This window comes from Triticum aestivum, chromosome 7D, assembly GCF_018294505.1.
Source record: "Triticum aestivum cultivar Chinese Spring chromosome 7D, IWGSC CS RefSeq v2.1, whole genome shotgun sequence".
In the NCBI taxonomy this organism is placed as follows: Eukaryota; Viridiplantae; Streptophyta; class Magnoliopsida; order Poales; family Poaceae; genus Triticum; species Triticum aestivum.
Window position 1 is genome coordinate 577,377,594 of NC_057814.1, and position 128,994 is coordinate 577,506,587.

General features: G+C 44.9%; 2 protein-coding genes across 2 annotated transcripts; one reads left to right on the forward strand and one right to left on the reverse strand.

Annotated features, from left to right (window-relative positions):
- Nucleotides 1–39,356: 39,356 nt before the first annotated feature.
- On the forward strand, nucleotides 39,357–83,081 carry LOC123171321 (chitinase 8-like). Its single transcript, XM_044588872.1, has 2 exons — nucleotides 39,357–39,402; nucleotides 82,615–83,081. The coding sequence occupies exons 1-2, from the start codon at nucleotides 39,357–39,359 to the stop codon at nucleotides 83,079–83,081; spliced, it is 513 nt and encodes a 170-aa protein (XP_044444807.1).
- A 17,279-nt stretch (nucleotides 83,082–100,360) lies between these two features.
- On the reverse strand, nucleotides 100,361–101,661 carry LOC123168714 (40S ribosomal protein S18). Its single transcript, XM_044586580.1, has 4 exons — nucleotides 101,544–101,661; nucleotides 101,297–101,457; nucleotides 101,024–101,212; nucleotides 100,361–100,684 (listed from the first exon to the last, which is right to left on the reverse strand). Exons 1-4 carry the CDS (start codon nucleotides 101,544–101,546, stop codon nucleotides 100,579–100,581), a joined length of 459 nt encoding a protein of 152 aa, XP_044442515.1. The 5' UTR covers nucleotides 101,547–101,661; the 3' UTR covers nucleotides 100,361–100,578.
- Between the last annotated feature and the right edge of the window lie 27,333 nt (nucleotides 101,662–128,994).

Below are 128,994 nucleotides of genomic sequence, written 5' to 3' on the forward strand. Positions count from 1 at the left end.
AGGTTGACCCAACAGGCCAGTCCAATAAACCGACAAGCCCGGTACGAGACACTGATAAACCGGCAAGTCCATCTAAGGCTGTTGATAAACCGTCAACTCAAGGGAAGGCTGCTGATGACAAAGAAGATGCCATTATGATTACTGGCTGTGGCCACACAGCTCCTGGCAATCCTGTTGCTTTATCGAAACATAGTGCCAAGGACGAGCTTTCTGCTATGGGTAAAGGCAAATGGAACACAGATTTGTCAAGCTATGCCCACCTCAACGCCCAAGACATTCATTCTGGTTTTTTAAATAGTCTGTACACAAGCCGTGACTTCGAAGCCGGTTTAGTGAATCTGATGAAGGAGCGATATGAGGTAACTGCATAACTGTTTCGCTCTTATGTCCAAATTCCAAATATCAACTCCAGTAGCCCCCAAGTGCCGGTTTATGATATCAATCTAAACTGGGACTTTGTAATATCGCAACTTTGCATGCTTAGCCTCCAAGGGCCGGGTTATATTTTTAAGATGAACCGGTACTTTAGAATTGTAATATTGTAACTTTCACCGGTGTAGTCCCCAAGGGCCGGTTTAACTTGCGAAGATGAACCGGGACTTTAGAATAATAACATTGTCACTTTCGCATGTGTACAAGGGCCGGTTTATCTTTTCAAGATGAACCGGGACTTTAGAAGAAACACCCATAATGTTACTTGGAGCAAATATACATTAGCCCCCAAGTGCCAAGAATAATACCTGTATTGTGCTTGGGACTTGTAAAAAATTTCTGATAAGAAGCAAATAAGCATTAGCCCCCAAGTATCAAGTGTATAACGTGTTATGTGCTTGGTACTTCAAATATGTATTGTCAACTCATGATATGTCTGTCTCTTATAGGCTGAGCTGAGCAAAAAGAAGCCCAAACCGCTGATCTTCAAGAAAATATCAAGTCCCAGCAAGCAGAAACCTCCCAAGCCAAAGATGAGCTGACCAGTGCCTTATCAGCCATGGAAAAGCTGAAGGAAAATTTCAAGAAGGAGCGGGCGGATTTGGATATAGAAAAATCAAATTTGCAGAAAAGGGCTGAGGATGCAGAAGCAGCCCTTAAACCGGTGACCGAAGAACTGAACGGCTTGAAGTGGCAGATAAATGCTATGACAATTGCTGTGTTTGGTAAGTATCCTCACTTTAGGTTTTTAACATATATTAACTTATCAGCTGCTGGTTTACTGATGCTCGTAATGATGCAGGAACTCGCATTACCCATCTGGGTGCTGACATGCGGAAGAAATTGAAGGCTGCATATACTCTGATAGAACAATTATATACCGGCGCGCAACGGATCATCTGCACTGCTTCTCACAAAAAGCCGCCCCCAACCTTAATCAAGGAAACCTTAGAACGGTTGTCAATGCTGCCTGCCCGGGTTGAAGAGTTAAAAAGATCGGCGGCAAGGGCAGGTGCTCTGACCGCCCTAACCTGGGCTAAAGCATGGGTGCCTAATCTTGATCCGGTGGCTGTGGGTAAAGGGTATCCAAGCTTAAAGGAAGACGGATCAGAGTTTGACAATGATGCCCTTTGAGCCATAACCAAAGAAGTGCGTCCACTGGCTTGCCAATTGGCTGAAGAAACTGATCTGTCATACTATCATGCGATTTATGACGTCAACAACAAACGGGTTGCTGCACCAACTCCGGACGCTCAAAATCTTATCCCACCAATCCGTAAGCATACCTATGCCCCTGATGTTGAACCGTCCACACTTATAAGCGATGAAGCTGTATTCCAAGCCCTAACTGGGATCGATTGGGCAACCATTGACTTCCAGCCACTGGGTAGAGAGGAGGAGGATGAACCAGCGTAAGGTGATCTGCAGCCGTCAAGTCAGCCTGATGACGAGTCATGATCCAGAGGCCGGTTTAGCCGTCTGCGTACTGCAACACTTGCTGAAAACAATTATCCTTTTGGGCATTAAACCGCCTTGTAATAGGCTAGTTCAAACACTTGGTCTGCTATGCCATCGTGCATATTTATTTTGCCTGACATTGTTAATCCGCCATGCTTAGGATATATTATGTCCATAATCCATAGCGGTGTATTCAAGCTGTTCCTGCATACAAGAAGTTGAAAGTGTCCTGGCGGTTTACCGCCGGACGGGTCATGATGCCCAAATATACAGCCAGGGTTTATAACCAAGGCTGTATGTAAAAATAATCAAACCTGAAATAGATGATACTTGTGACATTGAATCACATCGTTGGTTGGCCAACTTTATTATAGTAAGGGTGATAACCCCAATCTTGAGTACTGATAACTCCTTCCATATTATGCCGGTTTATGATAAAACCATACCGGGTTGTGATAAACACCGGATTAACCATATATAATACTGGCGACTTATAGTCGAAACCATACCAGGTTAATAAATGCCGGATTATAATTGATCATGTACTGACAACTTGTAGTTGAAAGCCAAGCCGGGTCAATAAACGCCGGTCTATCATAAAATATTATAAACCTCATGAAAGGAGAAAAAACTTGGCAAATAAAGCAAAAAAGAGCATGCGAGGCTTTTCATGGGATGCCAGGCCCAAATTCGAGGCTTTTCATGGGCTGCTAGGCCACTGAGTTAAACCATTTTACAAAGCCTTTTAAGATGGACCTCACATTAACCAATCGTCGTTTTAACTTTGACAAGTTCAGGGTCTATGAGATTGACTTGTCAAACGTTCGGCGGGTCATACCAGGATTACCTGGATGGAGTGGCTTACTTAAAGAGGCAGGATAACCCGGGGTTTTAGGTGAATACACCTGGCTTCCAAGCCTGGCTTGATAGCCTATTACAAGTGTAGGTTCTTTGTTCTTTGAGAAGCAAAGAGCCCCCAAGCAATATTTTGAGCTGTGCACAGTGGGTGCCTATGTTTGAGTTGTGCTTTTGCAACACTCTCTTTGGCCCCTAAGTAATTTCCCTGGTGGCCTTACGCCGATCAAGAGGTGTAGCTATGGTTCGATCACGACCAAGCTCCAAGTGATTTCTCTGGTGGCCTTACGCCTATCATTAGGTGTAGCTATGGTTCGAATACGACCAAGCCCCAAAGTGATTTTTATATATGACTTTATAAGCCGGATCAATGGGTAAGCAGGACTCCGCTTTATAAACAGAAGCCCCCAAGTAACCACGGATGATGTAAGAAAAACAACAGATACCCCGCTTTAGCTGAGGCTCCGGTTTATTATATTGATCATAATATATACATTGTCATAACTATGTACATAAGCAGAGCCTGCGGCTCAAGTATAGTAAGGCCGAAGATGGGCGATATTCCACGGCCGGTGGGTCTCCTCCTCCGATTTATGTGAGTCTTTGTGCTCTCGAACATCTATAAGGTAGTATGACCCGTTATGCAGATTCTTGCTGACCACAAAGGGTCCTTCCCAAGGCGGGGATAACTTGTGCATATCCGTCTGATCCTGGATGAGTCGGAGTTCCAGATCGCCTTCTCGAAAAGTTCTGGTTCTAACCCGGCGGCTGTGATCACGACGCAGATCTTGCTGATAAATCACCGAACGGGCTGCTGCAATGTCACGCTCCTCATCTAACAGGTCAAGTGCTTCCTGTCGTGCCTTCTCATTGCCAGCTTCGACATAAGCCGCCACACGAGGCGAGTCATGACGGATGTCACTAGGGAGAACCGCCTCTGCTCCGTAAACCATGAAAAAAGGCGTGTAACCCGTGGATCTGTTGGGCGTGGTGTTGATGCTCCATAACACAGAAGGTAACTCTTCCACCCAACAACCCGGCGTTCGTTGTAAAGGAACCATGAGCCGGGGCTTGATACCTCTCAGGATCCCTTGATTGGCTCTCTCCGCTTGACCATTAGATTGGGGGTGAGCCACTGATGATACGTCAAGCCGGATGTGCTCACGTTGATAGAATTCTTTCATAGCACCTTTGGACAGATTAGTGCCATTATCAGTTATGATGTTGTGTGGAAACCCAAACCGGAAAATCACCTTTTTGATGAATTGAACCACCGTGGCTGCATCACACTTACTGACTGGCTCTGCTTCCACCCACTTAGTGAACTTGTCAACTGCCACCAATAGGTGGGTCTTCTTATCCTTGGATCTCTTAAAGGGGCCGACCATATCCAGCCCCCAAGTTGCGAACGGCCTATTAATTGGAATCATCCTCGGTTCTTGAGCCGGAACATGAGCTCGGCGTGAAAACTTCTGACAGCCATTACATTTTTTGACCAAGTCTTCAGCATCAGCATGAGCCGTTAACCAATAAAAACCATGACGAAAAGCCTTGGCTACCAGGGACTTTGAACCGGCATGGTGACCACAATCTCCTTCGTGTATCTCACGCAATATCTCACGGCCTTCTTCAGGAGACACGCAGCGCTGAAACGCTCCTGTCACACTGCAATGATGTAATTCTCCATTGACTATAGTCATTGACTTGGACCGCCGGATTATCTGCCTGGCCAAAGTTTCATCCTCCGGTAACTCGCCCGGTTCATATACGCCAAATATGGGACCATCCAATCTGGGATCACATGAAGAGCCGCCACTAACTCAGCCTCCGGATCAGGAATAGCCAGATCCTCCTCTGTGGGGAGCTTGACCGACGGATTATGTAGCACATCCAGAAAAACATTGGGTGGGACCGGTTTACGTTGGGAACCCAAACGACTTAAAGCGGCCGCCGCTTCGTTCTTTCGCCGGTCCACATGGTCAACCTAATAACCTTTGAAGTGACCAGCAATAATATCCACCTCTCGACGATATGCCGCCATGAGCGGGTCCTTGGAATCCCAAGTACCAGACGCTTGTTGTGCCACCAGGTCCGAGTCACGGAAGCACTTAACACGGCTTAAATTCATCTCCTTAGCCATCCGAAGACCGTGGAGTAAAGCCTCATATTCAGCTGCATTGTTAGTGCAAGGGAACATTAAACGGAGAACATAACAAAACTTATCACCTCGTGGGGAAGTTAACACGACTCCAGCCCCCGAGCCCTCCAATTGCCTGGACCCATCAAAATGAATAGTCCAATAAGTATGATCCGGATTCTCTTCTGGCGCCTGCAACTCTGTCCAGTCATTGATGAAATCCACCAACGCTTGGGACTTGATTGCCGTCCGAGGCATATATTTTAACCCATGAGGTCCAAGCTCAATGGCCCACTTGGCAACCCAGCCAGTTGCTTCGCTGTTCTGGATTATATCCCCCAAAGGAGCAGAACTGACCACAGTGATGGGATGACCCTGGAAATATTGCTTAAGCTTCCGGCTCACAATAAAAACTCCATACACCAACTTCTGCCAATGTGGGTACCTCTGCTTGGACTCAATAAGTACCTCACTGATATAATAAACCGGCCGTTGAACCGGATACTCCTTTTCGGCCTCCTTGTGCTCTACCACAATAGCCACGCTAACAGCCCGGGCATTAGCAGCCACATATAACAATAAGGGCTCTTTATCAACAGGAGCAGCAAGGACAGGCGGCTCGGCTAGCTGCCGCTTTAAGTCCTCAAACGCTTCATTGGCGGCGTCACTCCAGACGAAGTCATCCGTCTTCTAAAGCATCTGATATAAAGGGATAGCCTTCTCCCCAAGGCGACTGATAAACCGGCTCAAGGCTGCAATCTGGTCTGCCAGGCGTTGAACATCATTGATACACTTCGGTTTAGCCAAAGAAGTTATAGCCTTGATTTTCTCCGGATTAGCTTCAAGGCCCCTGTTAGACACCAGAAAGCCCAAGAGCTTGCCTGCCGGTACACCAAAGATACACTTGGCCGGATTAAGCATCATTTTATAAACCCGGAGGTTATCAAAGGTCTCCTTCAAGTCATCTATCAATGTCTCCTCCTTTCTGGCTTTCACCACAATATCATCCACATAAGCATGAATATTGCGACAGATCTGATTATGAAGACAATTCTGCACACAGCGCTGATAAGTCGCCTGGGCACTCTTGAGCCCAAAAGGCATAGACACATAGAAGAAGGCTCCAAAGGGAGTTATGAAAGTTGTCTTCTCCTGGTCCTTAACTGCGATTTTGAGGATAACCAGAATATGCATCCAGAAAACTCAAACGCTCACAACCCGCCGTAGCATCAATGATCTGATCAATACGAGGGAGAGCAAAAGGATCTGCTGGACAAGCCTTGTTCAAATCCGTGTAATCCACACACATACGCCAAGTGCCGTTCTTCTTAAGAACTAGCACCGGATTAGCCAACCACTCAGGATGAAATACTTCAATGATAAACCCAGCCGCTAAGAGCCTGGCTACCTCCTCACCAATAGCCTTGCGCCTTTCTTCATTGAAGCGGCGGAGAAACTGCTTGACCGGTTTAAACTTGGGATCAACATTAAGAGTGTGCTCAGCGAGTTCCCTCGGTACACCTGGCATGTCAGAAGGTTTCCATCCAAAGATGTCCCAGTTCTAACGGATGAACTCGATGAGCGCGCTTTCCTATTTCGGATCCAAGTTAGCGCTGATGCTAAACTGCTTGGATGAATCGCCAGGAACGAAATCAACTAGCTTAGTCTCATCGGCCGATTTAAACTTCAAGGCCGGATCATGCTATGTAGTTGGCTTTTTCAAAGAAGTCATATTTGCCGGATCAACATTGTCTTTGTAGAACTTCAACTCCTCTGTTGCACAAACCGACTCAGCATAAGCCGCGTCACCTTCTTCACATTCCAAAGCGATCTTACGGCTTCCATGTACTATGATGGTCCCCTTATGACCCGGCATCTTAAGCTGCAGATAAACATAACAGGGCCTTGCCATGAACTTGGCATAAGCCGTCCGTCCAAACAGGGCATGATATGGGCTCTTAATCTTCACCACTTCAAAAGTCAATGTTTCTGATCTCGAATCATGTTCATCTCCAAAAGCAACCTCCAGAGCTATCTTACCAACTGGATACGCCGATTTACCAGGCACCACACCATGAAAAATGGTGTTTGACGGTTTAAGATTTTTATCTGTTAACCCCATGCGACGGAAGGTTTCATAATAAAGGATATTGATACTGCTCCCTCCATCCATGAGTACCTTGGTGAACTTATACCCTCCAACTGTAACATCCCAAATTTTCAATTTGGAATGTTATACATAGATCATTCATGCATATCATATTTTTGTTGCATTTCGTTTCGCGATCCTCGAAATTCTAAGCAACTCAAGGACCCTCGGAGAGAGTTGGGGATTTCACTGTTTTCATATTTGAATCTTATCAAATATTGAAACGAGGATTATTTGTTTTAATTATTTTTCTCTCCGAAAATATTTCATATTTAAATATATGAGAGGATATAATATGACTTCTCCAAAATAAATGAAATATTGGAGGAAAAATATTAAAATCAAATATTTGATTTTATTCGGATTTTATTGTTATTTTATTTGCATTAGAAAAATTGCATGTTTTCAAAATTGCATTTTAGGGCCAAGAAAATGTTCATTTTGTTCTAAATATTTTATTTAGACGGCGAATTTTTTTTTGGCATTTTTAGATTTTTAGTTATTTTTCTAGGATTTATTTTCGGGGGAATCAGTTTTTTTTAAAAGAGAGAGAGAGAGCCCGCCGGACCGAATTGGGCCGAGGCCCAGCTGGCCAGCCGCCCCGCGCCGCCGTCTCCCTCACGGAGACCGCGACCGCCACGCCGCCGCTCGCCGTGGCCGAGTCGGCCACGCCCCCTGCCCCCTCCCGCAAGCCACCACCCCCCCTTTAAAAGCCGACCCGGGGCCCCCCTAGAGCCCCAAGCCGGAGCCGCCGCCGCCGCAAGCCGCCCGCCCCGCCGCCTTGCGCCGCTGCTGCCGCGCCGCCCTTCGCCACCCCGCGCTGCCCCCGCCTCGCCGCACCGCCGCGGAAGCCGCCGGAGCCGCCGGCGATCCGATCCGATCTCGCCGTTCGGTTTTTTCGGTTTAGGTAAAAACCGTCGGTTTTTTTATAAAACCCTAGTTTTGTTTTTTATTTTTAAGATCGGTTCGCCGGTTTTCTCGGTTTAGTTTATTTAGCGGACGTTCGTCCGTACGTTCGTTTTAACGAACGGTTTTCGCTCGTTAGTTACAGACAACGAACGTTCGTTCGTTAGCCTGTTCGTCAGTTTTTCTTTTTCTTGGGTTTTTCGCGATTATTTTCGATCGCGATTTCTGATCCGATTTTCGTTTTAGTTTATCTTTTCGCTCGTTTATCGGAATCAGGCGATTGAAGCGCCTTGATCTTCATCTCGAAACCCTCTTTCTGTTTAACCAACTTGAACAAGATTTTGGTACTGTAAAATTTGACTTTAGTTCAGATTAGTAAATGGATCTTGTTTCTCTCGCAGTTTGAGTTTCATTGCTCCGTTTGATTTAATTCTTTTTGCAAACCGGAGTTCTTAAGTTGAACTTTCTGGTCAATTTCCTCTTAGATGAGTTTTCTCATGCATCTGTGATTGAATGCTTATGTATGCTATTGTTTGCTTGCGATAGAATTCCCGGAGTGTGAAGCATGCTACTACGAGTCCCTAGGTTTTGCGGATCGTCAGCAAGGCAAGTAACACATTGATCATACTCTTTTCATACCCAGTTTTTATGCATTAGCTCCAATCCTCAAACATTGCATGATTAGGATGTGATTAACTTGTGGGTATTGGGAAGTAGTTGTTGAGGTAGAACCTATTGCCCTGTTATAACCAAACCCTTGGGAGTTACTTCTACGTATTGCTTATATTGCTATGCTATGCTCGTAGACGTGGTTTGGGTGAGTGAATCCATGACAGATGTGAGATTGTTAATTAATGGTTCAACTTAAGGTGGCAACTTAAATACACATCTGGGTGGATTGCTTGTCGGGCACCTGGAAAATCCAGTGTTGTCCTAGGATATCCCGGAGTACCCGTGTGATCATCCTAAGGTCCGCCACCCAGGCTCAAAGGGAACTGAGATATTTCATGCTAGAAACTTCCGTGTGCAGCCACAAGCTATTATGGGCTCTAGCATAGTTGAGTAAGTTGCGTGATATAGTCTACCCAGAGTAAAGAGTTAATGTTTCTGAAAGACTGTGTCTCGGTCATCCCACTACTAGGAAAAGGCTAATTAGTGGCGCACTACAGGTGCGCCACTATTATCACGCCATTAGTAACAAAATAGTAATGGCGCACCTCTGGTGCGCCATTACTATGCCTATCTGGTGCGCCATTACTATCTGACTTAGTAATGGCGCACCACATAGAAGTGCACCATTACTAACAATTTTTTTCAAATTTTTTTCAGAAAAAAATTTCAATTTCTTTCGTTTTTTTCTTAATCTCGGGTCACTATGGCTTAATCTCATGTCAATATGCTTAATCTCAAGTCAAATCACACTCCGTGGTCATACTTCCTAGAAGGTCACCCATCCTCACACTACTCCAGCCCGAGCATGCTTAACTTCGCAGTTCTATCCAACCCCAGCACCAGCTCACTTCACAGGCACTTGTTGATATATCTATCATATCAATCCTATTAAACCTTTGTTGATGTCTAGGACTTCTTTCATGTTCATGAGTGTGATGAAATTTTGAAAAAATATTTCAAACTTCCCGGTCATATTACGTATCATATTTTGAAAAAAAAATTCCAATTTTTTTTTGAAACCAATTTTTTCTATTACTAGTGGCGCACCTAGCAAATGGTGCGCCACTAGTAAGTTTGAATTTTTTTCATTTCCCCCCACTAGATCTTAAAAGCCCCGTATCTTTCGTTCTATTAGGTTTTTGGGGATTTTTAAGATGTTGAACAAAGTTCCCCTCGTTCAATTCGTATGTAACTTTTTGAGTAGACGATTTTTCATATAAAAAAGTTTTTAATCCGAGTTCATATGCAAAAGTTATGCCCATTTTACTAAATTCTAGACAGATTTTGCAAATAAAGTCAAAATTCATATTTGTAAGTTTTCCCAACAACTAGACAACATATCACATGGGAAACTTATTTTCTTTTATTTTGTTTGACATTTCCATCATTTTCTTTTATTTTTTTAACTGAAAAGGCGGTCCCGGGGGGGTGTGCATTTAGCACCAGGGTTACTAATGGCGCACCTGGTGTGTGGTGCGCCATTAGTAGTTTTGAAAAAAAATTGTTAGTAGTGGCACACCATGGGATAGTGCGCCATTACTAGTTTTAACTAGTAATGGCGCACTGTCCACTGGTGCGCCACCACTAACAATTGTTTTTACTTTTTTCCAAAAGTACAAATGGCGCACGGCGGGTGCGGTGCGCCATTACTATGTCAACTAGTAATGGCGCACTATCCCCTGGTGCGCCATTGCTAACAATTTTTTTTATTTTTTTCAAAACTACTAATGGCGCACCACACAGCAGGTGCGCCATTAGTAAATATGTCAATAATGGCGCACCTGTATCTGGTGCACCACTGCTATATAGCAATGGCGCACCACATACATGGTGCGCCATTAATGTCCATATCAGCTATAGCCCTTCTCCTAGTAGTGTCCGTTTCTCAAACACCATGTAGTGCGAGAAATCCAACGGAGGAGATCGAGTCTTGTGGGGAAAAGTGTGCAAACCTCTGCAAAGTGTACAAACTAATCATGATTAGCCGTGTCCCCGGTTATGGACATCTTGAGTATCTAGTACTTGGATTATCCTAAGTATCTCATGACTCTAATTTAATATTGTTGGGTTGATAATTACTTTAATTGGGATTGAGTTGGAGGAACCTTCTCAATGATGTTTCAACTACCATGATAGTTAAAATAAAACTTATTCCTTTGTTGTAGGGAAAAATTGGCTTTTCGTAAAACTATAACCATAGAGCTTTCCACCAGCCAAATATGCATGTAGTGATAGCATTATTCTGTTCTTGCTCTACTGTGTTATATTGCCAGCATATTCCATGTGCTGACCCGTTTTTGGGCTGCAACGTATTATGTTGCAGACTTTTAGACGAGGAGTAAGGTTCGTTAGGTCGTTGCCGTGCAGCTCAGCTATGCCGTTGGAGTTGATGGACTCACTTTATCTTCCAAGCCTTCCGCTGTTATCGTATTAGATGGCCTTAAGCCATATTTATTGTAATAAGTTCTCTTCTGAGACATTCGATGTAATAAGTGTGTGATTGCTACTCTGCTATAAATCCTTCGAGTACTGTGTGTCAGCATTACCGATCCAGTGATGACACTGAAGCACAGAGACTTGACTGTTTGAGTCGGGTCGCTACACCAACCTGAGGCGCCACCACCAATGCCAGATGACCCGGATTATCAACCCGGGGCGGATGATTCTCTCGACTCCACACGATGGGCTGTTCAGACCAGCGCAAGTAACGGGGCACCGCCGGTTCAACGGAGTTCACTGCCCTTTTGTGAAGCTTCTGATCGCGCTTGCACAGGCTCGTGGTGAAGACATGGTACTGCCCACTATTAAACTGCTTCGGGTTGCTCTGGTAACCCGACTGCTGCTGTTGCTGCTGATTCCCCTGATGATTATAACCACCCTGGTTACCCTGATTGCCTTGATTGCCATGTCTGCTTTGATTACCGTGAAATCCTGAACCGGAACTGCCTCCACCATAACCCGGCCCATGAGATCCGGGGCCTGAACCGCCAGCCAGTCCATGATCATACCCAAAAAATCTGAATTTTTGAACTCCCGCATAATATAACAATCCTTCCAGAGGTGTGTGGCCGGCTTTTCCCGCGACCCGTGCTTTGGGCGAGGCTGGTTTAACAGGTGAGACAGGCGCTCGGGATTGGGACTTGATCCTCCACCATGCGGGGGCGGTTTACCCTTACGACGTTGGCCATTATCCTGCGTGTTGGTATTAGCCACAAAATCTAAACTGTTGTCCGCTTTACGTTTACCGCCGTTTCCATGACCCGCCGGGTTATGCTGCTGCCCTTTGGTGCTGCCGCTCTTCTTTCCCTTTCCTGTCTTGTCATCGTCAGACTCAGGGTCCTTGGTACTATCACAGTCGGCAAACTTCACCAGAGCTGCCATAAGCATCCCCATGTCATTGCAGTGACGTTTGAGCCGTCCCAACTTTAACTTCAGAGGTGCAAACCGGCAATTGCCTTCCAACGTTAAAACCGCTATGTCAGCGTTGATGCGGTCAGATGAATGCAAAAAATTTGAAACCCGGCGCACCCAATGGGTTGTTGACTCCCCTTCCTCTTGGACACAGGCAGCTAAGTCCACAATTGACATGGGCTGTTTGCACGTGTCTTAGAAATTCTGAATGCACCGGGCCCTTAACTCGGCCCATGACCCGATGCAGTTAGCTGGTAAGTTTTTCAACCAAGTACGAGCTATCCCCTCCAACAGCATGGTGAAGTATTTAGCACATGTCGCATCATCTACATCCAGCATCTCCATCGTCATCTCATAGCTCTCAACCCATGACTTAGGGGATAAATCGGTGGTGTAATTGGGCACTTTACGCGGACCCTTGAAATCCTTTGGTAGCCGTACATTACGCAAAGCCGGGGTGAGACACGGCACCCCCAAAGAACTGGAGGTAACTCCTGGTTCCACCGAAGTTGTTGGACGAACCGGAGTAAGCTGACGGGCTGCGTACTGCGCCGCTAACTCGGCTTCTCGACGTGCCCTAGCACGATCCACCACATTCTGAGCATCATCACCGCCACCCACCGGGTTATGGCCACGTCACTGCTCGACACGACCGGTTCATCCATATGCCTGCTATAACTCCGGCTCGGGCGGGGAGTAGAATGAATCCTCTCGCGGCTGTATGAATAAGCCTGCTGCTGAGTCAAGGCTATTTGAAGGAGCTCTCTAGCCGTCGTGTCTCGGCCGCTACTGGGGACTTGCCTTCGATCGGGAGAGCTGCCAATCGTGAAGCGGCGGCAACAATGTCATCCAACGGGTTAGAGTAATGTGTTGGGGAACGTAGTAATTTCAAAAAAATTCCTACGCACACGCAAGATCATGGTGATGCATAGCAACGAGAGGGGAGAGTGTTGTCCATGTACCCTCGTAGACCGACAGCGGAAGTGTTATCACAACGCGGTTGATGTAGTCGTACGTCTTCACGATCCGACCGATCAAGTACCGAACGCACGGCACCTCCGAGTTCTACACACGTTCAGCTCGATGACGTCCCTCGAACTCCGATCCAGCCGAGTGTTGAGGGAGAGTTTCGTCAGCACGACAACGTGGTGACGATGATGATGTTCTACCGACGCAGGGCTTCGCCTAAGCTCCGCAACGATATTATCGAGGTGTAATTTGGTGGAGGGGGGCACCGCACACGGCTAAGAGATCAATAGATCAATTGTTGTGTCTCTGGGGTGCCCCCTTGCCCCCGTATATAAAGGAGCAAGGGAGGAGGAGGCCAGCCCTAGGAGGGGGCGCACCAAGTGTGGAGTCCTACTAGGACTCCCTAGTCCTAGTAGGATTCCACCTCCCATATGGAATAGGAAAAGAGGAAGGGAAAAAGAGAAGGAAGGAAGGGGGCGCCCCCCTTCCCTAGTCCAATTCGGACCAGACCAAGGGGAGGGGTGCGGCCACCCTTGAGGCCCTTTTTCTTCTTTCCCGTATGGCCCAATAAGGCCCAATACGTATTCCCGTAACTCTCCGGTACTCCGAAAAATACCCGAATCACTCGGAACCTTTCCGAAGTCCGAATATAGTCGTCCAATATATCGATCTTTACGTCTCGGACATTTTGAGACTCCTCGTCATGTCGCCGATCTCATCCGGGACTCTGAACTCCTTCGGTACATCAACATACATAAACTCATAATGAAACTGTCATCGTAACTTTAAGCGTGCGGACCCTACGGCTTCGAGAACTATGTAGACATGGCCGAGACACGTCTCTGGTCAAAGTCAACGTGGAACGTGAGGATCTCCTCAATGCCAAACTGCTCCACCAATTCTAGAGGCTCACCAAAGTATGTCCGATTCTTCCTCAGATGGTCCATGTCAGTCCACTGGATGGGTACGTAGATGTTTTGCTTCGCCTTGATCATATCTAGGAAGATGAGATTTTGTTGCTTGGTCCAAAACAAGTCATTTCCCCTGCTGAGTTCCCTAGGCTTGACGTAGGGGTTGAGCTTTCTACGAATCAGAAACTCTGCTTGAGGCATTTCATCCATGTTGACAGCTGGCTTCTTGATCTTGGTAGTTGTGGTCTTGACATTGCGTTGTGGGGCACTGTACCACTCAGGAGCTTCTTGGTTGCGAAGGCGCTTTGAGCTCGTGTCACGGCTGGGATTCGAGCGCCTCGTACATGAACCGTAGCCACCACCTATGACACACAACACAAACACACGAGAAGAGTGAGAAGGATTATTGCAAAGACCAAGGCCAAAACCGAAGGAAACAAAATAGACATGAGATTAGGTGAGACAAAACAACGCAATATAAAGTCAAGCGGTAGTACTGTGACAGGATGCGGAAGTAACAATTCACTTCTGCTCGGACCGCGGTAGGACAACGCCGGGTTGGCGCGGTAGTACCGCGCTCAGGGCAGAAGTAATTTTTTACTTCCGCACACCGGGCGGTAGTACCGCTCCAGGGGAGTGGTAGTCCCGTACGGGGCCCGCAACGGGCGTTAGTACCGCTCCAGAGCGGTAGTTCCGCATGGGGTGGATCTGGCAAGAACGCATCTAAGAACATCCGTGAAGATGAATCGGTACTACCGTTGATCAATACTACGTAGTTGTATCACACCAAATAGCATATCTACTGCACAAACACTCTCCAACAATCTCCTCTTGCAAAGATTTAGCCAAAAATCACAAGATCTACACATGCATCTCCCAAAACCTAGAAGCACAAAATCGAGGCAAAGAGGGAGGGAAAAGGGGAGATACAGGGGTCCATGGCAAGAGGGCGAGGTGGGGATCGATCCCACCGGTTGAAATGAAAGGAGAGTGGCCGGAGACAGAGATCCGGCGTGGTCCTCCGGCATCGTTCTTGGGCAGGAGAGAGAGAGACGCTGTGAGGGGAAGAGATGAATGGGTATGGGGGAGTTGGAACTCCCCCTGCCCGCTCTTAACCCCCACGCGACCTCGACAGCGCGGTAGTACCGCCGGTCATTGTGGTAGTACCGCCCGGGCGGATGTACCGCACACTGGGCGGTAGTACTGCTCTTCCAGCGGTAGTAAAAAATTACTGCCGCGATGGAAGCGGTAGTACCGTGCCGTGGGCGCAGCTGTGCAAGCATAGGAGCCACCCACCTCCAACAGTAGTATCGTGGCTTGCCACGGTAGTAACGCAAACCCAAGAAAGTGAAACTTTTGACAAAAAGAAACAAGAAGGCCTTTGCAATACAAACTTCAAGAAAAATGGAAGCACAAAAGAGAGCACAAAAGAAGCAACTTAACCATGCACAAGGACCAAAAGAAAGCAACGAGACAATGAGGACCAAACAACGAACCAAAACCTCTCATGAAGAGAGGGCGGTGGCTGAAGCCACCTATGTTTGAGTCAATTGGTATGGCACCGCGAAGAATTATCCTTGGGCCCATGACCAAAACTCGTCTTTGAAGCACAAGTACCATCAACAATGGCGAATGTGAACGAGTTGATCAATTTATGCATAATGGGGGGGAGGGAGAGTTCATTGAGAGAAAACACTCCCCCTATGTCCATGCCTACACCTAAACAAGACAACAAGATGAGTATGGTAGGGTGTGCATGGGTTCAAGCCACATTGCTCAAATCGATGATATTTAGCTCATGCCTTAACTCATGAAATCTTGCTTCATCCAAAGGCTCTGTGAAAATATCTACAAGGTTATCATGAGTGTTGATGTAGTTGAGCTCAATCTCCCCTCTCCTAATGTGATCCCGGATGAAGTGATATTGAATCTTAATATGCTTCGTCTTGAAGTGTTGCACCGGGTTGAGAGAAATCTTGATGGCACTTTCATTGTCACACAAAAGAGGCACTTTGTCACAAATGACACCGCAATCCTTTAAAGTTTGCCTCATCCATAGAAGTTGAGCACAACAACTATCGGCGGCCACATACTCGGCCTCGATGGAGGAGAGACACACAACTTTGCTTCTTAGAAGACCAACTCACCAAAGAGCAACCAAGAAATTGGCACCCTCCGAAAGTTGACTTCCTATCCACTTTGTCTCCCTCCCAATCCGAGTCTGAAAATCCCACGAGGTTGAAGTTTGCTCCTCTAGGGTACCATAAGCCAAAGTTTGGGGTATGATCCAAATATCGAAAGATGCGCTTGACTGCCACATAGTGGCTTTCCTTAGGTGAGGCTTGAAACCGTGCACAAATTCCCACACTCAACATGATATCTGGTCTAGATGCACAAAGCTAAAGCAAGGAGCCAATCATAGAATGATATACCTTTTAATACACTGCTTTACCATTGGGATCTATGTCAAGTTGGCATTTGACGGGCATTGGAGTAGAAGCCGGCTTGACATCACTTATCTTGAATCTCTTGAGCATGTCTTGAGTGGATTTGGCTTGGTTGATGAAGGTTCCTTCTCTTCTTTGTTTGATTTCGAACCCGAGAAAGAACTTCAACTCTCCCATCATGGACATCTTGAACTTCAAGGTCATGAGAGTGGCAAACTCCTCATTGAAAGCTTTGTTAGGAGAACCAAAGATAATATCATCAACATATAGTTGGCATACAAACAACTCCCCTTTGACCTTCTTAGTAAAAAGAGTGGGGTCAATTTTCCCAGATTCAAACCCACGATCTTGCAACAACTCGGTAAGGTGCTCATACCACGCATGTGGGGCTTGTTTAAGGCCATAGAGTGCCTTATCGAGTTGCCACACATGATTGGGGAACTCGGGATCCTCAAACCCCGGGGGTTGTTTGACATACACCAACTCCTTAATAGGACCATTAAGAAAAGTACTCTTCACATCCATTTGTTGCAACTTGAAGTTATGATGAGAAGCATAAGCAATCAACAAATGAATAGATTCAAGGCGAGCAACAGGAGCAAAGGTTTCACCATAGTCGATACCCTCGACTTGGGAGTAGCCTTGTGCCACCAAATGAGCCTTGTTGCGAACGATAATCCCGTGAGCATCTTGCTTGTTCTTGAATATCCATTTGGTTCCAATAACATTATGGTTCTCCTTTGGCCTTGGCACCAATCTCCACACCTTGTTGTGCTCGAAGTTTTTGAGTTCTTCATGCATGGCATTAAGCCAATCCGGATCCTCGAGCGCCTCATAGACCTTTTGGGGTTCAACACAAGAAACAAACGCGTGATGTTCACAATAGTTTGCTAATTGTCTATGAGTGCTTACCCCCTTTACTAAGCTTCCAAGCACATTCTTCATGAGATGATCTTTGGTAGTGAGCTTGAACGCAATCTTGGCGGCACGATGCTCCAATTCCTCCTCAAGACCGAGTTGAGGAGCGGTAGCTTGGTCATCTTGAGCGTCGTCTTGAGCTTGTTCTTGATCTTGAGCTTGCTCGATGGTAAGAACTTGACCTTGGGCATCACTTGGTGGATCACCACCATCTTGAGGTTGATCTTGCCCTTGATCTTGTTCATTTGGTTGAGGGCCTTCACTTTGTTCTTCGGAAGCCTGTGGGTCTTGGGTTGGTGATGGTTCCACTTGAGTGGAACATTGTCCTTCTCCTTCGGCCACAAGGGGTTCCTCAATGGGTAGGATATGACCAACAACCATTCTTCTTATGGCTTGGGGAGGAATTTATGACCTACATCACAAGTACCACTTTGCTCCATTTGGGAGCCGTTATTCTCATCAAACTCCATGTTACACTTCTCCTCAATGAGTCCCGTAGACTTGTTGAGGACACGATAAGCATGAGAGTTTGTAGCATAACCAACAAATATGCCCTCATGAGCTCTAGCCTCAAATTTAGACAAACGAACACCTTTCTTGAGAATGAAACACTTACAACCGAACACCCGGAAGTACCTGAGGTTGGGCTTGTTGTCGGTTAGTATCTCATATGGAGTTTTGTTCAAGCCTTTTCGGAGATAGAGCCGATTGGATGCATGACAAGCGGTGTTGATGGCTTCGGCCCAAAAGTTGTATGGAGACTTGAATTCTGCCATCATGGTTCTTGCCGCGTCCATCAAAGTCCGGTTCTTCCTGTCCGCTACACCATTTTGTTGAGAGGTGTAAGGTGCGAAATATTGATGCTTGATCCTCTCATCACTAAGAAACTCATCAAAGGTGTAGTTCTTGAACTCGGTGCCGTTGTCACTTCTTATCGTCAAAATCTTTGCATTGTGCTGACGTTGAGCTTCATTTGCAAAGTCGATGAAGGTTTGTTGGGTCTCACTCTTCCTCTTGAAGAAATATACCCAAGTGTATCTTGAATAATCATCCACAATCACCAAGCAATACTTTCTACCCCCAAGACTATAAAAATATGGAGGCCCAAAGAGATCCATGTGAAGGAGCTCCAAGGGCCTCTTCGAGTAGATGATAGTCATGGGTGGGTGAGCCTTCTCATGTAGCTTCCCTTCAATACAAGCACTGCAAGCATGATCTTTGGCAAAACTAACATTTGTTAGTCCACGGACATGGTCTCCTTTGAGTAGACTTTGCAATGATATCATATTGACGTGGGCTAAACGGCGATGCCAAAGCCATCCCACGTCAACTTTAGCCATTAGGCATGTCGCGGTCTTAGTGGGTCGCTCCGAAAAGTTGATCACAGAAAGACCGTTCTCGACATGCCCAACAAAGGCTACTTTAAGAGTCTTGCTCCACAAGAGGGCCATGGTATCAATATCAAAGAAAGTGGCAAAGCCCATAGGTGTAAGTTGACGAATGAAAAGTAAGTTGTATGCAAGGGACTCAACAACATGACTTTATCGATCATGAGATCATGAGAAATGACAACCTTTCCAAGACCCAATACCTTAGAAGATGAGGCATCACCCCACTCGACATTGGTGGGCATAGATGAAACCTTATGCACGTCCACCACCAAGTCATTGCTTCCGGTCATATGATTTGTGGCTGCACTAACGATCAACCATGATCCCCCACCGAAAGCAAACACCTACAAGAGATCAATGCTTGGTTTTAGGTACCCATTTTGTAATGGGTCCTTTGATGTTAGTAACAAGGGTCTTAGGAACCCAAATAGACCATTCAATGTACTCATAAGAGGAACCATCAAATTTGGCATAAACATGCCCATCACTAGCATGTTATAGCACATAAGAATGGTTAAAGTCGCCGGCTTTGTTGGAAGGGGTGGCATTGCCCTTCTTGACACCACCACCCTTCACATTGTTCTTCTTCTCCTTAGAAGTACCCTCTCCCTCCTTCACAAACGTTTGCTTGAGAGGAGGAGGTCGTTTGGTCTTGTAATTCGTCTTCTTATTCTTGGACTTGGGTGCAAATCCAATCCCCTCCATGCCCACAACTTCCTTTTGATTGCTAAAAAGGTCGTTGAGGTTCTTCTCACCTTGTATGTAAGACACAAGGCCTTTCTCAAGTTGGTCCTTCAACTTGGCAATCTCCTCCACAAGATGCACATGCTCACAACAAGGGTTAGTAGCATTTGCATTATTAATTAAAACCATATGAGGAAATGTGGCTTTTTCCTTGGTTAGCTTCACTTGGAGTTGATCCTGAGACTCTTTGAGGCTAGCATGAGCACTCTTCAAGGCCTTGTGAGCCTTGTCAAGTAGATCAAACTCCTCCTTGAGTCTAGCATGGTCAACCCCAAGTTTGACCTTCTCGGAATTGAGTACACGAGAGACAACAAGAGCATGATCAAGATCTTTCTTTAATTTAGCATGATCATCATTGTGTGACTCCTCAAGAGCCAAACGATGACCACACTCTTCCTCTAGCGCATTAGAGAGATCCTATATCTCATCGTCATAGTCACGACTATGCCCTTCCATCTTAGAGATGGTTTCTTCATGAGCCTCGATCATGTCATTGGCTTCACCAAGTTATTCCAAGAGAGCAACAAAGTGCTTCTTGGGTTTACCCTTGAGCTTACTCATAAAAGACTCAAATTCATTTTCCTCCTCCTTCGTCCACTCATTTTCAATGCAATCCATCAAGGAGGGATTAGTAGTGATGGCAGTTTTGATGTTGGGGGTTACCTTGTTGGTGGCTTTAGCCATGAGGCACTTGGCATTGATGTTCTCATTGGGTGAATCATAGAGGGACACCCGTGGAGTTGTTGCAATGGCAACGAAGCCCATGGGGATGGTCTCACCATCTTCATCATCCTCATCCTCATTGTACTCTTCTTGTGCAACCAACCCCTTGGGAGGAGTCTTCTTGGTGAAGTTGTTCTTGTTGGGGAAGGACTTGGCCTTGTCTTTTCGGATAAGTTTGCCACCATTGACTTCCCTCTTCTCGTACAGGAAATCCACAACAAAGTGACTCAAATTGCCACAATTATAGCATGTCCTCACACGTTGCTTGCCCTTGGTGCCACTTGAGTTGTTCTTGTTGAAGTTGGGCCTTGAGTTCTTATTGCCCCAAAATTGTCGTGAAGTAAGAGCCATGTGCTCATGATAGGCATATTTGGTATCTTCGAGGCAACTCTCCTCTTCCTCCTCTTCATCCTCTTCTTCCACACTAGCCTTGGCCTTCAAAGCAAGATTGGACTTCCAAGATCCTCATTGCAACAAACTCATCCAACACTTCACTTGAGGACAAGGCATGGAAGTCCGGTCTTTGAGGATGACGAAAGACATGGCCTTATGGTAAGGCATCATTGCCTTAAGAAACTTGCGCTTGATCCAATTGTCATCCTTATTCTTGCTCCCATGATCTCAGAGTGAGACCGCGAGAGTAGTTAGCCTTTGATAAAGCTCTCGAGGTTCTTCATCTTCAATCATGGCAAACTCATCGGCTTCATCTTGCACCACTTCAAAGTTTTGACCGTTGAATGCTTGCGCTTCCCTTGTGCAAGGAGACAACATGCCCCCGTGCTTCCTTGGCCACGATGAAGGGTCGGAGATGCGCAATATCTTCAGGAGGAATAGCTTCTTGGATAGTGAAGAGAGCGGACTCATTGAATTGATGATCCGCGGCTTCTCTAGGAGTGAGGTTGCTTGGATCATGTGGGTAGAAACCTTGCTCAATAATTCTCCAAAGATTAGTAGAACTATGATTCAAATGACGTTTAAAGAGATACACCCAAGAGGCAAAATCCTCATTTTTCACAAGCTTAGGAGGAGGACCAACATGATTCATATGTGTGGAGGGAACCGGTCCTCCATAGGTAAGTGGAGGTTCAACATGGGCAAAGATGCCACTCCCACTTCTACCACTAGGCTAGGGAACTTCATCACTAGTAGCTTCCCCCTTGTTGGAGTTAGCATCCGTCACCTTGTTAGTGGGATCAACCACTTCCAACGGTGCGGTGGATAATTTAAGACCATCAAGAAAATCCTTAAACATGCCTTTGACTCGGTCGTCATGGAGGTTTTCAATGTGTCCAAAGCCGCATTGAACTCCTCATGAGAGACCGAGGATCCCCCATCGGCCGCAGACAAGGTAAGACTCGCACCAGAGTGCTCCTCCACCTCGTCTGTAGTGCCAACCATACTCTTCGGACGACAAAGTCCTTAATAAAGAGACGAGGCTCTGATACCAATTGAAAGGATCGATATGGTTGAGTAGAGGGGGGTGAATAGGCAACTAACAATTTTTAGCTTTTCTTTACCAAATTAAACTTAGCATCAAAATAGGTTGTCTAGATATGCAACTAGGTGAGCAACTTATATGATGCAACAACAACAAGCACACAAGCAAGCAAGGGATACCACACAATATAAGCTTGCACAAGTAAAGGTAAGAGATAACCAAGAGTGGAGCCGGTGGAGACGAGTGTCGGTGTCAAAACCAGCCGATCTCGGGTAGGGGGTCCCGAACTGTGTGTCTGAGGATCGAAGGTAACAGGAGACGGGGGACATTAAGTTTTACCCAGGTTCGGGCCCTCTTAATGGAGGTAATACCCTACTTCCTGCTTGATTGACTTTGATGAGTATAGGGGTTACAAGAGTTGATCTACCTCAAGATCGTAATGGCTAAACCCTAGATGTCTAGCCTATGTGAACTCTGATGGCCTCTACGGATTAAAGCCTCCGGTTTATATAGACACCGGAGGGGGCTAGGGTTGTACAGAGTCGGTTTACAGAGGAAGGAAACTACTCATCCGGACGCCAATCTTGCCATCCACGCAAAGGAGAGTCCCATCCGGACACGGAAAAAGGTCTTCTACCTTGTATCTTCACAGCCCATTAGTCTGGCCCATGTTGCATAGCCGAGACACCCGAGGACCCCTTAATCTAGGACTCCATCAACGAGGATGTGTTGCCGAAGTTCCTTCCCATTGAGAGGAAGTACGTCTCCGTTGGAGCGGTGTGGAGGCGCAATGCTCCCCAAGAAGCCACTAGGGCCACTGTATTCTCCTCACGCCCTCACACAATGCGAGATGCTGTGATTCCACTATTGGTGCCCTTGTAGGCGGCGACTGAAGCTTTACAAACAAGGTTGGGACTATCTCCACAACTTAATTCGAGGCTCCCAACGACACCACGAAGCTTCACCACAATGGAATCTGGCTCCGCGGTGACCTCGACCGTCTAGGGTGCTCAAACACCCAAGAGTAATAAGATCCGCAAGGGTTTAGTGGGGGGAATCAAATTTCTCTTGGTGGAAGTGTAGATCGGGGCCTTGATACATCTCCATCGTATCTAGAATTTTTGATTGTTTCATGCCAATATTATACAACTTTCACATATTTTTGGCAACTTTTTATATGATTTATTGGACTAACCTATTGATCTAGTGCCCAGTACCAGTTCTTGTTTTCTGCATGTTTTTTGTATCATAGAATATCAAACGAAGTCCAAATGCAATAAAATTTCACGGAGAATTATTTTGAAATATATGTGATTTTTGGGAGTTGGAATCACCACAAACGGAGGCCCACATGGGCCACAAGACACCAGGGCGCGCCAGAGGAGCCTGGCTCGTGGTGGTGGGTTGTGCTCATCTCGTACGTCGGTTGGAGCTCTACTTCGGGCGCAAGGAAGCTTATATCCAAAAAAACGTGTTAAAATCTCAGCGCAATCGGAGTTATGGATCTCAGGGAATATAAGAAATGGTTTTCGGCCAGATCTGGGAATGTGAAACAGAAGAGTACACAGAGGGAGATCCAATCTCGGAGGGGCTCCTGCGCCTCTGCCGCCACAGAGACGAAGGACCAGAGGGGGAACTCTCCTACAATCTAGGGCGAGGCCAAGGAAGAAGAAGAAGGAGGGGGCTCTATCTCCCTCTCTCCCGGTGGCGCCGGACTGCCGCCTGGGCAAGGATCGTGACGGCGATCTACATCAACAATCTTCCTACCGTCAACGCCAACTTTCTCCCCCTCTATGCAGCAGTGTAACACCTCTTCCCCCCGCTGTAATCTCTACTTAAACATGGTGCTCAACTCCATATATTATTTCCCAATGATATTTGGCTATCCTATGATGTTTGAGTAGATCCGTTTTTTCTTGTGGGTTAATCGTGATCTTGGTTGGTATGATTGTATATTTTATTTATGCTACTGTCCTACGGTGCCCTCTATTCTCGCGCAAACGTGGGGGGCCTCTGCTGTAGGGTGTTGCAATATGTTCATGGTTCGCTTATGATGGGTTGCGAGAGTGACAGAAGCTTAAACCCGAGTAAGTGGGGTATGACGTATGGGAGTAAACAGGACTTGATACTTAATGCTATGGTTAGGTTTCACGATCTTAATGATCTTTAGTAGTTGCGGATGCTTGCTAGGGGTCCAATCATAAGTGCATATGATCCAAGTAGAGAAAGTATGTCAGCTCATGCCTCTCCCTCATATAAAATTGCAAGAATGATTACCGGTACTTGTTATCGATTGCCTAGGGACAAATAACTTTCTTGTTGACACAAACCCTATTACTAAACACCTAAATTTTATTATCTTGCAAAGTACTTCTAGTTATATTCTTGCAAAGTAGTTCTAGCATCACACCTACAAAATAGTTTCATCCTTGTTTCCGGTAAAGCAAACGTCAAGTGTGCGTAGAGTTGTATCAGTGGTCGATATAACTTGAGGGAATATTTGTTCTGCCTTTATCTCCTCGTTGGGTTCGACACTCTTATTTACCGAAGAAGGCTACAAATGATCCCCTGCACTTGTGGGTTATCAGGCCTTCTCAACCAATCCCAAGAAAATCAACATGTTTGATTGGCTAGGGAGAGAGATCGGGCAAAAAAGGAGGTTTGAGCAACAATGGAGCTTGGGGAGGGAAGAGATTGTCTTGTTGGGGAAGAAGACCCCCATTATATAGTGGGGGGAAAGATCCAACCGTTACCCCCTCACTCGGCCCGCGTTGTGCGGTACTACGGCACACAACCGCGGTACTACTGCAATGGGTCGCGGTACTACCGCTGGATGGTGCGATACTACCGCTTGCACGGTAGTGACCAGACGAGGCCCTGTTGCACATGGCAACGAGCGGTAGAACCGCCGGAGCGGTACTACCGTGCGCCCTTGCGGTACTACTGCAAGGCAGGGCTCTACTTGCGCTGGAAAAAGCACATAATTAATAAATTACTTCAGTAACTACTTCCGCTCAGCTTAATTAGGGCTGTGCAAAAATCCGGCACGGTACTACCGCTCACAAGGAGAGGTACTACCGCATAGGGCGCAAGTAAAAAATTACTTCCGCGCCTACTGCCGCATGCGCCAGCGTCAGGGCTGGAGGCAGCGGTACTACCGCTTGCCAGGAGTGGTACTACCGCTTGCCTGAGCGGTACTACCGCATGCCCCTGCGGTACTACTGCTCCCTTAAGCACTACCGCACGCCATAGAGACTTTGGCACTTGGCAGCCTTCATATTGCAGAGACAAGGATAAACTGATGGTGCTCCATCGAAGCGAAGGAAAGATGATGCAAAGGAACAGATGTGTACGTGTTAATTCCACCCTATCGTTTCCGAAGTGGACCCCCTCTTAATAGTACGGCTTTCCTACGACTCAAATCCACCGAAAAGAAACGTAGAGAACCGCCATCTTCGATAGGTTCCGAGGGGCACCGAATCGTCTTGTGCCTAAACATGAGATATCTGAAATGCTCAATGCATACGATTATTCCGCAAATGCACTATCATCAATCACCAAAACCACATAGGGAGAAATATGCCTTACATAGGGTTCATTTGGAAACTACATAAAATCTCTCCAACTAGTTACTAGAGTTCGTATTCAACCCCATAAATCATATAGAATCATGCTAAGCAAAACTAGAATCAACCAAAACTAAAATCTAGTGGGAAAATAGGGTTTATTTGCAACAAATAATGCATTGAATCGAAAGCATTTTGATTAAAACTAATTGGAGGAACTGAGAGAACTTAGGTTTCTCGTTTCGGAGCCATCTCGATACGCAAAAACGATGGAGAAACGAAGAAGATAGGAGGGGGATAGTGGAGGGGATGAGAGAGGTGCCTCCCTCTCTGTTCTTGTGGCCGCGCGGGGGAGAAGATAAGGTTGGGGTTCGTGGGTGGGCCCCGCTCCCCGGCCCCTCTGGTTTATAATTGTTGAGCATTTACCGCTAGGGCCTTCGGCGGTAGGGTCGCACAATCTACCGCCAGGGAACCTGACGATAGGGTGGACGGCAGGAGACGACTGCCGTTGACTCGGGTTGACGTCGATGAGTGGTCTACCGCCGAGGGTTCTGGCAGTAGCCTATTGTACCCTACGGCCGTAGGCTGTGGCGTATGCAAAAGGGTTAAATTTTAAAATTCTTTCGAACCGGGATTAGATCCGGCTAAACTTTTCGTTAAAGGTCAAAACGCGAAAATTTGCCACTCGTCGCTACGCGGACACCGCCCACAGACCGCACCATGCTAACAGCGGACCCACACGTCAGTGAAATGTGAAACTAAAACAAATGCAGAGCGTTAGAGGGAGGTATCCAGTGAGACAGCGACACAGTTACCGACCTACAGCAGCCTACTCCTATGTAGGTGCATAGGTTGCATTGTCGGGGCTTGCCCAGGCGTCAGTCTCGGGAGCACAGAAGGTGCCCGAAACGGTAAGTTGGAGTCGATCCATGATGCGATACACGTGGTGTGCTTGTTCATTCGGAGAACCTGACATGGCATGCAGGTAGTCTGAGATGCGTGGGTAGAGCCATGCCTTCAACGACAGTCGTCTCAGCGGTAGACCACTCATCCACGTCAGCCCGAGCCAATATTATTCAACTTTCACATATTTTTGGCAACTTTTTATATGATTTATTGGACTAACCTATTGATCCAGTGCCTAGTGCCAGTTCCTGTTTTCTGCATGTTTTTTGTATCGCAGAAAATCCATATCAAACGAAGTCCAAATGCAATAAAATTTCACGGAGAATTACTTTGGAATATATGTGATTTTTGGGAGTTGGAATCACCACAAACGGAGGCCCACATAGCCCACAAGACACCAGGGCGCGCCAGAGGAGCCTGACTCGTGGTGGTGGGTTGTGCTCACCTCGTACGTCGGCTGGAGCTCTACTTCGGGCACAAGGAAGCTTATATCCGAAAAAAAGTGTTAAAATCTCAGCGCAATCGGAGTTATGGATCTCCGGGAATATAAGAAACGGTTTTCGGCCACATCTGGGAACGCGAAACAGAAGAGAACAGAGAGGGATATCCAATCTCAGAGGGGCTCCCCCCCCCCCCCACCGCCGCCATGGAAAACAAGGACCAGAGGGGGAACTCTCCTCCCATCTAGGGGGCGGGGGCCAAGGAAGAATAAGAAGGAGGGGGCTCTTTCCCCCTCTCTCCCGGTGGCACCGGAGTGCCGCCGGGGCAAGGATCGTGACGCGATCTACATCAAGAATCTTGGTACCGTCAACGCCAACTTTCTCCCCCTCTATGCAGCGGTGTAACACCTCTTCCCCCCGCTGTAATCTCTACTTAAACATGGTGCTCAACTCCATATATTATTTCCCAATGATATTTGGCTATCCTATGATGTTTGAGTAGATCCGTTTTTTCTTGTGGGTTAATCGTGATCTTGGTTGGTATGATTGTATATTTTATTTATGCTATTGTCCTACGGTGCCCTCCGTTCTCGCGCAAACGTGGGGGCCCTCTGCTGTAGGGTGTTGCAATATGTTCATGGTTCGCTTATGATGGGTTGCGAGAGTGACAGAAGCTTAAACCCGAGTAAGTGGGGTATGACGTATGGGAGTAAACAGGACTTGATACTTAATGCTATGGTTAGGTTTCACGATCTTAATGATCTTTAGTAGTTGCGGATGCTTGCTAGGGGTCCAATCATAAGTGCATATGATCCAAGTAGAGAAAGTATGTCAGCTCATGCCTCTCCCTCATATAAAATTGCAAGAATGATTACCGGTACTTGTTATCGATTGCCTAGGGACAAATAACTTTCTTGTTGACACAAACCCTATTACTAAACACCTAAATTTTATTATCTTGCAAAGTACTTCTAGTTATATTCTTGCAAAGTAGTTTTAGCATCACACCTACAAAATAGTTTCATCCTTGTTTCCGGTAAAGCAAACGTCAAGTGTGCGTAGAGTTGTATCAGTGGTCGATATAACTTGAGGGAATATTTGTTCTGCCTTTATCTCCTCGTTGGGTTCGACACTCTTATTTACCGAAGAAGGCTACAAATGATCCCCTGCACTTGTGGGTTATCAGGCCTTCTCAACCAATCCCAAGAAAATCAACATGTTTGATTGGCTAGGGAGAGAGATCGGGCAAAAAAGGAGGTTTGAGCAACAATGGAGCTTGGGGAGGGAAGAGATTGTCTTGTTGGGGAAGAAGACCCCCATTATATAGTGGGGGGAAAGATCCAACCGTTACCCCCTCACTCGGCCCGCGTTGTGCGGTACTACGGCACACAACCGCGGTACTACCGCAATGGGTCGCGGTACTACCGCTGGATGGTGCGATACTACCGCTTGCACGGTAGTGACCAGACGAGGCCCTGTTGCACATGGCAACGAGCGGTAGAACCGCCGGAGCGGTACTACCGTGCGCCCTTGCGGTACTACTGCAAGGCAGGGCTCTACTTGCGCTGGAAAAAGCACATAATTAATAAATTACTTCAGTAACTACTTCCGCTCAGCTTAATTAGGGCTGTGCAAAAATCCGGCACGGTACTACCGCTCACAAGGAGAGGTACTACCGCATAGGGCGCAAGTAAAAAATTACTTCCGCGCCTACTGCCGCATGCGCCAGCGTCAGGGCTGGAGGCAGCGGTACTACCGCTTGCCAGGAGTGGTACTACCGCTTGGTGCGGTACTACCGCTTGCCTGAGCGGTACTACCGCATGCCCCTGCGGTACTACTGCTCCCTTAAGCACTACCGCACGCCATAGAGACTTTGGCACTTGGCAGCCTTCATATTGCAGAGACAAGGATAAACTGATGGTGCTCCATCGAAGCGAAGGAAAGATGATGCAAAGGAACAGATGTGTACGTGTTAATTCCACCCTATCATTTCCGAAGTGGACCCCCTCTTAATAGTACGGCTTTCCTACGACTCAAATCCACCGAAAAGAAACGTAGAGAACCGCCATCTTCGATAGGTTCCGAGGGGCACCGAATCGTCTTGTGCCTAAACATGAGATATCTGAAATGCTCAATGCATACGATTTTTCCGCAAATGCACTATCATCAATCACCAAAACCACATAGGGAGAAATATGCCTTACATAGGGTTCATTTGGAAACTACATAAAATCTCTCCAACTAGTTACTAGAGTTCGTATTCAACCCCATAAATCATATAGAATCATGCTAAGCAAAACTAGAATCAACCAAAACTAAAATCTAGTGGGAAAATAGGGTTTATTTGCAACAAATAATGCATTGAATCGAAAGCATTTTGATTAAAACTAATTGGAGGAACTGAGAGAACTTAGGTTTCTCGTTTCGGAGCCATCTCGATACGCAAAAACGATGGAGAAACGAAGAAGATAGGAGGGGGATAGTGGAGGGGATGAGAGAGGTGCCTCCCTCTCTGTTCTTGTGGCCGCGCGGGGGAGAAGATAAGGTTGGGGTTCGTGGGTGGGCCCCGCTCCCCGGCCCCTCTGGTTTATAATTGTTGAGCATTTACCGCTAGGGCCTTCGGCGGTAGGGTCGCACAATCTACCGCCAGGAAACCTGACGGTAGGGTGGACGGCAGGAGACGACTGCCGTTGACTCGGGTTGACGTCGATGAGTGGTCTACCGCCGAGGGTTCTGGCAGTAGCCTATTGTACCCTACGGCCGTAGGCTGTGGCGTATGCAAAAGGGTTAAATTTTAAAATTCTTTCGAACTGGGATTAGATCCGGCTAAACTTTTCGCTAAAGGTCAAAACGCGAAAATTTGCCACTCGTCGCTACGCGGACACCGCCCACAGACCGCACCATGCTAACAGCGGACCCACACGTCAGTGAAATGTGAAACTAAAACAAATGCAGAGCGTTAGAGGGAGGTATCCAGTGAGACAGCGACACAGTTACCGACCTACAGCAGCCTACTCCTATGTAGGTGCATAGGTTGCATTGTCGGGGCTTGCCCAGGCGTCAGTCTCGGGAGCACAGAAGGTGCCCGAAACGGTAAGTTGGAGTCGATCCATGATGCGATACACGTGGTGTGCTTGTTCATTCGGAGAACCTGACATGGCATGCAGGTAGTCTGAGATGCGTGGGTAGAGCCATGCCTTCAACGACAGTCGTCTCAGCGGTAGACCACTCATCCACGTCAGCCCGAGCCAATATTATTCAACTTTCACATATTTTTGGCAACTTTTTATATGATTTATTGGACTAACCTATTGATCCAGTGCCTAGTGCCAGTTCCTGTTTTCTGCATGTTTTTTGTATCGCAGAAAATCCATATCAAACGAAGTCCAAATGCAATAAATTTCACGGAGAATTACTTTGGAATATATGTGATTTTTGGGAGTTGGAATCATCGCAAACGGAGGCCCACATAGCCCACAAGACACCAGGGCGCGCCAGAGGAGCCTGACTCGTGGTGGTGGGTTGTGCTCACCTCGTACGTCGGCTGGAGCTCTACTTCGGGCACAAGGAAGCTTATATCCGAAAAAAAGTGTTAAAATCTCAGCGCAATCGGAGTTATGGATCTCCGGGAATATAAGAAACGGTTTTCGGCCACATCTGGGAACGCGAAACAGAAGAGAACAGAGAGGGATATCCAATCTCAGAGGGGCTCCCCCCCCACCGCCGCCATGGAAAACAAGGACCAGAGGGGGAACTCTCCTCCCATCTAGGGGGCGGGGGCCAAGGAAGAATAAGAAGGAGGGGGCTCTTTCCCCCTCTCTCCCGGTGGCACCGGAGTGCCGCCGGGGCAAGGATCGTGACGCGATCTACATCAAGAATCTTGGTACCGTCAACGCCAACTTTCTCCCCCTCTATGCAGCGGTGTAACACCTCTTCCCCCCGCTGTAATCTCTACTTAAACATGGTGCTCAACTCCATATATTATTTCCCAATGATATTTGGCTATCCTATGATGTTTGAGTAGATCCGTTTTTTCTTGTGGGTTAATCGTGATCTTGGTTGGTATGATTGTATATTTTATTTATGCTATTGTCCTACGGTGCCCTCCGTTCTCGCGCAAACGTGGGGGGCCTCTGCTGTAGGGTGTTGCAATATGTTCATGGTTCGCTTATGGTGGGTTGCGAGAGTGACAGAAGCTTAAACCCGAGTAAGTGGGGTATGACGTATGGGAGTAAACAGGACTTGATACTTAATGCTATGGTTAGGTTTCACGATCTTAATGATCTTTAGTAGTTGCGGATGCTTGCTAGGGGTCCAATCATAAGTGCATATGATCCAAGTAGAGAAAGTATGTCAGCTCATGCCTCTCCCTCATATAAAATTGCAAGAATGATTACCGGTACTTGTTATCGATTGCCTAGGGACAAATAACTTTTTGTTGACACAAACCCTATTACTAAAAACCTAACTTTTATTATCTTGCACAGTACTTCTAGTTATATTCTTGTAAAGTAGTTTTAGCATCACACCTACAAAATAGTTTCATACTAGTTTCCGGTAAAGCAAACGTCAAGTGTGCGTAGAGTTGTATCGGTGGTTGATATAACTTGAGGGAATATTTGTGCTGCCTTTATCTCCTCATTGGGTTCGACACTCTTATTTATCGAAGAAGGCTACAAATGATCCCCTATACTTGTGGGTTATCAGGCCTTCTCAACCAATCCCTAGAAAATCAACAAGTTTGATTGGCTAGGGAAAGAGATCGGGCGAAAAGGGAGGTTTGAGAAACAATGGAGCTTGGGGAGGGAAGAGATCGTCTTCTTGGGGAAGAAGACTCCCTTTATATAGTGGGGGAAAATATCCAACCGTTACCCCCTCCCTCGCCCCGCGCTGTGCGGTACTACTGCACACAACCGCGGTACTACCGCAATGGGTCGCGGTACTACCGCTAGATGGTGCGATACTACCGCTTGCAGGGTACACTAGTAGAAAACGGAGTTTTATCACCGGTTCGTAAGGGACTTTAGTGCCGGTTCTGCAACCGGCACTAAAGAGTGGGGACTAAAGGTCCCTCCCCCCTTTAGTACCGGTTCAGCACGAACCGGCGCTAATGTGCCACCACGTGGCACGAGCCAGGCCCGGGTGCGTGTAGGACATTAGTACCGGTTGGTAACAACAACCGGTACTAAATGTTTGGGTGTGTATTGGTTTTAATTTTTATTTTTCCTTTAGTTTTGTGTTTTCAATTTAATTTAGTGATTGTTTTACATTATAATGAGTTGTTAAATCATTAGGTGAAAGTACCGCAGATTAGTTTCGACTGGATGCATGTGGATTCTAGCTAAGTGACCAAGTATATGCCATATCCATATTACTTGATCACTTAGTGATCTAAGTAATATGGATATGGCATATACTTGGTCACTTAGCTAGGATCCATCCAGTTGAAACTAATATGCGGTTTCTTTCATAAATGATATAATAACTCATCATCATCATCATATTAATATAAAAACTCTTGCATCATATCATCACCAACAACAGTATATACTAGCTAGCAAAGATATCATCGAGTTCAACATGGTCATGATATTATAAGCGTTCATAACACCACAAAAGCAAATCACTCTTTGAGATTAAGTTCAGGACGAAGAACACGGACACACATGAGAGGACAACAAGTACTAAGAGCATGATAACTAGCTAAATCACTCCTGCTGCTCTCTCTCAGGTAAAATAGCGTAGAACATGTATAGCTCTCCTGATTCATCATATTGGAGCATGCAGATGAACCTGTCTCCTAATCGTGGGCTGCGCTTTTGATTGCTGCCCCCTAGTACTTCTCTGCGATCGTTAACAATTTTGCTCCAATCTTTCACTATTAAGCATTCATCGCTTTCAGAAATCCTGAATGCACTCATGTGCACTGTAGGATATCTTGGCCGTAAGCTAACAATTGACATGCGACCTTTAGTCTCGATCCACTGAGGCACAACTATCATCGGGAGTCCCTATTGAAGAACATCGTATAGTAATTAATATACTTAGCAATGAAAGTTTAGCTTGAAAAATAATGTATGCAAAAGATGCACTGAGGACTAATAGTAAAATTCTTACCATCTTTCCTAAATACATGTGATAGTAGTTCAATACGATCACTATTGGTCGCACGTTTTGAGTACTAAGATTTTCAAATTCAGGAAAATGATTTCTCTTGACAGCATCAAGATCCTCAAGCCATGAAACATAATGACTTATCTCCTCGCAGTTTAGTTCAGCCCCGGGACAGTGGATGGTCCTGTCTACCAAGCGCCGAACATGTTTGCTTGAACCAACATAAGCTGTCAATAGAAATTACTTGTCAACTATTTTTGAATAAACAATATCGAAGACATAAATATGGTTGAGAAACTCACATAATGGTAGAACTGGAGGCGTCTGCACATCGACCCAGATGTCTCTATTACCTTCAATATCATCTTCCAGACGAATATCAAAGGTGATAACCATATCAGGCTCAAATGCATAAGTCTTGCATAGTGCTTGCCAAGTTTTGCATTCAAAATAGGTGTATGTGTCTGCATTGTATAATTTGACGTTGAAAGTATAACCATGCTCGGTCTTCAGGTAAACTCTCTTTACCTCCATAGTTTCCATAGCACTGAAACCTATCTTATCCAAGACAAAAATTCTTGCATGGCAGGGGATGCGCTAGTACAATAGTGAAAATTAAAAATTATAAGTTGAAGCAAATGAAGCATAAGTCATGCTTAATTACGAAAAAAGATTTGTCATTGTGACTTACTATATCCACTTCGAAGGTCTCATCCAGCTTGATGCTGAAGCGCCTATCATCAACAAGGAAATTTCTGTCGCACAGGCCGCGCTGGTCTTTACAGTATTCGCACTTAATGAAATCTTTTTGTCATCAGACGACATTTCCTATGTTCATATAGGTGAAACATTAAACACTTACTAATTCTATTAATTCAACTAATTCAACAACTTCTATTAATTCAACTAGTTCTATCAATTCAACTAGTTCTATTAATTCAACTAATTCAACTAAGCATTTACTAAAAATAAACTAGGTCTATTAATTTTCTTACTAAAATAAAGTAGCTAGTTCTATATATATAGTAATATTTTAATTAGATCATCAAATCTCAAATACCTAAATTTTCTTACTAAAAATAAACTAGTTCTATTAAACCAACAAATTCAACTAATAATTTACTAAAAATGAACTAGTTATATTAATTTTCTTAATAAAATATATAAAGTAGCTATATATAGTAATATTTTAATTAGATCATCAAATCTCATATACCTAAATTTTCTTACTAAAAATAAACTAGTTCTATTAATTCAACTAGTTCAACTAAGCATTTACTAAAAATAAACTAGTTATATTAATTCAACAGAAAATTTGACATGCATTAATCTAAACAACAGAAAATAAGTAAAAAAATGTGTGTGTGTGTGTGTGTATGTGTGTGTGTGTGTACGAGCGGGGCGGCGGCGTACGGGCGGCGGGGACGGCGCGACGGGCGGCGGGCCGGGGGCGACGGCGCGAGACGGCGACACGTACGGGGCGGCGGGCCGGGGGCGACGGGGACGGCGAAGACGGGCGGCGGGACGGGGGCGACGGCGCGGCTGGTCGCGCGACGACGGGGGCCGGCTGGGGCGGCGACGGGGCGGCGACGACGACGGCGACAGGGACGGGCTGGGGCGCGACAGGGGCGGCGACAGGGGCGAAGAACAAACTGAAACGAACTGAAAATATTCGTAAGCGGTGCTTATATAGCGGTGGCCATTAGTACCAGTTTGATCCACCAACCGATACTAAAGGCCTATTTTGGCCAGGCCAAGAGGCGGGAAGAGCAGGCCTTTAGTACCGGTTGGTGGCTCCAACCGGTACTAAAGACCCACCTTTAGTACCGGATTGGGCTACCAACCGGTACTAAAGGGGGTGCGCTGCCACCCGCGGTGTAGAAAGTTTAGTCCCACCTCGCCGGGCGAAGGCAGCCGCACTGGTTTATAAACCCAGCCGCGGCTGCTACTTTTAACTCCCTTGTAAAGCAGGCTTCTGGGCCTAACTATGGCGCGCTGCCCTGTGAGCCTGCTGGCCCTTGTGGGCCTGAATTTCCACGCCCGTGGTCTAGCAGGCCCACTGGGCGCGCCCCAATAATTTTTTATATAGTTTTTTCTTTTCTTCTTTATTTATTTTCTTCTATTTATTTTTGAGTAGTTTTTTATATTTTTTTTTCTTTTCTGCTTTTTTTATTTTCTTCTATTTATTTCTGATTAGTTTTTTATATAGTTTTTTTCTTTTCCCCAAATCGGTAAATGACTGAAAAATAGCAAATGCTGTCAGAAAGTGTTGAAAAAATTTTATATAGTTTTTTTCTTTTCTTCTTTATTTATTTTCTTCTATTTATTTCTGAGTAGTTTTTTAAATTTTTTTTTCTTTTCTACTTTTTTTTATTTTCTTCTATTTATTTCTGATTAGTTTTTTATATAGTTTTTTTTCTTTTCCCCAAATCGGTAAATGACTGAAAAATAGCAAATGATGTTAGAAAGTAATGAAAATTGATGACGTCGCTTTGAATGGTGCGTACGGAACGCAAAAAAAAGTCTGGAGTTGTAATAAGTTTAAAAAAATGAAGTGCCCATGTAACAGATGAGTTCTCGTCAGAAACCCTGATACTTCGAAAGAGATTGTCCAGTTTGTACACGAAGTGCGTCCAGTTTTTGCCGTAACCCTCTCTACTCTTTTGCACATGATATGTGGGTTAAATGATGATACCATCCAAGTTTCGACATTTTAAGAGTTCATTTTGTCATGATTTTCAATTTCACGGTCATTTAGCTCTGTAAACAAATCGGTAATGACTGAAAAATAGCAAATGATGTCAGAAAGTGTTGAAAATTGATGATGTCGCTTTGAATGGTGCGTACGGAACGCAAAAAAGTCTGGAGTTGTAATAAGTTTAAAAAAATGAAGTGCCCATGTAACAGATGAGTTCTCGTCAGAAACCCTGATACTTCGAAAGAGATTGTCCAGTTTGTACACGAAGTGCGTCCAGTTTTTGCCGTAACCCTCTCTACTGTTTTGCACATGCTATGTGGGTGAAATGATGATACCATGCCAAGTTTCGACATTTTCAGAGTTCATTTTGTAGTGATTTTCAATTCCACGGTCATTTAGCTCTCTAAACAAATCGGTAAATGACTGAAAAATAGCAAATGATGTCAGAAAGTGTTGAGAATTGATGACGTCGCTTTGAATGGTGCGTACGGAACGCAAAAAAAGTCTGGAGTTGTAATAAGTTTAAAAAATGAAGTGCCAGTGTAACAGATGAGTTCTCGACCGAAACTCTGATACTCCGAAAGAGATTGTCCAGTTTGTACACGAAGTGCGTCCAGTTTTTGCCGTAACCCTCTCTACTCTTTTGCACATGCTATGTGGGTGAAACGATGATACCATGCCAAGTTTCGACATTTTCAGAGTTCATTTTGTAGTGATTTTCAATTTCACGGTCATTTAGCTCTCTAGACAAATCGGTAAATGACTAAAAAATAGCAAATGATGTCAGAAAGTTTTGAAAATTGACGACGTCGCTTTGAATGTTGCGTACGGAACGCAAAAAAGTCTGGAGTTATAATAAATTTAAAAAAATGAAGTGCCCATGTAACAGATGAGTTCTCGTCAGAAACCCTGATACTTCGAAAGAGATTGTCTAGTTTGTACACGAAGTGCGTCCAGTTTTTGCCGTAACCCTCTCTACTCTTTTGCACATGCTATGTGGGTGAAATGATGATACCATGCCAAGTTTCGACATTTTCAGAGTTCATTTTGTAGTGATTTTCAATTTCACGGTCATTTAGCTCTCTAAACAAATCGGTAAATGACTGAAAAATAGCAAATGATGTTAGAAAGTGTTGAAAATTGATGACGTCGCTTTGAATGGTGCGTACGGAACGCAAAAAAAGTCTGGAGGTTTAATAAGTTTAAAAAACGAAGTGCCAGTGTAACAGATGAGTTCTCGTCCGAAACCCTGATACTCCGAAAAAGATTGTCCAGTTTGTACACGAAGTGCGTCTGCCGTAACACAAGAAGTCTGGAGTTGTAATAAGTTATTAAAGATAAAAAAAGAGGCACAATGCTCGTTAATTAGCTTCAAGCCTTTCGGAATAGCGCAAACTGCACTGCACATAGCTCCGTGCAGTCTACACTATTCCTCAAGGCTTAAAGCTAAGCAACATGCAGATGAGCATTGCGCCTCTCCTTCATCGTCTCTGCACTCAATGCTTATAAACCGCTCCTAGTGCCTCTCTCTTCGCGAGGTGGGACTAAAAAACAGCTTACTAAGAAACTATAGTACCGGTTCATGGCACGAACAGGTACTAAAGGTGCCCGGGGGGCCCCAGCCTGACCACAGCCTGACGCATTCTCATTAGTACCGGTTCGTGACACGAACCGGTACTAAAGGTTGCTCACGAACCGGTACTAATGATCTCCGCCGGCCTAGGCGTTGGAACCGGCACTAATGGACACATTAGTGCCGGCTCAAAATCAAACCGGCACCAATGTGCTTCACATTTGACCCTTTTTTTACTAGTGGTAGGGACCAGACGAGGCCTTATTGCACATGGCAACGAGCGGTAGAACCGCCGGGGCGGTACTACCGTGCGCCCCTGCTGTACTACCGCACGGCAGGGCTCTACTTGCGCTGGAAAAAGCACGGAATTAATAAATTACTTCAGTAACTACTTCCGCTGAGCTTATGGGCTGTGCGAAAATCCAGCACGGTACTACCGCTCACAAGGAGCGGTACTACCGCGTGCCCCTGTGGTACTACTGCTCCCTTAAGCACTACCGCACGCCACAGAGACTTTAGCACTTGGCAGCCTTCATATCGCATAGACGAGTATCAACGGATGGTGCTCCATCGAAGCGAAGGAAAGGTGGTGCAAAGGAATAGATGTGTACGTGTTAATTCCACCCTAACCTTTCCGAAGCGGACCCCCTCTTAATAGTACGGCTTTCCTACGACTCAAATCCACCGAAAAGAAACGTAGAGAACCGCCGGCTTCGATAGGTTCCGAGGGGCACCGAATCGTCTTGTGCCTAAACATGAGATATCTGAAATGCCCAACGCGCACGATTAGTCCGCAAATGCACTGTCATCAATCACCAAAACCACATAGGGAGTAATATGCCCTTACATAGGGTTCATTTGGAAACTACATAAAATCTCTCCGACTAGTTACTAGAGTTCATATTCAACCCCACAAATCATATAGAATCATGCTAAGCAAAATTAGAATCAACCAAAACTTAAATCTAGTAGGAAAATAGGGTTTATTTGCAACAAATAATGCATTGAATCGAAAGCATTTTGATTAAAACTAATTGGAGGGACTGAGAGAACTTAGTTTTCTCCTTTTGGAGCCATCTCGATCCGTAAAAACGATGGAGAAACGAAGAAGATAGGAGGGGGATAGTGGAGGGGATGAGAGAGGTGCCTCCCTCTTTGTTCTTGCGGCCGCGCGGGGAGAAGATAGGGTTGGGGTTCGTGGGTGGGCCCCGCGCCCCGACCCCTCTGGTTTATAATTGTTGAGCATTTACCGCTAGGGCCTCCGGCGGTAGGGTTGCACAACCTATCGCCACGGACCCTGACGGTAGGGTGGACGGCAGGAGACGACTGCCGTTGACTCGGGCTGACGTGGATGAGTGGTCTACCGCCGAGGGTTCTGGCGGTAGTTCTGGCGGTCGCGGACGCTACAGACAATACCGGCCCACCGAGCACCGCCGAGCGCGACACATTTTACAAGTCCGTGCATCGTACGCGTGCGTGTATAGATCGATTCCATGCACCCCGCACGCCAGCACCAACGTACTTTGTCGATCAACTGACCACTTATTTGGTTGAACGACTTGGTCAGACCAACCGATCCATCGAGTTCCTCTCGGTCGCACGCATGCATGATCATCGCGCACCACTTCCCAACTGCTGTGGCTAAGACAACACGCTCGCGTCGCTCTCCAGGGGAGTGGCTCGGGCGAAACCCTACACCACCGCAGCAGCCCCCCTCTTTCCTCCCGCTCCCCTCGCTGCCGTCGGGTCGCGCCGCCGGTCAAAGCCCGTGCGGTGGCGGGCCTTCCTCGCTCGGTTGCGCGTGGTGGCCGGCCCTGGATGGCGCGGCGTGCTTCGCGAGGCTGCGCGCCGGGGCGGATCTGGCCGTCCGGCCACATCTGCAGGACGGTGGCACTGGGCGCTGGGGCGGCGGCCCCAGGCAGCGGCGGCGTTGTCCTCCCCTCATCCACGCAGTCAAGTGGTGTGGTGGCGTGACGTTTGGCGGTGGATCGGGGTTTCGGGCCAAGATCCGGTTGTCGCGGGCCGTCGGCGGGATGCGGCGGCGCTGGCAGCTCTGGCCCGCGCGGGTGGTAGGGCGGCTGCGCGTGGTAGGGGCCGGCGGCTCTGGCTAGCTGCGGGTAGTTCTGGAGCGGTCGCTCCTGACCTGCTTCTCCTGTTGGACGGCGCTGTTCGGCCGGGTCGGCGTTCTGGTGAGGTTCTCGTGGTGTGCCTCGGCCGGCGCGGTGCCGATTTGAGCTGCTGGACTTCCTGGGCGGTGGCCTCTGCATAGTGCGGGTGGTTCTGCCAATGGACGTGTTCAGCGGCGCTACTTCCTCCCGGGTCTGGTTCGTTGGTGGATGGCGATGTTGGACTCCGGGGCGGCGGCCCCGGGACGGTGGTTGATGTGTCGGTGGCCGTGGAATTCGCGCGGGTGACGCGGCGGCTGTGGTGTGCTTGGTGGAGGGAGGCTCGTCTCTTGCAGCTCGGCAGCGAGGCATGGTGGTGGTCCCTGAGTAGCGATGGCGCGGTCGCTGCGCAGGGGTGCGCGGGTCATTGGAGGTGCTGGTTGGCGTCGGTCGACCGCGTGGGAGTGGTGGTGTTGCTGATTCGGGCGAAAGCTTGGCCGGTGCTAGCTGGCCGGCGGCGGCGGCGCTCGTGGGCGTTGCTTTCTTCCTTGGAGGCGCCGTCGTGGTGATCTGTGCATCCTCATCTCTCGGGTCAAGATCTCCGGGTGAAAGTTAGGATCCTTGTTGGATCAGGCGGCGGCGGCGTCTCCAACGTCGTTTTCCCTCTTGAGGGCGTCTTGGAGATCTGGGTCCCTTTTGTGCTTCCTGCGGGCTGGACGTGCACGGCATCGCAGTCGGCAGGTGCCAGCTGGCGGTGAGGTTGGTATGGCGTTGCGACGCGTGTGGCAACGATGACGGTGGCGAGCAGAGCCGAGTCGCGGCTTGTCCTCTTGATGTCGAAGGTTCGGTGCGCCAATGGGTGTGCCCATGCTGGTTTCTGGCTGTGACAGAGAAGTCGGCGCTGCGGGAGGCGAGGCAGCTGCGGCAACGATGACTCCACAAGGGCGGTTTTCAGCGTGCGGTGCTCTCCGGATGTTGAGATCGACTAGGTCGGTCCGAGGCTTGCAACATTCTTCTGTGAAGCTCGTCAGCAAAATCAGAGCAGCCATGTCCTCGACGTTGCGGTCGACTGTTTGGCGTTGTTGTGGCCAGGTCGTCCACATGTGCCCCTTGTGGGGTTTGTATCTAGGTTTTCGCCCGGTTTTCCTCTAATTAACCGGGCAACTCTCTTTTTAATCAATAAAAATGGCAAATCTTTTGCCTTGTTTTGAAAAAAAACTGCTCTGGCTGTTGCTTCCATCGGTGGCAGCTCGTTGTTGTCTCCGGAAAACGACTTTGCCTGTACACACTCAATTAATTGACTCTTTCTCTCCCAACCTCTCTGGGGCATTACTTCGTCCTCATTTTATATCTCATGCCATGGCGCAGCTGTCCGTTCGCACTAGCGTGTCTTTAAGTATATATACATACTCGTCCAAGTTGTATCTTGCACAATGCGCGTTGTAGCACTCAGCATTGCTGGCGAAGATATTCTGAGATAATAATTTGAGCCATCGTTAGGCCAACTCCAGCGCGCGGCCCCGTCCTGTCCGGGTGCGTCCGTTTGGGTAAAACGGACAAACCAGACAGCCCAGCGCACAGGCGCAAATGGAATTTTGTCCGTTTTCTGTACGCTTTTGACACATCCCCGGGCCTAGTGTGGGCCGCTTTTGAGGTGAAACGGACAGCCACTACAAGAGATTAGACCTACTATGACGAGCTAAAAAATGTCATGTAATAGCTAAAAACGTCACAAAATACTCACGTGTGACATTTTTCACGCGTCACCAGCATCATCACGGAATCCCCGTCACAGATTATTCCTTGTGACGCGGCGCGCAGAAAACGTCACCGGATATGGGACCTTCGGTGACGTAGTTGTCGTCACTAGATATTTGGCGGGCTAATGCTCACTGGGTTTCCAAATGGGCTAAGCCCAATAATTCAGCTTATTTTCTATTTGTGTATCTAATGTTTTGATGGGCCATAGCCAATTTGCAGCCTAATACTGGCTAATCGAGCCCACCCATTTTTATGGAGAAGTTGTCATTTCCTACTAGCCTTTTTAAGAACTATTTTATTTGTAATTTTTTCCTCTATTTTTATTTTTGTTTGGTCTGATTCAAAATGTATTGTGGGCTTGTGGTATTTTTAAGCCCATCTTTCCATTGACCATTTTTCACAGCAGATTACAAGCCAACGTCTCTAAAACAGCATGCATATTACACATCACACTTACATGCCCCATCCAAAATATCCCAAACTACATAATCATCCAATACAACATCTTTTAATTTTGGGTGACATCAATAGACTTTGTTGGTGTGACTCTTAGCTCACACCTTCATCAAAACTTGGAGCCTTTGTTGGATGCCTCTTCTCTTCTTGAAGGCGGCTAGAGTTGTTCTGATCTTCCTTTGTCCATATCAACTTCTTGAAAAATGACTTCTGAATTAGCCTATTTGAAACAAAGACATAAATATAGCAGTATGAATTGAGTTACAGAAAACCATCTACCTTTACAACAAAGAAACATGCATGTTATAACTCGGAGCTGTAGGTTGGAATCTTAAAAAAATAAGACATGTTAGTACTTCCCTAATAAGTGATATGAACAGAACTAAACATGTTTTTGTGAGCATAAAAAGTAATATGAGATATAAGATTGGAACAAACACTTATCAATACATCATAAAGTAATAGAATAGTACTATTGAAATTAAGAGGACACACGTAAATAATAGCTCAACTGAATGTTTGAAATCCCGAGAGAAACAAATTTGCATTTGTAGTAGGCACTCCTTCACAAATTAAAATGGCGCAAAAAAGGGGAATATTAGACAAAAAGCATGAACAACTTTTGCATAGCTCAGCTATTGTCCATGGGACACATTGAATTATTATTTTGACGGGGACACATTGACTAGAAGTGTGATCAATAAGACACTTCCATCTGAAAATAAATTACTTACAATTATGCTATGGTCATAGGCCGAATAAAAAGCGCGTTTAGACTTTGATCTTTAGTTGTAGTATCTGCTTGCTTGGATAGTAATCTGCATTAACATATAGTCAGTAACACTTCAGATTGCCACAAATGAGTTTAGTAAGTTAGTTCTCCATTAGTAATTTGCCAAAATCATGTCGAATTTCTCATAAAGGTCCCACTGCAGTTCAACAGCAATTCACTTGCAAATCTATTCACACTCCCTCAACAATAACAACAATACTGTGGGAGCATTAGCATAATGAAAATATTTTACTGCAGCTAACTATTTAATTACTAACTCATTTCACATGTACTATCTAGGTTCTTGTAATAATTCATCTAAAAGATAAATCGGAACAGGTACAGTTCAGTTTACAATTTTCAATTTAGTAACATGTATAAACTAGCTTCCATACTATCTAACCTAGCAAATGCTGGGGGAGTACTATGTAAGCATCTCACGATTGACCAATAAGAAATTACTAACATGGAGTAACAGAACAAAACTGATATCTGAAACAATCTCCGCACGAAGCGGTTCATCTAAACTAGGAGCAGAGAGTTTAGCATTGTGATAAGCGAGAAGAGGAGGAGCTGGTTCGAGGCCAGGCAGAAGTAGATGTTCGACACCGACGGCCTGAACTAGGTGGTCTGTTCGGCCGTGGACGTTCTTTTTGGAGGCTGGCATGGGTGCCGGCCGCTGGCTGTGTGCCGGCAAGAAACCTATTCATTTTGGGGGCTGGCTGTGTTGCCGACGACAAAACTATTCATTTTATAGGCTGGCTCTGTTGCCGGCGAGGACGTGTAGGCGGGCTGTGTTGCCGGCGAGAAACCTATTCATTTTGGGGGCTGGCTGTGTTGCCGGCCGCTGGTTGTGTTGCCGACAACAAAACTATTCATTTTATAGGCTGGCTCTGTTGCCGGCGAGGACGTGTAGGCCGGCTGTGTTGTCGGCGTGAACTAGGGTCACTGGCATAAACTAGGGCGTGGTTTATTAAAAATTTGGCGTTTGAAAAAGATGCGGACAGGATGCGGCCGAAGGATGCGTCCCCGCGTTGGGCGCACGGCTACCGCATCCCAGAAATGGCCCGGACACGATCCGATTGCCCGTCCCAAATGGATAAAATCCAGGCCAAACGGATATACGTTTAGGGTCGTGCGCTGGAGTTGGCCTTAGTAATGCTATGCAAAGCTGTGCATCTGTACCGCTAGTCTACTACTACAACACATAAACAAATGGAATTAGCATCACATGAGCCGGCCATCTAGCTAGCCGATGTGATGCCGCGTTCGTGTGTTGGTTGGAGTTAGAGCATGCACAATGGTTGATAAAATAGTCTTATCTTAAGTCTTGCATGTAATTTAGATATAAAAAAAACGTTTACAGTGGGTCATGTTTTAGCCTTATCTTCAATAACTAGCTATTCCTAAAAATATGGTGAAACATGTTATGCTAAAAAATCATCTCTTATTTTCTCTTAAATAAGAGAAGACAAGCTTTTCTTACGGGTCCTGCCTCCTTCACCTCATAATTTATTCTACATGACACTTATAAGATGGCAACATTGTATATGCCCTTATAAGTATTTTGGCACGACCGAGTCCATCGCTCTGCGCCATGCATGCACGCATGATGCTGCATCACATGGGAGCTCAGCTCGACTCCGCTCTCTTGTAGACTGTGGTCTATCCACTAAACAAAGCAAGGCAGAGATGCTGGCAGCTCAGCCCAGCTACGGTACGTACTTACGTACTATCAACCGCACCTTCCTAATTTATGCCAAAACTATCCCATCGTCCGTGGTGCTCCGGAATCACGGGCAGGACTGCAGAAATGAAAATACTGCTCTAATTTTCCCTTATAATGGACTCCGTCTCTCGTGCGGCAATAATGCTGTCCAGCCCACTATATTTTAGTCTTTTTTTCTTGCTATTATTTGTGTTTTTGTGTGCTTTGGCAGTACGGTACTCTGCCTAATGTCAGTCTTCATTCCAGACTTGCTTTTGGAGGCTACGACAATCGCTCCTGTTAAACTAACCACTCCTGGACAAAACCCTAAATTAGATGTTAAGTGTGCAAGTGCTATCGTCGTACAGTGCCATCACTAGTCCGTACAATGCTGCTTTGCTCAACAATGATATGTTACTATGTGATTATTTTTGTTGGAACATGCATAGTGATGCACGTAGCATTCACATGGAATTGGATTTCTGTAGCCACCATGTAGTTAAGAATTCAGTCCGATCTATCTTGAAGAATCTTGGACGAAGGTCATATAATTTTAGTCTTAGCGATGACAACACTGTCATAGTGGTGTACGTAGCATTCACATGGAAGTGGAGTTTTCTTGCCAACATGTAGTTAAGAATTCACTCCGATCTGTCTTGGACAATCTCTCAGTAATACTATAGTCTTAGCTCCGTCTAGCTTTGTTCAGAGGTTAATTTATCTCAGCGGCCACATACGTAAATTACTCAGTAGCTATCTGGGCTACTTGTACTGGTCAGTGGCCACGCATGCGTGCATCTGTCTTATCAGGTTCCAGAATGTTCTGTTGAAGTTACTGACCAAAATTCAAACTACTCTCCCCACGCAATTAGGCCACACAATTATTGGCCATGACGACAATATCGTCTAGACAGTCTTTTCAGTGAGTAATATAATTTAGTCCGACTAATGACCTAAGCAAATCATGTTGCAGTCAAAACAAGAAACTGAACTTGATGGGTTAGATATTTTCGTCCCAACTAGCCAATACCATCAAACGAATCAATGGTTTTGCCGTAGCTTTCTTGCGGTTTTGTCCTTGTATGGCATGTGTAGTGATCAAGCATTTCTCCCCGTTCACGTGAATGCGACGACGCGGCGAAGAACAAGATGAGCGTGGCTCGGTCGGATGAGAGCGATCGCTTAATTTGGAGCGGCATGTACCCATGTCGAAATTTGCCTAATTTTGATGCAGGTTAACAGGTGAAGAGTAGTGCCTTCACACCCACTTACAAAGGGGAGCCAAAATACTCGCTAAAAATGGGCTGTTGCACCACGGCCATTGCGACGACTGGACTTGCAGTTTTCAATCTCCTGTGCCGACATCATGCTAGGGCGACGTTTGTGGTGTAACGGGTAGTCCGTTTCAATTTGGTCTTATATCCACTCTCAGCTTCGTACTCAGTCTAATTAAGCAGCTGCCTTGGAGCTATTGATCGACATCGTTGCCGGCCACTATCACTGAGCTGGCTGTGACGGAGACAACCAAGCAAGAGATCTAGAGCATGCGTACACAACGTATTTACGTACGTTCGCCGACCCGTACGCATTGTGTTGCAAGCTTGGAAAAAGTCCAAAATAAACCCTGAAATTATAGGCGAAAGTTAAATCAAACCCTGAACTCTCAATCCCTGAAATCAGCACATCAAACTCTCGGATCCAGGTCTATTTTGAACCTTGAGAGGATTTAGCTGGTATTCGTTGAATTGGGCCAGCCCATTAGCGTAGTTAATCGTACTACAATCATTTTTTTAATATTTATTTTGGTTTGTTTTTTCTTTAGTTTTTCATCGGTTTTCTACTGTTTTTTTTCCTTCATTATACTTTTTTTCTGGTTTTTCTTTCTTCGTTATACTTTTGTTTTTTGATTCTCTTCATACTATTTGTTTTTTTTCGCTTTATTTTGTTTCTTTACCGGTATCTGGTTTTCTTTTTTACACAAGTCTAATTATTCTCAGTACCCAATGTACATTTTTAGCGCAGACATGAAATATTTTTTATACACTTTCGACATTTTTCAAATACATTACGTACATATTTTAATATACATGTTTTCAATACTTTTTTTGAATACAGGGTAATATTTTTCCAAATACATGTTTTGCATTTTCTTAACAACAATAAACATTTTATAAACTACACGAACAATTTTTTTTTACATTTTTACACATTTTTCAAATTGTATACACTTTTTCAAACACATGTCACATATAGTCTTTTAAGGGTATGCCACACTTTTCTACATCACGCAAACATTTTTTACATTGTATACACTTTTTTTAAAATGTCACAAGCACATATTTTGGATCACACGAATTTTATTTTACATTGTACAATTTCTTTTTTGAAATGCCACATACATTTATCTAAACTCGTGATATTTTTTAGATGTCACAAACATTTTCTTTACACATTTGTTCAGGTTTCAAAATTTGTTCCCAGAATTACAATTTTCAAAAAGTATCCGCACTTTCAAATTTTCTTCAGGTTTAAAAAATGTTTATGTTTTAGAAAGTGTTCGCTTTTTCAAAAAAGACTTTTTCTTAAAGTATTCAGAATTTTCAAAAAGTGTTCACACTTTATGAAATGTTCGGACATTTCCAAAATTGTTTATGTTTTGAATATTTATTTGCCCTAAAAAATGTTTTCAAAGTTCAACGCTTCGGTGTGTGCTTAAATACACCGGGGCTCTTCTTACATTACATCGCTCGCAGTTGTCTGTACTTGTGGCTAGCGGGATGAGCTCAACTCTGGCAGGGCCCAAGTTGGACTCTGCCGGAGTCTTTTTTGTTACTTCGCGCTTTAAGGAAGAGAAGGAGTTTTTACGTCGCGCAAAAAGGAAATAAAAAATTTGCTTCGTGCCTGATGCGCCGGCCCAGCCGAGTCCAGAGGTAACAATCCCGGGATTTAACATGCCACATCGACAATCTCTGTTTGGAAACTCACTCAAGGTTGAAAATAGGCCCGGGTGAGAGAGTTCGGCGTGCTGACTTTTAGGATTTGAAGTTTAGGGTTTAATTTAGTTTTTGTCTACAAGTTTAAGGTTTATGTTAGACTTTTTCCTGCAAGCTTCCTCGTCTTCTTTGCGATTGACGGTCAATCAGTCAGTCACGTCCCTGGGGAGAAACTGATGACACGGCATCATGTTCTTCCAGAGTCCAGCCTCATGGGAACGCCGAGTCAAGAAAGCGCGTAACTGACAGGTACCGCCGGCGCCGTGCTACGTACGGTATGGTACGCCTTATCATTGGGTCGTTAATCCCAATCATGCACGGCTCCGTACATACGTCGCCCCGATGTGCAGACGCCGGGCTAGCAGCTAATCGATTCTCCAGCGGTCTAGCTGTAACCGGTGCTGCTTTGCGTTATGGAGGTTGATGAGATTCTTCTTATCTTATCCTTACAGCTCTCGGCATGTCAAGGGCAGTGAGAACGCGGCTTTCAGCCCCATGCCAGCACGGAGTTTCGACCCCATGTCAGCGAGAAAGGGGACATGGGACATACTCACATCCTCAAGGTGTCAGTGAGTAAAAAAGTGCACCCTTATCCTGAAGGTGAAATAGAAAACTGCATCCAAAGAATATGCAGACGTGGTAGCGGTACCCACGTCTTTGATTCACAGATGTAACTGATTAACAGGGTGCCTGATTCAGTATTCTAAACAAGCTTATTATTAGTGCATGGCAAGCCCGATCCGGCATTGATAGGTCAGCATTTCACAGATGCATGTTTGTTTGACTGATTTTTGTAGTGTAACGGGAGAGCTTCTTCCCACAAAGAAAGGAAAAGGAAAAAAAAAGGAGATTTTTATTGTTTTGAGAATCTACTAGCAAAAAGGCCCGTGCGTTACAATGGGTGAAAATAGCCCAGATGCCCTTACCCACTGAGTATGACGAAAATCTCTTCCTCATGCCTCTAACATAATAAACATGACGAATACCTCATCCTCAGGTCCACATCTTCCATTTCAATATGACATGAGACCCATGTTTCCGCTTGTCCTCTCTGCGTCTTCGTCGCCGGTGGTCGCAGTACCAGTTGTCACTAACTGGATCGTTGAGCCTCCTTCATGTCCGGTGAGATCAGGAGCGTTGAGAAAATATATTTTTTATCATCCGGCTAATATAATAGGGAAAAGCACTGCACATAATATATGTCCATGTTATCATGTAAACTGAATAGGTTGTGTCAGGTAGGCTATGAAATCTTAGTTGGACTCATATTTTTTTAGGTGTAGTTGGACTCCTTATGCATTGTGACGGGTGTCACTGGGCCAAGCGAGGCTGGTCATACGTGAAGACGCGATGGGGAAAAAGATTCCTTCCATGCATATCCCTTGTTTAATAAACCGAACTAAAACAATGCATCCGGGGGCATATTTCAAAAATTCACCTAGTTATATTAGTAGTATAGATTAAAAAAAGTTAGCTACAGTGCCTCCTAGTTTAAATTTTTTCTTTGCCTTTTCAAATTCAAAGTCCAAAAAATATTTGTGTTTTTTTGGTGGAAAAAAATATTTGTGTTAAGTTCACAAATTCGGAAGAAACATTCACTACAGTACCTCCTAGATTTTAAAAATTGTTCATGTCTTAAAAAATATTCAGCTCAAAAAAACAAAAATCTATTTTATTTTTAAATGTTCGAGATTAAATTTATTGTTCACAACTTTGCAAAATATTCGCGTTCCAAAATATATTTCTTTTTGGAAAAAAATGTTTTGCTCTCATTATATGACGCGGCTATAGCTTAATTTACGAAGTCGCGCTACCAAGTAACACCATGCCTCGTTTAGTAGAGTGGCTAGAAGTTTGAGGTGTCCAATGTGAGCACCTGGGTTCGATTCCTAGCGAAGCTATTTTTTTTCTTGGACATTTTTCGCTGTTGGTACAGGATTCGCTAATGGGCCGGCCCATCCCGGTTCTGTGCGTTGTAGATCTTTTTGGCAGAAACAAATCAGAGAACGTGGGTGCGTTGACGTATGAAAAAACATGTGGGTCCCATCATAAACCAAAAAAATGAAGAAACAATCCTTCCTTTAATATTAGGTAAAGATAAAGATAAACGGGAGAGCTTGTTTGTTTGGCTGGGCTACTTTAATGAATGCGTCGGGTCACACACATTAAAAGCTTGGCCCAGTCAACTCATATCTATCTAAGGTTCCCTCCAAAACCCATGGCAGACCCTATTTGGCGCTTCAGACGGGGAGCTCTTGTTCAGCGCCTGTTGCGCCCAAACAGTTCCTGGCGCACACTGCAGCGTCCTCTTGGGCCAGCCCGCGAAGGAGCAGCGCAGCAAACGCCAAAAAACTGCAAAAAAGAGCATTCCCAGGAAACTCTCGGCGTTGATTCCTTATCCGAGCCCAGCTAACCAATAGAGCCATTGTGGACTTGCGACTGATAATAGCACCACTAATATATGAACAAGTATGGCCGCACTATTTACTGTACAATAGCGTCTATTGTATCACTTAGATTTTTTTAATTATTTAAAAAAATCATGAATTTGAAAAACTTCGTCGATTTTTAAAAAACTTCATCATTTTTGAAGAAAAGGTCACAAACTTTCAAAAATTTCATCGACTTTGAAAACGTTCATGACAAAATGAAAAAAAAAATCATCGATTTTGAAAAAGTTCAGTCAAAATGAAAAAAGTTCATACAAAGTGAAAAAAGTTCATCGATCGTGAAAAAAGTTCACAAATTTGAGAAAGGATCATCCAAATTGGAGAAAAGTTCATCAATTTTGAAAAAATAGGACTCCATCTCCTGCCGGCAACGACGTCTCGCCTTCGCATCTGACTCCGAGCGGAGGGAATCGAGGATGGTCTACTGATTTGACTGCAGATCCATGTCCCAGGTGTACCCCACATCCTCCGTCTCGTCCTCCTCCTCCGGATCAGTTGCATCCCAAGGGAGACCCACGGCGATCCAGACTTCGTGCCTTGCCCAGATCTGCTCAAGGAATTGGCGTTAGAAATGTGTGGCCCCTTATCCGGCGGCGTGGGGGCATGGCTACTAGTGGTGGGCGGATAGGGAGTGAAAGTGGCGGCGGCGGACGGGCGGAGAAAAATATGGAGGGCTTGGGTTTCGGTGTTGGCATTCGCCTTAAATAGCCGGGCTAGGCACTACGCGGCCCGCCGAAGCGGCGCCACGCGGCGACATCGGTCCGACGGAGGAGACGAGCTACGGACCGCTGGATTTCCGGGCGATTCTGCTGTTAATTTTGAGTGATAAAGAAAATGAGTTGGGCAGATAGTACACATAAAAATGAGCAATACATCTATTTGGCATATACTGATGTGGTGCATGGTTATTTAGTTATGAATTTGCTAAATGCCAAGTGTTACTGAAACAGGATAGAACACAGATTAATAGCATGATGCCTACTTTGAGCAGATCAAATAGTGACTAAGCAAGTGATTGCAACATGTCAAATATGTTCTAAAATGCAAAAGAATTGACATCCAACCATCCTAAAACTTGCATCTCAACACTTACACCATGATTGTAAGCACGAACAGAAGAAAAAACTGATCAAGTTCAAAGCTTACTGTTCCTCGGCCGGAGACCGCTGCCCCGTGAGACGAGCAGAATAGTGGGGAAGCGACGTCGCCACAAATGCTTTCCTTCTCTTGCAGTTGGTCGACGAAGACTCCACCTGCTCTTGGATCCATGGCACCTTCAGAAATGACACCATGTAGCTTCCCTCTGGTTCTTCATCCTCTGGATGCTCGATCTTGAATTAATAGTGCCACCACCTCTGCCTCATGATTGGCTTCTGCGAATCTATCTGTACCATCGCTGAAAGATCATGGATGTCATCTAGAGGGGCGTGAATAGGCGCTTTAAAATAATTACAATTCAGGCTTGAACAAATGAGGAATAAAACTATTGTTTAATTTATCAAGCATAAAACCTAAATCAACCAGGCTCACCTATGTGCACCAACAACTTATGCTAAGTACGATAAACAACTAAGTGATAGCAAGTTATATAACATGAAACATTATGACTATCACCAAGTAAAGTTCATAAGTAAAGGGATCGGGTAAGAGATAACCAAGACACGTGGAGACAACGATGGATCTCCAAGTTCACAACCTTGTGGATGCTAATCTCCGTTTCGAGCGGTGTGGAGACACAATGCTCCCCAAAATGCCACTAGGGTCACCGTAATCTTCTCATGCCCTCACACAATGCAAGATGCCGTGATTCCACTAAGGGACCCTCGAGGGCGGTTACTAAACCCGTACAAATGGCGACCCTTGGGGGCGGTTACCGAACCCATACAATTGGCAACCCCTGGGGCGGTCACGGGAACCCGTACAAATTACTCAGGCCTCCACAACTTAATTGGAGACACCGATGCTTGCGCCGGAGCTTTCCACCACAATGATTGAGCTCCGCGACACCATCAACCGTCTAGGGCGCCCAAGCACCCAAGAGGAACAAGCTCTAGAGTACCAAGCACCCATTAATAATAAGCTAATAAAAATTTACTTCCACGTATCACCGTGGAGATCTCAAACCTATGCACCAACTGCAATGGGGTACACGGAGTGCCCAAGTCCTTCTCTCCCAAATCCCACCACAACAACTAATGTTATGCAGGAAAGTGAGAGGAGGAACAAAGGGAAAAACACAACAAACTCCAAGTCCCGATCCAAAGGTGTTCCCCTCACTTAGAGGGGAAAATGATTGGTGGAAATGTGAATCTTGATCTTCTCTCTCTTTTCCCTCAAAAACTAGCGAGAATCATTGGAAGGATTGAGAGATAACTATCAAGCTCGAAGAAGATCAACAATGGGGGGAAAACACGAGCTCAAAGGATAAGAACCATTGGGGAGGAAGACCCCACTACTAGGGAAAAGCCTAGCAGCAGCGCGGGTTCTAGGTATAGGAGTAGCGCGGGTACCCGCGCTACTGATACGGTGTTACAGCTAAGCTGTAGCAGCAGCGCGTGTTTGCCCGTGCTACTGCTATACAAGCGTAGCAGCAGCGAGCTGTGTGAAAGCTCGGTACTGATAATAGCTCCAGCGCACTTTGTTGGGACGCGCTACTGCTAGTGGCACGCTACTGCTAACTTTTCTCCACTCGCTAATGCTAATTTTATTAGTTTTCTATTTTTTTCTGCATATTTGTTTTGTATTTGAACAGGCTTTATACAAGAATCTTTAGCACATACAAATGTCATCATCATACACATACAAATGGCTGCGAGACCACAAATGTAATCATAGCATATACATACAAATAGTCTTATCATAATCATCATCCAACACAAAGTGGTCTCTCGTCATCATCTCGAAAATAGTGATACATGCAAGTCTCGAATACTTGCAACTACAACATCATCCATCTAAACAATGATATACGCGAGAAGTTTTATCACTATGAGTGATAGAAGAACTATGCAGTACATGAGGTGGTGGTTATGAGGCCTCTCTCGCGCTAGCCTGAACCTCAAGTAACTAGCTTGTGCTTCTTGTCTGCTTTTGAAGCCTTTATGGATGGCGCCCGAGACCCCCTCCACTTGCGCCTGACACTCATACCACTCGTCGTACACTCCCGGAACCTTCCCTTCGTACACGACATAGCACTCCTTCGCCATCAAGAATGTAGGTACCTGTTGGAGATGCATCTTCATCAAGAGAATGTACGATCATATGCAACAAAAAATAGTAGAGCAACACGAAAAAGAAAGGGTTAGCAACTAGATGCAACATATAGTACGCAAACTAATTAACTAAAGGTGCGCATGTCATCGTACCCAAACTAACAATGTAGCATTACGCAAGTTCGGCAGGAACCGTGGACATCACAAAGTTTAATCGCTACAGAAAGTATACAAGTTCAACCGACACATATCATCATCATCGGCATCGTAAATCACTAGAAGTTCCATCCTTCCATATCATCAAGGATGGACCCTAGCTTCTTGAACGGCGTGAGGTCATGACGTTGCATGCCTATGCGAGTTCGGACGTCAGCTCGCGATATAGGGCTGTGGTGGAACATCCCTTCTCATCGACGACTTCTTTCATGATGATCGTCGCAATGTCCCTTTGGATGCGAAAGAAGTCATCTCTAAGTTCATAATCCGCTTCTCCATGAGATTCTACCCACTTGCGGATATGATCATCGTTTCTGGTTGTCATACGAAGCTTTTGGTGATCCGTGTTGAACTCAATCATGAGATGGAGGAGGTAGAAACCATCTTTCTTGCTTGGTTTTGGGACATGGATGCAACAGAAGTTAGTTTTATGCGAGAAACCCAACTTCTTGTTCCTTTGTTTCCTGATCTGCAGGTGGCCACCCCTAATGCTGAAGCCTTGGAGAGCATTATCTAGAATATTCATTATGTGGGTGTAGTCCTTCTTCTCGTAGTCTCTGGTAGGGTCGAAATACACGGCATGGGAGACTTGCGGGTAAAGAACGATAAGGACGGTGCGCCCGTTGCTGCGGGGAAAAGACACCTCAAATTATTCTCCATATGAGCGAGAAGGAATGATTGAAATGTACGAAAGGGTTGTCCGGAACTGACTTACTTTGGATAATAAGGCAGGAGGACAATTTCCTAGTCCTTATTCTGTACCATGAAGTTTTGGAGGTACTCCGTAGTAGTTTCACGCTCAAAGTCGCCGAGACTCAAGAAAGACTCGTGCATGTAGTACGGATCCGCCACATAGATTTGCGAGACTTCTTCTCTCTTCATGACGGAGCTCATATGTAGCGCAAAAAGGCGGACGATTGTAAAATCGAGCCGCCTTGTCAGAAACATCTCAAAGATATGGTCAAACCGCAGGAAGAACACCTCCGCGGGCCGTGTGTCGACGTAGCACTTCCCCTCAGGCACACGGGCCGCGTATGTCGGATATCCTAGATTCTTCGAGGCTAGTAGGCTTTTCTCAGTCGACAACACATGGTCGTGCAGTCTCCTGAGATCCCCTGATAGTGCCTCCAGCGGTTTCGGCGGTAGCATCGGCTCGCCCGTGAGATGGAACATGGCCGCACCTTTCACGGGTCCATGCTCTTCAGAATCCACCGTCTGGCTGCTATGTGCTCTGGCTTGTTTGATGGCAGCTATCTTCCCCGCTCTCTTCCTCTCCTTTTTCTTGGGCACACCTTCCAGACCCTTCCTTAACCCCTGCCCCAGTGTTGCCGGGCTAAGCACTGTACGACCCCCGGCTAGTTGAGCCTGTGTTGAGGTGGCATCTTCAGGCGTGTCCTGTGAGGATTTCATGAAGAGAGACTTCTTGCAATCGCTGCTATGACGTTCCTGCCCGGGCAGATCATCCATATCCTCATTAGCATGCTGATAGCCCAATTCGTCATATGGTTGACTCATCATATCTAAGTCACCCTCATACGCGTTTGTATTGAGGAAACCCATTGGGTCCTCCGTCTCATCATCCATTCTATGTTCTACGGGACCGATTACATCAGCCAGTACTATTGCACCCCCTTCATCACGTCGTCCGCCGCTCACCCAGCACTACAGGAGCTGGTAATTGCGTAGGCGGGGTGGTGGTCTCCATACATGCTTATTGATGTGTGGTTATTGGTGTGCTCTCGGCCGGCTCCAGACAAAGAAGATTCTTCGGCCATAGTAGCACCCAACCCTTGCAGCTTCCAATCCGCGGCGGGGTCTCGTCGTCCTCTCCCCCTAGGAGTAATGGAGGAGGCAAATCCTCGTGCCCTGATGTCACACTCGACAAGGTAACCCTGAAGTGCCCAGCGGGCATCGGCTGGTTGTGGAACATGAGATCCAAGGGCTTCGTTATAGCCCCCTTTCCCATGTCCACCTTCTGGCCTTTGATCAAGTAGAGTACTATGCACGGGGTTTCGTCGGCCTGGAAACACATGCCTGCGCCGTAAAACATCCGAAAGGCAACGGAAATGGAATATTCTAGATATATATGTTCGTGCGACATGTAATTATCGTGAGGGCGTCGAGCTCAGCCAAAGACGAAGGCCCACCTAGCGTGCCAGAGACAGAGGACGGGTTGCTATGAGCGGGTGCGAGTGCGAGAGGAGGCCCGATTGCGCGAGAAAGTGATGGTGCGGTGGTGTTGTTGTTCACGGAGTTGCTCGCGACGAAACTGGGCAATGGGAAATCATGTACCTTCTTGTCTGGATTTTCCTTCGTCTAGTTTATGATAGCCGGGACCAAGTTAGTAGCAAAATCATTTCTGCAGGCAGTTACAGCTGCATTGACAGCCTGCTGTAGCAACTCATTTTTCTCCTCGACTGTTTTTTTCGCGTCCTCAGCTGCTTTTTTCTCGAATGCAAGCTTCACCTTCTCGTCGATGTCCTCCTGACTAAACTTCTTTTTCTGCTTGTTGGCCTCCGGGCCCTCGTTGTAAAACACCTTCCACGTGGCGCCGTCTCCGGCGCCATGCACACGACCATATTGCGGCCACTGGCCCAAAGGGAGTCCCTTAAGTTCGCTCAAGGCCCGGTTGAGAGGGGTGTCCCACTTGGGCCTCATCGGAGAAGTAGAGCTTTCGGCTGCAAGCTGGTGTTGCTTCTCCTGCAGAAGGAACGTGAACCGTTTAGGAATGTGTAGTCGACTAGATCTGGAGCTAAATGTAAGGTGGTAAAAGAATAATTACCAATAGTCTAATCAATCTCCTCGTGATCTGTTCTGTGTAAAAAAACCTTCTTTTCCTTGTCCCACTTGTAGCGGGCCCTGATGAAGTCACGCTCCAAGGGGTTGGTGAACTTCGCGAAGGGGTCTGGGATACCCGCGGCTTCACGTTCCGCGTCCTCCTTATCCCATATGGGCCTTTTAGCGAGGTAGCCACAGCTTCCGAGGTGATGCTTCCCCGTGTTCCTTAGCTGAGGGCTATTGAATTTCGCAGACTTAGCCTTGGCTGCCTCGGTAGCGCAAGTGTCCTTGAACTTTTCGAACTCCTCTTCCGTAAGTGTCGGATTTTCCCCCAGAATCTTGGACAGGGGTTCCTCAGCCTCAATAGCTCGTTTCACCCTCCCTTTCCAGGAGGCCAAATCATTGCTGAACATGCCCATGGCGTGATTGTTAATCTTTTTCATCTTCGGATCATCCCACGGTTGTTCCATGTTATCATCCCGGTCGGGGAACTTGAATCTCTTGTGCAACTTCGTCAGGAGCAACTGCGTCAAATGTTCTTTACTCCTTAAGTCATCGTCGTTGATGCTCGCGCATTCCCGTAGGATGCATCCTACTTGGTTCCCATAGCACTTGCGAGGTTCTTCCGGCTCTAATGGCTCAAACTTGCCAGGTGCCATCTTTGTGATCACTGATACGTCTCCCACGTATCTATAACTTATGAAGTATTCATGCCATGTTTACAATAGTTTTATATGATTTTGGTATGATTTGATTAGAACTAACCCGGACTGACGCTGTTTTCAGTACAACTACCGTGGTGTTGTTTTTGTGCAGAAATAAAAGTTCTCAGAATGCGCTGAAAATCAACGGAGAATTTTTCTGGAAAATATGAAAAATACTGGAACAAAAATCTACCGGAGGGGAGTCCCGTGGGCCCCACGAGGGTGGGGGTGCGCCCACCCTCCTGGGCGCACCCCTGTGCCTCGTGGACTACCCGTGGGGCCCCTTGACTTGTTCTCGACGCCATCCTCTCCTATAAATACATAAACATCCAGAAATTAACCTAGATCGGAAGTTCCGCCGCCGCAAGCCTCTGTAGCCACGAGAAATCAATCTAGGCCCTCTCTGGCACCCTGCCGGAGGGGGCCATCATCACCGGAGGCCATGGAGGAGGATCCCGGAGGGGCCATCATCGCCATGAAGGCCAAGGACCAGAGGGAGAACCTCTCCCCATCTAGGGGGGAGGCCATGGAGGAGGAAGCACAAGGGGGAGAACCTCTCCTCCTCTCTCTCTCTCTCTCTCTCTCGGTGGCGCCGGAGTGCCAACGGGAGGGCAATCATCGCCGTGGTGATTGTCTTCATCAACATCACCACCATCATCACCATCCTCATCTCTTTTACGCGGTCCACTCTCCCGCACCCCGCTGTAATCCCTACTTGAACATGGTGCTTTATGCCACATATTATGATCCAATGATGTGTTGCCATCCTATGATGTTTTGAGTAGATATCATTTGTCTTCGGGTTGATTGATGATATAGATTGGTATGAGTTGTATGTTTTATTTTGGTGCTGTCCTATTGTGCTCTCCGTGTCGCGCAAGCGTGAGGGATTCCCGCTGTAGGGTGTTGCAATACGTTTATGATTCGCTTATAGTGGGTTGCTTGAGTGACAGAAGCATAAACCCAAGTAAGGGGGTTGTTGCGTATGGGATAAAGGGGACTTGATGCTTTAATGCTATGGTTGGGTTTTACCTTAATGATCTTTAGTAGTTGCGGATGCTTGCTAGAGTTCCAATCATAAGTGCATATGCTCCAAGAAGAGAAAGTATGTTAGCTTATGCCTCTCCCTAATATGAAATTGCAATAGTGATTACCGGTCTTGTTAACGATTGCCTAGGATAATTCCGCACACCGAACCATCATTATTCCACACTCGCTATTTATAATATTTAGTAATATATTCTAACTTTATGATAACAGCACCTACTTTTATGTTTTAGCTCTCCGATGTCATGCAAAGTTATCCTCTTCATACCCACAACGTAGTTTTATTTCTCGTTTCTAGTTGGAAGTAAAAGTTCGGTGTACGTAGGGTCGTATCAGTGGCAGATAGGACTTGAGAGAATATTGATCTTATCTTTAGCTCCTTGTGGGTTTGACCCTCCATACTTATCACTTCCACCATTGGGAATTGCTACGATGATTCGCTGCACTTGGGGATTATCAAGCTCTTTTTTGGCGCCGTTGCCGGGGAGCAATAGCGTGGGGTTGACATTCTTGTGCGTGCTTGTTTGCTTTCTTCACTAACTAGATTTTGTTTTACCTTTTTTCTGTTTAGTTGGGGGTGAAACATACAAAAAAAATTAAAATAATGAAAATGCAAAAAAATTTACTTGCCTCTCATGCCTAAAAAGTTTTTTCAATAAGAGAAGTGATCGGAAGGTTATGCATTGGAGAAGTGAGGGTCGACCTTGGACACTTGTGTTCATGCTCATGGAAACAATGTAAAAAATTCATGGAAGCTTCTCTGAAAATAATTACCCCCTTTTTATATATCCATTGTATTATAAAAATAATGTGCCAAGCTTTGGTTTTAGGATGATTAGGTTGCTTGTTTACTATGTGCAATACAAAAACAGAAACTTTGGCTGTCGTGCGTGAATTTACATTTTTTACTGGAAAGTCAAATGGGTCTGAAACTTTTTGCACATTACTAATGTACAAATTGTTTAAATTTTAATATTTGTTTAGAATTTTTTGGAGTTACATAAGTTTACTAAACTTCCATATTACTACAGACTGTCCTGTTTTTGACAGATTCTGTTTTTCGTGTGTTGTTTGCTTATTTTGTTGAATCTATGGGTAGTATCGGGGGGTATGAACCATGGTGAAGTTGGAATACAGTAGATAAAGTGCTAATATGAAATTGGAATGAGTTTGCAACAGTACCTAAAGGTAGTGATTTGCTTTAGTATACTAACGGATCTCACAAAGTTTTTGTTAAGTTTTTGTGGATGAAGTGTTCGAAGAACGAGGAGTTACCGATGTGAGAAGAATAAAGAGAGGCAAGAGTTAAAGCTTGGGGATGTCCAAGGCACCCCAAGTAAATATTCCAAGGATACTCAAGCATCTAAGCTTGGGGATGCCCCTGTTGGCATCCCATCTTTCTTCTTCAACAATTATCGGTATACCTCCGTTTTTGTTTTGTTCACATGATTTGTGTCCTTTGTGTTTTTCTTTTTCTTTAAGAACCATGCTAGTATGAGATGTCCCTTCATCAATTTATATAATTATTCATGTGCTTCACTTATATATTTTGAGTATGACCTTATAGAATGCTCTTTGTGCTTCACTTAAATCTTTTGAGTATGGTTTTATAGAATGCTTCTTGTGCTTCACTTATATATTTTGTGCTTGGATATTGGTTAGTCTATATTAATTGTAGAATGCTGCATGAACTTCACTTATATCTTTTGGAGTATGAATAATACTATCATCTAAAGCGGGTTTGGAAGAGTGTCAACTTTAGGAATTAGTGACCCCACTATTCCGAATGAGAAGAATTTTGCTTATGTGGAGAGTAGAAAAATTCTCTATGCTTGTAGATCATGAAAATAATGCTTTATGTGATAGTTATATTGATGAATTCATTCATGATGCTACTGAAAAATATTATGAGGGAGGAATATATGCTTGTAGGAGTTGCAATAATATCAAGTTTCCTCTCTATGTGCTTAAAGTTTTGAAGTTATACTTGTTTTGCCTTCCTATGCTAGTTGATTCTTGTTCCTATAAATTATGTGTTCACAAAATCCCTAGGCATAGGAAGTGGTCTAGATTCAAATGTGCTAGTCATATTCTTCATGATGCTCTCTTTATGTTTCAATTCTTTTCTTTTATGTGAGCATCATTGAAATCATCATGCCTAGCTAAAAGGCACTAAAGAAAAGCGCTTGTTGGGAGACAACCCAATATTTACCCTTACTGTTTTTGTGTGTTTACATGATTAAGATACTATAGTAATCATGTTTTATAGCTTTTGTTTCAATAAAGTGCCAAGTAAGACCTTTGGGAAGACTTGGGTGAAAGTTAATGTGATCTTGCTGAAAAAAACAGAAACTTTTGCGCTCACGGGATTAGCTACCATTTTTTACAGAAGAGTGATTTTGAGTTGATTATTTTTGAAGAAGATTAATAGACAAATTAATCACGTCCAACAATTTATCTCATAATTTTTGGAGTAGAAAAAGTATGGTTGCTGTTCAGATCATTACAGACTGTTCTGTTTCTGACAGATTCTGTTTTCATTGCATAGTTTGCTTGTTTTCTAGTTTCTATGGCTTATATTTCTCAATATAAATGTTAGAAATGGTATGGTAAAGTAGGAATTGTGTGATAACAATTATGAACCTTGTCTTTGACAGTACCAAAGTGAACGGTTTACTCTTTATCATACTAACCTATCTCACGAAGTTCCGTTAAGTTTTGTGTGATTGAAGTTTTCAAGCTTTGAGTCAGATATCGATATGAGGAGAATAAGGAGTGGAAAGACCCTAAGCTTGGGGATGCCCAAGGCACCCCAAGGTAATATTCAAAGAAGAATCAAGCGCCTAAGCTTAGGGATGCCCCGGAAGGCATCCCCTCTTTCGTGTTCAAAACTATCGGTATAACTTACTCGGAGTTATATTTTTATTCGTCACATGATATATGTTTTGCTTGGAGAGTATTTTCAATTTTACTTGCTTTTTGCATAAAATCATTGGATCTGAAATCTTGAATGAAAAAGAATCCTCCCATGGCTAGTTAATTATTTAACTACTCAGTGTTCTTCACTTTTATCTTTTGGAGTAGTTTGTCATTTACTCACGTGCTTCACATATATCCTATGAGTAAATGGTTGAATGAATTGAATATCATAAATCTGAATTTATATATGTTTCATATGCTTATACCATGGGGAGTAATGACTTCGCACAGAATAAGTATAGGTAGTAAACTTATTGAAAGTTAGCAAACGCAGAATTGGTCACTTGAACAATTCATGAAAGAATATTGAAGGAAGAGAGATTTCATATATAGATATACTATCTTGAACATCTTTTGTAATTATGAGCACTCATTAAAATATGACATGCTAAAAAGTTGATGTTGGATAAGGAAGACAACTTAATGGGTTATGTTTTCCTATATCTGAAACGTTATATTGTCTTGGATCATCCAACATGTTGAGCTTGCCTTTCCCTCTCATGCTAGCCAAATTCTTTGCACCAAGTAGAGATACTACTTGTGCTTCCAATCATTCCTTAACCCAGTTTTGCCATGAGAGTCCACCATACCTACCTATGGATTGTTGACATTACCCTTGAGGTAAAAGGTTGGGAGGCGAAACTATAAGCCCCTATCTTTCTCTGTGTCTGATTAAAACTTTGAACCCATAAATATCACATGAGTATTAGCAATTGTGAAAGATTAAATGATAGTTGAGTATGTGGAGTTTGTTGAATCAAAGCTCTTACATAGACCCTTCCCGAAATAAGATGAATTGCAATTGTTTTATGATTAAGAGCACAGTTTGTTAGTTTTCAAGAAAGTTGATGATCTATACTTTAACATGTGAATAGCTTGTTACTTGATCATGAGAACTTTCATGAGTTGAGCTACTGTTATGATATATAATGATGCTGGAAAAAGTGATTGGAACTATCTTTGGTCAAACCTATGCACTTGCTAGCATTCACACTTCATAAATTATTATTTTTTATCATTTACCTACTCGAGGACGAGCAGGAATTAAACTTGGGGATGCTGATACGTCTCCAATGTATCTATAATTTATGAAGTATTCATGCCATGTTTGCAATAGTTTTATATGATTTTGGTATGATTTGATTAGAACTAACCCGGACTAACGCTTTTTCTGCAGACCTACCGTGGTGTTGTTTTTGTGGAGAAATAAAAGTTCTCGGAATGCGCTGAAAATCAACGAAGATTTTTTCTCGAAAATATGAAAAATTCTGGAACAAAAATCTACCGGAGGGGAGTCCCGTGGGCCCCGTGAGGGTGGGGGCGCGCCCACCCCCTGGGCACGCCCCTGTGCCTTGTGGACTACCCGTGGGGCCCCTTGACTTGTTCTCGACGCCATCCTCTCCTATAAATACAGAAGCCTCCAGAAATTAACCTAGGTCGGAAGTTCCGCCGTCGAAAGCCTCTGTAGCCACGAGAAATCAATCTAGGCCCTCTCTGGCACCCTGCCGGAGGGGGCCATCATCACCGGAGGCCATGGAGGAGGATCCCGGAGGGGCCATCATCGCCATGAAGGCCAAGGACTAGAGGGAGAACCTCTCCCCATCTAGGGGGGAGGCCATGGAGGAGGAAGCACAAGGGGGAGAACCTCTCCTCCTCTCTCTCGGTGGCGCCGGAGTGCCAGCGGGAGGGCAATCATCGCCACGGTGATCGTCTTCATCAACATCACCACCATCATCACCATCCTCATCTCTTTTACGCGGTCCACTCTCCCGCACCCCGCTGTAATCCCTACTTGAACATGGTGCTTTATGCCACATATTATGATCCAATGATGTGTTGCCATCCTATGATGTTTTCAGTAGATATCCCTGGTCTTCTGGTTGATTGATGATATAGATTGGTATGAGTTGTATGTTTTATTTTGGTGCTATCCTATTGTGACCTCCATGTCGCACAAGCGTGAGGGATTCCCGCTGTAGGGTGTTGCAATACGTTTATGATTCGCTTATAGTGGGTTCCTTGAGTGACAGAAGCATAAACCCAAGTAAGGGGGTTGTTGCTTATGGGATAAAGGGGACTTGATGCTTTAATGCTATGGTTGGGTTTTACCTTAATGATCTTTAGTAGTTGCGGATGCTTGCTAGAGTTTCAATCATAAGTGCATATGATCCAAGAAGAGAAAGTATGTTAGCTTATGCCTCTCCCTAATATGAAATTGCAATAGTGATTATCGGTCTTGTTAACGATTGCCTAGGATAATTCCGCACACCGAACCATCATTATTCCACACTCGCTATTTATAATATTTAGTAATATATTCTAACTTTATGATAACAGCACCTACTTTTATGTTTTAGCTCTCCGATGTCATGCAAATTTATCCTCTTCATACCCACAATGTAGTTTTATTTCACGTTTCTAGTTGGCAGCAAACGTTTCGTGTACGTAGAGTCGTATCAGTGGCAGATAGGACTTGAGAGAATATTGATCTTACCTTTAGCTCCTTGTGGGTTCGACACTCCATACTTATCACTTCCACCATTGGGAATTGCTACGATGATTCGCTGCACTTGGGGATTATCAATCACCAGTCGTCCAATCCCTAGTTTGTTAGGTTTTCGTATCCTCTGCTTCTTCTGCTTCTTCTTTTCGGTAGGGGCATCGGCGCTGGTACCTTCCCCGCCGGTATCTTCCCCACCGGTCTCGGCGCCGCCATCGGTGCCGGCACCGTCGGTGTCGATGTCGGCGTCAGTACCATCATCGAGGCCGACCTGCAAACCTTGATTGTGCTTAGCAGACAAAAAGTCGAGGTACTCTTGTTCACCATCATAATCTATCTCATCTGCATCTTGGTCAGAAGGCCCGGTTTCTTCGTTGTTCGACATGTTTCCTATGAGTAAGTCTCCTCGTTTAATTCTAAAACTATGAAAAAAATGAGAAATGACATAAAAAAAGATATATGTTTGCCGGAATGTCGTTTCCCAGCAATTCCCGGCACTTGATATGCCTACTATCTAGCACAAGTCATGCCAAAATTCACGGAAAATTTTGGCATGACCTTTGCTAAAAAATGGACATATCGAGCGCCTGAAATTCACCGGAACGGAAATGAATCAACATTCTGGCGTAACATAGGCCCCTCGAATCATTTACCCTGCACATAATCATCATGTCCATATGACATGTCCAAATTCCAAATATGACATGTCCAAAACATCACATGTCCACTTCAAATTTGCATATAAAAGGAATAAAAATATAGAACTTGAAGTAATGAGGAGCCTACCTAAATTTGCTTTACCAAGGGATGTTGATCTGGACAATTGCTTAAAGTAATTCTGTTTTTACATACTAATTCTAATTAACTAGCACTATAAAATTTAAATAGCAAAATTTAGTTAAACTAAAAAACCTAGCTAAATTCATAACTAAATAGATAACCTAATTAACCTACTGCCCTAACTAAAACCTAAGTAAATTAACCAAAGAACCCTAGCTACCAGCGAGAGGAGGAGCGGTGGGGGGCTTACAGAGGGTGCAGGCCCGACGACGGCTGCGGTTGGGAGGGGTCGGGGTCGGTGCCGGGGTCAGAGTCGGGGTCGAGCGCCGGGGCCGGAGCCGGGGTCGGGGTCGGGGTCGGGGTCGGGGGCGAGCGTCGAGGCCGTGGGCGAGCACCCGGGTCGTGGGCGAGCGTCGGGGTCGTGGGCGAGCGCCGAGGTCGGGGGCGAGCGCCGAGGTCGGGGGCGAGCGCAGGGGCGCGGCGAGGGCAGGGCTCTGGCAGCGTGACGGGGGAAGAGAGAGTGTGGGGATTTGGGGGAAAAGAGGCGGGATGGAGAGAGGAGTGGGGAATTTGGGGGTTAAGTGGAAGCAGTAGCGCATTTAAACCAAACGCGCTATAGCTATTACAGGTAGCTATAGTGGTTTTATGAGGAAACCACTACTGCTACCTTGACTAGTTGTAGCTCTTTTTTCAGAAAAGCGCTACTGCTATAACCAGTATGTACAGCAGTTTTCCTGTTTGTTTCCTTCTATTTTCTTTTCCTTTATTGTTTCCTTCTATTTTCTTTTCCTTTATTTTCTCTCACTTTTTTTTCCGATAGCAGTGAACGAAGGGAAGGCGATATATATTGCATCATTTGACGGTTAAGTATGCATACAAAATAGGAACATATATATTACATCATTGGACCCATACATAATGGCTCAGTGTGTATACAAAATAGGAACATATATATTACATCATTTGACCGATAACATACGGTTCCTCAGCGTTGACATTTTCGTTTTTGAGTGAGATTCTTTCCCTTCTTGTTCATTGAAGAATAATTGAGCCCCTCATTGTGAATTTTCCTTTTCTATGGAGTATGATTTTTCTTAGGTAATGTAGTATTTATTCTTCTTTTGACGTATACTTCATCGTCATCGTCATCTTCCTTCATTGGGTTGCCGTACTGGTCGTAGTCTTCCTCGTTGGCAACTCCATCCATTCCAATGATGTTCCTTTTGCCTCTCCTCACGACAACACGGTTGGGATTGCGCGGGTCGGTTATGAAGAAGCATTGTGTCACGTGCTTAGCGTGTACCCATGGCTCTTTTTTGCGATAGCGTTCACGGTAGAGCTCTTGGCGTCGGGTATAGTCATGGTAGTGAAATACCGGTTTTCTCTTTCGACATTCTTAGCCCATCTGACACGGAACATCGTCGTGTTGTGCAGTCCAGAGTAGTCAAGCTCCCAGATCTCCTCGACCCTTCCGTAAAATCTCTCAGTTGCGCTGTTGTCGCTACCGGTCATGCATTCCATCGTCACTCCTGAGTTCTGATCATCACTGTCCATATCTTTGGCCTCCATGTAGAACGTGTATACGTTGATATCGTATGCCTGATAGGTTACGAGGTTGGGCGAGGGGTCATGTGCTAAGGCGTATATGAGCAATCCGTCCTTAGAGCCCTCCTCCGGGGGATCAGCAATAATATGCTCTTTGAACCAATGTAGGAAAGTGGAGTTGTGCTCTCTAGTAACTTCGGCGTCCGTCCTGCATACCCCCCAGTCATGATACTTCTTTGTGATAATTTATTTGTGCAGTGCCACGAAAGGATCTACCTCGTCTAGGTGTTGTAGCACTAGCAAGTTTGCTCTGTCAAAGTTGCTGCGTCGATCTGAGTATGCGACGTGCAGTTCCCTGCGACCGTTGGAGTGACCTTCTCCTTCGAGCCTCCCATCGTGCTTGTTAACGGGCAAACCAACACCGCCAACACCAGGCAGCTGGTCTGCACCATATAGAAAATTCTCGCAGAAAGAGATGCACTCTTGTGTCAGATAGCCCTGGACGATGCTTCCATCCGGACGGGACATGTTACGAACAAATCCTTTGATGATCCCATTCATCCTCTCAAACGGCATCATGTTGTGCGGGAATGACGGCCCCAGGTCTATTATGTCGTCCACAATATGGACACGCAGATGCACCATGATGTCAAAGAACGCGGGGGGAAGTACATCTCAAGCTCATTTAGTATCACAACGATCTCTTCCTGTAGCCTTCGGAGCTGCGTCACACTGATCGACTTTCGAGAGATGACGTCGAAAAAGTTGCAGAGACCAATAAGCGTGCCACGGACGTGCTTGTCCATTATCCCTCTAAGGGCGACAAGTAGTATCTACGTCATCATCACATGACAGTCATGGGACTTCATCCCGCTGAACCTTTTCTTGTCCGTGTCTAGATATCTGCTTATCTTGCCACAGTAATCGGAACTAACTTTGACTCCGGTAAGGCACTTAAAGAATTGATCAATCTCAGCCTGACTTAAGGTGAAGCAGGAAGGGGGGCAATAATCCTCTTCCTTTACTTTTTTGCCCTTCTTCTCCCGCGCCTCTGTCTCTGTCTCTGTATCGTCTGACTTTTTACGGGGTGGCATGTGCAGATCTTCCCTGATATTCAAATCTTGCAAGTTTTTTCTTGCCTTCGGCCCATCCTTGGTCTTATCCGACATGTTCATCGGTGTCGCGAGCAAGCTCTTAAGGACATTCTTACAGATATGCATTTGATCAAGGCAATGAGGTGTATCGAGTTTGTGCCAGTACTCCAAGTCCCAGAACACCGACCTCATCTTCCATACCTTCAGTAGCGGCTCTGGTGCCTTTTTCATCGTCTTTCCCGGTGCGGGGCACTGTTCCCAGTTTTTCTATAGCTCATCGATTTTGGCGCCACTCCGCTTACGTGGAGGTCCTCGATGCTCAGCGTGACCATTGAATAGGCCTCCACGATTTCTCCATGGGTCGTCCGGTTCGAGCCATCTTCGATGCCCCATGTACACGATTTTCCCATACCCGCCATCTTTCCTTGACGTTAGCTGCTGAGACGTCGTATCATCCATGCACCGCGTGCATCCGCAATATCCATGGCACACCTGGCCTGCGACATATCCGTAACCGCGATAGTCGTGCACCATCGTGCTCAACACGGCTCTCATGTAGAAATACTCGCCTTTGCTGGCGTCCCGTGTCTTTGCCAGTGTTTTCCATAACATGTCTAACTCCTCTTGAAGTAGCCCCAGATACAGATTAATATTATTTCCTGGTTGTTTCGGCCCTTGAATCAACATGCTCATGTGAATGTACTTCGACTTCATGCACAACCAGGGGGGAGGTTGTACATCCATACAAACACGGGCCATGTGCTATGGTTGGTGTTCTGGTTTCCAAACGGATTCATGCCATCGGTACACGCGCCGAGCACGATGTTCCTTGCATCACATTCGAAATACCGATAGAAGCCGTTCAACGCTCTCCACTGGCTTCCATCCTTGACGTGTCTCAGCTTCGGATCATCTCCATCGTCGGGCTTCTTCCTCTCCGTGTGCCAGCGCATGAGCTTTGCTTCCTTGGGATCTACAAAATACCGCTAGAGACGGGGAGTGATCGGTAAGTACCATACAACTTTCTGGGGACTTTTCTTCCCGGCCTTCTTGTATCGAGAAGAATTGCACACCGGACAGCTTGTTTTTTCCTCGTGCTCCTTCTGATAAATTATGCAATCATTGACGCATGCATGGTATCTAACGTGCGGCAGATCAAGAGGGCACATGATCTTCTTGGCCTCATCCACACTAGTAGGACACAGATTCCCCGCGGGAAGAACATCCTTTAGGTACTTGAGATGCTCATCGAGGCTAGTGTCGGTCCATTTGTTTTTGGCCTTCGTCTTCAGGAGTTGGAGCGTGAAACTCAAGCGGGTCACCTCAGGATTGCAACCATCATACAATGGAGTGTTCGAGTCTACCACCAGTTGCTGCAGCTTAGCCTCCTCTCTAGAAGCAGCTCTCTCAGTACTCGTCTCCTTGCGAAGTAGTGCTTGAACATGAGAGTCCCGCACGATTTAACTTAGTACCGACGAACTCTGCGGCATGGAGTCCACGTTCTCTCCGCCGCCATGTCCGGCCCCTTCTCCTCCGCCATGCCCGGCCCCTTCTCCGCCGCCATGTCCGGCCTCTTCCCCGCCGTCATTATCGATCATCTCTTTGTCTTGCCCCGTGTCGTCATTGCCTGCCTCGTCGGCGTCCTCAACATCATCATCCTCATCTTCAATTATCCACCGAGTATAGCCATCCATGAAACCAGTCATGAGCAGGTGCGCTTCGACACGACCATCGTAATAAGGGTCGAGCCAAACAATTCCTTTGCATTTTCGACACGGAGATAAAACCTCTGCCAGGTTATTTTCTTTCATGTCCTGCACCGCCGACCGCAACCACCTGTCCACCATCGTTCCACTGACCATCATGAATGTCTGCATGGTAATAATAAACAAATTGATTATAAAAATGCGTGCATGCATCAAAGTCATACAAAAATTCGGCATGACCTTCCCTAAAAATAGGACATATAGATCTAGAGTTTGCCCAGAATTCGCCGAAACGGAAATAAATCGACATTTCGGCAAAACATAGGCAACTCAAAAGCACAATTCGGCGTCAACTCATGCCACACACACAATATCCATCATATCGCCCAATTATCATATCACACACATACACATATTTCCATTCTTGCAAGAGCAATAATTTTAAATCACATATCTCGAGATCGAGCACACACGGTGGAGATGATGATGTAGGGAGATGAAAAGTGGACAAAGCTCTTCTTGACAAAGCTAGATCTAGTTAAGGGGCAAATAGGTCACTTCACTAAATGCTACATCTACCTAGCTAGCTAATTTGGGAGGAGATAACTTCAAACTAGTGGAGGGGCAAGGAAAAAGAGAAAGGAGATGCATTAATGGAGGTGGTGTAGTTAGCTAGGAGTAATAAAGAGAGAGAAAGGTAGGTAGAAGAGGGAGAGTATGGGGGGAGAAGTATTGAGGAAGAAGCAAAGTGAGGGAGAGAGGAGGTGGGAGGTAGGGGAAAGTGAGGAAGAGAGGAGATGGGGGAGGGGAGGAGGGGAGGGGAAAAAGGTGGTATTATGCTGCGTCTTAGCAGTAGCGCGGGCCGTAAAACGCGCTACTGCTAAGAACATAGCAGTAGCGAGCTTTCTGCACATGCGCTACTACTAAGCGGGGCCCGCCATGTGGCCAATTTCAAAATTAGCAGTAGCGACCAGAGTAAAAAGCGCGCTACTACTATTGCATTAGTAGTAGCGCGTGTCTCGGCACCGCGCTGCTGCTAAACTTAGGTTGGTGGGTACTGTCGGTCGATTTTAGGAGCAGCGCGGTTCCGCCAGCACGCGCTACTGCTAACTAACTAGCATTAGCGTCTGTATTGAACCCGCGCTACAGAAAATTAGCAGTAGCGCCTCTTTTTGTACCGCGCTGGTACTAAGATTCTGTGTATAAGGTTTTCCCTAGTAGTGCCCCCTTAAATAGGTCCACCTGAATCCAACCATTATGCCCACTGGTCATCCTCAAGCGGTACTACCGCTTGGGGGAGTGGTACTACCGTTTAGCACGTCAAAGCATCCCAACGAGACAGAAAAAACAAGGGCGGTAGTTCTGTCAGAGCGGTACTACTTCTTGGAGCGGTACTACCGCTCTACTACCGTCAAATTCGTGATGAGTTACAGCATCACTTTCCCAAGAGGAAGTAGCCGCGGTAGACCACAACGAAGGTACCGCATAAAGCGGTACTACCACGGTACCGAGCAGTACTACCGCTTGGGTGCTGCAAAATGCCCAAGTAAAACAGAAGAAACAACTAAGACCAAAAATGTCATATATTTTGCAAATGAACTCAGAAATCAGCAAACTCAAGCTTGTTGGATAGATGATGACAAGTACTATCGAATAGGATAAGGAAGAGGACCTTCCCCAAAGATGAACCGGCAAACTGTCAAGCATAGAAAAATCAAAGATGATACAAGCAAACTCGGTATTCGATGAGCTTGAGTTTGACAAGACGAACACAAATTCTAAAACCTCACAAAGAGTAGAGTCAAATAAGAACCAAGAAAGATGATCCCATGGATGCAATGGTTTGAGATCTCTACAAACATTACGATCAAGCTACTCACGACCCTCTTGATAGTACGACAATCAATCCTATAACCCGGTCTACCAACTCACACTATGTGACCGGTAAAGTAGAAAACCTATCAAGGTCAAACCTTTGCCTTGTGCATAGTCACTTGAGCTAGATGATGACGATCTTTTCCTCCTCAAGTTGAACCACCTTTCTAGATTGCATTGGCTCGATAAAGACTAGTAGATTTCTCCCCCATACTCCACTATGGGTGGGCCACTCTTGGCACATCTTCACAAGTCCACTGTCACCACAATGGACGGCAAGATTCAAGCATGTGATCTCTTTATGATGCTCCACTGGAACTTGCACAATGAAATCTTGATGAAGATCGTCACTAGATGTCATCCTCCATGGGTTATATGATATCTTCCTTTTGATGCACGCCCATGGAAACATACCCAACCCCACAAAGAACTCACACGTAAACCATTGGTTAGTACACAAAGTGTAATGTACAATGCTTACCGTACCATGGGATCACTTGATCCCACTCGGTACAACTTCTATGCTTTGTGTGTTGATTAACTTGATTCACTCTTTGACTTAGTCTTGATCAACCTTGTATCTAATCTTCTCTCTTCATAAATATGATGTCTTAAAGGTAAATATGAATATTCACACAACCTCTTCTTCAAGACATGCTTACAATAATATTCTTCAAATAACCTTAAAACCAACAAATGGTCTGCAAGCAAAGCCTATGGATAAAACCCTGAAATATAACTCAAGGCAACCATTAGTCCATAGGGATTGTCATCAATTACCAAAACAAAAAATGGGGGCACCATGTGTTGGGGAACGTAGTAATTTAAAAAAAATTCCTACGCACACGCAAGATCATGGTGATGCATAGCAACGAGAGGGGAGAGTGTGTCCACGTATCCTCGTAGACCGAAAGCGGAAGCGTTAGCACAACGTGGTTGATGTAGTCGTACGTCTTCACGATCCGACCGATCAAGTACCGAACGCACGACACCTCCGAGTTCAGCACACGTTCAGCCCGATGACGTCCCTCGAACTCCAATCCAGCCGAGTGTTGAGGGAGAGTTTCGTCAGCATGATGGCGTGGTGACGATGATGATGTTCTACCGATGCAGGGCTTCGCCTAAGCACCGCTACGATATTATCGAGGTGGACTATGGTGGAGGGGGGCACCGCACACGGCTAAAAGATCAATGATCAATTGTTGTCTCTCTTGGGGGTGCCTCCCTCCCCGTATATAAAGGAGTGGAGGAGGGGGAGGGGGCCGGCCACCCTTGGTGCGCCCCATGAGGAGTCTTACTCCCACCGGGAGTAGGACTCCCCCCCCCCCTTCCATGTTGGAGTAGGAGAGGAGAGGGAAGGAGAGAGAGGGGGAAAGGAAAGGGGGGCGCCGCCCCCCCTCCTTGTCCAATTCGGACTTGGGGGAGGGAGGGGCGCGCGGCTGCCCCTTGGTCACCTCTCCTCTTCCACCACTTGGGCCCATGAGGCCCAATAACCTCCGGGGGGTTCCGGTAACCCCCTGGTACTCCGGTATTTATCCGATAACCCCCGGAACCATTCCGGTGTCCGAATATTGCCGTCCAATATATCAATCTTCATGTCTCGACCATTTCGAGACTCCTCATCATGTCCGTGATCACATCCAGGACTCCGAACTACCTTCGGTACATCAAAAATCATAAACTCATAATATAACCGTCATCAAACTTTAAGCGTGCGGACCCTACGGGTTCGAGAACTATGTAGACATGACCGAGACACGTCTCCGGTCAATAACCAATAGCGGAACCTGGATGCTCATATTGGCTCCCACATATTCTACGAAGATCTTTATCGGTCAAACCGCATAACTACATACGTTGTTCCCTTTGTCATCGGTATGTTACTTGCCCGAGATTCGATCATCGGTATCTCAATACCTAGCTCAATCTCGTTACCGGCAAGTCTCTTTACTCGTTCTGTAATACATCATCCCGCAACTAACTCATTAGTTGCAATGCTTGCAAGGCTTAAGTGATGTGCATTACCGAGTGGGCCCAGAGATACCTCTCCGACAATCGGAGTGACAAATCCTAATCTCGAAATACGCCAACCCAACAAGTACCTTCGGAGACACCTGTAGAGCACCTTTATAATCACCCAGTTACGTTGTGACGTTTGGTAGCACACAAAGTGTTCCTCCGGTAAACGGGAGTTGCATAATCTCATAGTCATAGGAACATGTATAAGTCATGAAGAAAGCAATAGCAACATACTAAACGATCAAGTGCTAAGCTAACGGAATGGGTCAAGTCAATTACATCATTCTCCTAATGATGTGACCCCGTTAATCAAATGACAACTCTTTGTCCATGGCTAGGAAACATAACCAGCTTTGATCAACGAGCTAGTCAAGTAGAGGCATACTAGTGACACTCTGTTTGTCTATGTATTCACACATGTATCATGTTTCCGGTTAATACAATTCTAGCATGAATAATAAACATTTATCATGATATAAGGAAATAAATAATAACTTTATTATTGCCTCTAGGGCATATTTCCTTCAGTCTCCCACTTGCACTAGAGTCAATAATCTAGATTACACAATAATGATTCTAACACCCATGGAGCCTTGGTGCTGATCATGTTTTGCTCGTGGAAGAGGCTTAGTCAACGGGTCTGCAACATTCAGATCCGTATGTATCTTGCAAATCTCTATGTCTCCCACCTGGACTTGATCCCGGATGGAGTTGAAGCGTCTCTTGATGTGCTTGGTTCTCTTGTGAAATCTGGATTCCTTTGCCAAAGCAATTGCACCAGTATTGTCACAAAAGATTTTCATTGGACCCGATGCACTAGGTATGACACCTAGATCGGATATGAACTCCTTCATCCAGACTCCTTCATTTGCTGCTTCCGAAGCAGCTATGTACTCCGCTTCACATGTAGATCCCGCTACGACGCTTTGTTTAGAACTGCACCAACTGACAGCTCCACCGTTCAATATAAACACGTATCCGGTTTGCGATTTAGAATCGTCCGGATCAGTGTCAAAGCTTGCATCGACGTAACCATTTACGACGAGCTCTTTGTCACCTCCATAAACGAGAAACATATCCTTAGTCCTTCTCAAGTATTTCAGGATGTTCTTGACCGCTGTCCAGTGATCCACTCCTGGATTACTTTGGTACCTCCCTGCTAAACTAATAGCAAGGCACACATCCGATCTGGTACACAACATTGCATATATGATAGAGCCTATGGCTGAAGCATAGGGAACATCTTTCATTTTCTCTCTATCTTCTGCAGTGGTCGGGCATTGAGTCTTACTCAACTTCACACCTTGTAACATAGGCAAGAACCCTTTCTTTGCTTGATCCATTTTGAACTTCTTCAAAACTTTGTCAAGGTATGTGCTTTGTGAAAGTCCAATTAAGCGTCTTGATCTATCTCTATAGATCTTGATGCCCAATATATAAGCAGCTTCACCGAGGTCCTTCATTGAAAAACTCTTATTCAAATATCCCTTTATGCTATCTAGAAATTCTATATCATTTCCGATCAAAAATATGTCATCCACATATAATATCAGAAATGCTACAGAGCTCCCACTCACTTTCTTGTAAATACATGCTTCTCCAAAAGTCTGTATAAAACCATGTGCTTTGATCACACTATCAAAACATTTATTCCAACTCCGAGAGGCTTGCACCAGTCCATAAATGGATCGCTGGAGCTTGCACACTTTGTTAGCTTCCTTTGGATCGACAAAACCTTCCGGTTGCATCATATACAACTCTTCTTCCAGAAATGCATTCAGGAATGCAGTTTTTACATCCATTTGCCAAATTTCATAATCATAAAATGCGGCAATTGCTAACATGATTCGGACAGACTTAAGCATCGCTACGGGTGAGAAGGTCTCATCGTAGTCAATCCCTTGAACTTGTCGAAAACCTTTTGCAACAAGTCAAGCTTTATAGACAGTAACATTACCGTCAGCGTCAGTCTTCTTCTTGAAGGTCCATTTATTCTCGATGGCTTGCCGATCATTGGCAAGTCAACCAAAGTCCATACTTTGTTATCATACATGGATCCCATCTCAGATTTTATGGCCTCAAGCCATTTTGCGGAATCTGCGCTCACCATCGCTTCTTCATAGTTCGTAGGTTCATCATGGTCTAGTAACATAACTTCCAGAACAGGATTACCGTACCACTCTGGTGCGGATCTTACTCTGGTTGACCTACGAGGTTCAGTAACAACTTGATCTGAAGTTTCATGATCATCATCATTAACTTCCTCACTAATTGGTGTAGGTGTCACAGAAACCGGTTTCTGTGATGAACTACTTTCCAATAAGGGAGCAGGTACTGTTACCTCATCAAGTTCTACTTTCCTCCCACTCACTTCTTTCGAGAGAAACTCCTTCTCTAGAAAGGATCCATTCTTAGCAACGAATGTCTTGCCTTCGGATCTGTGATAGAAGGTGTACCCAACAGTTTCCTTTGGGTATCCTATGAAGACACATTTCTCCGATTTGGGTTCGAGCTTATCAGGTTGAAGCTTTTTCACATAAGCATCGCAGCCCCAAACTTTAAGAAACGACAACTTTGGTTTCTTGCCAAACCATAGTTCATAAGGCGTCATCTCAACGGATTTTGATGGTGCCCTATTTAACGTGAATGCGGCCGTCTCTAAAGCATAACCCCAAAACGATAGCGGTAAATCAGTAAGAGACATCATAGATCGCACCATATCTAGTAAAGTACGATTACGACGTTCGGACACACCATTACACTGTGGTGTTCCGGGTGGCGTGAGTTGCGAAACTATTCCGCATTGTTTCAAATGTAGACCAAACTCGTAACTCAAATATTCTCCTCCACGATCAGATCGTAGAAACTTTATTTTCTTGTTACGATGATTTTCAACTTCACTCTGAAATTATTTGAACTTTTCAAAAGTTTCAGAGTTATGTTTCATTAAGTAGATATACCCATATCTGCTTAAATCATCTGTGAAGGTGAGAAAATAACGATACCCGCCGCGAGCTTCAATATTCATTGGACCACATACATCAGTATGTATGATCTCCAATAAATCAGTTGCTCTCTCCATAGTTCCGGAGAACGGCGTTTTAGTCATCTTGCCCATGAGGCATGGTTCGCAAGTACCAAGTGATTCATAATCAAGTGATTCCAAAAGTCCACCAGTATGGAGTTTCTTCATGCGCTTTACACCAATATGACCCAAACGGCAGTGCCACAAATAAGTTGCACTATCATTATCAACTCTGCATCTTTTGGCTTCAACATTATGAATTCATCAAAAATAGACCACTCTTCAAGGGTGCATGACCATAAAAGATATTACTCATATAAATAGAACAACCATTATTCTCTGATTTAAATGAATAACCGTCTCGCATCAAACAAGATCCAGATATAATGTTCATGCTCAACGCTGGCACCAAATAACAATTATTTAGGTCTAATACTAATCCCGAAGGTAGATGTAGAGGTAGCGTGTCGACGGCGATCACATCGACTTTGGAACCGTTTCCCACGCGCATCGTCACCTCGTCCTTAGCCACTGTCCGCTTAATCCGTAGTCCCTGTTTCGAGATGCAAATATTAGCAACAGAACCACTATCAAATACCCAGGTGCTACTGCGAGCTCTGGTAAGGTACACATCAATAACATGTATATCACATATACCTTTGTTCACCTTGCCATCCTTCTTATCCGCCAAATACTTGGGGCAGTTCCGCTTCCAGTGACCAGTCTGCTTGCAGTAGAAGCACTCAGTCTCAGGCGTAGGTCCAGACTTGGGTTTCTTCTCTTGAGCAGCAACTTGTTTGTTGTTCTTCTTGAAGTTCCCCTTCTTCTTCCCTTTGCCCTTTTTCTTGAAATGGTGGTCTTATTGACCATCAACACTTGATGCTCCTTCTTGATTTCTACCTCCGCAGCCTTTAGCATTGCGAAGAGCTCGGGAATCGTCTTATCCATCCCTTGCATGTTATAGTTCATCACGAAGCTCTTGTAGCTTGGTGGCAGTGATTGAAGAATTCTGTCAATGACGCTATCATCCGGAAGATTAACTCCCAGTTGAATGAAGTGATTGTTATACCCAGACATTCTGAGTATATGCTCACTGACAGAACTATTCTCCTCCATCTTGCAGCTGTAGAACTTATTGGAGACTTCATATCTCTCAATCCGGGCATTTGCTTGAAATATTAACTTCAACTCCTGGAACATCTCATATGCTCCATGACGTTCAAAACGTCGTTGAAGTCCCGGTTCTAAGCCGTAAAGCATGGCACACTGAACTATCGAGTAGTCATCAGCTTTGCTCTGCCAGACGTTCATAACATCTGGTGTTGCTCCTGCAGCAGGTTTGGCACCTAGCGGTGCTTCCAGGACGTAATTCTTCTGTGCAGCAATGAGGATAATCCTCAAGTTACGGACCCAGTCCGTGTAATTGCTACCATCATCTTTCAACTTTGCTTTCTCAAGGAACGCATTAAAATTCAACGGAACAACAGCACGAGCCATCTATCTACAACAAACATAGACATGCAAAATACTATCAGGTACTAAGTTCATGATAAATTTAAGTTCAATTAATCATATTACTTAAGAACTCCCACTTAGATAGACATCCCTCTAATCATCTAAGTGATCACGTGATCCAAATCAACTAAACCATAACCGATCATTACGTGAAATGGAGTAGTTTTCAATGGTGAACATCACTATGTTGATCATATCTACTATATGATTCACGCTCGACCTTTCGGTCTCAGTGTTCCGAGGCCATATCTGCATATGCTAGGCTCGTCAAGTTTAACCTGAGTATTCTGCGTGTGCAAAACTAGCTTGCACCCGTTGTAGATGGACGTAGAGCTTATCACACCCGATCATCACGTGGTGTCTGGGCACGACAAACTTTGGCAACGGTGCATACTCAGGGAGAACACTATTATCTTGAAATTTAGTGGGAGATCATCTTATAATGCTACCGTCAATCAAAGCAAGATAAGATGCATAAAAGATAAACATCACATGCAATCAATATAAGTGATATGATATGGCCATCATCATCTTGTGCTTGTGATCTCCATCTTCGAAGCACCGTCATGATCACCATCGTCATCGGTGCGACACCTTGATCTCCATCGTAGCATCGTTGTCGTCTCACCAACTTACGCTTCTACGACTATCGCTATCGCTTAGTGATAAAGTAAAGCATTACAGGGCGTTTGCATTGCATACAATAAAGTGACAACCATATGGCTCCTGCCAGTTGCCGATAACTCGGTTACAAAATATGATCATCTCATACAATAAAATATAGCATCATGCCTTGACCATATCACATCAACAGGCCCTGCAAAAACAAGTTAGACGTCCTCTACTTTGTTGTTGCAAGTTTTACGTGGCTGCTACGGGCTGAGCAAGAACCGTTCTTACCTGCGCATCAAAACCACAACGATAGTTCGTCAAGTTAGTGATGTTTTAACCTTCTCAAGGACCGGGCGTAGCCACACTCGGTTCAACTAAAGTTGGAGAAACTGACACCCGCCAGCCACCTGTGTGCAAAGCAGGTCGGTAGAACCAGTCTCGCGTAAGCGTACGCGTAATGTCGGTCCGGGCCGCTTCATCCAACAATACCGCCGAACCAAAGTGTGACATTCTGGTAAGCAGTATGACTTGTATCGCCCACAACTCACTTGTGTTCTACTCGTGCATATAACATCAACGCATAAAACCTAGCTCGGATGCCACTGTTGGGGAAAGTAGTAATTTCAAAAAAATTCCTACGCACATGCAAGATCATGGTGATGCATAGCAACGAGAGGGGAGAGTGTGTCCACGTACCCTCGTAGACCGAAAGCAGAAGCCTTAGCACAACGCGGTTGATGTAGTCGTACGTCTTCACGATCCGACCGATCAAGTACCGAACGCACGGCACCTCCGAGTTCAGCACACGTTCAGCCCGATGACGTCCCTCGAACTCCGATCCAGCCGAGTGTTGAGGGAGAGTTTCGTCAGCACGACGGCGTGGTGACGATGATGATGTTCTACCGACGCAGGGCTTCGCCTAAGCACCGCTACGATATTATCGAGGTGGACTATGGTGGAGGGGGGCACCGCACACGGCTAAAAGATCAATGATCAATTGTTGTCTCTCTTGGGGGTGCCTCCCTCCCCATATATAAAGGAGTGGAGGAGGGGGAGGGGGCCGGCCACCCTTGGCGCGCCCCATGAGGAGTCCTACTCCCACCGGGAGTAGGACTCCCCCCCTTCCATGTTGGAGTAGGAGAGGAGAGGGAAGGAGAGAGAGAGGGGGAAAGGAAACGGGGGGCGCCCCCCCCCCCCTCCTTGTCCAATTCGGACTTGGGGGGAGGGGCGCGCGGCTTCCCCTTGGCCGCCTCTCCTCTTCCACCACTTGGGCCCGTGAGGCCCAATAACCTCCGGGGGGTTCCGGTAACCCCCCGGTACTCCGGTATTTATCCGATAACCCCCGGAACCATTCCGGTGTCCGAATATTGCCGTCCAATATATCAATCTTCATGTCTCGACCATTTCAAGACTCCTCGTCATGTCCGTGATCACATCCGGGACTCCGAACTACCTTCGGTACATCAAAACTCATAAACTCATAATATAACCGTCATCAAACTTTAAGCGTGCGGACCCTACGGGTTCGAGAACTATGTAGACATGACCGAGACACGTCTCCGGTCAATAACCAATAGTGGAACCTGGATGCTCATATTGGCTCCCACATATTCTACGAAGATCTTTATCGGTCAAACCGCATAACTACATACGTTGTTCCCTTTGTCATCGGTATGTTACTTGCCCGAGATTCGATTGTCGGTATCTCAATACCTAGCTCAATCTCGTTACCGGCAAGTCTCTTTACTCGTTCTGTAATACATCATCCCGCAACTAACTCATTAGTTGCAATGCTTCAAGGCTTAACTGATGTGCATTACCGAGTGGGCCCAGAGATACCTCTCCGACAATCGGAGTGACAAATCTAATCTCGAAATACGCCAACCCAACAAGTACCTTCGGAGACACCTGTAGAGCACCTTTATAATCACTCAGTTACGTTGTGACGTTTAGTAGCACACAAAGTGTTCCTCCGGTAAACGGGAGTTGCATAATCTCATAGTCATAGGAACATGTATAAGTCATGAAGAAAGCAATAGCAACATACTAAAAGATCAAGTGCTAAGCTAACGGAATGGGTCAAGTCAATCACATCATTCTCCTAATAATGTGACCCCGTTAATCAAATGACAACTCTTTGTCCATTGCTAGGAAACATAACCATCTTTGATCAACGAGCTAGTCAAGTAGAGGCATACTAGTGACACTCTGTTTGTCTATGTATTCACACATGTATCATGTTTCCGGTTAATACAATTCTAGCATGAATAATAAAAATTTATCATGATATAAGAAAATAAATAATAACTTTATTATTGCCTCTAGGGCATATTTCCTTCACCATGCTCTTTCACGCCCAGAGGAAAAGCTCTATATGCAGCTGCGTGACTCTCCCCAAGTGGATCACCTTCCTCTCGGTCGGTTTCAGATATTTCGACGTTGCCTGCACCGTCGCCATTCACTGCCGCTTGTGGTCAAACCAAGAACCGATGTCCCTTAGCCTGGCTAACTTCACCTGGTCGTCGTCGGTGATCGGCACGTACTCATTGTCCTCCATCGATCTACCTCACGGTGGTGTTGCAATGGAAGAGGAGCGATGGCCGTCGGTTTTGGATTAGATGGAAGAGGAGAGAAGCGGCGGTGGTCTTGCAATGGCAGAGGAGGGCAGCGGTTCTGGATTGGATGAGAGCGGCGACGCGCTGGGAGAGGATAACTGAGCCCTCCTAATGACAAATTTACCCCTACCTTAGCAAACGGCGCAATATAATCTTTAGTACTGACCCCACGGTCATAAGTACATTTGAGTACTTGTCAACGAGTACTACCTAGTACTACCTATTTAATTACCATTAGATCGGGATCAACCAACGTCTCAAAATAATGCTGACTATCGTAAAACTTGTAATAAACAATTGTACTCTTATATAGAACAGCCAAGGAAGAGTACAACATCAATCTCACCTTTTTATTGAATTCTATTTCACTAAGGAGGTTTAGAAGGGAAGAAAAGGCCAACCGTTGGTGACTCACCATCCAGGGACACAGCTAAAAAGAGGTCAACATAACTTCCTTCCAAAGAACTATAAAATGAAAATACTATACTTCTTAACTTTGGTCCACTTCTTTTCATGGTACAGTCATGGCACGAAGCAACAATTTCCTCTGGGAAACCATGAAAATGACGGTGCCAAGCAAGATGCATCCAAGACCGAAGCTTGTAAGCAGCCAACCACACCATCATGAGCTTCTTCGCATCAAAGAAGATGCAATCTAGTACCAGTTCGCCCATTAAATGAGCAAACACATCATCAGCTTCTTCGCATCAAAGAAGATGCAATCTAATACCAGTTCGCCCACTAAATGAGCAAACACATCATCAGCTTCTTCGCATGAAAGAAGACACTGTTAAGAACCAGTTCGGCCACTAAATAAGCAAGCACATCGTCAACAACTCCATGCTGTTTCTACCTGTTTGCTCGTTTTCGCTATTGTTTTGTTAGTTGTAATAATGACAGCTTAGTGTACTCCCGTATGCCCTGAAAACATACAATTTGCCAGTCTACTGCCATACTGCCTCGAGTGTGGGACTCGGCGAAAGGAAAACATTCACCGAGTTTACATTGGCAGAAAACCTGGTAAATATGTGGAATGGCAAATAATCGATAGAAGTTTGTCGAGTTTCGTCCATCATAAACTCGCCGAATTGTGGCACTGGGTAATGACACACTGCCACGAATCGAGACTTTATTGGATGGATAACTACTGAGCTCCATGCTCGGCAAATAATTTGCCCAATTTCGTTCGTTACAAACTCCACAAAATGTGGCATTGGGTAATAACGCTGTGCCACGCGCTGGGCCCTTACTGGATGCGAGACTGCCGAGTTCCAAACTCAGCAAACAATTTGCCCAATTCTGCTGACTACCGAACTCGGCATATATTTTCTACTGGGCAATAAGTGCTGACACATGGCTAATTTCTATTCGCCAAACTTTGCAGAGTTGAGTGCACTAAAACTCGGCAAACTATCACGACACGTGGCATGTCTGTTAACGGCCTGTCCCTCTGGCGGTGTGGTTCGTCGAGATTTTTCTGGTAGAAACTCGGCAAACATTGTTTAAATATTCATTGAGTTTCTGATATAAAGACTCGAGAGTATTAATGATTGTCAGGCTCCGTCCAGCCGAGTGTGATATACACCGAGTTGGGAACTCGGTGAAGAGTTCGCCGAGTCTAATATGGGCTCTGCCGAGTTTCTTTGAAACTCGGTAGAAAAAGCGATTCTAGTAGTGTGAGTCTAACACTCCTAGCTTGATATATGCATCATGCATTCCCGTGAAAACAACATGTAGAAAAATTGTCTCTACAGTATCTCTAGAGTTTATCCCCAGTAGGATGCATTTAATGTTTGCAAGCTGAAATCTGGTGCAGCCACTATAGGGATACGTGTATGGAAAACAAAAATTTCGCCTACACAATCACACCCAAGATCTATTTATAAAAATACAACCAATAATTTAGATCTAGTTTGTTATCAACATTTAGTAGCGGAAGTACATGTTGATGTAGCGTGTCGTTCATCCCCAGAAGTACGCTTTGGGTAAACGTCTGGGCTTGCGGTCCAACGCTGGCTATACGGTGCAACCCCCGTGCGCGCGCCCGTGCACCACACGACCAGTCGCTGCCCACGCGCGCACGCTGGCTATAAGCGCGACTGCTGGAAGTTGCACCATGCATGCGCGCAAAAAAGAAACACAAAGAAATTTTGAAACCATTTTTTACCCCGGACATTTTTTGACGTGCGAACACTTTTAAAAAAGCAAACAAAATTTTGAAACCTAAACAAATAAGTGCGAAGAATTTTCCAAGACGAGAATTTTTTGAAACAGAAACATTTCTTTGTAAAAATGTGAACAAATTCTGAAACCTGAATAAAATTTTAATGTGCGAACACTTTCTAACTTTTTAAAAATGGGAACAAATTTTCACAAAACTGTTCGCACTTTCATATTTTGTTCAGCTTCCGAAATTATTCCTTTTATAAAAGTGTTCACACTTTAAAAATCGTAGGGGATTTCAAAAATGGTACATGTTTTCAAAATTTGTTTGTGTATTCCACATAATTCCAAAAAGTGTTCGGATTTCAAAATTGTTGGCAATTTTCAAGAAAATATATCTAAAAATTTCAGAAATCTTTTCAAATCTCGACACTACTGTTTGTTGTTAAATATTTTCGCGCTTCTCTTTTATCATCAACAACTACGAGGTAGTGATTCTCAAAAGAAAAACAGCTACGACGTAGAGTGGCTATCCTGACAAGGTCAGCAACGCGAGGTTGAAACTACGATTCCTTTTTTTTTTTTGAGACAATGAAACTACGATTCCTCACAACATCTCCATTGTTTTGGTATTTTTAAGTTTACCTGGTGGGCTGGTCCAGTGCCGTCCAGCGGCAGATTTTAAATTCGCCTAGTGGGCCTGCCCAGTACAATCCGCCTGCAGTCAGAAATCCCGGGTTTCAGCTGCATATCAAAAATCCTTGTTTTGAAATGCACTCAAGGTTTAACATAGACCGGGATCATATAGTTCGGTGTGCTGATTTCAGGGATTCAAAATACATGGTTTGATTTAGCTTACGTCTACAAGTTCAAGGTTTATTTTAGACTTTTCCCAAGTCTTGCGCGTATTGCCAACACGTCCGGAAGAATTCCATGTCTGTGTGTGTGCTGTGGAGCCGTGTACACGACACGGCATCCGCGTGCCAGACTTTTCCTTCGTGGACAAGTATGCGCGACGTACAAGATGGAGTATATGGCCCAACCTGGGCAGTTGCCAATACGTACGTCTTCCAGTAAGTTCATATACGACTTTGATTGGTCGTGCTTGTGCTGTACGTGTATGCAGGAGGCTCACAAGGGGGATACAAGTTCATAGAGGAGATAAACAAGTCCGATCCACTCTACTACGGACGGGGACCGATTCAGTTGACAGGGCAGTCCAACTACAGGGCCGCCGGGGACGCGCTGAACCAGCCCCTGGAGAGCAACCCGGAGATAGTGGCCAACAACCCGGTGGTCTCCTTCCAGACGGCCCTCTGGTTCTGGATGACGGCGCAGACGCCCAAGCCGTCCTGCCACAACGTCATCCTCGGCAACTGGACGCCCACGGACGCCGACCGCACCGCCGGCCGGCTGCCCGGCTACGGCGTCATCACAAACATCATCAACGGCGGGGTCGAGTGCGGCATGGGCCAGATGCCAAACGACCCCAACGCGGACCGCATCGCCTACTACAAGCGCTACTGCGACATGCTCGACACCACCTACGGCGACAACCTTGACTGCTACTCCCAGAAGAATTTCGCTGCCTAGTTTTACTACCGAGCTTAGCTTACCACAGCGCAGCGTATACAATTAAATTCTATGTCTATCAATTATGAATAATAAGTGGCATATGCCATCGTGGAATAAAGATCCATCGGTTACGCAGTATAGATTTCCTACCGCCATTCATTTTGCTCTCCAGAGCTCTTCAAAAGTTTGAGTAAATAGGAAGCCCTTTCGTTACTGTATGGAAATCCCTTTTTTCAATGATTTTCCCATCGAGGTCAGTCGGATGAGAAAGATAAATAAGTAAAAACTTACCTTAGATAGCATATTTCGTGGGCTATAGCCTTTAAAACAGGCATGACTAGTCATAAAAGGAAATGTTGTGACAATCGTCGCTGATTCGCTGGTCCTAAAAAAAAGTCCCAAAACAGCAACATTCCCCTGGAGATCGGTCGGATGAGTCAAAAAATAAAATAAAATATCATTGCCGGTCTACAAAATGATCATAGACAATAAGGACTAGTCATATAACAAAATAAAGTATCATTGCCGGTCTAAATAACAAATGAAGAGAGCATATTTTGTGGGCCATAGCATCACAGATTTCATGGTCTATAGCCTTTTGAGACCGGCCAGATGAGGCAAAAAGTGAATTTGTAGTGAGAATTGTCACTGGTCCAAAAAATGCACCACGCACCATATTTTGTGAGCCATAGCCTTTCAGACCGGTCGGTCGGATGAGTCAAAATATGAAATGCCGTTGCCAGTCAAAAAAATGACCTGAGACAACACATTTCGTGACCTATAGCCTTTGAGACCAGCAGAATGAGTCAAAAGATGATGTGTTGTGAGAATTGCCATTGGTCCAAAAAACCTGCCCCAAGACAACAAATTTCGTGAGCCATAGCCTTTCAAACCGGTCGGTCGGATGAGTCAAAATATGAAATGCCGTTGCCGGTCCAAAAAATGACCCGAGACAACACATTTCGTGACCTATAGCCTTTGAGACCAGCAGGATGAGTCAAAAGATGATGTGTTGTGAGAACTGTCATTGCCTGCCCCAAGACAACAAATTTCTTGGGCTATTGCCTTTGAGACAGGGATGGTCATCAGTTCAAAAAATAACCATGCACTAGTAGAAAACAGGGCTTTGGTTGGGGTCTGACCAGCCCATTAGTCCCGGATCAGTCACGAACCGGGACCCATGGGGGCATACGTCCCGGTTCGTGAGCCCGGGGGGCGGCCGGGGCCTCGTGGGCATTGGTCCCGGTTCGTATGGACCCTTTTGTACCGGTTCCTGGCACGAACCGGAACCAATAGGCCTCGCTCCTGGCCCACATACATTTGTCACGGTTCGTGGCTTGAACCGGGACAAAAGGTTGGGCTTTAGTCCCGATTTCAGCCACGAACCGGGACAAATGAGTTGCCTATATATACCCCATCACCGCAGCAGAGCACTCCACAGTGCTCTATTTTTTCTGGCCGGCGAGGGGAGGGCATTTGGGTGCTCTAGCTCACCTCCTATGCACATGAGTTGTTCGATGAAATGCCCGAGCCACACTAGTTAAGCTTTCTCCTCTCGAAGCTCGACCTCCAAGCTTCATTTCCCCGAGATTTGCATAGGTTTAGCGGTCCGTCACGTCCTGTCCCCGTCTTCACCGCCGTCGATCGCCCGCGCCGATCTCGTCGCCGGCACCACCGTGGTGAGCCTCTTGTTCTTATCTTCTTTCTGAAAGAAAAGAATTCTTACTTTAGATAGATACTTGTCTAATTATATATAATGCATGCAGATGAACCGTCAATGGATGTATGGTGACAGACACACCTCCGAGTACGTTAAGGGCGTGCATAATTTTCTTGAAGTGGCTGAGGCAAACAAGAAGAATGGTTTTATGTGTTGTCCATGCCCTAGTTGTTGGGAATACGAAGTCTTACTCTGACCGGAAAATCCTTCACACCCACCTGCTTTATAAGGATTTCATGCCACACTATAATGTTTGGACGAGGCACGGAGAAATAGGGGTTATGATGGAAGACAGCGATGAAGAAGAGGACGATGACAACTATGTGCCCCCTGAATACGGTGATGCTGCATCGGGGGAAGCTGCTAAAGATTAAGATCAGGAACAAGACGATGTGCCCGATGATGATGATCTCCGCCGGGTCATTGTTGATGCAAGGACACAGTGCGAAAGTCAAAAGGAGAAGCTGAAGTTCGATCGCATGTTAGAGGATCACAAAAAAGGGTTGTACCCCAATTGCGAAGATGGCAACACAAAGCTCGGTACTGTACTAGAATTGCTGCAGTGGAAGGCAGAGAATGTTGTGCCTGACAAAGGATTTGAGAAGCTACTGAAAATATTGAAGAAGAAGCTTCCAAAGGATAACCAATTGCCCGACAGTAAGTACGCAACAAAGAAGGTCGTATGCCCTCTAGGATTGGAGGTGCAAAAGATACATGCATGCCCTAATGACTGCATCCTCTACCGCGGTGCGTACGAGGATTTGAACGCATGCCCGGTATGCGGTGCATTGCGGTATAAGATCAGACGAGATGACCCTGGTGATGTTGACGGCGAGCTCCCTGGAAGAGGGTTCCTGCGAAGGTGATGTGGTATGCTCCTATAGTACCACAGTTGAAACGTCTGTTCAGAAACGAAGAGCATGCCAAGTTGATGCGATGGCACAGAGAGGGCCGTAAGAAAGAGGGAAGTTGAGAGCACCCGCTGACGGGTCGCAGTGGAGAAGAATCGAGAGAAAGTACTGGGCTGAGTTTGCAGGTGACCCAAGGAACGTATGGTTTGGTTTAAGCGTGGATGGCATTAATCCTTAAGGGGAGCAGAGCAGCAATCACAGCACCTGGCCCGTGACTCTATGTATGTATAACCTTCCTCCTTGGATGTGCATGAAGCGGAAGTTCATTATGATGCCAATTCTCATCCAAGGCCCTAAGCAACCCGGCAACGACATTGATGTGTACCTAAGGCCATTAGTTGAAGAACTTTTACAGCTGTGGAATGAAAACGGTATACGTGTGTGGGATGAGCACAAACAGGAGGAATTTAACCTGCACGCGTTGCTGTTTGTAACCATCAACGATTGGCCCGCTCTCAGTAACCTTTTAGGACAGACAAACAAGGGATACCACGCATGCACACACTGTTTAGCTGACACCGAAAGTATATACCTGGACAAATGCAGGAAGAATGTGTACCTGGGGCATCATCAATTTCTTCCGACCAATCATCAATGTCGAAAGAAAGGCAAGCATTTCAAAGGCGAGGCAGATCACCGGAAGAAGCCCGCCATGCGTACCGGTGATCACGTACTTGCTATGGTCAATGATTTACATGTAATCTTTGGAAAGGGGCCCGGCAGACTAGCTGTTCCGAATGACGCTGAGGGACGCGCACCCATGTGGAAGAAGAAATCTATATTTTGGGACCTACCCTACTGGAAAGACCTAGAGGTCCGCTCTTCAATCGACGTGATGCACGTGACGAAGAACCTTTGCGTGAACCTGCTAGGCTTCTTGGGCGTGTATGGGAAGACAAAAGATACACCTGAGGCACGGGAGGACCTGCAACGTTTGCACGAAAAAGACGGCATGCCTCCAAAGCAGTATGAAGGTCCTGCCAGCTACGCTCTTACCAAAGAAGAGAAGGAAATCTTCTTTGAATGCCTGCTCAGTATGAAGGTCCCGACTGGCTTCTCGTCGAATATAAGGGAATAATAAATATGCCAGAGAAAAAGTTCCAGAACCTAAAGTCTCATGACTGCCACGTGATTATGACGCAACTGCTTCCGGTTGCATTGAGGGGGCTTCTACCGGAAAACGTCCGATTAGCCATTGTGAAGCTATGTGCATTCCTCAATGCAATCTCTCAGAAGGTGATCGATCCAGAAATCATACCAAGGCTAAGGAGTGATGTGGCGCAATGTCTTGTCAGTTTCGAGCTGGTGTTCCCACCATCCTTCTTCAATATCATGACGCACGTCCTAGTTCATCTATTCGACGAGATTGTCATTCTGGGGCCCGTATTTCTACACAATATGTTCCCCTTTGAGAGGTTCATGGGAGTCCTAAAGAAATGTGTCCGCAACCACGCTAGGCCAGAAGGAAGCATCGATGTCATTGGGTTTTGTGTTGACTTCATTCCTGGCCTTAAGAAGATAGGTCTCCCTAAATCGCGGTATGAGGGGAGACTGACTGGAAAAGGCACGCTTGGAGGGGACTCAATAATACGCAGGGACGGGCATTCTTGGTCTCAAGCACACTACACAGTCCTACAGAACTCTACCTTTGTGACCCTGTATGTCGATGAACACAAGAACAGTCTGCGCTCCAAACACCCGGAGCAGTGTGACGACTGGATTACATGTGAACACATCAGGACTTTCAGCAGTTGGTTGGAAACACGTCTCAGAGGTGACAACACTGTTTGTGATGAGCTGTACTCGTTGTCCAGGGGACCATCTTCGACTGTACTGACTTACAAAGGATACGAGATAAATGGGAATACATTTTACACGATCGCCCAAGATCAAAAGAGCACCAACCAAAACAGCGGTGTCCGCTTTGATGCAGCAACCAAGAAGGGAAAGGACACATATTATGGTTATATAGTGGACATATGGGAACTTGATTACGGACATGATTTTAAGGTCCCTTTGTTTAAGTGCAAATGGGTCAATCTGTCAGGAGGCGGGGTATAGGTAGACCCATAGTACGGAATGACAACAGCGGATCTGAACAATCTTGGGTACACTAACGAACCTTTCGTCCTAGCCAATAACGTGGCACAGGTTATCTATGTGAAGGACATGTCTACCAAACCGAGAAAAATAAAAGATAAAGAAGCGAATACATCATACGATGAGCCAAAGCGCCACATAGTTCTTTCAAGAAAAAGGGACATCCTGGGAGTGGAGGGAAAGACAGACATGTCCGAAGATTATGAAAAGTTTCATGAAATTCCTTCCTTCAAAGTCAAGGCTGACCCAAGCATCCTGATAAACGATGAAGATTATCCATGGTTACGGCGCAATAAGCAAAGGACACAAGCGAAGAAAACGTGAAGACTTTCTCTCGACAACTATTATGATGATACCATGCCAACTTTTAACCTTTTCGTAGTTCATTTGAAATGCCTGTTGTAACAGACGAGTTTCCGTATGAAACCCTGATATCTCGAATGTTGCATTTTGAACACACAAGAAGTCCGGAGTTGTAATAAGTTATTAAAAATAAAAGAGAGGCGCAATGCTTACCTGCACGTTGCTTAGCTTCAGGCCTTGAGGAAATAGTGTAGACTACACGGAGCTATGTGTAGTTTTCGTCCGAAACCCTGATAGCTCCGTGCAGTCTACACCACTTCCTCAAGGCCTGAAGCTAAGCAACGTGCAGGTGAGCATTGCGCCTCTCCTTCATCGTCTCTGCACTCAGGGCTTATAAACCGCTGCGAGTGCCTCTTGCTTGGCGAGGTGGGACTAAAAAACAGCTCCAGAAAGAATCAACTAAAAAACTCTTTTACCGGTTCATGCCACGAACCGGTACTAAAGGTGCTCGTGGGGCCCCAGCCTTAGAACCGGTACCAAATAAAATGCCTTTATAACAGCCTTAGAACTGGTACTAAAGGAATCAACTAAAAAGCTTTTATAAACCTCTAGTATTATTGAAACTAAAATTATATAGAATTTATGCAACTAAAATTATCAAAGTATTTTCTATCAAAACATTGAAAGTAAAAATAATTTTCATAAAATAAATACAAAAAGAAAGTATTTTGTTGAAAGTAGAAAAAAATAAAAAAAATAAAATGCCTATATAACAGCCTTAGAACTGGTACTAAAGTAATCAACTAAAAAGCTTTTATAAACCTCTAGTATTATTGAAACTAAAATTATATAGAATTTATGCAACTAAAATTATCAAAGTATTTTCTATTCAAAACATTAAAAGCAAAAAGAATTTTAATAAAATAAATACAAAAAGCAAAAAAGAAAACAAAAAGAAAGTATTGTGTTGAAAGTAGAAAAAAATAAAATAATATAATATAAATACAAAAGAAAGCATAAAATAAATATGTAGAAAGAAAATAAAATAAAATAAACCTTAATAAAATAAATAAAAATAGCAACAGTAATTATTTTGTTGTAAGTAGAAAAAAAATATAAAAAAAGCAACAAAATAATAAAAAATGGGAAAAAATAAAAAAAATGCCACCTACTGGGCCACCACGGCCTGAATACGACTAGAAACCCACCCATGGGCCATGATTCAGGCCCGCAGAAGGCCTAGTAGGCCCACAGGCAGATACAGTGTGTCTAGGCCCGAAAGCCTGCATTTGAGAGGAGCTCGAGAGGGCAGCGGGAGTGGGGCTTATAAACCACTCTCGAGCTCCCTCAACTAGCGAGGTGAGACTAAAATTTCGTGCCGCGACGCAGGCAGCACAAGGACTTTAGTCCCGGTTGGTGCCACCAACCGGGACTAAAGGTATGCATTGGTACCGATTCATGGTACCAAGCGGAACCAATGCACACCTTTTAGTCCCAGTTGGTGCCACCAACCAGGACCAAAGGCCTCTGCTTCCCACCTTTTGGGCTGCTGAAAAGAGACCTTTAGTCCCGGTTTGTGGCACCAACCAGGACTAAAGGGCGCATTGTTCCCGGTTTGTGGCACGACCCGGGACCAATGCTCTGTCTATATAATCAACACTTGTGAAAATTTTCGTTCAGTTCTTCGATCCCGCCCCGACGACGCCGCCAGGCTGCGCTCTGCCTCGCCGTCGCCGTCATCGCCGCGTGCCGTCCCGCGCTGCCCCGCGCCACCCCTGCCCCGACGTGACCGCCCTCTGCCCCGACCTCGCCGTCGCCGCCCTGTGTCGCGCCTCGTCGTCGTCGCCCAGTGAGCCCCCTCCCTTCCCCCGCGCCGCCGCCCCTGCCTGCTCTGCTTGCCGCGCGCCGCCGCCAGCGCCTCGACCTGCTCTGCTTTGCCGCGCGCCACCTCCGGCACCCTGGCCTGCTCTCTGCTTCTTTTTATACACTTTTTTTGTAATTCATTGATGTATGTATATATGGATGTTGTATGTATATGTATGTATATTCAGATGTATGTATGATCCATGGATATGTATGCATTGATGTATGATTTTTTTTTGTTCATAGAATTCTTTTTGTCAAATTTATGTATATATATGTTCATATATATATATATATATATATATATATATATATATATATATATGCATATTTAGAAGAAAAAAATGTTGCAAAAGTTACATTTAAGGTTAGTTGATTTACTGCATTTAGGTTATTAGTTCTACTGTTAGTGCATTTTAGGATAGTTGATTTAATAAAACTACTTTATTTTACTATAGAAGTAGTTTATTTTTAGTAAGTACTACTTTATTTTATTTATAGTAAGTGCTTAGTAGTTGAACTAGTTGATTTAATAAAACTACTTTATTTTACTATAGAAGTAGTTTATTTTTAGTAAGTACTACTTTATTTTATTTATAGTAAGTGCTTAGTAGTCGAACTAGTTGATTTAATAAAACTACTTTAGTTTACTATAGAAGTAGTTTATTTTTAGCAAGAAAATTAATAGAACTAGTTTATTTTTTTAATTCAAGCAATTATTCCCGCATCGACGTCGACGATGCCTATCCCGCATTCTCGTCGTCGACTCGGCGGAGGAGGCCGGCTTGATCAGAGGGGCCATGTCCGGGACTGGGCTCCGCCAGGCTGGTATAGGGAGGTGCTACCTTCCGGGGGGCGTAGGTTCGTGAGGAGCCAGCCCGTCGTTGACCCGATCCTTATTTGGTGGCGGTCGCGTGGGCCAGTGACGGTGCCGAGGCTTCCGGACAACGCTGAGGTTACGTCACCGTGTCAGCGAGGAGGACGAGCACGTCCGTCGCTACATGGTTGCGTTGGATGGCAGGTTCGACAATACCTGGCAGGTTCTTCAAGGATCTCACTGGAGCTATGATCCTGTGATGGTTCCTTCTCTTTGGGTGTCCACCGCCCGCGCCGATACCCGTCGGGCGCTACGGTTCTAACTGTATTAGCGATGCTATATGTATGATAGTATTCGAGGTGTATTAGTGATAATATTCGACGATGTACAGACACAAGAGATGATGTAGTTTTGCTTATAATTGAATGCATGCTAACTTGAATACTACTTTATTTTACGATTTGGTTTTGCTTATTGAATGCTCAAATTGGAAAACTACTCCTACTTTGAATGCTAAAATTGGAGAGCACTATGCAAGGCGTATGCATTTGATTAGTTGATAGCTTATAGGGTTTTTGTTTTTTCAGAAATCTAGGAGCCCCCTCCATCATCCCCGCCATCGTCCCCGTCACCGACCCCCCTCCGACCTCGAGGTGAGACCAGCCAAATCTCCATGCATATCAATATGAGTCCTATAAGATATTTTGAAATGTTTTTGCTCATATTTTGAACCATTGAAATGTAATGGCCATCAAGTTTGAATGCTCATATGGTGTAGACAAAAACATGTATATTTCCGTTCCGGCAAATTTCAGGCGCTCGATATGTCCTTTTTTAGAAAGATAATTAAACGATATTTCGGGTTGACTTTAAGTCTGTCGAGTCTCCACCATATATGAGAGGACGAAGAATCCCGACTGTTGTCATGGGGGTAGCCTCTCCTTCGTTCCCGTGTTCTACACAATTTGGTGTAATGCACTTGGGAACGAAAGGAGGATCTACCATCACCGACGGTCGCAAATGTCAGAGAGGAATCATTGAGGGACAGTCTCCACCATATATATATGAGAGGACGAAGAATCCCGACTGTTGTCGTGGGGTAGCTTCTCCTTCATTCCCGTGTACTAGACAACTTGGTGTAATGCACTCGGGAATGAAAGGAGGAGCTACCATCACCGACGGTCGAATATGTACACCACGTGAGCTGAGAGTTTTCAAGAAAAGACTCGACAGACCGATAGTCAGCCCATGATGAATAATAATGATCTAATTTAGGTTTTTTAGTACATATATTTAATTGTACAAGTTTAATATTTGAATTATGAACATAGGAAATGTCGTACTCGGACGACGAAAGTCTCCCGGGGGAGTGCGACTGGTGCCACGACGGCCGAGGTCTGTGCGACATGCCTCACCTGAACGAAGATCGGCGCTTCAGCATTAAGCTGGAGGAGACCTTCGATGTTGAAACGGTACGCAACGACGACAAGTGTTTTTTTCGTAATTATAAGCACAACTTCAACTATTTCAACGTGTAATTTTCATCTTTTACAATTCGACTAGCTTATCCCATGCCATGCAAGACGCTATGTCTTGGAGAGGATGGGTTTTGAAGACCATGAAAGTTTCGAAACAAAGAAAATTCACCTAAGGACCCATCATGGTGTGGATTTTGAAGTAAAGTTGCACAATTCTGAGAGCGTAATCCATTTTGGTTGCAAAAAATGGGAAGCACTTTGCAAGATGTATGGTTTTCACAAGGATATGCTTATCACCATGGATCTTGGTGATCCTGAAATCGAGCAAGACAATATGGACATTTGGGTCCTTGTTGATACGCCTCCAATTCTACCGCTATGTGAGTTTCTCAAACATAGTTATTAGCTAATTTATATTGTTCATTTCAAAATAGTTGACAGCTCATTTCTATTGACAGCTTATTTTTATTCTTCAAAGAATGTGCGGAAGATGGTAGACAGAACCTACTACACCGAAGGCTCCAAATTAACTTATCAAGAGAAAAATCATCTGATCGCATTTTGTACTGATCTTGAGAATTACAATATCTACAATCAAACTCCTCAACATTATGGTCAATACGTGCTACTAGTGCACGTGTTGAACTACGGTAACTACTATGGAGATACCCTGGTAAGATTTTTTACTATTACGACATTCGTGCATCTTTTGCATACTTCTGAAACTAGTACATCATTGCTAACTATGAAGTTATTACTATGTTTTTCAACAGATAATCCCAGAGGATTGTGTGCCTCATTTGATGTATCAGAATGGTAGCCTTGATGTTTTGAACATACAGCCAGGTCATCCTACGAATCTCAACTGTCCATACCGGATTTCTAAAAGAAGTGGAGACATGAAAATCGAAGAATAGAAAAAATGTTTGGACAGTCGTAAGGAGGTTCTTGGAAGCAAAAGGAAGCGAAGCGCAAGAATTGGAGACAGGATGATCTCCATTCTCCATAATGGAGAGTCAGGGTCTATATTGTTTTATGTTATTTTACCTTAAAGAGGGTATTTAGTTCCTACCCAATACTGATGATCATGTGCTAAGAACAATTAAGTAGGGTTGGTTCGATGACTATGAGGATGATGGTCCTATGACTTGTTATTAATAACGAGTAGAAGTTGTATGATGATAATTAGTAGGACTTATTATTATGATGATGCATGATGCGAGCATGAAGAGTTATTATATATCAGTGGGTGAAATGAACATAGATCGGATTGTAGTGAAGGCAACATGCATGTGGTGCATGTCGAAAGTAGTACCAATCCAAACTTGATCAAGTTAGGATTAGTATTACTTTCGACATGCACCACATGTTGCCTTCACTTTAATCTAAGCCATGTTTAGGCATAGCAGTAGCGTTGGTAAACCAAGCACGGAGATAAGAGAGGACACTTCTCTCTATTAGCTAGCTAACACACCCCAAATTACACCCTAAACCACCCCCTTTCAGAAGAAAAAAACAAAAACCTCAGCTCCTGCTAGCTGCTGACGCGTGGATGCCTATTAGTCCCGGTTGATGCCACCAACTGGGACCAAAGGCCCTCCTGTCTGGGCTCGCCGCACCGGCCACGTGGAGGCCCATCTGTCCCGGTTCATGTAAGAACCGGGACTAAAGGCCTAGGGCTTTAGTAACGACCCTTTAGTCCCGGTTCAAAAACCGGGACAAATGGGCCTTACAAACCGGGACAAATGGCTGTTTTTATACTAGTGATGGCCCATGAGGCGAAAACTGAAATATCGTGAGATTCATAGCTGGTCCATGAAATGCACGAGACAGCAGATATCGTGGGCTATTGCGTGTGAGACCGGTCGAAAATGCCACTGCCGGTCAAAAAATGACCTGAGACAACATATTTCTTGGGATGTAGCCTTTGAGACCGGTCGGAAAAGTCAAAATATGATACGTTGTGACAATTGCTACTGATCCAAAAAAGGCCTCGATACAACATATTTCGTGGGCTATTGCCTTTGAGACAAGGATGGCCGCCTGTCCAAAAAATAACCCGAGACAATAGATTTTGTGGTCTGTAGCCTTTTGAGACCGGTCCCGATTTTTCGAAGGGTAAGAAGAAAATAAGAAGTCTCTTGAGCAGTGAGGAGCACAACGATTTGTGCTCTGAGCGATAGAGGTCAAAGGTCTCTAATGTGATAATAAAGCAACAAGCAACGCCGCTCCCGTGCGCTCATCCCTTGCTTGTTCTTGAGCGTTAGTCACCCGTCCATAGCTGGGTTTTTGGGATATCTTGATTCTCTTTATGATGATGTAAGGGTCGGGGATGAGGCAAAAAGTGAAATGTGGTGAGATTCATAGCTGATCCAAAAAAGAAAAATGCACGAGACAACTGATTTCATGGGCAGTTGCTTGTGAGACCTGTCGGATTTTTAGCCCCGAAGGTTCCGCTCACTACGGGCTGAAATAAGCCAGATTTGACCAGTCTTAGCTCGGTTGTCGATATCCGGTAAAATCTATGAGAAGTTGCCGAACAACGTAAGCATGAACAAGGGTCCTGAGGGTTTAAAAAATAGGTTGTATTGATAGATTGTCGATTGTTTGCTTAATCTTAATGGGCCATCCCCTCTCACATAGATATGAGGCCGCTGGTCTTCCCATACAAGCTTTGGACAACTCTACACGGTTTACACGTCATATCGAACTCAAAACTCCAGCCGGGTTCGTACTGGACCCGGACCCAAGCGTATGTGTTTGACTCTTTCGTAGCTGCCTTTGTTCTTCTGTGTTGGCTTCAAACTCCCCTTACCTTGAGGAGAGGGTTTAGGGTGTGTTTGGATTGCAACCAATAGCAGCCATACCAAAAAATTGGCAAGCCCATGAAGATTGGCTAGCGCTTGGATAGCAGCCAAAATTTTGGCTCGCCCGACGTTCCGCCAACGGCGCCGAAAAGCTCCGCCAAAATATTGGCAGGGCCCTCGCCCGCTCCCTTCTTGGGGCCTGCTTTATTATCGCAGCGGTTAACTGGCGATTTACCCTGAAAGCGATTTGTAGATCCGCATATTCTCCTGTTCCCTCATCGTTTGGTGGTAGGTATACTCCTTTTTTGGCTCAACAAACCCGCATGTGCATGCAGAAAGATAGCTACCTAATTACCACGAAATTAGCATGAGTCGTGTAGGTTTATTAATCCGCTAAGCAATAATTAATTTTTTTATTATACTAGTACGGTCGAGTAGCAGCCCTACCTCATAGAACTACTCCTGAAAAGCACGGAATTTCTTTTACCTAAAAAAGGGATATATGTTTTGACGAATGCAACATTGCTTTTGCATTCCCATTTTTTCGTTACTTTCTGTGTATTGTAGCCATTAAAAAAAAGGCGGCTGCTACAAATAAGTCGGATGATTTCTCTAAGAAATCATCCCCTGTTCAGCCGTTGGATCAGGGTGCTGGTTATCGTTGGATCACAGCAGGCAGCAGCGAGTGCGCCAGCTTCAACCCAGCACCACCGCAACCTCGCGCGAAGCTCCAATGAAGCACCGATGGCGTCCGATGAGTTCCAACGCGGCACGAACGCTCCGGCGAAGTTCCATTGCAACTCCGGCTGTGCTGCATTGCAGCCCCGGCGGAGCTCCAACGCAGCACCGACGCTCCGGCAAAGCTCCACTGCAACTCCGGCTGAGCTTCATTGCAGCCCTGGCAAAGCTCCGACGGCTCCGACAGAGCTCCATTGCAACTCCAGCCGAGCTCCATTGCAGCTGCGGCGGAGCTCCAGCGCAGCGCCGCCGCCTCCGGCGAAGCTCCATTGCAACTCCAGCGCAGGGATGAAGTGGGGGATGCAGCAGTGATGTCGGCATCGAGATCTCATCATCGACGCTTCGCAACACCAAACCTTCCGGCGAAGCACGTACCTCCCTTTCCCATGTTGCTCTGCAGCAAGCGTCGCCGCAATGACCTGCCGGCTTGCCGCCGGTTGGCTCCTCCTGCAACAGCAGCGAGGTCGCGCTGATTTGAAGAATAAAAACGCGGCGGCTCCCCGTGAAAAGCACCGGTGAGCGTCTCTTCCTTTGCAAAAACAGGTCGCCATGGAGTTTCCTGCAGCAATTAGCGCCGACGAGGAGTGGTGGCCGGCCGGGCATCAGCCCAGGGAGGAGATGGCGCTGGGGAGAGAGAGAGAGAGGAAATGGGTGGGGGAGAGAGAGCGCGCTAGTGCGGAGGGGATTAGCTCGGGAGAGACGATGAGATCGGAACGACCGAGAAGATAAGGTTTCATCGGTCCCGCAGGGGACACGTGGCGAGAGAGGGAAGGGACTTAAGTGGCGAGAAAATCATCCGCCTGATTTTAAGCGTTTTCCTTAAAAAAAATCATGTCACATTTTTTTGCGGGGCGTGTCACATTTTTTTGACTTGGAATAAATTGAAGCATGGATCAATCCTAATTCCCAAAGTTCGCCGCGTTAGTTGGCAGCAAACCAAATGACAGCTCAGTGATTTTGCCAAAAAATTGGTAGGTACATTGGCTCTAAACCAAACAAGAACAACCAACCAAAATTTTGGCCATGCCCTCACTTTGGTCATGCTAAAAAATTGGTGGGGCTAGTTGGGGCACAAACCAAACACACCCCTAGGGCACGCAAGTGTGGGGGCACGCACATTATTGGCTGCCGGTCTACGTCAAGATTCACAAAATTTTCTATGTATTTCGTGTACTGCCGTTGTATATCAGTGCACATATATCTGTATTAGCATCGTAAATATTTCACTTGTTTCTGTGGGCCCGTCTTGGAAGGAACAAATATTCTGGTGAACAGTTACTGTAACAACTGTCTACTTAAGTATACCCTTGTACTCAAACCGTTAGTTCTATTCTTCTCTCTCACTGTCCTTTCTTCAAGTACACTCTGCTTCTATTGTTGAACTCTTGTGTTCAACAAGTAGTATCGTAGACGATAAGGTATTTGAGCTATTTTGCTCACGAAGAACAACTACTCAAGCGGCGACAAAGGATTCGAGACGTATTGCACAGCATATCGTGCACAGTTAGTTGATACTTTATGTTCGATGCTCTTCAGATCTTTTTGTAAAAGCTTTGGGGGGGGGGGGGGGGGGGGGGGGGGCATATTTGGCTTGGTAAATCTTGGTCGTAAATAAAATTTTGGTCTGGATCTTAGATCTGAAATATGCACATACGTATGCAGTTTACGAATCTAGAAGATGATTGTATTTATAGAAAATTAAAATACAGAAGCTCGCAAAATTTTGTTAAGTTTTGGATGATGCAGCTTATGTTGTGATGTTAGTCAAGAGAAGTGAAACTTACGGTGCACATGTCATTTATGCTTAGAACAAATACGATAACAAAAGTTATTAAATATGTCTAAAAAGGAATTTATTATATGGATTAGTATATAGAAGAAAATAGAGGTACTCACATATGGATATTAGAAGTTACTCCCTCCGTTCCTAAATATAAGTCTTTTTAGAGATCCCAATATAAACTACATACGAATGTATATAGACATATTTTACAGTGTAGATTCACTCATTTTGCTCTGTACGAGTCTCTTATTGGAATCTTTAAAAGGACTTATATTTTGGAACGGAGAGAGTATTACATTCTCAAAAAATAGTTAGAAACTTAATATGAAGGTTACATACAGTAACACAATTAGTTTATAAACTTAACTTATAAAGAGTTTGTTTATATTTTGACATACTTCAGTGATTGATAGGTTCATGTAACATTAAATATATTCATCAGTTATAACGCTTTAAGTTATGCAAGCACTGGTATACAACGAAATGAATATATTTTACATTATTTGTATCTGTAAGTAAATCTTTCTTTAATGTATTCCGTTAATGTATGATAATAAGTTTTGCATTACAAATATTTATGTTAACAAATAATCCCTATGTGTGAAAATTTAACAAGTTTTTCTAGACTATCATAGTGTCAAAAAATCTCTTATATTTTGAAATTTTTTAATATGTATGAACATTATTTAATAGACGATAAAATATTATGTAAATACATGATGAACATTTTGAAAAACATGACAAGTTTATTTTTATTACATGATGAACATTTTTATGTGCAATTATTTTTTTATATACGATGAATATTTTTCAAATAACAGTATAAACATTATTAATATAACACAAACAGTTTTTAATACACGGCATTTTTATGTGCACCGCCGGCCTAACCACCTACTGTCGTCGCCCACGGCAAGTGGCGCTCCCCCATCAACACCGCCCTCCCCCCAATTGCCACCCACCGCCGTGCTGTCGTCGGCCTTTGCCACGAACTATTTTTTTTGGCGAACCTGCGCCCCCACCCCAAAGACCCCTAAGATTGCTTGCCACCCTAAGTTAGATAGTGGGGTCGTCTGCCACCCTAAGATACAGACCCTGAGGGCTTCTCCGACGAGCCGGCGGTTGCTTCTTCTTTCTCTCCGGCAGCTTTTTCCTTCCGTCCAAAATCGACTGACCCAAATTTGATTTTCAGGCCACTTAAATTAGACCAATGGGGGAGGAGCTCCGCCACATTATTATTAAGAAGGAAGGTGTGAGACACCAAGTTTTAAATCCGCGAAATAAATTCCTCCCACAAGATTCGAACTTGGGTCAGCCAAGGCAGACAACCGTGCTCTTGCCACTGGGCTAGATGCACTGGATTTTCAGGCCACTTAGAGCATCTCTAGCAGACCCTGTATAAAGCCGGGACCCGCAAAATAACCGCCAAAATACGGGTCGGCGCGGAAAATGTTGCCCGACCAGTCCCTGCAAACGCGTCGGACCCGTAAATTTTTTTGAGGAGCGCGGTAAAATCCCATCCCCAACCTGCGAAAACGCAGGTTTCCGCCTCGCCCCGATGGTGCCCCGTATCCCAGGAAAGCGGTTGGCGGGAGGGACATTTCAGCCCGCACCCTTTCCCCACCCCCTTCCGCCGCCGCCCACCATTGGTTTCGCCCGTCCGCCACCGACGATTCCGACCAAATGTGCGAGCAGAATCACGCCGCGGGGGAACGCCTACCCTCTTCCCCCGAGCCGCTTCACCGGCTCCCTGGATTCGCCGATCCGAGTCGCCCCTAGTCACCATCACCGCCCGTGATCCACCGTCCCGAGCCGCCCGTGATCCACCGTCCCGAGCCGCCCCTAGTCGCCGTGGCCTCCTCGGGATCCATCGCCGCAGAGCCACCGCCCTGAGCCGCCGGTGAGTACTTGTACTTGTGCTTGTGCCGAATGTATGCATAGTTGGTTAACGCGGCGTGCGTATTTGTGAATTTAGATGGAGCCCATGCGAGAAGTTTTTGCTCGAGGATTCGTCCGAATCTCGGATGTTGAGACGTTGCTTGCCAACTATCGCCAGCAGACATTGGTGATGGCCCTCGCCGTGAAGGAGCACGAAGATGAGAACCGAAAGAGGCGGCAAGGGTCGACCGTCTATGCATTCCTCGACTTTTCCACCCCACGCTACTACCATGGCATGTCCTGGAGGGCACGGTGAGGACCACTTAATAGTAGCGCAGAGTTTCTGTACCCGCACTACTACTACCTTGTACCTGTAGCATGTGGCTTCATGCCGCACTTATACGAAAGCACATTTAACCCGCATCACTATTAAATGGTTGCCTATATGGGTTTTCCTAGTAGTGAACGGAGCGGCGGGCAGTCCTTGTAGTGGCAGTCCTATGAAAGATAGTACATTACATGTCATCGTCTTTCTAACAAATTACACAAGGAGAAAACCTGAGGTTTCAAAAGGAAAAAAGAACATCACTGCCATGTCATCATCTAGTTTCTATTAGGGGAAAATAAGACAAGGTGTGAGCTCCATGGTCAAGTTCCATTTATGGTTTAGTTGAATTGAGCCTCGATGAGTTTTCAAAGTTTGGTGTTACCAAGACATGAGCCATGCCTGGATATGGGAAATGTTATAGCTACTATGGAAAATCTGGATGTTACCACTGTACATGGAAGATTATAAATGGTGCCAAGCAAACCTAGGAAATCCAACTTCCAAATGCACAAGTCTATGTACAAAACACCATGTACCTGCCTAAGCACATCGCAGAGACAGATTCGACATATGTGGTCGATGACAAAATTATATTATAGGGCAGCATAAAATGAAGCTTCCTTTTGCTTTTCAAGAATTGACGGCAAAGGCCTCCCGGCTATATAACAAGGAACATTATCTAGGAAAAACATCATCCAAGGTAATCGCCTAAATAAGAACACTCCTTAAGATTCTGGAAATGGACCAACAAAGTAGTAGCAAAGCTATGCGGCATCTTTGTGAAGCAGCTTATCGCTTCTTGGAGACACCAACAGTCTTTCCTCTCCTGCCGGTAGTCTTGGTGTGCTGACCGCGGACACGCACACCCCAGTAGTGACGCAGACCACGATGGTTCCTGTAAAAGAGAAGGGTGTCAAGCATAAGTGATCGCTCACACATGTACGTACTAGGACAATGATACTGCAACAGTGAAGTATGAAGGAATGAGCCATCAGGCATCAGCATATATCTCTTGGAAACAAAGCATTGATATACAGAAGAGTTGGGTCATATACAATGTACAATAGAAGGGTACACATGAAAACATTGACAATCATCAATTACCAGATTACAAGCATATGAACAGCGAGGCGGTTAGGCCTGATATGTGAAGTGCAAGCATCACCAGTAGTCGAATCTAACACATGGACATATATCAACCAATAGCAAGGGGCAAAAAGAAAAGAGGTTATACCTGATCTTCTTGAGCCTCTCAAGGTCATCCCTGAGCTTCATGTCCACGGCGTTGGACACGACCTGGGAGAACCTGCCGTCCTTGTAGTCCTTCTTCCTGTTGAGGAACCAGTCCGGCACCTTGAACTGGCGCGGGTTGTGCACCACCGCCATCAGACGGTCCATCTCCTCCGCGGAAAGCTCTCCGGCCCTGCACACCACCCGCACAGAAGACAGCGCACGGCTCAGCACCACGGCGAGATGTGGCGAGAAAGGGGGGCGGACGGTTCCTCACCTCTTGTTCATGTCGATGTCGGCCTTCTTGCAGACGATGTTGGAGAAGCGGCGGCCCACACCCTTGATGGAGGTGAGCGCGAACATGATCTTCTGCTTACCGTCGACGTTGGTGTTGAGCACACGCAGGATGTGCTGGAACTCCTCACCCGCGCTCAGCGACTGCGGCAGAAGAAGAATCACGGACGTCAGTCAGCACACGAGGCGGGATCAGCGAGATGAGGAGGAGGAGGGCGGAGATGGCTTACCATGGCTGCAGTCGGCGGCGGCGACGGCGGCGGCTGGGGCGCGAGGGGGCTGGAGCGGGAGGAGGTTTTGGAGGCGGGGACGGGGACGAATTATATATATACCCCAGTGAGACCCTAGTGCGGACGGCTGTGATCTGCGGGCGGCTTTGTTGGGCTCTCTTTGAACGGGCCTTTTTCTGGACTTTCTCGGCCTCTTTTTGAACGGGCCGCCTCGTAGGGGAGGGGGCTTCGAATTCTCTCAAAGCAACCCGCAGGCAGGCTCAGGTCGGGGAAGATCCTGCCGCCGGCCTGGCTCCATGCCGGTGGAGCTCCTGCCGCTGTTAAATCTTATCCTGCAGATTCTCCCCTGCTGCCGGCCGCTGCTTCGCACAGGACTCCAAAAACGAGCCCGTCTCCTCCCCCTCCGGCAGCGGCGTCCGGCGCCGTCGCACCTCCTCACTCCTTCCCGAGCATACCAGGAGCTCCGCCTCGCGGATACCTACGCCCTCCTTGAGCCACGCTTGCTGGGAAGCCGCTGATCGACGGACTCCTCCCACTCCGGCCGTCGATTCCGCACACGAGCTCAATGCCATCTGGTTTCCCCGAGCGGCTCAACAGCTTCCGGGTGATCTTCGGGTCCTCCAGGTCACTTTTCCCCTGTCGATTGGTTGCTGGTTCGCCTGGCCGTGCTGGTCTGCCGCTTGCTGCCATTGGAGCTCGTCAGTAGCTCCTCCAGTGACCAAAAACCGGCGCCCACGCTGCCATTGGAGTATCACCCACGTTCGGGTGCGTGCACGCTCGCCCACGCTACATGCTTGCCGGTGGAGCTCCTCGTGCTGACCTGCTCTTCTTCGCTGCTCATCTTCTCTGAAGACGAAGGTACAGTATAATCTCTGGTCTTCTACTCTTCTTCCCCTGTCGATTGATCTGTAGCGACTGTTGTTGTTGTAATCTCTTCGTCATGCTGTTGCTTGTTGTATCAAAAATTAACTCGTAAGATATGTGACTTAGATCAGTCATTCAAGATAACACTATTTATGCATGGCACATGAGTACAGACCTGATAATTAAGTAACTGACTTAGTCCATTAGTTTGACTCAATTCCAATTTAGCATGGATTCACAAGCACATAGATGCATCCACAGCTCTGGGACCTTTATCAGTACTAGAGGAACAAACAAGAGAATGGCTGTAGAAACTGTTTGTACCATGATTTATTAGACAGAATGGAGTCAAACTAATGGACTATCGCCGGCAAAACGATCTGGCAAGTAGACCTTCTAGTAAGGGTGAGCTGTACTGCTAGGCATGGTACTAATATGTTCAAGTTGTAAAAATATGAGCAAGTAGACCTTCTAGTAAGGGTGAGCTGTACTGCTAGGCATGGTACTAATATGTTCAGGTTGTAAAAAAATGTTCAGGTTTGGACTTGTGTCTGTACTGCTAGGCATGGTACTATGAGCAAGTTGAACTTGATGTAACATACACCAGTTGCCTGTTTTGACTTCATAAGGGTGAGTAACTAAAGTAAAATTACTGATGCTAAGTTAACTTCAGTTAAATTACTGATGCTAAAGTTAAATTCAGTTAAGGGTGAATAACTAAAGTAACTTCCTATTGGAAGTCGAGAGAAGCAAGCAAACAAGAAAGGAACAAGACATGGTCAAAATTCAGTTAAGATACCTACAGTAAAATCCAATTGTATGACAGGAGTTGAAATCCAATTGTACTCCAGTTAAGATTCAGTGAAAATTTACTCCAATCAGGTTTTATGCACTTGTTTCACACTAGGAGTATGACAGGAGTAGTTTATATGGAAAGGTAATAAATCTGTTGAGACTTACTTAGGCTATCCCAGTAAACTTGATAGTATACTTCAACAGTCAGTATTATAAGAAATATGTAATCTTTTGAGAGTATATTTGACAGTATAGTTGAACATTCAGATGGGAAGTTTCCACTATGTCTTATGTCTTGTCCTTGTGTATGTCTTGTCCTTATGTTGGAATTATTTGAATTATTTGTAATTAGATGGAATTATTTGAACAAGTGTCAACATTCAGTTAACTATTTTGTCCAAATTCAGTTAACTACTGTGTCAAAATTCAGTTAACTACTGTGTCAAATCAAGAAATGGAGCAGCATGACATGACCAAAACATTCAACTTCAGAGATGACCAAAACATTCAGTTTAGAGTAAAACATTCAGTCTAAATTATCAGAACTCTGTCAATACATTCAGCCCAAATCTGTGCTACGCAAGTTCTCCAACATTTGCTAATTGCCTATTGTTTTGAACATCTATCAGTACTTGATGACCCACAAGTGTAGGGGATCTATTGTAGTCCTTTCGATAAGTAAGAGTGTCGAACCCAACGAGGAGCAGAAGTAAATGACAAGCGGTTTTCAGCAAGGTATTCTCTGCAAGCACTGAAATTATCGTTAACAGATAGTTTTGTGATAAGGTAATTTGTAACGGATAACAAGTAATGAAAGTAAATAAGGTGCAGCAAGATGGCCCAATCTTTTTTGTAGCAAAGGACAAGTCTGGACAAACTGTTATATAAAGAAAAGCGCTCCCGAGGACACATGGGAATTATCGTCAAGCTAGTTTTCATCATGATCATATGATTCGCGTTCGTTACTTTGATAATTTGGTATGTGGGCGGACCGGTGCTTGGGTACTGCCCTTTCTTGGACAAGCATCCCACTTATGATTAACCCCTATTGCAAGCATCCACAACTACAAAAGAAGTATTAAGGTAAACTTAACCATAGCATGAAACATATGGATCCAAATCAGCCCCTTACGAAGCAACGCATAAACTAGGGTTTAAGCTTTTGTCACTATAGCAACCCATCATCTACTTATTACTTCCCAATGCCTTCCTCTAGGCCCAAACAATGGTGAAGTGTCATGTAGTCGACGTTCACATAACACCACTAGAGGAGAGACAACATATATCTCATCAAAATATCGAACGAATACCAAATTCACATGACTACATAGCAAGACTTCTCCCATGTCCTCAGGAACAAACGTAACTACTCACAAATCATATTCATGTTCATAATCAGAGGGGTATTAATATGCATAAAGGATCTGAACATATGATCTTCCACCAAATAAACCAACTAACATCAACTACAAGGAGTAATCAACACTACTAGCAACCCACAGGTACCAATCTGAGGCTTTGGGAAAAAGATTGGATACAAGAGATGAACTAGGGTTTTAGAGGAGATGGTGCTGGTGAAGATGTTGATGGAGATTGACCCCCTCCCGATGAGAGGATCGTTGGTGATGACGATGGCGATGATTTCCCCCTCCCGGAGGGAAGTTTCCCCGGCAGAACAGCTCTGCCGGAGCCCTAGATTGGTTCCGCCAAGGTCCCGCCTCGTGGCGGCGGAGTTTCTTCCCGAAAGTTTGCTTATGATTTTTTCCAGGGTAAAAGACTTCATATAGTAGAAGATGGGCACCGGAGGCTGATAACTCACAAGTATAGGGGATCGCAACAGTTTTCGAGGTAGAGTATTCAACCCAAATTTATTGATTCGACACAAGGGGAGCCAAAGAATATTCTCAAGTATTAGCAGTTGAGTTGTCAATTCAACCACACCTGGATAACTTAGTATCTACAGCAAAGTATTTAGTAGCAAAGTAGTATGGAAGTAACGGTAACGGTAACAAAGTAATATTTTTGGGTTTTGTAGTGATTGTAATAGTACCAATGGAAAAGTAAATAAGCGGAGAACAATATGTGAAAAGCTCGTAGGCATTGGATCGGTGATGGAGAATTATGCCGGATGCGATTATTCATGTAACAGTTAGAACATAGGGTGATACAGAACTAGCTCCAATTCATCCATGTAATGTAGGGATGTATTCCGAATATAGTTGTACGTGCTTATGGAAAAGAACTTGCATGACATCTTTTGTCCTACCCTCCCGTGGCAGCGGGGTCCTAACGAAAACTAAGGGATATTAAGGCCTCCTTTTAATAGAGTACGGACCAAAGCATTAACACATAGTGAATACATGAACTTCTCAAACTACGGTCATCACCGGGAGTGGTCCCGATTATTGTCACTTCAGGGTTGCCGGATCATAACACATAGTAGGTGACTATAGACTTGCCAGATAGGATCAAGAACTCACATATATTCATGAAAACACAATAGGTTCAGATCTGAAATCATGGCACTCGGGCCCTAGTGACAAGCATTAAGCATAGCAAAGTCATAGCAACATCAATCTCAGAACATAGTGGATACTAGGGATCAAACCCTAACAAATCTAACTCGATTACATGATAAATCTCATCCAACCCATCATCGTCCAGCAAGCCTACGATGGAATTACTCACGCACGGGGGTGAGCATCATGAAATTGGTGATGGAGGATGGTTGATGATGACGATGGCGACGGATTCCCCTCTCCGGAGCCCCGAACGGACTCCAGATCAGCCCTCCCGAGAGAGTTTAGGGTTTGGTGGCGGCTCCGTATTGTAAAACGCGATGAATCTTTTCTCCCTGATATTTTTCTCCCCGAACACGAATATATGGAGTTGGATTTGAGGTCGGTGGAGCTCCAGGGGGCCCACGAGGCAGGGGGCGCGCCCCCCACCCTCGTGGAAAGGTTGTGGGCCCCCTGCCTTTATTCTTTCGCCAGTATTTTTTATATTTTCCAAAAATAATCTCCGTGAAGTTTCAGGTCATTCCGAGAACTTTTGTTTCTGCACAAAAATAACACCATGGCAATTCTGCTGAAAACAGCGTCAGTCTGGGTTAGTTCCATTCAAATCATGCAAGTTAGAGTCCAAAACAATGGCAAAAGTGTTTGGAAAAGTAGATACGACGGAGACATATCAACTCCCCCAAGCTTAAACCTTTGCTTGTCCTCAAGCAATTCAGTTGATAAACTGAAAGTGATAAAGAAAAACTTTTACAAACTCTGTTTGCTCTTGTTGTTGTAAATATGTAAAGCCAGCATTCAGGTTTTCAGCAAAGATTATAACTAACCATATTCACAATAGCATTTAGGTCTCATGTTTACTCATGTCAATGACATAATCAACTAGCGAGCAATAATAATAAATCTCGGATGACAACACTTTCTCAAAACAATCATGATATGATATGACAAGATGGTATCTCGCTAGCCCTTTCTGAGACCGCAAAACATAAATGCAGAGCACCTTAGACATTGTAATTAATGGTAAAAGAGATCCAATCATAGTCATACCCAATATAAATTAATAGTAATGAATGCAAATGACAGTGGTGCTCTCCAGCTCGTGCTTTTTAATAAGAGGGTGATGACTCAACATAAAAGTAAATAGATAGGCCCTTCGCAGAGGGAAGCAGGGATTTGTAGAGGTGCCAGAGCTCAATTTTGAAATAGAGATAAATAATATTTTGAGCGGTATACTTCCATTGTCAACATAACAACCAAGAGATGACGATATCTTCCATGCTACACACATTATAGGCGATTCCCAAACATAATGGTAAAGTTTATACTCCCCCTCCACCAACAAGCATCAATCCATGGCTTGCTCGAAACAACGAGTGCCTCCAACTAACAGCAGTCCCGGGGGAGTTTTGTTTGCAATTATTTTGATTTGATTTGAATAAAGCATGGGACTGAGCATCCCGGTGACCAGCCATTTTCTCGTGAGTGAGGAGCGGAGTCCACTCCTCTTGAGAATAACCCGCCTAACATGGAAGATACGGACATCCCAACTGAGCTATTCGAGCATATAAAACAGAATTTCATTTGAAGGTTTGGAGTTTGGCACATACAAATTTACTTGGAACGACAGGTAGATACCGCATATAGGATGGTATGGTGGACTCATATGGAATAACTTTGGGGTTTAAGGGATTGGATGCACAAGCAGTATTCCCGCTTATACAAGTGAAGGCTAGCAAAAGACTGGGAAGCGACCAACTAGAGAGCGACAACAGTCATGAACATGCATTAAAATTAATGAACATTGAGAGCAATCATGAGTAGGATATAATCCACCATGAACATAAATATCATGAAGGCTATGTTGATTTGTTTCAACTACATGCGTGAACATGTGCCAAGTCAAGTCACTCGAATCATTCAAAGGAGGATACCACTCTATCATACCACATCACAACCATTTTAATAGCATGTTGGCACGCAAGGTAAACCATTATAACTCCTAGCTAATTAAACATGGCATAAGCAACTATAATCTCTAATTGTCATTGCAAACATGTTTATTCATAATAGGCTGAATCAGGAACGATGAACTAATCATATTTACAAAAACAAGAGAGGTCGAGTTCATACTAGCTTCTCTCATCTCAATCAATCCATCATATATCGTCATAATTGCCTTTCACTTGCACGACCGAACGATGTGAATAATAATAGAAGTGCACGTGCATTGGACTAAGCTGGAATCTGCAAGCATTCAATAAACAGGAGAAGACAAGGCAATATGTGCTCTTGGTTAAATCAACAATAATGCATATAAGAGCCACTTCAATAATTTAATCATGGTCTTCTCCTATCGACCCCCAAAGAAAAGAAAAGAAATAAAACTATTTACACGGGAAAGCTCCCAACAAGCAAAAGAAGAACAGGAAATATTTTTGGTTTTTTTTAATTACTACTACTACAGCAAGAAAATAAACTAGCTAAAAGCTATTACTATTTTTTTGTTTTCTTAAGGTTTTTCAAACACACAAGAAGAAAGCATAAAAAGGAAAATAAACTAGCATGGATATTACAATGAAAGAGTATGAGCACCGACAACTAGCAATGAGTGTGTAAACATAAATGTAATGTCGGTGAGAAATACGTACTCCCCCAAGCTTAGGATTTTGGCCTAAGTTGGTCTATGGCCACGGCTGGTCTGGCGGATATCCAAAGTTGTAGTTGGGGTCGTACTGAGATGCAACAGTTATTGCATTGTGGGCTGCAGCTTGGAGGCGAGCTATCTCAGCCCTCCACTACAGGAATCAGCTATTTTGCCGCCTGCCATGGCGGACGGCAAAGGCATGAACGGCGGACGGCGAAGACCTTTGCCGTCAGCCGCGGACGGCAAAAGGCTCTGGCAAAGTAGGCTACGATAAACAGCTGCTTTGCCGTCTGCTTCCTGGCGGCTGACGGCAAAGGCCCTTTGCCGTCTGCCGCGGACGGCAAAGAGAGCAGACGGCAATAATTGTGCTCTCAGTCCGTTAAGTGGCTAACGGCAGGCCTTTGCCGTCCGCCGCGGACGGCAAACTTTCTAGTGCCTTTGCCGTCCGCTTCCGCCTCGCCCGCTTCCGCCTCGCCCGCCGCATCGGCCGCCCCCGCTTCCGCCTCGGCCTGCGGCGCCACTTCCGCCTTGGCCGCCGCATCGCGTCGCGTCGGCCGCCCCCGCTGAGGCGCTGCCGCCTGCCCCCCGCTGCCCGCTGCCGCCTCGCCTGCCCCGCGTGCCCCGACGCCTCCTGCCCCCCGCTTCCCGTTGCCGCGCTGCCGGCTGCCGCCTCGCCTGCCCCGCGTGCCCCGATGCCATCTCGTCTTCCGCACGCCGCCATCTCGTCTTCCCCGCGCTGCCATCTCGTCTTCCGCGCGCCGCCATCTCGTCTTCCGCACGCCGCCATCTTGTCTTTCGCGGCCCGGCGCCTCCCTGCCGCAGTAATTCCCGGTGCTATAAAACCCGGCCTGCGCGGCGAGTTTGGTCACACCGCCCGTCCATCCCTCGTCTCCCTCTTCACACGCGCGTTCTCTTCGCGGGATGGCGTCCAGCGACTCGGACTCCGACGGCGCGGCACCGAGCGGCCACTGGCCGTCGAGCCTCACGTTGGGGCAGACGGAGGACCTCGCTCGGTTCTGCCTCTACGTGCCGCCCGCGGCGAAGCTGCCGCGGCCGTGGAGGATCTCCGCGGACGGATTCCTCACGCAGGGCGTACCGGCGACGCCGGCAGAGCTTCGCGCGCACCCCGGGGGACGCTACAACCGGAAGGGCCGCCGCCATTTTTGGAAGGGCAAGCGGTTCGAAGACGTCATCGGCGCCTTCAAGCGCGCCGCCCGAGGGCTCCCTGTCGGTGATCTCTCTGGTGGAGCCAGGCCCTCCCAGCCGCGCAGGGCACCCGCTCCCACCCCCGCCCCAGCAGCCCCGGCCGACGTTGTGATCCCGCCGGAGCAGGCGGCGCTCCAGCAGGACGGCGACCCGGAGGACACGCCCGGGCTCGTCGCGATCCTGGCGCAGTCAGCGGAGGAGGCCGCCGCGGCGGCGGCGCTAGAGGCCCAGGAGGAGGCGGCGCAGCAGGCGGCAATGGCGGCGCAGCAGGCGGCGATGGCGCCGCCGGAGTGGCAGCAGGAGTGGCAGCAGGCGGCGGCGGAGGAGGAGGAAGAGGATTCGGACGACGTCCCCGTGGACTGGGACGACGTCGCGAACCGGTCCAGCAGCGACGATGACGGCGGCAACGGCCCGGCCGTGATTGACCTCGATAGCGACGCCGAGTAGTTTTTTTAGTATTTATGTACGAACTTTTTTTAGTGTGTTGTTTGCGGACCTAAAACTAAACTAAAACTAAACCTATAAAATAAAAAAAATAAAAAAAAAGAAAAAAGGGGTAGAGCTCACCTGAGGCAGGGCCGGTGGAGGAGGGGGGCGGGGCGGTGGAGGAGGTGGCCGGTGGAGGAGAGGTGCGGGGCGGCGGCGCCGGGCCCGGGGCAGTGGGGCGCGGGGGGCCGGGGCGACTGGGCCCCGGGACGGTGGGGGGGGGCGACGGGGCGGTGGGGCCGGGGCGCCGGGCGGCGGCGAGTGCTGGGGGCGGCGGCGCGCGGCGGCGGTGGGGTGGGATGTGTGGTGGGATGTAGTGCGCGTCGGCGAGGAGAGAGAGGGAGAGAACAGAGAGTAACGGGCGGGGGGGGTACGAGCCGTTAGGTAGTCTCCTCTTTGCCGTCCGCCACTGTTTGCCGTCCGCCCTTTTGCCTCTCTCTTTGCCGTCTGCGGGGGGGTATGGGGCGTTAAGTTTTTCCCAAACGGGCGGGGGGTGGGGGCCACCTCTCTCTTTGCCGTCTGCCAGCGGACGGCAAAGAATCTTTGCCGTCCGCTGGCGGACGGCAAAGAGCCCGCAGATGGCAAAGAGCTTCTTTGTCGTCTGCCACTTCTTTGCCGTCAGCTTCTGGGTAGCTGAGGGCAAAGAGCTTCTTTGCCGTCAGCTAGCAGACGGCAAAGAGCTGGCAGATGGCAAATTAGCTGATTCCAGTAGTGCTCCCCTCGTACTCGTTTGCCTCCTCCCTGGTTATGAAATATCTCCCCTTTGCCTCAAAGTCAAAGAAGATAGATGCAGGGAGAGCGACGTGATAGGTGCATCGTCTGTCAAAGATTAGTCGGTACTGGAGGAACTGATCGTTCCTCTCAACAAAACGATGACGAACCATAGCCTCATAATCTAAATAAGCAGGAGGCAAGTCAATATCATCCTCACGTATGGGTACATCAAGAAAATTAGCTAAACGGGTTGCATAAATTTCACCAAAGAAGTCTCCATTAAATCTATTATTATGCAACCTACGTGCAACAATGGCTCCCAAATTATAATGTTTATCTCCTAATACAGCACTCCTGAGAACATTGAGATCAGGGACACACATGTGACATGCTTCATCCTTACCATTTATGCACCTACCTATGAAGAGAGCAAAATAATGTATAGCAGGAAAATGAATGCTCCCTATGGTAGCTTGTGCTATGTCTCTAGATTCCCCCACAGTTATACCAGCAAGAAAATCTCTAAATTCAGATTTGCGAGGTTCACTAGGACTACCCCATTGTGGAAGTTTGCAAGCAGTATTAAAATCCTCTAAGTCCATAGTATAAGAATTTTCATAAATATCAAACAGGACAGTTTGAGAATTGCGTGACGATGAAAATTCAAACCTCCTCACAAAGGAATTAATGAAATAGTGGTACTGACGGCACTTATCTGCCTCGAAGCTCACAAGATCAGCGTTACGCACATATGCGTTAAATTCTTCCTTGATTCCTGCTCGATCCATGAAGTCCTCTGAAGGCCATTCTCAAGCCCGCACTTTAGCGTCCCTTGGTGGTCCATCGTCAGCATCGCGCATTGCAAGCCTGTGTCCTTGCTTCCTTGAAGGACCACCTTGGTACATTTTCCTAAACATATTTCTTCCTCTGAAAAATTTCTGAGAATTTAGTAACTTCAAATAAAAGTGAACCAAGCTCAACAAAATTGATAGCAACTACTCCCACAAGTGCCTAGAGACCATATCATGCATTAGAACTACTTGGAACCATATAAATTTGACATGCAAGCTCAAGAACATGGTCACCTAGGCAGCAAAAATTTGCAATGAATAAAGCACTAGAACAAAAACTAATTGAACCATTGGAGGAGGTACATACCAAGGAACAATCCCCCAAAGCAGTTTTGTGAGAGGTGCTTTGAGCAAGGAGATCAAAATCACAGCAAAATGAGCTAGAACTCGTGCTTGAGCTGGTTGGTGATTTTTTTTAGGAGGAAGAAGGAGTGTGTGGTGGCTGGAATAAGTGGAGGGGAGCCCCCATGGGCCCACGAGGCAAGGGGCGCCCAGGGGGGGTGGGCGCGCCCTGGACCCTCGTGGCCAGGTGCCAGCTCCCGCTGATGTGTTCTCAGTGCCAAATATTCTCAAATATCCCAAAAAAATCATATTCAGATTTCAGGGCATTTGGAGAACTTTTATTTTCAGGGTATTTTTATATTGCATGGATAATGCAGGAAACAGACAGAAAAATACCATTTTTACTTTATTTTAACTAAAATAGAAAGTAAAAGGAGGGTACAGAAGGTTGTGCCTTCTAACTTCATCCATCTCATGCTCATCAAAAGGAATCCACTAACAAGGTTGATCAAGTCTTGTTAACAAACTCATTCCGAATAACATGGAACCGGAGAAATTTCGAATAACACTATGTTACCTCAACGGGGATATGCACATCCCCAATAATAAGAATATCATATTTCTTCTTGGCAGTAGGAAGAGAAATTCAAAACCTCCAAAAATAATCAATGAAATTTTTCCAATAGAATTGATACTGTGGACTTGAGGTTGTTTCCTCGGAAAGTGTACCGTATGCTCATTACCATTAACATGAAAAGTGACATTGCCTTTATTGCAATCAATAACAGCCCCTGCAGTATTCAAAAAGGGTCTTTCAAGAATAATAGACATACTGTCGCCCTCGGGAATATTAAGAATAACAAAGTCCGTTAAAATAGTAACGTTTGCAACCACAACAGGCACATCCTCACAAATACCGACAGGTATAGCAGTTGATTTATCAGCCATTTGCAAAGATATTTCAGTAGGTGTCAACTTATTCAAATGAAGTCTACGATATAAAGAGAGAGGCATAACACTAACACCGGCCCCAAGATCACATAAAGCAGTTCTAACATAGTTTCGTTTAATGGAGCATGGTATAGTTGGTACTCCTGGATCTCCAAGTTTCTTAGGTATTCCACCCTTAAAAGTATAATTAGCAAGCATGGTGGAAATTTCAGCTTCCGGTATCTTTCTCTTATTTGTAACAATTTCTTTCATATACTTAGCATAAGGATTCATTTTGAGCATATCAGTTAATCGCATACGCAAAAAGATAGGTCTAATCATTTCAGCAAAGCGCTCAAAATCCTCATCATCCTTTTTCTTGGATGGTTTGGGAGGAAAAGGCATGGGCTTCTGAACCCATGGCTCTCTTTCCTTACCGTGCTTCCTAGCAACAAAGTCTTTCTTATCATAACGTTGATTCTTTGATTGTAGGTTATCAAGATCAACAGCAGGTTCAATTTCTACATCATTATCATTACTAGGTTGAACATCAACATGAACATCATCATTAACATTATCACTAGGTTCATGTTCATTACCAGATTGTGTTTCAGCATCAGAAATAGAAATATCATTTGGATTCTCAGGTGTGTCTACAACAGGTTCACTAGAAGTATGCAAAGTCCTATCATTTTTCTTTTTCTTCTTCTTAGAAGGACTAGGTACATTAGTATTATTTCTCTGAGAATCCTGCTCAATTCTCTTAGGATGGCCTTCAGGATACAAAGGTTCCTGAGTCATTTTACCAGTTCTAGTAGCCACTCTAACAGCAAAGTCATTATTCTTACTATTTAATTCATTGAGCAAATCATTCTGAGCTTTAAGTACTTGTTCTACTTGAGTGGTAACCATAGAAGCATGTTTACTAATGAGTTTAAGTTCACCTTTAACTCTAGACATATAATCACCCAAGTGTTCAATCATATAAGAATTTTGTTTTAATTGTCTACCAAAATAAGCATTAAAATCTTCTTGCTTAACCATAAAGTTATCAAACTCATCCAAACATTGGCTAGCAAACTTAATAGGAAGATTTCAGTTTTATCGTATCTATAGAGAGAATTTACCTTTACTACCTGTGTCGGGTTATCAAGACCGTGTGTTTCTTCAATAGGTGATGAATTAAGACCATATATTTCTTCAACAGGCGATAAATTAAGACCATGTATTTCTTCAATAGGAGGTAAATTCTAAACATCTTCAGCTTTAATACCTTTTTCCTTCATAGATTTCTGTGCCTCTTGCATATCTTCAGGACTGAGAAATAGAACACCCCTCTTCTTCGGAGTTGGCTTAGGAGTTGGTTCAGGAAGTGTCCAATTATTTTCATTAGCCAACATATTATTCAATAAAATTTCAGCTTCATCCGGTGTTCTTTCCATGAAAACACAACCAGCACAACTATCCAGGTGGTCTCTAGAAGCATCGGTTAGTCCATTATAAAAGATATCAAGTATTTCATTTTTCTTAAGAGGATGATCAGGCAAAGCATTAGGTAATTGGAGAAGCCTCCCCCAAGCTTGTGGGAGACTCTCTTCTTCAATTTGCACAAAATTATATATTTCCCTTAAAGCAGCTTGTTTCTTATGAGCAGGGAAATATTTAGCAAAGAAGTAATAAATCATATCCTGGGGACTACGCACACAACCAGGATCAAGAGAATTAAACCATATCTTAGCATCACCCTTTAATGAGAACGGAAATATTTTAAGGATATAATAGTAGCGAGTTTTCTCATCATTAGTGAATAGGGTGGCTATGTCATTTAATTTAGTAAGATGTGCCACAACAGTTTCAGATTCATAGCCATAGAAAGGATCAGATTCAACCAAAGTAATTATATCAGGATCAACAGAGAAATCATAATCCTTATCAGTAACAAAGATAGGTGAAGTAGCATAAGCAGGATCATATTTCACTCTAGCATTCAGAGATTTTTGTTTCAACTTAGCTAATAATTTCTTAAGATCACTTCTATCATTGCAAGCAAGAAAATCTCTAGCAGTTTCTTCATCCATAACATAGCCCTCAGGCACAACAGGCAATTCATATTTAGGGGGAGAGTCTTCATCATCACTTTCATCAATATTATCAGTTTCAATAATTTCATTCTCTCTAGCCCTAGCAAGTTGTTCATCAAGAAATTCACCAAGTGGCATAGTAGTATCAAGCATAGAATTAGTTTCATTATAAGTATCATGCATAGCAGAAGTGGCATCATCAATAACATGCGACATATCAGAATTAATAGCAGAAGCAGGTTTAAGTGTCGCAAGCTTACTCAAAACAGAAGGTGAATCAAGTGCAGAGCTAGATGGCAGTTCCTTACCTCCCCTCGTAGTTGAGGGATAAATTTTTGTTTTCGTGTCTTTCAAGTTCTTCATAGTGACCAGCAGATATAAATCCCAAGTGACTCAAAGAATAGAGCTATGCTCCCCGGCAACGGCGCCAGAAAATAGTCTTGATAACCCACAAGTAGAGGGGATCGCAACAGTTTTTGAGGGTAGATTATTCAACCCAAATTTATTGATTCGACACAAGGGGAGCCAAAGAATATTTCTCAAGTATTAGCAGTTGAGTTGTCAATTCAACCACACCTGGATAACTTAGTATTTGCAGCAAAGTATTTAGTAGCAAAGTAGTATGGAAGTAACGGTAACGGTAACAAAGTAATATTTTTGGGTTTTGTAGTGATTGTAACAGTAGCAACGGAAGTGGATCGGTGATGGAGAATTATGCCGGATGCGATTATTCATGCAACAGTTATAACATAGGGTGACACAGAACTAGCTCCAATTCATCCATGTAATGTAGGCATGTATTCTGAATATAGTCATACGTGCTTATGGAAAAGAACTTGCATGACATCTTTTGTCCTATCCTCCCATGGCAGCGGGGTCCTAACGGAAACTAAGGGATATTAAGGCCTCCTTTTAATAGAGTACCGGACCAAAGCATTAACACATAGTGAATACATGAACTCCTCAAACTACGGTCATCACCGGGAGTGGTCCCGATCATTGTCACTTCGGGGTTGCCGGATCATAACACATAGTAGGTGACTATAGACTTGCAAGATAGGATCAAGAACTCACATATATTCATGAAAACATAATAGGTTCAGATCTGAAATAATGGCACTCGGGCCCTAGTGACAAGCATTAAGCATAGCAAAGTCATAGCAACATCAATCTCAGAACATAGTGGATACTAGGGATCAAACCCTAACAAATCTAACTCGATTACATGATAAATCTCAGCCAACCCATCACCGTCCAGCAAGCCTACGATGGAATTACTCACGCACGGCGGTGAGCATCATGAAATTGGTGATGGAGGATGGTTGATGATGACGATGGCGATGGATTCCCCTCTCTGGAGCCCCGAACGGACTCCAGATCAGCCCTCCCGAGAGAGTTTAGGGCTTGGCAGCGGCTCCGTATCGTAAAATGCGATGAATCTTTCTCCCTGATTTTTTTCTCCCCGAACACGAATATATGGAGTTGGAGTTGAGGTCGGTGGAGCTCCAGGGGGCCCACGAGGCAGGGGGTGCGCCGGGGGGGGGGGGCAGGCGCGCCCCCACCCTCGTGGAAAGGGTGTGGGCGCCCTCGCCTTGATTCTTTCGCCAGTATTTTTATATTTTCCAAAAATAATCTCCATGAAGTTTCAGGTCATTTCGAGAACTTTTGTTTCTGCACAAAAATAACACCATGGCAATTCTGTTGAAAACAACGTCAGTCCGAGTTAGTTCCATTCAAATCATGCAAGTTAGAGTCCAAAACAAGGGCAAAAGTGTTTGGAAAAGTATATACGACAGAGACGTATCAGAGGCCTACCAGGGGGCCCACGAGGCAGGGGGCACGCCCAGGGGGGTAGGGCGCGCCCCCACCCTCATGGCCAGGGTGTGGGCCCCCTCTGGTAGATTCTTTCGCCAGTATTTTTTATTAATTCCAAAACGTGCCTCCGTGAAGTTTCAGGACTTTTGGAGCTGCGCAGAATATGTCTCTAATATTTGCTCCTTTTCCAGCCCAGAATTCCAGCTGCCAGCATTCTCCCTCTTCATATAAACCTTGTAAAATAAGAGAGAATATGCATAAGTAACGTGACATAACGTGTAATAACAGCCCATAATGCAATAAATATCGATATAAAAGCATGATGCAAAATGGACGTATCAACTGCCCCAAGCTTAGACCTCGCTTGTCCTCAAGTGGAAGCCGATAACGATAAATAGGTCCACATGTTTAGAGATAGAGGTGTCGATAAAATAAAATACGGACATGAGGGCATCATGATCATTCTTATAACAACAACATATATGGATATTGTCATATGATTTCTTATGCTCAAGTAATAATCTATTCACAATGTCAAGTATGAATCAGAAACTTCATTGAGAACTAGCAAACTATGATCTCGGTCATGGAAACAATTGTAATTTATCATAACATCAGAAAGAGTCAATATAAGAGCTTTTCAGCAAGTCCACATACTCAGCTATTATTTAGTCTTTCACAATTTCTAACACTCATGCAATACTTATGGGTATGGAGTTTTAATTGGACACAGAGAAAGATAGGGGCTTATAGTGTTGCCTCCCAACCTTTTACCTCAAGGGTAATGTCAACAATAATAGTTCATGATAACTTACATCCAATTGGGTATATATATCAGGATCTTTCCAACACAAGGTGCTTGCCAAAGGATAAAATGTAAAAAGGAAAGGTGAAGATCACCATGACTCTTGTATAAGGTAAAAGACAAAAAATAAAAGGTAGGCCCTTCGCAGAGGGAAGCAGAGGTTGACATGTGCTTTTATGGTTGGATGCACGAAATCTTAATGCAAAAGAACGTCACTTTATATTGCCACTTATGATATGGACCTTTATTATGCAGTCCGTCGCTTTTATTGCTTCCACATCACAAGTGTTGGAAATATGCCCTAGAGGCAATAATAAATGGTTATTATTATATTTCTTTGTTCATGATAATTGTCTATTATTCATGCTATAATTGTATTGTCCGGAAATCGTAATACATGTGTGAATACATAGACCACAACGTGTCCCTAGTAAGCCTCTAGTTGACTAGCTCGTTGATCAACAGATAGTCATGGTTTCCTGACTATGGACATTGGATGTCATTGATAACGGGATCACATCATTAGGAGAATGATGTGATGGACAAGACCCAATCCTAAGCATAGCATAAAAGATCGTGTAGTTTCGTTTGCAAGAGCTTTTCCAATGTCAAGTATCTTTTCCTTAGACCATGAGATCGTGCAACTCCCGGATACCGTAGGAGTGCTTTGGGTGTGCCAAACGTCACAACGTAACTGGGTGACTATAAAGGTGCACTACGGGTATCTCCGAAAGTGTCTGTTGGGTTGGCACGGATCGAGACTGGGATTTGTCACTCCGTGTGACGGAGAGGTATCTCTGGGCCCACTCGGTAATGCATCATCATAATGAGCTCAATGTGACTAAGGCGTTAGTCACGGGATCATGCATTGCGGTACGAGTAAAGAGACTTGCCGGTAACGAGATTGAACAAGGTATTGGGATACCGACGATCGAATCTCGGGCAAGTAACATACCGTTTGACAAAGGGAATTGCATACGGATTGATTGAATCCTCGACACCGTGGTTCATCCGATGAGATCATCGTGGAACATGTGGGAGCCAACATGGGTATCCAGATCCCGCTGTTGGTTATTGACCGGAGAGGCGTCTCGGTCATGTCTGCATGTCTCCCGAACCCGTAGGGTCTACACACTTAAGGTTCGGTGACGCTAGGGTTGTAGAGATATATGTATGCGGAAACCCGAAAGTTGTTCGGAGTCCCGGATGAGATCCCGGACGTCACAAGAGGTTCCGGAATGGTCCGGAGGTGAAGAATTATATATAGGAAGTCCAGTTTCGGCCACCGGGAAAGTTTCGGGGGTTACCGGTATTGTACCGGGACCACCGGAAGGGTCCCGGGGGTCCACCGGGTGGGGCCACCTATCCCGGAGGGCCCCGTGGGCTGAAAGTGGAAGGGAACCAGCCCTTAGTGGGCTGGGGCGCCCCCCTTGGGCCTTCCCCCATGCGCCTAGGGTTGGGAACCCTAGGGGGGAGTTCCCCCTTGCCTTGGGGGGCAAGGCAACCCCTTCCCCCTTTGTGGCCGCCGCCCCCCCCTTGAGATCCCATCTCTTGGGGCCGCCCCCCCAAGGGGCCTATATAAAGGGGGGGAGGGAGGGCAGCAGACAACAGCCTTGGGCGCCTCCCTCCTCCCCTGCAACACCTCTCTCTCTCTCGCAGAAGCTTAGCAAAGCCCTGCCGAGACCCGCTACATCCACCACCACGCCGTCGTGCTGTTGGATCTCCATCAACCTCTCCTTCCCCCTTGCTGGATCAAGAAGGAGGAGAAGTCGCTGCACCGTATGTGTGTTGAACGCGGACGTGCCGTCCGTTCGGCACTCGGTCATCGGTGATTTGGATCACGGCGAGTACGACTCCGTCATCCACGTTCATTGGAACGCTTCCGCTCGCGATCTACAAGGGTATGTAGATGCACTCCCTTCCCCTCGTTGCTAGTATACTCCATAGATGCATCTTGGTGAACGTAGGAAATTTTTAAAATTATGCTACGATTCCCAACAACAAGATCGTATAAAGTTTATTTTCTCCACACTAATATATCATACATATTTAGAGAGCAATATTTATTGCATGCAACATGACAACTTACTTGAAGGATCTTACTCAATCCATAGATAGATATGGTGGACACTCATGGCAAAACTGTTTTAAGGGTATTCGGAAGCACAAGTAGTATCTCTACTTGGTGCAAAGCATTTGGCTAGCATGAGAGGGAAAGGCAAGCTCAACATGTTGGATGATCCATGACAATATACTTTATTTCGGATATAAGAAAACATAACCCATTACGTTGTCTTCCTTGTCCAACATCAACTCTTTAGCATGTCATATTTTAATGAGTGCTCACAATCATAAAAGATGTCCAAGATAGTATATTTATATGTGAAAACCTCTCTTTCTTTATTACTTCCTATTAATTGCAACCATGACCAAAACTATGTTTGTCAACTCTCAACAACTTTTATTCATCATACTCTTTATATGTGAAGTCATTACTCTCCATAAGATCAATATGATCTCTTTATTTATTTTTATTCTTTCTCTTTTCTCTCAAGATCGTACCAAGATAATCAAGCCCTTGACTCAACACTAATCTTTATTATATATAGCTCACGGACTCGACTACATAGAAGGATCATAAAGCAAAACTCAAAACTAGATCATACTAAAACTTTATTCTACTAGATTAAGATATTACCAAAACGATCGAACTAAGAAAAACGGTAAAGATAGGAGTGTTATGGTGATACGATACCGGGGCACCTCCCCCAAGCTTGGCAGTTGCCAAGGGGAGTGCCCATACCCATGTGATTATGTCTCCTTCCTCAGAAGTGGTGGTGATGGGGTTGTTGATGATGTAGGCTTGTCATCCATCTTCCAAGGCATAGGCTCACCATCATAGAAGGATGATCGAGTCTCCGGGATCCTTAAATCTGCAGCCAAACTCATCCTCTTGAACCTATATTCATACTCACAGTTTTGGTTTTGCAGATCATAGATCTGGGCTTGGAGGTGCTCGATTTTCTCGTGAATCTTGAAGATGGCCTCCCCAATGTCCTTGGCGTCCAACTTGTGGTTGTTGATGAACTCCGTGATCATTATGTGATTGGTGTCGAGTCCACGCTCAACCATCTCCTGACACTTGAAAACTTGTTGCTCCATTGCTTCAAGCCTTGTCTCCACGCTTCCGGTCCTCCTTGGTCCCTCAACATCGCGGATGTGCAGCACCCCCTCATGCATCTCAATGGTTTGAGGATGTTGCAGCACTTCCGCGAGGTAGGGGTTGATGACCTTCTCGAAGAACTTGTCCTTGGGGGTACTTGGAGATGTCATGGCGATCTAGATCTGTCAGAAAAACAGCTCGAAACAAAGACACAGGATATTTGCGTGGTACGGTGGTCAAAACCTTCGGGAGATTATATAATGAATTTTTACCGACCAGAAGAAGTATCGTGCAAAAAACGGAGTCCGGAGGGCACACGAGGTGCCCACGAAGCAGGGGGCGCGCCCTCCACCCTCGTGGACGCCTCGTGTCCTTCCCAGACTACTTCTTATTTTCCTATTTTTCTAAATATTCCAAAACGGAGAAAAATTGCCATTAGAACTGTTTTGGAGTCGGTTTACTTATCGTACCACGTACCTATTCCTTTTCGGAGTCTGAAACGTTCTGGAAAGCGTCCCTTATGTATTCCTCCGGGGTTACGGTTTCAATATATTAGTTTCAACATTTATAGGATTACCTGAGATATAATGTTTGATTCTTTGACCGTTCACCACCTTCGGATTTGTGCCTTCGAAGTTGTTGATTTTTATGGCACCGGAACGATAGACCTCCTCGATAACGTAAGGACCTTCCCATTTAGAGAGAAGTTTTCCTGCAAAAAATCTTAAACGAGAGTTGAATAGCAACACATAATCACCTACATTAAACTCACGCTTTTGTATCCTTTTGTCATGCCATCTTTTAACTTTTTCTTTAAATAGTTTGGCATTCTCATAGGCTTGAGTTCTCCATTCATCAAGTGAGCCAATGTCAAATAGCCTCTTCTCACCGGCAAGTTTGAAATCGTAATTGAGCTCTTTAATGGCCCAATATGCCTTATGTTCCAGTTCGAGAGGTAAGTGACATGCTTTTCCATAAACCATTTTATACGGAGACATACCCATAGAATTTTTATATGCAGTTCTATAGGCCCATAATGCATCATCAAGTTTCTTGGACCAATTCTTTCTAGATCTATTAACAGTCTTTTGCAAAATTAATTTGACCTCTCTATTACTCAATTCTACTTGACCACTAGACTGCGGGTGATACGGAGATGCAATTCTATGATTAATATCATACTTAACAAGCATTTTACGAAAAGCACCATGAATAAAATGTGAACCACCATCAGTCATTAAATATCTAGGGACTCCAAACCTCGGAAAAATAACTTCTTTAAGCATCTTAATAGAGGTATTATGATCAGCACTACTAGTTGGAATAGCTTCTACCCACTTAGTATCGTAATCAACAGCAACTAAAATATGTGTATACCCATTAGAGGAAGGAAACGGGCCCATATAATCAAAGCCCCAAACATCAAATGGTTCAATAACGAGTGAATTATTCATAGGCATTTCTTGACGTCTACTAATATTACCAACCCTTTGACATTCATCACAAGATAAGACAAACTTACGGGCATCTTTGAAGAGAGTAGGACAATAAAAACCGGATTGCAATACCTTATGTGCAGTTCTATCTCCAGCGTGGTGTCCTCCATAAGCTTTGGAGTGACACTTGCGTAGGATCTGTTCCTGTTCATGCTCAGGTATACAACGTCTAATAACACCATCTACTCCTTCTTTATAAATGTGTGGGTCATCCCAGAAGTAATGTCTTCAATCATAGAAAAACTTTTTCTTTTGCTGGTATGTGAAACTAGGGGGTATAAATTTAGCAATAATGTAATTAGCAGAATCAGCATACCATGGAGCAGTGCGGGAAGCATTTATAATAGCTAATTGTTCATCAGGAAAGCTATCATCAATAGGTAGTGGGTCATCAAGAACATTCTCTAACCTAGACAAGTTGTCTGCAATGGGGTTCTCAGCTCCCTTTCTATCAATAATATGCAAATCAAATTCTTGTAGCAAGAGAACCCATATAATAAGTCTAGGTTTAGCATCTTTCTTTTCCATAAGGTATTTAATAGCAGCATGATCAGTGTGAACAGTTACTTTAGAATCAACAATATAAGGTCTGAACTTATCACAAGCAAATACAACGGCTAAAAATTCCTTTTTAGTGGTAGCATAATTTCTCTGGGCATTGTCTAGAGTTTTACTAGCATATTGGATAACATTTAATTTCTTATCAACTCTTTGTCCTAGAACAACACCTACAACATAATCGCTAGCATCACACATAATTTCAAAGGGTAAATTCCAATCAGGTGACTGAACAATAGGTGCAGAAATCAAAGCTTTCTTAAGTATTTCAAATGCTTCTACACAATCATCATCAAAGACAAAAGGTATATCTTTTTATAAGATATTAGTCAGGGGCCTAGAAATTTTAGAGAAGTCCTTAATGAACCTCCTATAAAAACTGGCATGACCAAGGAAACTTCTTATACCTTTAATGTCCTTGGGACATGGCATCTTTTCAATAGCATCAACTTTAGCTTTATCAACTTCGATACCTTTTTCGGAAATTTTGTGCCCCAAGACAATACCTTCATTAACCATAAAGTGGCACTTTCCCCTATTCAAGACAAGGTTAGTTTCTTCACATCTCTGCAAAACTCGATCAAGGTTGCTCAATGATACGTCTCCAACGTATCTATAATTTTTTATTGTTCCATTCTATATTATATTCTGTTTTGGATGTTAATGGGCTTTATTATACACTTTTATATTATTTTTGGGACTAGCCTATTAACCGTAGGCCTAGCCCAAATTGCTGTTTTTTTGTCTATTTCAGTGTTTCGCAGAAAAAGAATATCAAACGGAGTCCAAACAGAATGAAACCTTCGGGAACGTGATTTTCGGAACAAACGTGATCCAGAGGACTTGGAGTCCACGTCAAGAAATCAACCAGGAGAGCACGAGGCAGGGGGCGTGCCCTCCACCCTCGTGGGGCCCATGTTGCTCCACCGACGTACTTCTTCCTCCTATATATACCTACGTACCCCCAAACTATCAGATACGGAGCCAAAAAACCTAATTCCACCGCCGCAACCTTCTATACCCGTGAGATCCCACTTGGGGCCTTTTCCGGCGCTCCGCCGGAGGGGGCATTGATCATGGAGGGCTTCTACATCAACACCATAGCCTCTCCGATGATGTGTGAGTAGTTTACCTCAGACCTTCGGGTCCATAGTTATTAGCTAGATGGCTTCTTCTCTCTCTTTGGATCTCAATACAAAGTTCTCCACGATTCTCGTGGAGATCGATTCGATGTAATCTTTTGCGATGTGTTTGTTGAGACCGATGAATTGTGGGTTTATGATCAAGTTTATCTATGAACAATATTTGAATCTCCTCTGAATTCTTTTATGTATGATTGGTTATCTTTGCAAGTCTCTTCGAATTATCAGTTTGGTTTGGCCTACTAGATTGATCTTTCTTGCAATGGGAGAAGTACTTAGCTTTGGGTTCAATCTTGCAGTGTCCTTTCCTAGTGGTAGCAGGGGCAGCAAGGCACGTATTGTATTGTTGCCATCGACGATAACAAGATGGGGTTTATATTATATTGCATGAGTTTATCCCTCTACATCATGTCATCTTGCTTAAAGCGTTACTCTGTTCTTATGAACTTAATACTCTAGATGCATGCTGGATAGCGGTCGATGTATGGAGTAATAGTAGTAGATGCAGGCAGGAGTCGGTCTACTTGTCACGGACGTGATGCCTATATACATGATCATACCTAGATATTCTCATAACTATGCTCAATTCTATCAATTTGTCAACAGTAATTTGTTCACCCACCGTAATACTTATGCTCTTGAGAGAAGCCACTTGTGAAACCTATGGCCGCCGGGTCTATTCTCCATCATATTAATCTTCCAACACTTAGTTATTTCTTTTGCCTTTTATTTGACTTTGCATCTTTATTTCTCTTTATCATAAAAATACCAAAAATATTATCTTATCATATGTATTGGATCTCACTCTCGTAAGTGACCGTTGAGGGATTGACAACCCTTTATCGCGTTGGTTGCGAGGTTCTTATTTGTTTGTGTAGGTGCGAGGGACTCGTGCGTGATCTCCTACTGGATTGATACCTTGGTTCTCAAAAACTGAGGGAAATACTTACGCTACTTTACTGCATCACCCTTTCCTCTTCAAGGGAAAACCAACGCAGTGCTCAAGAGGTAGCAAGAAGGATTTCTGGCGCCGTTGCCGGGGAGATTCGCGCCAAGTCAAGTCAAGTCAAGACATAACAAGTATCCATCACAAACTCTTATCCCTCGCATTATATTATTTGCCATTTGCCTCTCGTTTTCCTCTCCCCCACTTCACCCTCGTTTTATTCGCCCTCTTTTGCGCTCGCCTTTCCTTCGCCATGTCGGAACCAAAAAGAGTTGGGGGTTCTCTCCCGAGCTTTAGTACTTTGGACGATCCTTCTATTCTATCTAAACTCATAAATAATGCTATGGGAAAACCTGCCGGAGTTGTCAATGAGAGTCCTAATAATTTTGATGAAGATGGTTCCGGAATTTTTCGTTATTTACTCGATGAATCTTTGAAAGATGCTTGGGATAGACTGTTAAGGATCCGGGCTAACTATGTACCCCAATACCAAATTGAAATTTACTTGAAGAGCTTTTGTGTTGCCCTACCTTCTTTGTTTAAGCATGTCTTAGATTCTATATTTGAAGAAGGCTTCTTGAAGGGGATGCCGTAGATACTTATGAAAAGATGAAAACCATATTTGGGCACCCCATGAATGAGAAAGTTGAATCTACATCTCTTTTGCTCTCCTACCAAAACGAATCTATCAAAGAGATAAAAGCTAGCCTAGATGCAAATTTCCGCAACGTGCTTAATCTTTCTTCTACCATTAGTAGCCACGTGCTTTATCAAAATAGAAAGATTAATTCCATAGATAACTAGTTTGCTCTTTTCTTCCCTAAAACCAAAGATGGCAATACCAAGACCTATCCTTGCTTTTATGCCTAGCTAGGGGCGTTAAACGATAGCGCTTGTTGGGAGGCAACCCAATTTTATTTTTAGTTTTTTTTTACTTTTAGCTTCTGTTTAGGAATAAATATTTGATCTAGCCACTGGTTAGATTTGTTTTTATGTTTTAATTAGTGTTTGTGCCAAGTTAAACCTATAGGATCTTCTTGGATGATAGTTATTTGATCTTGCTGAAAATTCCAGAAACTTTCTGTTCACGAAAACAATTGTTAAAAATCACCAGAACGTGATAAAATATTGATTCCAATTGCAGCAGATCAATAAACAAATTGTCTAGGTCTTCCTATTTTGGCTGAATTGTTTGAGTTCCAGAAGTTTGCGTTAGTTACAGATTACTACAGACTGTTCTGTTTTTGACAGATTCTGTTTTTCGTGTGTTGTTTGCTTATTTTGATGAATCTATGGCTAGTAAAATAGTTTATAAACCATAGAGAAGTTGGAATACAGTAGGTTTAACACCAATATAAATAAATAATGAGTTCATTACAGTACCTTGAAGTGGTGTTTTGTTTTCTTTCGCTAACGGAGCTCACGAGATTTTCTGCTAAGTTTTGTGTTGTGAAGTTTTCAAGTTTTGGGTAAAAGATTTGATGGATTATGGAACAAGGAGTGGCAAGAGCCTAAGCTTGGGGATGCCCATGGCACCCCAAGATAATCTAAGGACACCAAAAAGCCAAAGCTTGGGGATGCCCCGGAAGGCATCCCCTCTTTCGTCTACTTCCATCGGTAACTTTACTTGGAGCTATATTTTTATTCACCACATGATATGTGTTTTGCTTGGAGCGTCTTGTATTATTTGAGTCTTTATTTTTAGTTTGCCACAATCATCCTTGCTGTACACACCTTTTGAGAGAGACACACATGATTCGGAATTTATTAGAATACTCTATGTGCTTCACTTATATCTTTTGAGCTATATAGTTTTTGCTCTAGTGCTTCACTTATATCTTTTAGAGCACGGTGGTGGATTTGTTTTATAGAAACTATTGTTCTCTCATGCTTCACTTATATTATTTTGAGAGTCCTACAAAACAGCATGGTAATTTGCTTAAATTGAGAAATTAGTCCTAAAGTAATAGGCATCCAAGATTAGTAAAAATTATCTTATGAGTGTGTTGAATACTATGAGAAGTTTGATGCTTGATAATTGTTTTGAGATATAAAGATGGTGATATTAGAGTCATGCTAGTTGAGTAGTTGTGGATTTGAGGAATACTTGTGTTAAAGTTTGTGATTCCCGTAGCATGCACGTATGGTGAACCGTTATGTGATGAAGTCGGAGCATGATTTATTTATTGATTGTCTTCCTTATGAGTGGCGGTCGGGGACGAGCGATGGTCTTTTCCTACCAATCTATCCCCCTAGGAGCATGCGCGTAATACTTTGCTTTGATAACTTGTAGATTTTTGCAATAAATATATGAGTTCTTTATGACTAATGTTGAGTCCATGGATTATACGCACTCTCTTCCTTCCACCATTGCTAGCCTCTCTAATACCGCGCACTTTTCGCCGGTATCATACACCCACCATATACCTTCCTCAAAACAGCCACCATACCTACCTATCATGGCATTTCCATAGCCATTCCGAGATATATTGCCATGCAACTTACCACCGTTCCGTTTACTATGACACGCTCCATCATTGTCATATTGCTTTGCATGATCATGTAGTTGACATCGTATTTGTGGCAAAGCCACCGTTCATAATTCTTTCATACATGTCACTCTTGATTCATTGCATATCCCGGTACACCGCCGGAGGCATTCACATAGAGTCATATTTTGTTCTAAGTATTGAGTTGTAATTGTTGAGTTGTAAGTAAATAAAAGTGTGATGATCATCATTTTTAGAGCATTGTCCCAAGTGAGGAAAGGATGATGGAGACTATGATTCCCCCACAAGTCGGGATGAGACTCCGGACGAAAAAAAAAAAAAAAAAGAGGCCATAAAAAAAGAGAAAAGGCCCAAATAAAAAATGAGAGAAAAAGAGAGAAGGGACAATGTTACTATCCTTTTACCACACTTGTGCTTCAAAGTAGCACCATGATCTTCATGATAGAGAGTCTCCTATGATATCACTTTCATATACTAGTGGGAATTTTTCATTATAGAACTTGGCTTGTATATTCCAATGATGGGCTTCCTCAAAATGCCCTAGGTCTTCGTGAGCAAGCGAGTTGGATGCACACCCACTTAGTTTCTTTTGTTGAGCTTTCATATACTTATAGCTCTAGTGCATCCGTTGCATGGCAATCCCTACTCACTCACATTGATATCTATTAATGGGCATCTCCATAGCCCGTTGATACGCCTAGTTGATGTGAGACTATCTTCTCCTTTTTGTCTTCTCCACAACCACCATTCTATTCCACATATAGTGCTATATCCATGGCTCACGCTCATGTATTGCGTGAAGATTGAAAAAGTTTGAGAACACCAAAAGTATGAAACAATTGCTTGGCTTGTCATCGGGGTTGTGCATGATTTAAATACTTTGTGTGGTGAAGATAGAGCATAGCCAGACTATATGATTTTGTAGGGATAACTTTCTTTGGCCATGTTATTTTGAGAAGACATAATTGCTTAGTTAGTATGCTTGAAGTATTATTATTTTTATGTCAATATTAAACTTTTGTCTTGAATCTTTCGGATCTGAATATTCATACCACAATTAAGAGAATTACATTGAAAATTATGCTAAGTAGCATTCCACATCAAAAATTCTGTTTTTATCATTTACCTACTCGAGGACGAGCAGGAATTAAGCTTGGGGATGCTTGATACGTCTCCAACGTATCTATAATTTTTGATTGTTCCATGCTATATTATATTCTGTTTTGGATGTTAATGGGCTTTATTATACACTTTTATATTATTTTTGGGACTAACCTATTAACCGGAGGCCCAGCCCAAATTGCTGTTTTTTTGCCTATTTCAGTGTTTCGCAGAAAAAGAATATCAAACGGAGTCCAAACGGAATGAAACCTTCGGGAACGTGATTTTCGGAACAAACGTGATCCAGAGGACTTGGAGTCCACGTCAAGAAATCAACCAGGAGAGCACGAGGCAGGGGGGCGCGCCTACCCCCTGGGCGCGCCCTCCACCCTCGTGGGGCCCACGTTGCTCCACCGACGTACTTCTTCCTCCTATATATACCTACGTACCCCCAAACTATCAGATACGGAGCCAAAAAACCTAATTCCACCTCCGCAACCTTCTGTACCCGTGAGATCCCATCTTGGGGCCTTTTCCGGCGCT

Excerpts from the sequence above, each read along its gene's own strand:
- LOC123171321 (XM_044588872.1), top strand. The coding sequence starts at position 39,357 with ATGGCGCGGTCGCTGCGCAGGGGTGCGCGGGTCATTGGAGGTGCTG. Across the intron at positions 39,403-82,614 it reads GCGGGTCATTGGAGGTGCTG|GAGGCTCACAAGGGGGATAC; the intron begins GTTGGCGTCGGT and ends ACGTGTATGCAG.
- LOC123168714 (XM_044586580.1), bottom strand. Across the intron at positions 101,213-101,296 it reads GACATCGACATGAACAAGAG|GGCCGGAGAGCTTTCCGCGG; the intron begins GTGAGGAACCGT and ends GGTGGTGTGCAG. Across the intron at positions 100,685-101,023 it reads GAGAGGCTCAAGAAGATCAG|GAACCATCGTGGTCTGCGTC; the intron begins GTATAACCTCTT and ends TCTCTTTTACAG.